The sequence below is a fragment of the Rattus norvegicus genome, chromosome 1 (assembly GCF_036323735.1).
Source record: "Rattus norvegicus strain BN/NHsdMcwi chromosome 1, GRCr8, whole genome shotgun sequence".
Classification (NCBI taxonomy): Eukaryota; Metazoa; Chordata; class Mammalia; order Rodentia; family Muridae; genus Rattus; species Rattus norvegicus.
Genome location: NC_086019.1, coordinates 153,670,694 through 153,814,872, shown reverse-complemented (window position 1 = coordinate 153,814,872; position 144,179 = coordinate 153,670,694). Strand labels below are relative to the sequence as shown.

The window sequence follows — 144,179 nt, the reverse complement described above, 5'->3', positions numbered from 1 at the left end:
TATTGAATAAGTAGGGAGAGAGTGAGCAGCCTTGTCTAGTCCCTGTTTTAGTGGGATTGCTTCAAGTTTCTCTCCATTTAGTTTAATGTTAGCTACTGATTTGAAGTATATGGCTTTTATTGTGTTTAGGTATGGGCCTTGAATTCCTGATCTTTCCAGGACTTTTATCATGAATGGGTGTTGAATTTTGTCAAATGCTTTCTCAGCATCCAATAAAATGATCATGTGGTTTATACCTTTCAGTTTGTTTATATAGTGAATTACGTTGATGGTTTTCCATATATTAAACCAACCCTGCATCCCTGGGATGAAGCCTACTTGATCATGATGGATAATTGTTTTGATGTGCTCTTGGATTCGATTTGCCAGAATTTTATTGAGTATCTTTGTGTCGATATTCATAAGGGAAATTGGTCTGAAGTTTTCTTTCTTTGTTGGGTCTTTGTGTGGTTTAGGTATAAGAGTAATTGTGGCTTCATAGAAGGAATTCTATAGTGCTCCATCTGTTTCAATTTTGTGGAATACTTTGGATAGTATTGGTATGAGGTCTTCTATGAAGGGCTGATAGAATTCTTCACTGAACCCATCTGAACCTGGGCTCTTTTTGGTTGAGAGACCTTTAATGACTGCTTCTATTTCTTTAGGAGTTATGGGGTTGTTTAAATGGTTTATTTATTCCTGATTTAACTTCGGTACCTGGTATCTGTCTAGGAAATTGTCCATATCCTCCAGATTTTCAAATTTTGTTAAATATAGGCTTTTGTAGTAGGATCTGATGATTTTTTTAATTTCCTCTAGCTCAGTTGTTATGTCTCCCTTTTCATTTCTGATTTTGTTAATTTGGACACACTCTCTGTGTCCTCTGGTTAGTCTGGCTAAGGGTTTATCTATCTTGTTGATTTTCTCAAAGAACCAGCTTTTGTTTCTGTTGATTCTTTGTTTACTCCTTTTTGTTTCTACTTGGTTGATTTCAGCTCTGAGTTTGATTATTTCCTGCCTTCTACTCCTCCTGAGTGTATTTGCTTCTTCTTGTTCTAGAGCTTTTAGGTGTGCTGTCAAGCTGCTGATATATGCTGTCTCCTGTTACTTTCTGCAGGCACTCAGAGCTATGAGTTTTCCTCTTAGCACAGCTTTCATTGTGTCCCATACACTTGGGAATGTTGTATCTTCATTTTCATTAAATTCTAAGAAGTCTTTAATTTCTTTCTTTATTTCTTCCTTGACCAGGTTATCAACTTCCATGTATATGTGGGCATTCTTTCCTTAATGTTATTGAAGACCAGCTTTAGCCTATGATGGTCTGATAGGACGCATAGGATTATTTCTATCTTTCTGTATCTGTTGAGGCCTGTTTTATGACCGATTATATGGTCAATTTTGGAGAAAGTACCATGAGGAGCTGAGAAGAAGGTATATCCTTTTGCTTTAGGATAGAATGTTCTATAAATATCTGCTAATTCCATTTGGCTCATTACTTCTCTTAGTCTGTCTACGTCTCTGTTTAATTTCTGTTTCCATGATCTGTCCATTGATGAGAGTGGGGTGTTGAAATCTCCCACTATTATTGTGTGAGGAGTGATGTGTGCTTTGAGCTTTAGTAAGGTTTCTTTTACGTATGTAGGTGCCCTTGTATTTGGAGCATAGATATTTAGAATTGAGAGTTCATCTTGGTGGATTTTTCCTTTGACGAATATAAAGTGTCATTCCTTATCTTTTTTAATGACTTCTGGTTGAAAATTGATTTTATTTGATATTAGAATGGCTACTCCAGCTTGCTTCTTCGGACCATTTGCTTGGAAAATTGTTTTCCAGCCTTTTACTCTGAGGTAGTGTCTGTCTTTGTCTCTGAGGTGTGTTTCCTGTAGGCAGCAAAATGTTGGTTCCTCATTGTATATCCAGTTTGTTAATCTGTATCTTTTTATTGAGGAATTGAATCCATTGATGTTGAAAGATATTAAGGAATAGTGATTGTTGCTTCCTGTTATATTCGTTTTTGGATGTGAAATTATGTTTGTTTTTGTCTTCTCTTTGTTTTGTTGCAAAAAGTTTAGTTTCTTGCTTTTTCCAGGGTGTAGCTTGCCTCCTTGTGTTGGGCTTTACCCTTTACTACCCTTTGTAGGATTGGATTTGTAGAAAGATATTGTGTAAATTTGGTTTTATCATGGAATATCTTGGTTTCTCCATCTATGTTAATTGAGAGTTTTGCTGGATACAGTAGCATGGGCTGGCATTTGTGTTCTCTTAGGGTCTGTATGACATCTGTCCAGGATCTTCTGGCTTTCATAGTCTCTGGTGAGAAGTCTGGTGTAATTCTGATAGGTCTGCCTTTATATGTTACTTGACCTTTTTCCCTTACTGCTTTTAATATTCTTTCTTTATTTTGTGCGTTTGGTGTTTTGACTACTATGTGACAGGAGGTGTTTCTTTTCTGGTCCAATCTATTTGGAGTTCTGTAGGCTTCTTGTATGCCTATGGGTATCTCTTTTTTTAGGTTAGGGAAGTTTTCTTCTATGATTTTGTTGAAGATATTTACTGGTCCTTTGAGCTGGGAGTCTTCACTCTCTTCTATACCTATTATCCTTAGGTTTGATCTTCTCATTGTGTCCTGGATTTCCTGTATGTTTTGTGCCAGTAGTTTTTTCCATTTTACATTTTCTTTGACAGTTGTGTCAATGATTTCTATGGAATCTTCTGCTCCTGAGATTCTCTCTTCTATCTCTCTTATTCTGTTGGTGATGCTTGTATCTATGGCTCCTTGTCTCTTCCTTTGGTTTTCTATATCCAGAGTTGTCTCCCTTTGTGCTTTCTTTATTGCTTCTATTTCCATTTTTAATTCCTTCACCTGTTTGTTTGTGTTTTCCTGTAATTCTTTCAGGGATTTTTGCGTTTCCTCTCTATAGGCTCCTGCTTGTTTATTTGTGTTTCCCTGCATTTCTCTAAGGTAGTTTTTTATGTCTTTCTTGAAGTCCTCTATCATCATGATCAAATGTGGGTAGTGTCTGTCTTTGTCTCTGAGGTGTGTTTCCTGTAGGCAGCAAATTGTTGGGTCCTCATTGTATATCCAGTTTGTTAATCTGTATCTTTTTATTGAGGAATTGAGTCCATTTATGTTGAGAGATATTAAGTAATAGTGATTTTAAATCTAGATCTTGCTTTTCTGGTGTGTTTGGATATTCAGTGTTTGCTTTGTTGGGAGAATTGGGCTCCGATGATGTCATGTAGTCTTGGTTTCTGTTGCTTGGGTTCCTGCGCTTGCCTCTCCCCATCACATTGTCTCTGGTGTTACATTGTTCTTCTATTTCTGACAGTGGTTAGACTGTCGTATAGGTCTGTGTGTCAGGAGTGCTGTAGACCTGCCTTCTTGTTCTCTTTAAGACTGGTATGGGAACAGTGTGTTCTGCTTTCAGGCGTGTAGTTGTTCCTGTCTAGTGGTCTTCAGGTGTTCCTGTGGGCGTGTGTACTGAGTCTACCAGTCAGGTCACTGGGAGCAGGAAAGTTGGTCTTACCTCTGGTCTCAGGCCTGGATTAGCTTCTCAGATCTGGGTTTCAGCTCTCCATGAGGGCAGCAACCAGAATGGCCTGCCCTGTCTTCACTCAGGATCCTGTGCACAGGGGACCCAGATGGTGCTAGGCATTTTCCTCTAGAGTTATAAATGTAGGCAGAGAGTAGTCTCCTCTGGCTTCCCAGGCATGTCTGCCACTCTGAAGGTCTAGCTTTCCCTCCCACGGGATTTGGATGCAGGGAGCTTTTGACAGGATCCCTTCAGATCCGGGCAGTGTCTGGACCACAGCGTTGAGTGCCCCTATCTTCCTATTCCCAAAGGCTGTATACAGTTTCCTCTTGGGCCAGGGATGTGGGCAGGGGTGGAAGTACTGGTGGTCTCTCCTGCCCCGCAGTCTCAATTTCTGTTGTTTTAAGCTGAGTTTTTGTCATTGATTATAGCAGCCATGTAGTAAAACTGTGGGGTATGAGAAGCCTGAATAGGCTGAGGATATGTCAGTCATTGCAAACAGAATTGAGTCCAGCTTTTCTAAGTAGGATGAAACATAATGCCAAAACTTATGTTAAAAAGTCAGTGGACAAACTGAAGGAGTGGACATCAGAGTAGTTAGTGGTCAGGCTTGCCTCAGGCCCCTGAAGATACAGGCCAATGATAGAGTGCTTACGTAGCAAGGAGGAGATCCTAGGTTTTAGTTCATTCACTGTAGGGTGGAGGAAGTAAATGGGGGCCAAACAAGCACATTAGGGAGGGAGTTGGTCAACAGAAAGCTGGGATGTTGTAATGGGTGAAGAGGTGCTTGCGTTTAATCCCTGCACTTGGGAAGCAGAGGCAGGTGGATCTCTCTAAGTTTGAGGTCAGCCTGGTCTACAAAGTGAGTACCAGGACAACCAGGAGAAACCCTGTCTTGAAAAATAAAGTTGGGGAGGAGGAAGGAAGGAAAGAAAAAGAGGGAGGGAAGAATGAAGAAAGGAAGGAAGAAAAGAAAGGAAAAGGAAGGAAGGAAGGGAAAGTCAGATGGGAGAGGGACAGAAGGAGAGAGGGAAGGATGGAGGAAGGGAGAACAACAGAAGAGAATTCTGCCCAAACTCTGTCTTCAAAATCGCACCCCCCCCAAAACAACAACATTTTTACTTTGTGGATTATAAGACTTAAAAATATTTGTTATATCTCTCAGTGTGTGTGTGTGTGTGTGTGTGTGTGTGTGTGTGTGTGTGTGTGTGTGTGTGTGTAAGGGGATTGGCGATATGACTCTGGTATTCTGGTATTCTCATGGGGTTTAGTCAGACTTGACTAAGATGCAAAGATTTGACTGGGGCTTGATGGTGAGCCTGCAAGGGGGTTCATTCTCATGGCCAACAGGCTGGGCATCAGGAGACACTTATTCTTCCCCACTGTGGGACTCTCCAAATAATTGCAAGAATACTTATATGACATGGGACTTTCACTGCCCAAAGAAAATGGCTCAAATGACAAGAAAGGATGCAGCAAAGCCATTTATGAGGTAAACTCAGAAGTAAGACGCTCAAGAAGTAAAACACTCTAACACTGTTCTATTGGGCCCCCTACTTCACTGAGCCTTCCAAACCCCTGTAGCCAGAGAGGAATCTGACAAATGCACTCTGCTTTTGTGGGTTTGTTGGTTTGCTTGCTTTCACCTTTATGTTAGAAGGGGGATTGATGCAATGGTGAGTATCGATACCGCAAATCTTCCATAAAGACCCCGATGCCTACACTGATACATTTTCTAAGGCAGATAATCAGATCACAGACAGCAGAGAGTGAAGTTGTGCCTTGCTTAAGAGGTTTTGATAAGAAAGAAGAGTAAGTATATTACAAAGACCAAAGTGCTCATTTCATGTTTGCTTTTCCATTTACCCTTGACCCACACATTATGAGGAGCAGTGAGAGCAGAAGGGGCCACGACTGGTTCTCAACTGAAGAACCAGGTTGGTAACATTATCTAAAGAGCAGATTTTCTAAAGCCTTTCCATTGATGACCCCTGTTGTGGTATGTCTTCTAATCAGTGAAGACCCATTGTTGTTGCTGATGTCAGAGGGGGGAACAGAAGTAAAGAGTAGAAGTTAAGCAGAGGTGGTTGGAAGGATGCAAATGATGCTTGTCATCACAGCAAGGTCCTACTAGAGTAGATGCCATCTCATGGCCCCCTCACAGGTACCTCAGATCATGCTTCGGTGCATTCTAAATCTTGCTTTCTCCAGAAACTCCAAGGTGGATGTGCTGGTGCATGTCTTTAATATCAGCATCTGGGAGCCAGAAGTAGGCATATCTCTGTGAGTTCAAGAGCAGCCTGGTCTACATAGTGAGTTCCAGGACAACCCAAGCTACATAGTAAGACTCTGTCTGAAGCAAACAAGAGGGAGAGAGGGGGGGAGGAAGGGGGGGGGAGAGAGAGAGAGAGAGAGAGAGAGAGAGAGAGAGGATAAAAGAACAAACAAAAGAAACTCCAGAACTTTCCAATTTTCTTTATATGCAGAAATTTAAATTAGATGCAAGTTGAAAAGAATAACATACCGATTCCCTATGGGCCTATCATCTACTATCATCTATATTTAACTATATAGGGCCTCACTTGCTTCATCTTCGTGTTTTGCTGAGATATTTTAGAATAAATCATAGGTATCATGCTAATCCACCCCTACATGTGGCACTGGACATTTTTTATTATAAGGCTATTTTAGTTCCATAACCACCACACATGGCTATAATAAAAGCATTATGGATCTTATTCTGGTGCTAGGGGAGATCATGGGCCCTTGTGAATGCTAAGCCAATGCTCTATCGCTGAGCTACACCCAGACCTCTTTGATTTCTTGATATTTATTTATTTATTTATTTATTTATTTATTTATTTATTTTGGTTCTTTTTTTTTTCCGGAGCTGGGGATCGAACCCAGGGCCTTGCGCTTCCTAGGCAAGCGCTCTACCACTGAGCTAAATCCCCAACCCCGATTTCTTGATATTTAAACTCTATCCCTTATCAACTATGTTGCAGCTAATGTGCCAGAATCAAAGCCAAAAATTCTACACGCTGGTCCATTTAGTTATGTCTTAAGTTTCTTTTAACCCAAAACAGCACTTCTCCCATTTTCCCCAATGCCATTTGTTTGGAACCAGGTGCATTGTCCTGTCTGATAATACACATTTTTAGATGGGCTTGCTGTGGAATCACTTCACTTCTCCCATTACCCATTTTCCCCTCTGTCCATCTTTGCAGGAAACAGGAAGTTAATTGCCTGGGCCAGAATCATTTTCTGATGATTCAGTAACCTTGGAATATGTTCTAGGTAATACTGCTCTGCTATGTGGGCTGCACGCATTGTGGGTACATAATGCTTACTGCTTTCTGGTCAGTGGCCAGGCTATAAAATTTTCCACTAACCTATCTCTCTTTTCTCTCCCAATTCCTCCTTCTCCTCTCTTCTCATCTCTCCTTACGGGATCTTGCTGTGTAGCCCAAGCTAGCCTATAATCCACTAGGCAGCCCAGAATGAACTCAAACTTGTCATCATCTTGCCTGAAAGTCCCATATCTGAGTCTTGGGGGCTGATGATAAGTACAAGGCACCATGTTCAGTTTATTAATCCTTATTCAGTGCTAGATGACTTCCCTACAAGTTGTAAGGTAATTTTTTTATAATCTCTTTATGTTCTACTGAACACCACTTTGTCTCATTATAGATGAGCTGTTTTATTCCTTGAAATACAGGGACCAGGATAAGTAGACTAAATATCCACTCAATTCCCTTTATGACTTAATAATTTTCAGAGTAATAAGTCAAGAGATCGACGAGCATTTTATTTATTTTGCCTTTGTTATTGTTTGACTCTGGTTTTCTTCCTTCCTCTTTCTGTCTATTATTATGAATTTATACTTATAAAATATTCTATATTTCACTCAATATTATTCTTTTGATAACCAAATTACTCTCTGGCCATTGAGAGCCCCTCCAACTTAGGAGGTCTTCGCTTTTTGACAAAACAATATTAGTGCCTGTTTCTATTATAACTAGATGGCTCAGGTCCTCATGCTCTTTTTCTAGTCTAACCACAGTATCAGCTTCTCTTCTAAGAAGTGGTGTTGAGTAGAAATAGTTTGTAGTGGTCACCAACATGGCCTTAGGGACGTTCATAGCACTGGGTTGCCTTTGCTTTCGGCCATTCAATTGATGAAGAAATAAGTATTGGAAAAGAAAGCTATCATGGATTTAGAATACTACTTATTTGAATTTAAGACTAAAAGGTTTTTAAACTTCTTTTATATCTGCCTTCAAAAATTTTGTTTCTTATTAACATTAACGTATTTTTTGCTTGAACTGAAACATGTATAATTGTTTTAGCATTACAACCAACCACTACTGAGTACAATTGGCAATGATGTCCTTGCAGTTCTATTTCCATTAGAATTCATTCCATTGAGAACAGTCATTTAAAATGCTATTTCTAGAGTTGTTACAAGAGTTCATCTCTCTCCATACTTACACCTATGTAAAATCCATGCCTGGTTATGTTCATTTCTCTATTACTCAAGATTTTAGTTCTCTTCTTTTCTCTCTACTCAGATACACTTTCTTTAAGATCACTCAGAGAGCTGAATGAACAGAGATTGCTTCTCTACCCAGGAACAGAAGGTCCTTGTCATTCTAACACTTTTAACGCTAGCATGTTTTAGTCTTCTCTTAGACCAGCAGTTCTCAACCTGTGGGTCACAACCCCTTTGGGGGATGAGCTACCCTTTCATAGGAGTCACATATCAAATATCCATCCCACTTATCAGATATTTGCATTATGATTAATAACTGTAGCAAAATTGCAGTCATGAAGTAGCAATACAAATGACTTTATGGTTGGGGGTGTCAGACAGCATGAGGACGATTGAGAACCACTGTCTTAGACAACTACTGTACATTCTACTTCTACAATGTTATTACACAATTCACTTCTAGAAAAAAAGCCTTTTCTAATGTCTCCTAAATTAAGTTTGGAGACTGTATGTATTTTTCTATTCATCCCTTTCTTGAGCATTTTTTCTCATCTGTTGACAGCGAATTCAATGAGAATAAGGTCTTATTTGCATTGTATTCCAGGACTTAACATAGTGACTGGCCTAGACTAGATTACAAAAAGCAATCTATTAGATGAGTGCAATGTATCAAATATAAGTAAAATTGAAAAACTATAATGGCTTGACTTGCCCTGCCTCTATCATCCTCTTTGTAGAGTAAATGCAAAAGCCATGATCCAAAGTCTATAAGACTGAGCACATGAGGAAATGCAGACCTAAAACCCAAGGTTATAACAGCATAGAAGACATACAATATAAACCCAAGCAGCTAGAGTCACCTGAATTTTGACAAAGATGCTAAAAATATACATTACAAAACTGATAACCTCTTCTGGAAAAAAAATGGTCCTGAGAAAACCGGATATGTACATGCAAAAAATGAAACTAAATCTTTATCCCTCACTGTGTGCAAAAATCAACTGGAAATGGACCAAGAGTCTTAAAGTAAAACCTGAAACTCTGAAACATTAGAAGGAAAAGCAAGAGAAACATTTCAAGATATAGGGAACTCGTTTCTGAATAGGACCACAGTTGTTCAGGAAATGATGCTAACACATGGAAAATGGGATCACACGGAATTAAAATTATTCTTCCCTTCAAAAGAAACAATCTGGAGAAGAGACACTCTACAGAATTGGAGGGAAATCTTCGTTAGTTATACATCTGGCATAGAATTAGCATCTAGAACATATGAAGGACTCACAAAACTAGGTAAATAATCAAAGAACTCAATCAACAAAAGGACTAATGTGGAGTAAAAATGTCCAGTAAACATATGTGAATATGTCTGGTCTCACTGGCCAGCAGACAAATGCAAATTAACCTACACTGAAATTGCATCTCATTCTAGTCAGACAAACAGGCATTACAATGGTATCAGTGCAGTAGGGATGTGGACAATAGAAACCACGAATGTACTGTGGGGATGTACACTGGCCCAACCACCATGGAAAGCTGTAAGGAGTTTCTCCTAAAACTTAAAGTAGGTGTATCTTATAACGTAGCTATTTCCCTCTAACTGTCACAGGAAGCATATCATGGAAGCATTTTTATAACTATGCTTTTTGTAGCACAATTCACAATAACTAGGTTATAGATCCATTCGGGGTACTCATCAGTATAGGAAGAGACAAAAAGTAATGTATATAGACAGAATGATAGTTTTTTTTAGGCACAAAGAACAACAAAGTTATGTTATACAGGACAATAGAAATGGCGGGGGATAATCATTATGCAAAGTAAGCTAGTTTCAGAAGGACATTGTGTTTTCTCTCATTTGTCATTTCTAGATTTTATAGACACATAAAATCATATACATGTTTGCATGCCTTACTTACAAATGCACATGTGACATAAAAGCAGAAGTGAAAATGTCTAGGAGGACAAAGGGGACAAACAGGAGTAGGGTGGGGGATGGAACATGTGCTTAAGGAACACTGTATACCTGCATGAAAGCAGTCCTTGTAATACATTATCATGTACAATGGATACACACCAATGAAAATAAATATATAAAATCTTAGGATTTAATAAAATGTGAAAATCCACAAAAACAGGCAGTAACATTCAAATCTGTAAATTTGAGAGAGAAACACTAGCTCTTAGGAGGCACTCTTTGGTGTACAAAAGATACTGTGATTTTCCATATGCCATTCAACATCTGCGAGAGTTGCAGCTTCCAGCTCAATGACCTGACCCAGATCTGTCAGGCCATGCGTGGCTTGCTCCAAAAGAAATCTCGCCTGCCTAGGTGGAGAAAGAAAATTCTGCAGGCCTTAAATAATTTACATAGAGATGGAGCCTACTGGAAATTAAGCAGGCATGTAGAAGTTTCTTTCATTTTAAGTTAAATTTAAATTCATTTATTTTCAATGTTACTACCTTTTGAATATGTAAGGTGGTAACATTTGGTGGTTCAAAAACCAAATGACATCAAAATTGTCTATATCAAGAAGTTTCATTCCAAACCTTATTTCTGACAACTTCATTGCTTATGGTTCACTACACCATTAATAACCACTTTCATTGGTTTGTTTTCAATATTTATTTGTATGTCTAGAAATAAATTGTATTCATAGTCTTATATCTTCTTCCCAGGACATAAGAGATAGTATATATTATATTGTATAACCTGCTCAAATGTATCCTGAAGATATTTATATTATATATATATATATATGAGCTTTTAAAAATTTTCCACAGATATGTTGAATTAAAAAAGGTAAAGTTAACTGATTGCTCTTTAATGCTGTATAGGCTATTTCTGTTGAGGTTTAAATCTCAACCCCATATCCAGACAGAACACACCAAGCCAACATGGTTCCATGTGGAGAGGTTTAATGAGAGAAGAAGAGTAGAAGGGGGGATAAGTAAAGGCTGGTCATGAGCACGTAGAGGGAATGGAGGACGGGGAGAGAAGGGACAGGGATAAAGAGGGCAGGACAGCAGAGAAAAGTAAGGGCAAGAGAGAATGAGGAGGGGGCAAGCAGCCCCTTTTACAGTGTCAGGCATAGCTGGCTGTTGCCAGGCAACTGTGGGGTGGAGCATACCTGGCTGTTGCTAGGTAGCTGTGGGGGTGGAGCTTAGACAGAATACCAACAATATCTAATTGTTTACTACTATAATGATGTAATGAATATATAACCTCATGTTCGCTTTCCATCACTACAACAAATAGTGAGACAGTTGGCTGATGAGGGGGAGAGGTTTATTTTCACTTACAGTTTTACAGTTTTAGTCCATGATTACTTAGCCCCGGCAGTGTATCATGCTAGAGCACACAGCAGAGCAAGGCCACTCACCTCATGGTCAGGGAGCAGAGAAAGAGGAAAGGAGAAGGATCTCACAGTCCCCTCCCATAGCAAGTGACCTGAAGACCTTCTGTTAAGCCCCAAGTCCTAAAGTTTTACCACTGCCCAATGGTGCTCCCTCTGGGGCATGTGGACATTTAAGATCCAAACTGCATTAAACCTTCAATGGGAAAGACAAATTTATTTTAAATGAGAGCACGGAAGAGTGGATCAGAATGTGGATGAGAGCAAGCTGTCATCTAGCAAAGATCAGAGTCCCCCTGTGGGCCTGGGGAGTTGGGGCTTGTGGGATATCAAAATCAATTAGATGCATAGTGAATGACCAGGCAGATTTTTCAAGGGGACATTTTTCTTGATTTGTTTCACAGGTGGAAAATGCTTGGTTCTTACATTTTTCCAAGAGAGATGCTCATCAACCTCAGTAAGGTTCAACTGCACAGCCCAGGGCATTAAACTTAAGACATTTTAGGAAATAACATCAGTGTGTTCTTAGGAAGATTGAAAATAATTGCAAAGGCCTGTTCTTAGCCAGTGTTCCACATTCTGAGAACTGTTTTCAAGATTTATGATTAAATTTCCTTAAAAAGTACTCCCCGGCTGGCATGGACATGGGAACATAAGTGGATGCACTACAGCAGAGACTGTTAGTGGTCCATTAAACATTCATCTGCCTTCCTAGCTCTCCCCGTGTCAGGGCATACGTTAGCCTCATCCCCATCACAGTGGCGCAACCTGATTCGTCTGAATTAATCATAGCAGCATGTCCTCTGAAAACACTTAGCCGAAGTATTTCCAGATGGCCTGGTTTGGGACCATGGATGCTAGAAGACACACCAACTGGTTGGGTGGGTAGGCATTAGGGAGAGAGGTAAGAGTTATGGCCCTTTTTTGCCTTGCGCCCTCATGGTTACATCTTGAAGGTCTGCCCAGTCTCATAAAGGGGAAGGTAGATTCATCTAGTCAGGGCCTGACCCAGCCACAGCTACTCCATGGTGTCTTGGTGAGAGAATAATAGGAATAACAGGCACTGGTGCCAGGGCTCCTTCCAAGGCTTGAAACTTTTTTTTTAACCTTCAATAGGATAGAGCTGTGGGGACCTTTGTTTTCCACCCATTCTTTCCTGAGAACTAACCTGAATTCATTTCACTGGAACAGGGGCAGAGCTCTGAAAACATGGCTGTTCATCAGTGTTTCTCTTTGCAAATTCTTAGCACACCTTTAGCGTTTACACTCATCCTTCGGGGCACACCAAGGACTTACGGTTCTGTACTTTTCCAAGAGATCACGCTTAGTTCGGCATCACGGCAGACAAGGTGTTTTGAGTTTAGAGTCTCTGTTCTGTTGCCTTTCATATTAGGGTGACTGCTTGTCAGCATTGAAAAAAATTAGGCTGGCTTTAGAAAAGGGTTTTGTTGCTTTGCTTTAAAATTTTCCCTCTAGGAGTTGGGGATTTGGCTCAGTGGTAGAGCACTTGCCTAGCAAGCGCAAGGCCCTGGGTTCGGTCCCCAGCTCTGAAAAAAAAGAAAAAAGAAAAAAAAGAAAAAATTTTTCCCTTTAAAGATAATGGTTAGAATAGGCCAACTTACATGTCGTCGATTTGTTCCAATGATAAATATTACTTTATAAAGGAGTGCACTCTAGTAGATACCCTGATTGCTGCTTCTTGAATGGTCAGAGGTTAAGTACAAAGCGCTATAGCACACAAGGAATAGCCCACCCCTCCATGCGTGTGTTTGTTTTTCAAAGTAAGTTTATATACTGGGAGGAAGCATGGATTTTAGTGCAGACTTGCTTGATTAATTGGTAGTGTTATGCACAGGAATAAAAGTACGATGCCCTTTATTGAAACACTAATTTTGTGACAGTGATAAGTATTAAAGCAAGTCGGGGGAGTCCCCTGGCACCCTGCTAAGATCGTTCAGTTTAGATTTCCCTCAGCTTCTCTAGGTCTTCGCGGCTTTACATCAGCCAACCTCTTAGAGTCTCACTGTCTCATTTATAAAATAGTGACAACACGTCCTCTCTGAGTGTGCAAAGTGTTTGACTTGGCGGGTGGTGGAGAGAGGACTAGGTAGCTAAGAAAACATGTTGTTCTTGCTCAGTTCCCAGCGCCCACATGGTAGCTCATATCTGTGACTTTAGTTCCAGAGAATCCAACGTCATCTTCTAAGCTTCTTGGATACACACATGATGCAGGCAAAGCACTCACCCAAAAAGTCTAAAAACAAATCATTAAAGAACAACAACTTGATATACAACTGTCCCATTCTTCACTCTTCCTTCTTCACTTATATCATGCCATTGTCTACGTAAGTTCAAGGGCAACTTGGGCTGCATAAGTTTCTCTCTCTCTTTATCACAAAACAAAACAAAACAAAAACTAATAACAACAAGCAAAGAAAGCCCCCAAGTAATAGTTTTTGTTTGCTTTAAGTAAATCAAACTTGCTATGTAACTTTTGGTGTTCCTGGCACCAAATGAATAAGAAAATTACTATGCTATAATCTATCTTATAGGTATTCATAATTGCATATAAAACAATGACTAAATATAGGAGAAATAAGAAAATTACATTCTGGTAATTAACTTGAACACTTTACTTCCTTAAGAACTTCTACATTTAACTGTTAAATAACTATTTTTTACAAAACTGAATAATCCCTACAGAGAATGCCATAATACACATATACACATTCAACTTGGACTTTTAAGACACAAAGGTTAATTACACAAAAAAAATGTATCCACAGGAACAGAAAACAATATATGAGCTACTACCAAAATCAAACAATCTGCTATGATTCGTTTTCCTGAATTGAGGTATTTTTGCCTACTAACATATTGGGAAATAGAAAATGAAACCATTGAGAGTCTCAATAGAGAACATCTAAATCCTCTCAGTTATTAAGCAGAAAACCGAGAAAATGGGAATAAGATAAACTTGTAGGAAATTTTAGAATTGGTTGACTTAATGAACTTGAATCTTAATGCTCAATAGAATGACTAACACAGCTGGCTTTATACTTTGGCACAAAAGTGAATGATCAAACTTTTGCTTTGCCAAGCTAACACAAAATCATGTCCAATCAGACTCTTTTTGCTGAGAACTATTTGTTCTACCAGCTGACAGCTCTCTGTTTCTACGCCCAACCACAGTGCTGTACGGCTATTGTTCTGCAATGACTAATGGGGCTGTGTCTTCCCCTTTTTCACGATAGCACGTTCATTTTAGAATCCTTTAAATCATACATCTTTTCAAGCTATAGGAAGATGTCTGAGGCTGAGAATGAGTGAGTTATGAGCTAGAAGGTACAGATTATCTTAAGAAATCTTCGAAGGCACAGAGGGGACTCTGGTTAATCTTAAATGTATTCTAGGGGGTAGAACTGAAAATTAACATTAACTGTGCAACAGGAACAACAACAAGGTCATAGTAAAGTGTTTTTTGTACTTAAAAGTATAGTAAATGAATTTTCTTTGTTTTTGCCATAAATCTAAGGCACATATACTTGAAGTATTAACTGGAGACAACAGGAAGCACAATTTCTCTTATGGAAAGAGATGGCGGAGTTTGGCATTAAGTTCTCTCTCTTTGCTTAAAAGATCCAGGCTGTGCTTTTTGAAGGCTTCTGATTGGAGACGCAGATCATCGTAAGCTTTCTGGATCCCATCTACCTTGCGCTGGAGCTCGCGAACTCTCAAGTTGCTATCAACCGCCACTGCCTCTTGCTCAAAGCGTTCTAGCGCATGCTTCTTGGCCATGGCTGCTGTCTCCAATTTCTCCTCAAGCTGGCGGATCTCAGCCTGTTTGTTCTGAAGCACCTTGCCCCTCTCCATGGACAGCTGCAGCAGCTCCTCTTTCTCACGCATGACAGTGTGCAGCCTGGCCTGCAGCTCCTGGTTCATGTTGATATTCGCTTCTTGGTCCTTCCCCATCTGTTCCGTGGCCTGCCGGTGTTGTTGCTTGATGCTCTGCAGCTGGCTGCGCAGCTGCTCAGTCTCCTTGGCATGCTCACAGGCCTGCTGGTTCTGCAGAGCCAGCAGCTCCTCCTCTCGGGCCCGAGCCTGACCGGCTTCGTGAGCGCATCTCTGTTTCAAGACCTCCAGTTCCTCCACCAGAGCCTTGTTGTGTGCAGTGAGCTGCAGTACCTTGTTCTCCTGGTCTTTCAGAGCCTGGCTGAAGAGGCTGTTATTCTCCTGCCTCAGCTTCTCATTCTCCTCCTTCAGCTTGATGTTTTCACTCTTGTGCTCATCTTTGAAGCGGATCATCAGCTCGTGGTTGGCTGCTAGGGTCATAAAGCGACTCTCCAGCTTTTGGACCTGCTCATTCTGGACCTTCATCTTCTCCATCTCCTGCATCCTCTTCTCCTCCAGCTCCGAGTTGAGCAGTTCTAGGATCTGGCAGCGTTCCAGGGCCTCGTCGGATCTGCGTTTCAAGATGCAGATGAGCTGGGATTGCTCTTGGATGCGGGAGCGGAGCATTGCCTTCTCGCCCTTCTCCTCCTCGGACAGTCCCCTAAGGTTGGCCAAAGCTTCTCTCAGACCGTCCATTTCCTTAAACCCCAATTCGTCATCCTCGTTTTCCAGGTTTTCGTTTTGTCTTCCTAGGATCTCGTCGGGGGGTGGGGTATCCATCCTAAGCGTCTTCTCCTTCTGCGGCATAGACGCTCTGCAGAAGAAATGACTTTAGTCTTTCCCCCTTCTGATTTCAAAAGGGCGTTGCTATGGACGCTTGGCACTCTCTCTAGCAGTTGGTTTTTCCAGTAAGGAGTCCTGTAATTGGTGGACAGACCTGCCGAACGCAGTGAGGTAATAGGGGGAGTTCAGTGCCAATCTGGTCAGGCTACGCCTGTCTTTTGAACCAATCACAGTTCTCAGTTCACTGTCACTGTCCAGCCTGGGCAGCACAGCTATAAGCCAACCACAGAGTCCGCTTCCTATTCGCAACAGGGGACAAATCTGATTTCTCCTAAGAGTAAACAAAGCAAGCTTACAGAGACTTATTCTCCTCTTTGTTCTGAAAAGAACCTTCTGTCTATAGAAACACAGTTGCTATAGGCGCGTATAAAGGAGAGTCTGGACCCAAGTCTTAGCTCAGCTGCTCTAAATGAAATTCCTTTTGTTTCTCTTAAAGCAGATACCTTTAGTTAGATACCTTTAGTTAGACACTCAACCTTCCTGTTTACCTGTTGGGAAAATACATTAACAGAAACACAGTGAACAATACAGAGGCAATCAAGGCTGAAGCAAACAACAAAATGAAAAAAACAAAACAAAACATGATGATTACACTTGTGCCTTGCACGCTGGAGAGATGGAGATACAAGTCTGTTCAACGAGATGCCAGAGGTGGTAAACAAATATGTCTAAAAGTGTCAGATAAGATTGACATATTAATATAAAGTTTAGAGGCATTAACAGAGCATCATGTTAAAGGGGAAATGAATAAATGCATTTAAAAAACAAGGAGACAGAAACAGATGCGCGACGAACTTCAAGAATGATCCAACAAATGCAAGTAAAAATGAGATGGTATTTCATCCACCCAAACCAGTAAAAATAAATAAAATTCTCATTATTTATGATTTCCAGGACTTGTAAGGGGATGGTGAAAGAAGTCCTTTATATTGTGAATGAAAGTCAGTTAAGAGTGTCTGTGCTAACTAAAAGTGCTTGAACTGTATTGAGAGCTGATAATTGCTCTTGTGAGGAGTTCTTTGTTTAAAATAATCTGAAAAAAAAAAACCCTTATGCAAGGGTTTTGCCTTGCCATCTGCCTCATAATTATTAAGAAACTTGAAACCTAAATATCCCAAAGAAATGGCCAATTGAGCATTATCATGTTTAAAAGAAAATTTTCATGGCACAGAAAATACTTACGTTAAAAAATAGCTGAAGAAAAGTAAGGTACAAAACTTGATGATCCAAATAAACTTGGTACCATGAAGCTTAGGAATAGAGAAATAGTTGGCTTTGTGTAATGATGGAGTTGGGAAGTTAGATTTCATATATACCCATATGGTGATAGAGAAGTCTGTGTCATTACAACTATTGTAGAGATGTTTAAATGCTTCCGTTTTCACTGAGAACAAAACATTAGACAAAAGGGTTGAGATGCTGTCTTTGGTCTTGAAAGACCACCGGGGTGGGGAAGACTCCCACTCAAATCTCGAGACAACGCAACCCCCAAGAACTCACAAGAAACCAGTCTTGATGTAATAAACAAGAGGTGTATTTGAGGAACCAGAGCTCTGGGGACGACACGTATCTCACACAGGAGACAGAGGAGTCGACCCCGAGCCCAATTAGGGGAAGGGATTTATAGGGAAAATTACATAGGTAGTTGGCAACAGTCACACAAAGCAATTTCATTGGTTTGTAACTTGGGCTCAGTTCAACTCTAGGCCACCCTCCTTCTGGGGCAAGCTGACCCTAATTCTTGTTTTTCTCAGAACTGTTGAGTCAGGCCCTATCAAGGCCAGATGGTTTGTGGTGGCTATAGCCAGGCTACATCCCCAAAATATGTTATGTTATTCTTTGCTGTGAGGTGCACTTGTCCTCACAGCAGGGTCAGTGGGGGATAGTTTAAACTCTTTATTCTTTCAGTCTCAAATATTTGCGATTGTTTCCCAGATCACAAATTTTGTCTATACAGGGATGGCAAGGCTGAGGGCTAGAAATGTTCCTAAACTGGATGTTTTACACTTTTAAAACGTTTTAACTGATAAAGGCATAAATATTATAAATATCAACATTGTACTGCAAAATATTTCATATATAAATGACATATACACACATTTCCAATCAGATTAAATATATCTGTCTCCTCAAACTTTTACTTTGTCACCTCTTTCCTTCCCCCTCCTTCTCCCCCTCCCTCCCTCCCTTCTTTCTCTTTCTGTGAGAAAGGGTCTCATTTAGCCTAGGCTGTCCTCATAACAACTATGTAGCCAGGCCTGACTCTGAACCTCTTACCCTCCCATCTCTGCCTCTGGAATGTTGGGCTATAGGCGCTGAGCCACTGCACGCTGCTTATGGATTAGCTTTCCTATGATGAAAAGGTTTGCGCATCCTTTCTTCTGCCTTTTGAAATGTACCTACCGTGTGTTCCCTGCGTCCACTCTATTATTTGATGGCATAGCAGAATCTTGCTCCTATCTACATTTAACAGTGTCTTAGTGATGATTTCCACTGCTGGAAAGAGGCATGACCAAGGCAGTTCTTATAAAGGACATTTAATTAGGGCTGGCTTACAGGTTCTGAGGTTCAGACCATTATCACCATGGCCAGAAACATGGCGGCATCCAGGCAGGCATGGCACAGTAACTGAGAGTTCTACATTTTCATCCAAAGGAAACCAGGAGCAGACTATCTCCAGACAGCTAGGAGGTGGGTCTCAAAGCTCATCCCCACAGTGACATACATCTTCCAACAAGGCCACACTTCCTAATACTGCCACTCCCTAGGGCCAAGCATTTTCAAACCACTACAAACAATAAATGAGTACCAGTGCTAGTTCACATTTTTGCTATTGTGATAAATCAAAAACTTCTTGCTGAAAAAAACTATTTTAGGTTATAGTCTATCACTGAGGGAAACCAGGAAAACGGCTCAAGGCAGGAACCAGAACAGAAACAATGGAGGCGGGCTGCTTTCTCACGCAATGAAAACAAACATGCCACAGACAGGGCGGCTTGACTGTTGTTTTTTATACAACAAACATTGGCAGGAAACAGAAAACAACTTCATTGGCTCCAGCCTTGCAGAGCCAGTCAACTAGTTACAGTTTCTTTAGTTAACTGGCTGTAGGGTAGTTCATGTAACAGCTGCTACTGAGTTTCCACTCTTAAACTCTGTGTTGGTTTGGGTTGCTAAACTGAAATTTTAACAAGTCCTGAAGTTTTGTAAAAAAAATACATATCGAAGACTTTCAAAATGTGTATTAACTAGGCTACTGTGGAGAGTTTCAAATGTGGTCACACAGGCTAACCTGGCTAAAAACCAGCTGGTCACAAAAGAAAAGTAAGCAAAACAAAAGGAGAGGAATCTGGAGGAAAGACTTGTAAGGATGGGGGCGGGGCGTCATCAATGGGAAGGAAATCAGAGGTGGGAGGATGAGAGTTATTAAACTGGATTATATAGTTGTCTGAATTTATCAGAGAAATTGTAGCCAAAAATGGTGAAAAAAGAAAATACCAAAATGTAAATACACTTATTGTAACTTTTCACTCATTTTTACACCTCTTCCTTAAATCTCAAGCTATGTTGCATGAACTAGAACATGCAGAGTGGACACAAGTGACCAGAAAATTAGAGTGTCTCTCTTCTTGTTTTACATTTAGTGAACATTGTATTTGTTGGTTACCTTATATAGTTATGTGACATAACAAACTGAAATTACAAAGTATATTTTCTTTCCTTTTTTTACAAGGTATATTCTCTAAGAGCAGGGAAAACTCTCAAAATATTAATAGCAATCCTTTCTCCAGGATGGAATAACAGTCTCCCTCACCACCTACCTCAGCACCACACACATAAGGAATATTCAGTGACCTTTGTCTGTTGAATAGTTTTTTCCACATTTAAAAATGTATTTTGTTAAGTACAAATTAACTTCTGTAACATCAAATCCATAGGTATTTTTAAAAAAATCAAAAGGAAGAACATTAAAAGATTTATTGAGGGGGCAGGAGGAGGAATAGTAACACAAAGGATGTTTGAAAAAGTTCAAGGAAATCTATTTTATAAGCTTTCTAAATATAAATATTAGAACACACACACACACAAATATATGTATTTGGTGCATGAACTTACATTCAGGCACACACACACACACACACACACACACACACACACACATATATATATATATATATATTTAATTGGAGATAGCTTACACAGGAGACAGCATCCTCCCAGAAGCCACAGATCATCAAACAAAAAGCCAAGTGTCAGAAACAAGACATTTGCCTTCAAGTTGTTGAGCACAAAGAATCCCAGAGACCCCTAAAACAACCCAGGCTGTCTTCATTCTTCTTGGTTGCCCACCAGGACTTGCTAATAAGACCCTATTCCTGAAGAAACCACACGCTTTCTGTCCCAGAATATGGAAAACCGAGCTGATGGTGGCCTGGAAGTGTCTTCCTTATTGGCTGGCTTTCATAGTGCCGGGACGTGCTCTGTAGGCTTGCTGCGGGGAAAGACATCAACAGTCTTACCCAGCTCTGAACCCTGCCAGCTCCAATAAGATCAGCTCAGCAAGACGTGCTCCTTGGAGCAAAGATGACACGAATGCTATTCAGTTTAAGGCCTATTCCTCAAGGTGGAATTCATACCTGGTACTTAACTGGGGCAAGAAAGAACCCACGCCACGGTAGGTTAGAGGCCTAAGGAAAGACTATTACTATTGTGTTGTTAAATGGACATAGAGACAGCAGCCTTCTAAACACTTATCTTCCTACCCATAGATTAGTGCAGCTCTCAACCCTGAGCAGAGAAACTACTTTCTTTGCAGTAGATAGGAAGAAGAAGTAACTAGAATGCTCAGCTCTAAATGCAGCATCCGTATTACCAGCCCCCTCTCCTCACCGGAGTTCATAGGTCATCACAGAAGACGGGGATGGAAAGATTTAAAGGTTTGACAGATTCAGACCAGTGTGTCCTGGACACCAAAGGGTACTTTCTGGGTGCAAACTCATGCAGTCATGAGTGTACTCACGAGACCCCCCCACAGGATCAAGCCAGTGAAAATTTCCACAAGGATTTGTTGTATAACAGTTTCCTCAGACATATCATTCTGCAGGGAAGCTCTGCAAGCAGGAAGTTAAACAACTCAAAATAGCTTTAGGAAGTCCCTGAGACTGATCAGATCCACCAGGCCCCTCCCTGCCATCGTAAACAATAAATGCTGACAGTCACTCCCAGACTAATTGAGCTAAACTGCAAAGAAGACTCTGAGACCAGACCAGCTGTCTGGAAGAAGGAGAAAGCAGTCCAGCTTCCTGGAAGAGGTTCTGACCAACTAAGGCACATGGAAGGACACTCTCCAACCTATTGAGTAGCCTGCAGGCTGTGCCGTGTGCTCCAGGTTCCCGTCTTTAGGGAGTTGTCATCCATGCTTGTGTGGACTTTGGTGATATAGCCATCTTTGTTGAGTCATTTCTGCTCCTGTAAGTAACCCCTCATGCATAATCCGGTAAGTAACCCCAATAAAACTCGTTGGTTTGCTGATGGTATCGTCCTTTCCTGGGTAAGGAGATGTGTGTGTTGCATCTCCTTAGGAAAAGTTTTGTCACTCAACAGAATGGAAGTGGAGCCCCACCCATAGAGGAGAACCTGTTGGCAGTTGATGGCCACTGGGAGAGGAAGCACTAGTTTTCTTCAGAGATGCTACCCTGGGTAGGTCGCCCTTTCTCCAGCTGAGGGCCCTACACCTATTCATGAACTGGAGTGCCAACTAGACTGAGTGATTGTATAGAGAAAAGGTGAGATGGAGAGGTGGCAGGTCAGGGGTATCTGTAAGGAGTATCTGTTGGAGGGATAGAGGGGGTGAATTTGATCAAAATACATTGTATACAGATAGGACATCAAAAATTAAAAAGAATGAGTCCAACATAAATGAAAAGTGGGTGAACAAAGAGATGGAGTCTCAGGACACTAGACAACCTTTTATCCTGATTTTTACCGCAGGGGAAACCTCACTTACCTATCTAGACTTTGATTCATCAGGAAACACCAATGGTAAACCTTATCATTCCTACTCTGCACACAGTTAATGTATGCTTTATAAGCAGTATGTCCAGTGAACTAGCTGGGCACTTGACTAAGGAGTGAGGATACACGCTTAAAATCCTACTGCAACACTTGAGAAAACTGCCAAAATATTCTTTGGTATATTCAGCAAGCCCAAGTGCTGTGGGGGTGAGAGGAGGCAGGTAGTCCTGGCTGGAGTTGGAGGAGGGCGACTGATGTCTTTAGTGCTTCTGAGATGCACGGATGTTGGGAGGTGATTGCACTGCGACTGTGACACAAGGCAGAGCGGGGCTTGCACTGACACTGCAATTCCAGTGCAACCTCAGAGGGGTGGCTCTGTTAACAGCACCTAGTGGATTGAAGGCTACAGCATTTGCTTTCATAAAGAGGTAAATGCCTTAGTAGGCTTTGATTTTATTTGTTTTAGTGTTCTTTGGTTTGTTCTTGTTTTTCAACCACTCTCACCATGTACCACAAACCAGCCTCAGACTTGCAACAATTCTCCTGCCTCAGTCTTCTAGGTCAGGGGTTATAGGCAAGAGCCCCGTGGCTTTGATGACATCCATGAGACATCGTTACAAGATTTCACCTTCATTCATTTTTCAGACTTCCTTAACTCTACATTAGGCTGGAGCTTGCCTTTAGAAATTAAAACTAGCCGAGGTCTTAAGGTGGAACAGTGCTTCCTGAATCAAAACGATCCAAAGATATCTCTGTGGAAAACTTTAAGAAGAGACTTTATCTTCAACAATAAATGCTGACTTTTTTCAAGCTTCTCAACAAGTCTTTGTAAAGTAAAAATTCTGCCTTTTATAATAACCAGAGAGCTCAGTTAGATGAGACAATGCCGAGAGCTGCATGGAAGACTCTGGAGAAATTAGCCATACCAGAGAATTTATATTTTAGGATTCCTAATACAACGTATTGTTTTTAAATCTAAGAAGGTAGGATAAACTACCAATACAATTTAAGTCATGATAATTTATTCTAAGGGTTTTTACAAAATACCTTCTGAAAATTATACATAGGAAGTTCAATACAGTTGAGCAATTTATATTTCGATTAAAACTTTGTAGCAAAGCATATCTGTGACTATTATGCTGTTTCCGTATAGTAAAATCATAAGAAAAACCATCATTATATGCAATATTTTAGCATAGTCTTATAAAATACACACTTGCCACCCGTTTTAGCAAAAATGAAGCCAAAATAAGCCAAGAGCTGAATTCCATATGCAGCCAGTAGGTGGCACCAAAGTCCGTTTGAGACTGAGAAAGGTGACGTTATAGGAGTCGGGGTGTGTGGGGGTTTCTCAAGGCAGATTTATGAGCAGTGAAGTCAGTCTTACTGCCCTGAGATGGAATTCAATGTTTCATTAGAGGTTACTAAGTAAATAGTTGTCATATTATGTAGGTCGTTGTCATCACCTCTGTCCTTCCTCTCTCTGCCCCAGCCCAGGAGTATCCTTGTCCTTTTGCTCGTAACCTTCCTATTTATATGCCCAGCAAGCATTTTAATAACCAAAAGGCAGGCCTGAACTGCAACACAGATTGTGGTACGAAACATGTAAAGCTAGCTTTTTCTTTGGTGTGGGAGCAACAGTTCAGTTTTCCTAGCTCGTTCAGTTGTCTCCGTGAATGTTGGCATCACATCGCACTTCTGGGCTGTACATCTTGTCATGGTTTAGTTCCCTTGAGCCATGCAAGCAAAGGAATGCGTGCAGATTAAGTTGAGCATGCTTCATAGTTGTCATTAGTGACGATGGGAGAGGATATCTGTGCACGACGTCAGCTCAAGTTCAGATCCCCCCGGGGAGTAGCTCCCCCCGGGGAGTAGCTTTTGATGGTGGAATCCGCTGACTAAGATCACTTGGAAATCTTGGCGATGAGAAGCATCCTGAGGGGCAGCATTGCTTCAACCCAAGTGTTGGGAGAGTTTACCATCTTCTCCCAGAGAGCAGCTTCCTCAGAGGTAGAGTCCATCCAATCCACTTCAGTCCCGTAGCTTTTCCCTGAAAGAAAGTTGAACATTTTCATTTACGTTTCCCACTGTCGGGCAGGAAAGACAAGGAAGACTGTGCACGCCTGGGGAGCACATCTAGGGCATAAGGAAGAGCTGGTTTACCACCCAAGGAGCTTCCTTGTTTCAATCCTCCCAGATGACTGATCTTCACCTGAATGTGAATGTGAAAGCTGGATGATAATTTCCAGGGCATAGAGGAGGGAGGATTGTGTTCTGAGGTAGAGAAGACACTGGGTGATGCCTTAGGAATACTGGTGAAGGCGTTTTGCCTGAAAGACTCAATCTCATAACTTGCCTCAGAAATGAACTTTATTATTATTAATCATTATTGTTATTATTTTGTTTTGGAGTATCAGGGATTTTTTTGGCACTATTACTAACTAACTCATGGAACTGTGAAAAAATGTCATAATGTAATAAAACACCTAACACAGTGATGAAGTGGTCGTCTCTATAATTGTTAGAGCAGACTTATCTTGTTCACCTATCTCCTTGAATGTTGGCAACACCTGTCTTCTTGGGCATACCTGTTGTCAATTGTTTAACTTTCTTGAGCCCTGTAATCAAAGAATGCATGTACATTGGCTTGGACATGCAGCACAGTACTCATTAGTGGCCCTGGGTATTGGTCCACAAAGTCAGAACCTTCAAGCTCTGATTTTGGAACCTGCCAACAGTATCAGGTTCTGAAAGGACAGACTCTGCAGACCCTCTTAACCAAGAACCCTTGGACCCCTGGTGACCTTTCACCCAATGGTTTCATTACATTTAGGATTTTAGCATCTCCTGGAGAGTTTGGCTCATAGAGAATTAAACTTGTGACAAATGTTACCTGTTCCAAAGCCGATCCGGAGACCTCCCAGAAACTGGTTGGTTAGTTTATAATGGTCCCAGACTGTGAGTTCTACACAGGCTTCCATCAGATCTTCAGGCCTGAACCCATCATACACCATGGTATGGTTGAAGACGGGGTTGCTGGTTTTTCCTACAGCTCTTGTCTTCTGGCGACTTTTTCTACTGGTATCTGGAAGGATGGTACTATAAAAGGAGAAAGTGATGTGAGGGCATCTTAGTTAAGAAAGTGAACATCTGTGCTGTCCGTGTCCCTCAGCACAGCTATCTCACAGGCAACGGAAGAAGAAAACATGGAAGCCACGTGTGTGGTTCACATCTAGAAATCCGGCATCCATCAGGCTGAGGTAGATTGAAGTGAGTCTTAGAAACAAAGCAAAACTGGGGAGATAGCTGTCAGTGGAGTGTGTTGACAAGCATGAGGACCTGAGTTCTATCACCAGTGTCTGTACCAAAAGCTGAACACGGTAGTATGCATGTTAAATCCCAGTGCTGGGAATTAAATAAAAATGGAAGAATTCCTGAGTCTCTGTAACCATGCAGAATAGCCTAACTAGTAAGAGCCAGGCCAGTGAGAGACCCAGTTTCAAAGAAAGTAGATTCCATTCCTGAGAAACTCTGGCTTTCACACACACACACACACACACACACACACACACACACACACACACACCAGAGAGAGCACATGTTGGAGAGGTCCTGCTGGTAGTTTTATAAAAGTCAGGGGAAGGTAAATTGTGTTAGAAAGATTAGGCACAGAAACAGCCAAACTGAGTTTGAAGCCTGCCTCTGAGACTTACTGCCTATAAATTCCAGGAACGTCACTCATCTCCTCAGACGCTTGCTGCCTCAGTACAAAGTTGGAATGGTGATGTTGACTTTGGGAGACTGACATTAGAAGTAACTAACATGCAGCATTCGCAGCTCAGTTAACTGAAAGTTCTTAATGAGATAGGAGCTGTTAGAGGCTTCTCGTAGAATTGAGCACAAATAAACTGAAGATAGTCATGTGAACTGAACCGTCAGACTTAGAAAGACACAAAAAAGTCACGTAGAGTGTGTGTGTGTGTGTGTGTGTGTGTGTGTGTGTGTGAGAGAGAGAGAGAGAGAGAGACAGACAGACAGACAGACAGACAGATACATAGACACAGACACACAGACACACAGAGGAAGAGAGAGAAAGGAAAGACAGAATTGCCTAGGAAGGAAACAAAGAGGATAAATAGAAGGAGGCAAGAAGGGGGAGGGCAGAAATACTCAAAACACATTGTGTACTTTGAAATGTTTTTTATGTGATCTATGTTCTTATATAATCTAGCACTATGTACAGTGAATATATGTCAATGGGGATTAATTAATCAACTGATTGATTAAAAAATAAAAACACTTTTAAGTTCACAAAGGCTTTTTATCAGCTTGTAATGGACATGAGCTTCTTCCTATCACATTGTCCTTTTGATCTCATAGTAAAGCATTGATTAAAATGTAAAATATTCATAGTAAACCCTAGAGATATAAGATAATTTGTGTAGATTAATGTATATCAGTGTAATAAATATTGGTAAGAAAATAAATGGATTAAATATAGAAATTACGCCATATGATCATAACAGTAAACTTCATTATGTGTTAAAATTTTGTCATAATTTGAGACTTATTGGTTAATGTTTCCTGAAACCAATAATTTAAAAATTTAGAACTTCAGTGTATTTCTGATTGTCAGTCTAAGGAATTAATGTCTTGTAAAATTGAAAAAATAAAGAGAGAAATCTCTCCAACAGGCTAGGTTTGACTTTTAGAATTAATAATTTGACAATTTTATATCGCATTTATTATAATAACTAAATGAACATTAACTTTCCATGCATCTCATAAAGACAAGAAAATCTGAAAGTGGGAGACTGACTTCTTGAACTGAATTAACTTACCAGAGAACCTAGGCCGAGTACTACATGTCTAACAAACAAGGCCATATCTTATACATATAAAAGTCTACGTCATATATGCCTACATAGTATAACTTATCTTCTAATAGAGTCTCTAGGGATAAAACCGGAGCTAGAAGGCCACACCAATATTTACTCAATGGTTGTTTACTAGACACAGTCATTCTGTATGTATAACAGAGGAAAGTTTGCTGTCAGAAAACTCAAAAGTATCTTATATGCTAACTCCTGCTTGGAACTTGATTGGCAAATCACTCTCAAGATATTTGCAATCTGATGTAAATAGGCAAGAAAGAAAAAGAAAGAAAGAAAGAGAGAGAGAAAGAAAGAAAGAAAGAGAGAGAGAAAGAAAGAGAGAGAGTGAGTGAGAGGGAGGGAGGGAGTGAGGAAGGAAGGAAGGAAGGAAGGAAGGAAGGAAGGAAGGAAGAAAGAAAGAGCAAGCCAAAACAAAATCTTGGCAAACAGAACATAGGAAGTAAGAGAAATCCTCCCTTGTTCATTAGGAAGCCAAATAGAATGACATCCAGCATTAAAATTTGGTTAAGCTATTGTCCTGGCCATTCTTACGTTAACTTGACACAAGCTAGAGTCAAGGAAGGAAACTCAACTGATAAAAATGCTGCCCTAAGATCCAGCTGTAAGGCATTTTCTTAATTAGTGATTGCGGAGAGAGGGCCCTGCCCATTGTAGGCGGAACTATCCCTGGGCTGTTGGTCCTAGGTTCTATAAAAAAGCAGACTGGGCAAGCCATGGGGAGCAAGCCGATAAGCAGCACCTCTCTGTGGTCTCTGCATCAGCTTCTGCCTCTAGATTTCTGCCCTGCTTAAGTTCCTGTCCTGACTTCCTGTGATAATGAACAGTTATGTAAAAGTGTAAGCCAAACAAACCTTTTCCTCCCCGACCTAATTTTTGGTCATGGTGTTTTGTTACAGCAACAGAAGTCCAAACTAAGACAGCATTTTTGTAGTAAGAATTGCCCTCAGAAACGGAGGTACCCCAGAAGAGTGAGTTACACGTGAGTTTCAAATATCTAGCTTCATTTGTAGACACAATCTCTTAGGTTTGATTTTAAAACCAAATAAAGCTTTGGGAGCTGATGTCATAGACTCTTACAGTTTGATGTCTCTAATAATCTGTAAGTGATGGATGTTGACATCACTGATACAGAGAATTGACACCAGCCAGCAAAGACAAGGCTATATGAGAGCTAAGAAAAGTGGAGTCATGAATATCCTTACCACTTAACAAAAGAATTTAGGTGGCTCCCCCTCAGCAGTGGGAGGTCAAGGCATTCCTTCACCCAGATGTGCACTTCTCCAGTAGTAGGAAGCTTTTTGCCTGCAGTTGAACAAGGAAACAAAATGTGTTGTCATTTCTTTTTGGAAAAGGTGTCACCTTGCATATGGGATGGCATGAGGAAACAAGCTAATGCTTGACAGTGTTAAGCTGATTAAGCTTAGGACATTCAGCCGTGTGCTTCTTAGTCTGAATGTCCTGAGCTCAGCCAGCTCTATAAAAATAGGAGCTGCTGTCAACAAATAGGTGCTCTGAGAGGGAGAGTTACTTTTCTTTTTTTTTCTTTTTTTTTTTTTTGGTTCTTTTTTTTTTTTTCGGAGCTGGGGACCGAACCCAGGGCCTTGCGCTTCCTAGGCAAGCGCTCTACCACTGAGCTAAATCCCCAGCCCCAGAGTTACTTTTCTTTAAGGATGCCCCGCCTCTGGTTTGTTGTACTTGAGGTTGGGGGATGCGGAGGACACAAAGTTGCTTTGGTAGGGAAAGGTGGATCTGGGAGGTGTTGGAAGAGAGGTGGATATGATCTGAATATACTCCATAAAATTCAAAGAACTAATAAAAATGGGGGAAACAATTCTGGACAGTAGGAACATTCATATTGCTTCCAAGAACAGGGCATTTGTCCTTTTTTGGGGGGTTTCACTTGGTTCAGTAACATCAGACATCAGGGGTATGGGTCATCTGTTTACAATTGTAAAACATCTCAAGACAATGTACAACCCCTTCAAATACCATTGCCAGTGTGAACTGGTAAGCTGAAAGACATTTTAAAGGCAGGTTTGAGTGTAAAGGAACCCAAACTAGATACTGGCTTTTTTATTGCCCCTTCTTCTTACATGTGCCATAAGGCTATTGAACATACAAGTATAATTGTTAGTATTGTAGGTAATTACTAAGAAGTTGACTTAGTATAAAGTTGATGCTAGACTGCTTGCATATAAACAGAGGAATATTATTAGATTTTTCTTGGGTGGTTTAGTCAACTAAACCATACTCATTGATCTATAGCCACATCTATAAAGTGCTCGTGTGTGTGTGTGTGTGTGTGTGTGTGTGTGTGTGTGTGTGTGTGTGTGTGTACAAGATACACACATACATACACATATAATAAATATGATAAATAATTTATGCCCCTTGGAAATATATGTGGCTATACAGGAGAAATCAATTTAAATAAATCTAATGCAAATAGAAGCACAAAAATGAAACATGGTATGAAAGATCAAGCTATTACCCAGTGCTTTAAAAAAATGATGTGCTTTATATGTGCTAACTGAGTCAGGAAACACTTTGTGGAGCTGAGACTCCGTCTGAGACTAAGGGAGGTTGAAGAAGGGAAGGCAAATGTAGAGAGAAGCACCTACAGAGTAAACACTCAGACAAGGAAAAGAACATTGCACTGCATAATCCCCTCAGCCCTCACCACCAAGTCAGCGAGGAAAATTAGAAGTGGCACTTCTGTGCAGATTGACCTCAAGTGACAGGATACAAAGTCATATGCAAAAAGATCCTGAAGTTATAGAATAATGGTTGGACCACAGTTTAGCTTAAAAATATGCTTTGCCCTCCTCCTCCTCCTCTTCCTACCCCCCTCCTCCTCTCCCTCCTCTTCCTACCCCTCCTCCTCCTCTTCCTCCTTTTCCTCCTCCTCCCCCTTCCTCCTCCCCCCTCTTCTTCTTCTTCTTCTTTTCTTCCTTTAAGTGAAGAATGCCCTTTTCTACTTCAACCTCTTCCTTCACCAGCCATTATCCCTTTTCCTACTAGCTTTATGGCTTGGTTATTGAACACATGAGTTACATAGCTCCTGACTTCTACTACAATATTTCTACAACTTCTTAAGGACAATGTGCCTGGGAAATTAATTGTTTGTGGGATCTGTCATTCATTTCCTGCCAGTTTTTTTTAACTTGTTGAACTGGCTGGAGACCTAAGGCCCCAGTGCCCAGCCTACAATCAGTAATCAAGACAGAAAGTTTTATGAGACTAATAAGGGAAGATCAAGGAGCTCCAATTTCCTAATCACTTTCTATGAACCCTTTTAGTTCACATCTGGGAAAGGAATACTCGAGTTTCTCTCCTATCACGGCTCTGTCAATAGGTCTAGATTTTCACTACAGCAAAGCCTATTCACATGGTACAAACAAACATTTTCAGGAACCAAGAAGTCAAAACAATGGCTATCTACAGGGCTGCAAAAGATAGAACAAAGAATTTCCTCATAGAAATGGGAAGTAAATTGGTATTATCTACACTCTGGGAAAGGACAAAGGGGAGCTACTGTTTAAAGGGTATAGCATTGTTAAATGGGGCAAGATGAAAACGTTCTGGGAATCCGCTCCACAGCAAGGTCAGTACAGCTCCTATCACTGAGCTAAATGGCCAAGACAGGATTACGTATTTCTTACTATAAGAGAAGTAATGAGATTTTTCTAGTTTACAACTATGAGTTGACTCCTTTAATCTGTACAATTATTAACTTAAGATGTTAGCTCAGGAATCCACCTTTGAAAACATAACAGGGCCCAAGTTATCTGGAGAGCAAAGAGGTAAGGGGAGGCTTTGGATCTGAAGACAAAGTCATTGCATACCAGGGCTTGGCTCCGGAACATATTGGAGAGCTAGCTTCATTTCACCTCTGTTTTCTGTCTCAAGGGCAACTGGTGCTGTCTAAAAAAAAAAGAAAAAGAAAAAAATGTTAGCAGTGTAAGGAACAGATGTTTTTCTATCCTGTTAGTGCATACTGTGTTACAGGACCATATCTGTCCCATTTCTGAGATTATGGATCACATGTTTGCTCCAAACTTAGTTTTTCCTCTACCTCCAAGCTCCGTGCAATTATTTTTTTTTAACTAAGAAAAAAAATGTTACTGTTGGACGGTAAAACCATGCCAGAAGCTTGGTAAGGTATAGCAGGTTGAGACCTGGAGAGTCGGTGGCACACACATGAGATTTAGGCGACCCTGCCAGATTCCTGGTCTGGATCACGTGCCACACTCCTCACAGAAGGAAACAGAACCTGAAGTCACGTAGGCCCAGAACAGAGTTCCCCATGCTCAAGAGGTACCTAGGGGCCCGGAGGGCTTAGCCAATAAGCTTCCCTTCCCAGACATTCCTCCCTGCAAAAGGTATTTAATCTCAGGTCTACCCTGAGAAGTGGGTATGATATGGTATGCATCCATTTTCCGCAGTGATCAGCCAATGATATGGTTAAACATGGACTGTCTCTTTCATCAAGACCCGCTGTGAAGGACCTGGGGAAGGCCTTTGTCTACTGATTCGCAGCACAGCTCTCCCATGGAAGGTCCATCTATGCTTTTCTAACTCTGCCAAGCTAAGGATAATCACCCTAAGACAAGCCGGAGCTCTCCCTTCCCCTAGCCCTGGCCTAGACACTGTCCCCAGCCTGCCGGCCTGGGCCCCTGACTCAGATCTCGACTCTTCTGAGACTCCCAGTAGTGCCTGGATGTCCGGGAGTCAAAGAACCCCCACTTTGGTCCCGGTCTCATCACAGGCTGGGGGATCCCCGAGCCAGCTCCACTTTCCCACATCTCAGACTGTGCTTTCCCACCCCTCTAGCGGTGTCTTCCCTGAAGCCCAGCAAGCGCAGTCAAACTCCTCCTCCCAGGCTGAGGTGCCCTGAGGAGTAGGACCTTAATGAGAGCAATTGGGGGCTAAACAGGGAAGACCATGAGCCTGAGGCTACCGTAGGCTAATGGGCCAGCTCCCATCAAGCATGGGCTATTGTAATAAGACCCTGTAACTAAAAAATAAAAAACAAAAAACAAAAAACCCAAAAAACAAAAGGCACATTCTTCTCAAGGGACAATCTGACCATATGCTAGGCTCAAAGTCTATCTCAGATTTCAAAGAATTGGAGCACTTAAATGACCTTTTTGAAGACCGAAGCCAAATATTTGCGTTGAATGATGTAAGTTCTCCATATAATTTTTAAAAGTCTTCCTTTACCAAATACACAAAGTAAATTCAATTCTAGCTTCAAATGGTCCCAAGTTCCACACTGGCACAATGAGGTAAATGTTTCTGGGCTCTTTCCTGTACCCCAGATCGCGCACCAACCCACCACACAAACAAGGGGATCTGAACCCACCTTCCTCTTCAGCGGGTACCACTTCAGTTGTTTGTTCTGTTTGCTGTCCCAGTCCCATGTTTCGAGGTCAAGTTCTACCTCCCCCAGAAAGCTGTTGCGCTTAAACGTATCCCGATGCCAAACAGACAGGTTCAACTTCTGTGTCTTTAAGACTTGCCTTTCAATTTTATACTGCAATGGTGAAGAGAAGAAAATGAAAACGATGACTAGCATCACCTTATGCCAAAGTTATGACACAGAGATGAAAGGTCATCTGTGTGGAGCCAAATGTCTCAGCTGTTTGATTTCCTATATCAAAAGGCTTGGGGAGGCATCTTACTCCACGTGTCTGATTTCAAAGAGCTAAAGCCCCATCTTTCACGAACGCTTTCCCCACTGCTGGAAAAGGCAAGCCATAGTTCAAATATCATAGCTGGAAATAGCTTTCTAAAAGCAAAAGTCAATTATTCAGCCTTTGCTGGATGCTTTTACAAGAGATAGATCATAAATCAGATTCAATCTAAAAATATAATTCAATATAGAATCTAGTTCTAGTTTTCTACCTAAGGACAAGGTCTTTTTTTAGACTTATTTCTCCTGTTTCTTTTTCTTGTCTTTTTGAGAGAAGGTCTCACTTAAGGCCTACTTCACAAACTTGCTGTATAATTGAGGATAACACCACGTTCCCCTTACCTCCTTTCTATGTTCTCAGATTATAGGTGTGCACTACCGTGACCAGCTAGACTTCATTGTTTAAAATAGTTCTGCATTCACAAAAAACTTAAACCCAAGGTACAGCCCCCATATGCAACCTGCCCCTACATAAAGATCTCCTGCATTATCAGATCTAATAACCATTTTTTTTTCTTAAAAAAGTAAATTTGATTTTTCCAGCCTCACATGGTTAGGTAGGAAAGACTTGGTGCCCTAACAGTTTTTCATCTCAAATTAAGTCAGTCCTTGATTATATATAATCATGGAAGGAATAATAGTAGTTCCAATCTAAAAATAATCTTCATTTGGCTTTGTGACATATTACTTGAAGGTCCATTTTGGTTACATCAGACCTACCATTCTCTGAATTTACAATTTAAATTAGCTGGCTTTTCCTGAGTATAGGGTTGAAGCAGCTGACCCAGAAATAGCAGGGTCCTGGGATATATCACAGTCAAACAGTAATTACAAACTTGCTACATAAATCCACGGATGGCTAATTCAGTCATGGATGACTGACACCATCATTAAACCACTTCTTCCCCCTTTCCTGGAGGATTATCAAATACTTATAGTTTTCTAAAACAGAGAATGAACAACACTTCTTATTTAAGTGATTTGTCAATCATAACAGATACTGCATAACATCCCATGTAGGGAAAAAAAGAATGGATGTGAGCTAGGCAACTTTCCATTTACAACCCAGCTATCCATCTTTCCAATAAACATGTGTGTGGTGTCCCCTACCCTAAACACTGTGCTGTGAATCAGTATGCATTAAATGTCTAATGTGAGGCATTAGCTCATTTAATGTCTAGTCTGTGATTCCCAAAGGGGGTAGGTAAGTATTATTATTTCCCCCTTTGTAGATATGGAAATTACAATTAGCCTTGTTTTTGAGATCTGAGGTGTGGGAGTGTTATACACTGTCGGTACACACCACAGATTAGTCCTTGCCCTGGTGGAACTTAACCCTTAGTGTCAAGGTTAAAAAGTACTGAATGTTGGCACAGGCTGTCATCAGAAAGGCTAGGGGATCAGTGGTCATCAGAAGAATTATGTTTGCTAAGGCAGAAGTATTTAAGAGTAACTTAAGGTACAGTTAAGAAAGGGTTGGGAGGAAGTCTCTTCCAGCCTGAAGGAACAGAAAATGTGGGAGTGCGCAGAAGATGGACTTCTGCTGAATTATATAGCAAAGACAACGGCAGTTGAGGCCGGGGTGCTGACATTTTCAGACACCACCCAAACAGATATGACTATTTCAATGCCCAGGTTATCACAGAAGCTTTGCCTGTGGACAGAGTTTAGAAATACCCGCAATATCTCGTTGTATACAGGATTCAAGGTCTTCTTCACTACAAGGGTCTTCTTCTTGCCCATTTTGCCTTTGTCTGGTAGAAGATAGGTCTTTACATATCTAAAAAAGAAAGATGGAGAGACGTGAAAGTCAGAGAAGATGAGTGATATTGTTTGGTTTGCATTTACCTTTTACAGCACATTGAAAACTGAGAGCAGAAATTATTACGTGGTGCTGATAAAAACAGTAAGAAAGAAATGTTCCTGTCCACACCTTTGTATTTTAAAATATTTAAATGGATTAAAAGATTTAGTAGAATGGGTCACTTAATGTTGTTTTAAGATTTGTAAATGGAAATTTCCTTTTAGAAAATGTGTTTCTTTATGTTGCTCAAGCAGGCCTCGAACTCTCGATTCTCCTGTATCCACTCTTTAAGTGCTTGTAATATAGGTGTGAGCCACTATGACTAGTCTTGAATTCATTATTTTCTGTTGGCTTTCCTAATGTGGTACATAAGGAAAAATAGGCAACAGACTTCTAGTATAATGTTCAATTCTTTTGGTCTGTTTCCTGTTGAGAAAAGGCTTTGATGACTGTGGGATTTGTAAACTATTACTTTATTACCAACTTATGAACAAATGAATCTTGGCATACATCTGCCTGGTCCATCCATATTTGGTATAAAACCAATGAAGGATGCCAAGGAAGCTATTCTGCAAAAAGAAAAAAAGAAAAAAGAAAAAGAAAAAAAGAAAAGAAAAGAAAAAGGAAAAAAGAAAAGAAAAAAAGAAAAAAGGAGGTCCAGGGAGGTTGTTCAGTGAGGAGGGGCACTTGTCACACACACCTGATGACATGAGTTTGGCTCCCCAGAACTTACATAAAAGCTGAATAGGGCAGTGTGCACCTGTAATCCCAACCCCTTTGCAATGACATGGGAGGGAGAGAGGAGAAGCCCCCCAGGAGCTCATAGTCACTTTCCATGGAGTGTGAGGTGAAGCAGCAGAATCCACAAGATAGACTCTGCCTCAATATAGTGTGGAAGCAGAGAACTGATTCCTGAAAGTTGTGAGGTTTACCCTCTGACCACCACATATATGCTATTACATATGGAATTAGTCACTCACACACATCCATATGCCACACACAAACACACACACACACACACACATCCATGCATGCACACAGACAGAGAGGGAGGAGGAGGAGGAGAGGAGGAAGAAGAAGAAGAAGAAGAAGAAGAGGAGGAGGAGGAGGAGGAGGAGGAGGAGGAGGAGGAAGAAGAAGAAGAAGAAGAAGAAGAAGAAGAAGAAGAAGAAAAAGAAGAAGAAAAAGAAGAAGAAAAAGAAGAAGAAAGAAGAAGAAGAAGAAGAAGAAGAAGAAGAAGAAGAAGAAGAAGAAGAAGAAGAAGAAGAAGAAGAAGAAGAAGAAGAAGAAGAAGAAGAAGTAGTAGTAGTCGTCAGGTGGAAAGAAGTTTCACCAAAACTAGGAGCGGATGGAAAGTCTTATGGATATGGGCAGCCTTAAGAATATCTGATACTTTGTAAAATTATTGTTTTAAAAAACGTTTAAAGGGAGTTTGAATGGGGGTAACCTGCATGGATCAATGATATCCCACCCCCTAGAAGCCAGAAGTTATTAAGTGAAAAAAGATCCTACTGCCAGATGTGAATTGTCTAAATTGTTGGTCAGAGAGGTCCCAGAGCTGCACCTTTGAATAATATAGGCTACTGCCATTGGTTTTGGTTGGCCACTAGAACTATATACTAAGACCTAACTGCCTGAATACACCACACACTCTGGTGACAGGGCAAAGAGTAACAAAACTGAAAGTGACCTGGAAATTTTCTTCACTGGCTCGCTTTCATAGTGTTGCAAGGTGATCTATATCAGCCACCAGGGTGGAAAAGTGATCGGCTATCTTACCACCAGCGGACCCTGCATGCTACAATACTGACCTACTAGGCAAGACAAGCTCACCAATGCCACAGAGACATAGCTGTTACAGGAGTAACCAACCACTTCCTGATTGGAGTTGAGGTCTATTCTACAGGTCATAGCTCATGTGTGAGTAAACTTGGTCAAAATTCCATGGTGGTATTCATGGAGTACCTACCATTTTTATGTTGCTAAGTGTACATGTTATCAAACTGCCTCTAAGTGTTTGTGTTTATGGCCATAGGTCAGTGCTGCCCTTACCCCTGGCCGGAGAAGTTTCCTTTTGCAGAGGGACGTTTTTAGTGCAGAGACTCATAACTGGTCACAATGCTTAGAACAAGTGATCTTGTGTGCCCAGCCCTAAATGGGTCATCTCTCTCAATCTCCTCACCCCCAAGCTCAGAGAACATTGGAGAAGGAAGAAGCAGAAGGGTAGGAGCTGGAGGGTGAAGAAGAGTGCTGCAAAACCCTTTGCTGGACATGACATGGGATAACACTCATGATCTCACAGCAGCTGTAGGTACCTATACAAGATGGAGGACTCTAGCACTCCAGGACGCATGGGGGAAGTGCTCCTAGTAGAGAAGCTATTGGCAATTGATGGGTGATGGGGAAGGACGAGTTATTTTTCCTCAGGGGTACAGCTATGATAAAATTGCCACTGATAAATCACCCATTATAAAATGACCATGGTTATGGTAAACACACACACATTCATAAACATGTGAGCAACTCTAATTAAGCTTGTGTTTTGTTTTTTATAGAAATACTTGAGAGCAGGAAAGGAACATGATATATTGATATATATATATATATATATATATATCATGATATATATATATATATCAAGGTAAATAAAAATATTGTTAAAAAGTACTCAGTGGTTCAGAGCACTTTCACTGTCTCAGAGGATCCAGGCTGGTTCCCAGCACCAACATGCAGCTCACGACCATGTTTAAGTTCTAGTGACTCTCTCTGATTCTCTCTTCTGGTCTCTATAGGCACCAGGCTTTCATTTGGTTCATACACATTCAAGCAAAAAACACACTCATAAATTAAAAGTAAAATTACATGCCTAAAAATACAAAAATGGAACGTTTTACCATTTGGTGTCTGTAAGTACCTTCTAACTTTTAGTGAGTTCTGTTTAGAATGAATGTGATCATTCAATCTACTCTGTAATCAAATGGTATATTGCTCTTTGAAATAAAAAGAAAATAAAAACCAACTGGGAATGACCGAGAAAAATGGTCACAAATCGGACTTCTTCAAAGGCCAACCTTCAAACAAACTGAAATGCACTCACTCCTATGACTTAAAAGATGAATCAGCCATTCTTCCTAAAGACTTAACCACATTTCTTACTCCTTGGTCTTGAGACAGGGGTCTTCCTGTACAGCAGACGCTTGTTCCCAACTTACCATCCTCCAGCCTCTACCTCCCGAGAGCTGGGGTTACAGATGTGTGCCACACCACATTGGCTTTGTGGGACATAATTTAAATATGGGAACTACTTTATTAAGTCTTGAGTGTTTTCACAACAATGAACGTTATGAAGTCTGTTCCTCGTGTCTCTAATTTTAGAAAAGTTTTGAAAGTCTGCCAGGAGAGCAGGGTTCTGACTTCATTCTGGGTTTTGCTGCCTCTGAATCCATCTTTATGGAGTTCTTGTCTCAAGTGATGCCCCCAGAGTCCCCAAACTGAAATATTTAGTGTTTCTCTTTATCTTCTTTTATAATCGAATGTTTGACATATGGGTTTATAAAGCAACCAACATTTCAAATGCAAGCACACACAGACCCTGTCTTTGATGGCTTTGATTGATTCCTTGATCCCTACCAGATTGACTGAGAACTAAGAAAAAAAAAAATGGGTGAGCCCTCACGGGTCTGTACTCACGGGTCTGAGCGCTGTTTCTTAGCATCTGCTGCTGCTAAGTCCTTACACTGGGCCACAAACACATGTAGCTCTTTCAGGGACTCCACGTAGTCGATTGCAAACTGCACACTTCCTTTCACTTCCAGGTTGCCAAAGTCTCCGCTGTAAACGCTCATCACACTGCCACTCGCCTGGGTGTATCAGAAACAGGCAGTGTTCACATCGCGCTCCTGACACCTCAGTGCAAGCGGCTCACACACAGACCCTGCTTGGCATTACGCTTCCAGCTTGCATAGAAAACGAGTTGATTTGGTGTGGTATATGGTAATACCAACACAAGTGATCTGACATGATATATATGGCTAGGCTTCACTTTGGGTTGTTCCTAAATGACAGATTTTGCAACATAAAGTCACTTCGATGCGAGTTCACCTCTAAACAGGGTGGTTTTTAAGATAGGTGGCATTCTCTAGCCATGCTTAGTGTTTAAAGTGCTAAAGAAAAAGGATGTGAGAAACTCCAGGCACACGAATTATAGTGACGTATCGTTTAAAATCCCATGGCACTGCATAGGAGTTTTACCATGTTTCTTCTCCTCTGAATCTAGAAAAGTTCTTGCTGAGCCTTGCGCTTTCAGAGTTCAGGGAGGGTAGACTATAAATGATTGATGGAGGGAGCTTAGAGCCTTCCCCAGGCATATATAGATTATCAGGGGAGAAAAATCAATTTAAATAGATTTTTTTAAAGGGCTTCAGAAATACAAGACTAGTAAGAATTTAAGCATGGCACCAGTTGTCTAGCATACCTGGTGAGCTGTGTGAATATGTATGGATAGTAGAGAATTATTTAAATAAATACATGTCGAGGCCATTTCATATGTGTTTTTCTACACAGACACTGCATGAAGTACCTTAAATTATGGGAGAAGTTCCACATAATCACATTCACTTTCATCAAATCTGAGCAACTGTGCTTCTACAGGAGCTCTCCATTGAAAAGTCTGTTCTGGATCCTTCCAGAAGGCAATGAAGTACTAACCCATTCCTCTCAAGACTCAATCTAGATTCCAAGAGGCTTATTTAATGGACAGGTACAACCATGTGCCGGAGAGTTATATATAAAGTCATGTCTGAGATAAGCAGGTTCTGTAATAGCTACTCTGTTCCACAAAAAAAAAAAGAAAAAAAAACCAAAACAAACAATTGAATGGTTCCTATTACTGCCAATTTAGAATTTTAAAGCACATCAAAGGTTGTTGTTGTTGTTGTTTTTAATTACAATGTGCATTAAACCCCTCATTCTATGAGAATTGGAATGTATAGCTAGCTGGAAGGTAATTACAAATTAAAGGAAATGATGTTGAATTTTAGAGATAAGACAAAAGGCTACTTTACAGTGAGCAAGGGGCACAGAAGAGCAAAGTTTAGAGCAGCAGAGAGAGAGATTAAGATGGAGCCTTTGTTTACATACAGAGGACAAGGACGTCATGCCAGAGGAGCTGCTAAGATTGGTTAATGAGCTGGGGCTCTTCTTGTATCTCCTGAGCTGGTAGCTGCTCTCTGATGCTGTGTCTGTTTCTCTGTCATCGCTCTACAAGACATCACATCACATATGCAGTGTTTATATTTGGAATGAGTCAAGGTCAGAATATTTTAAGTTTGGAATGAGTCAACGTTAGAATCTATGTCTGGGAGAGGATGGTATCTTATTACACAATGATCTGTGACATTTCCCAAAGGCAATGCTAGGGCTAATTGCTGGGGATTCTGGATAGAGTGGTGGTCTGCAGTGGGCCTCACATAAGAGAACAGTGTGCTAAGAGGATGATGAAGTGATGTTTTCCCACAGTGTGACCTATGGAAGACAGTACCACTGTGAGCTTTCTTGTCACTTTTTTTTTCTTTTCTTTTTTTTTAGAGCTGGGGACCGAACCCAGGGCCTTGTGCTTGTTAGGCAAGCGCTCTACCACTGAGCTAAACCCCCAACCCCTCTTGTCACTTTTAATATATTTATATACCCTACAGAAGATATATATTGATATGATATATATCATAAAATATCCATGAAATCCTATCAAAGTATAAAATACCATGCTTAAGTCTTTTCATTCTTAATATTTTAGCTTTAGCTTTCTTAAAAATCAAAATCTTTTGCTAGTGATACTATTAAACTAGGAATAATAAGGGCTAGTCTGATGAGTTTTGATTACATTTTATACTTTTAACCGTAAGGCACCCCTTATGTAATCTATAGTGTTGTTGTATTTATCCTTTTGTTGCTTTTAAGTCTTTGAAATTATCCATTCACTAGCTTTCAACACGTTGCTTTAAAACTTAAAAAGCAATAGGATACTTATTTTAAAAACATCCAAAGGAACATCTACTTAGAACAAGGGGGAAAAACAGCAATGACAAATTCAATTGCATTTGTACTTAAAGTTTGTTGAATGCTTTCTTATAAGGTTCATAACTCATAACAATTTTATTTGGGAATTGCAGGACCTATGGAGCAGTTCGATGGCTCCAGGATTATGGAAGAGTAGTTAGTTCATGCTAGTATATTCCAGCTCATGCGATTACACATCAACATCATAGGTGCCATTATAATGCAGGTTAATAAAGGAGTTAAAGAAAAAATTAATGACTAACATGGAAAAGAAAATAATTGGTCTCGAGGATTTAAAAAAAAATCCATACCTTCTAAATACCTCTGATGTTACATTCCCTTCCCACACACTAAACAATCCATTCTCCTCTCCCAGAACACATTATATATTCTACTAGCATACCAGATCATCAATAAGGTATGGGACCCTGTCTTATTGACCTGGTACTGAATTTTTCACATAGCTAGCACTCTGTAAAGGTGACTAAGTTTCAAAGGGACAGCTGATAAAGGAGCAAGGGTTGATTTCATCACTGAATCCTTTACTCTCCAGTTCAAGCCTACGTGCTTTGAAGGGTAAAGTGATAGTTTCATTCCGATGCCTCTGATACACAAAGCCAAATAAATGTCCCATTAAGGGCTGAGACAGCAGGTTAAAACTGAAGGATAAACTTAACATATAACAATTCTCCGCTCAAATGATGTTTCATTCCTATGACCACCCAAGACCAGAGCCGATCTTGAAAGGTCTAAATGACAGAAATTGTGTGGAGTTTATATGTGGCTGGCACCAGCTAATGAGTTAGTTCTCCCCACAAAATAAGTGATTTCTTTTCCAAACTAGTGTAGGGCTCTTAAACATCTGCAAGGGTCAAATATTTGCAGGTACTGTTCATCTGAAGTCCCTGATGGACAGAAGGGCACCCAGGATGGGAGTAGGGTGCTATTTACATCTTGCTCAGAATTTTGCTCACATCCTGTCTTCTAAGAAGATTGGCTTGAGTATAAAGCCTCCCATTTCCCCTTCAGAAACCAGGGCAAAATCTAGAGTCACAGATTCTCACCTTTACTGAGTGAGTGTTCACTATGCTCCAGGCACTGCGTTATATGTTTTCTTTGCATTAGGTCATTCGGTCCCAACAACCTCATACAGTAGAGAGTCAAAAACCGGACTCACCGAAAGTAAAGAATTTACAACAACCTAACTTTATAGCCAGAACTGGGAATATCTTACTACAGACCACAGGCTTCTAATCATGTGACCGCAAGAAACTGAGATCTTACTAAGTCAAAAGACCTCAGGCCAAGGGTTAGATCTAGTTTGTAGTGGTTTCTGGGTATTTGGAAACTACCTGGAGTATTGAGTTCATGGTACATATTCTGTACTTGGTAAATTGTGGAGCATAGCCACGTTCCTACACGGTTATGACACAATGGTTACCAGCAGGGAAATCAGATCTGGATGCCAGTCTACAATCTGGCTGTTTGAAGATATTTTAATTCCACAGGCTTTATTTTTTCCACCTGTAATATTTGGAGATAATGGTGGTGCATACCTTTCACAGCCATTGGAGAACTAAGTGAAATAAATGGAAGGTTTGTGGAAACCAGCCGATTATTTTAACAGGTGCTCTGGAAATAGTTGTACTTTCTTTTTACAGACCAGCTCTTAGCTATAGATACAGTTAATTTATATAACATATTTCTCCCCAGATTTCTTAATTTGTACCTACTTTGAAGCAAAAGTTTCACAATCCTAGGTCTATTCAACCCAACTTCACTGGCCAGAATACCTACTGTTTGAGAGAAATGAGACACACCTTGCTTGCCCTATGCCTGGATCAACACCACTGCCTGCGTTGACTTGGGAGGCAAGATTCACCCCATTGACATCCTAGGTTCAGGTCATACTCAGAGTGCAGATGCCCTGATGGTGGCAGAGCAAAACTCCTATCAGGCTCCATTTCCCCAAAGGTTCAAAACATAAACTTGCCTCATCTTGAAGAAATGCTGGCACGGACTTGCTCATCCTTTTGAGTTTGTCAGGGTGGGAAAACGGATTATCAGGCAGTGAAGGCACTGTGGAAACTAGAGAGCAGCATTTAGATTTCAAAATTACCCACGACCACCAGACATTAGGCACACGTTGAGAATACACTTTGCTTTCATTTATGGATACTGTTCTGTAGAGAGGTTAAAGGTGTAGTCGCTGGCATGCATAGGATCATGAGGTAAGTGACAAGCAGTCCATATAAGTCATATCCAGAGAGAGAACTTGAAGGGAGTTGAACCAAATAAAAATGAGTTGACGAGCAAACAAACGAAACCACTTGCTCTTGTTTAATTTGTGTTGGTCTTGTATTATGTTATGCACCAGGCATGAGAGCTCAGGTCTACAATCCCAGCCACGCACTATTGCTGAGGCAAGAGCATTGCTGTTGGCTTGAAGCCATCCTGCCCTATGTAGTGACTTCCAAGACAGTCATGGATACAAAGAGACAGACCATAGCCTCAAAAAGACCCCTGCTTGACAACGTGAATTCATTTTATTTTTCCCCACATCAGAACTCTGAATCCCAAGTGCTGTAATGTATTGGTTCATCTCCCCTACCCACCCCCAACAAGATCCATCACATTTCAACATGCTGCAGGCTGAAAAACTATTTCATTTGGACACTTAGGAATTTTGTTCACAATTTAACAGTAAAGACCCTTGACTATGGAATGCCTGAGACCAGGTTTGGTTGTTTAGTGATTAGGAAAATTCCTGTTTGGTGCTCTCTCTCTCAGTATGTATGAGAGAGAGAGAGAGAGAGAGAGAGAGAGAGAGAGAGAGAGAGAGAGAGAGAGAGAGGTAATACCATGGATCTGATGGTAGTTGTTACTCAGAATCATGAAACTCTATAAGTTTTAAAGTAATTGTTTTAGCCAGTGAGGTGGTGCATGTCTTTAATCCCAGCCCTTGATATTTAGAGGCAGGACAATTTTCTGTGAGTTTGAGAAAAGCTTAGACTACATAGCAAGTTCCAGGTCATCCAGGGCTACATTGAAAGACCCTGTATTAAAAAAATAATTTGAAGGATATGTTTAGATACCATTTGGCTCCAAGAAGTTTCAGTATATCAAGGTCAGGTGTAAACATTTCAAGTTAATATACTCTACTAATTGATTAAGAAAAGATAGCACATGACTTCTTTTTAATACAATAATGTATGTAAAGAAGGCCTAGTCAGAGGGGGAGCTTGAGTCATAATTTGCATTTATGTAATTCGAAAATTGTTTTCTTCTTTTGTACATGAGTCCCAGTGGGTAAGCTTTTATTAAGGTGGAGTAGTAGCTCTTACAATGAAAGAGCTTCTATTTCAAGACATGTTACACTGCCTGGTGTATACTGGGTGCTCTTTAAGCATTTTCTAAGACACAAACATTTCTGATACATCATCTTCACGTTATGACTTAAACACAATACAAATATGTTGAGTTGGCTTTATCCTTAAATTACCATTAGGAAATACATGCAAATCAAATTGCCTTTCTCGTCATAACTTAAGGACATACATTTAGCCTGAAACATTAGCTGATTTCACCTTCAGTTAAAAGAAATATAAGGAGGGGAAAAACACAACTGAGCCGACTATGTTAAGTTTTTGTTTATTCTATATCAGTTCTCACCCAGCCCAGGGCTCACAAAGGGAAACACCTACAGAAAATCCGTTCCGTGTCTCGTTAGAATGCCCATTTTATCATTTTCCATGCAGTTAAAGCATGTGTGTACATGTGCATATGTGTGTGTTTGTGGGAGTGCAGCTGCATTTATGAACCTCTGTGTGCATTTCTGTCTATGTGTATACGTGAGAGAATGTGTGCAAGTGTGTACATGTGTGCACATGTGGACACATGTATGCTTTTATGTGTGCATGCATTTATACTCTTGAGTGAGTTCCTGTGGGAACAATTCAAGATGAGGTCATATCCTATGTTTAGTTCAATAACATTGTAAAAGCCTTTTTGTTGCATTGTTGCAAAAATGTATATTGTTGGATGATGTAAATAGGTCAAATTCAGCTACACCCATTACTCAAATGTAATCAGTTTTGTATTTATGACCTTCAGCTCTTTAATTTTCAGCACATAGTTTTCCTTATGGTAAGAATGTTATTTACTGGGGGTTGGGGATTTAGCTCAGTAGTAGAGCGCTTGCCTAGGAAGCACAAGGCCCTGGGTTTGGTCCCCAGCTCCGAAAAAAGAACCAAAAAAAAAAAAAAAAAAAAAGAATGTTATTTACTAATGAAAAGAAAGTAAGAATCACGTTTTTAAAAAATTTCTAAAGAAATTACTTACCTACATCACAGCACATAATTAATCTATTAGGTCATGGATGAAGACAGAGGCATAGACATGTGTCCATCTGTGCTTTGTTTTCATGCATCACACAAAACGTTAAGCAAACGACAACAACAAAAAAATCAGACGCCCATACTTTTGCACATCCTAGTTTGAAGGCAACGGGAAAAAAAAGTCCCTTTGTCCATAAACATCTCCAGGGTCGGACCTTGTGTTGTCTGCAGCAGCCAGACAGTAGCATACTCCCAGAGTCAGGTCTGAATTGCCTTCTCTCCTAGGCAGCTCTTAAGAATTTGTCAAGTCATGTGCCAAAGCTCAGAGCCTTCAGGAAGACCTCATGAGCAGTCTCAGATTTCAAGCTAAGCATTAGAGACTCCAGGCATCAGCACAGGATTTCTCTGTCTACTGGCTCCTCCACCGAGAAGCTCTCCTCAGGAGGCCCATTAGCTTATTCAAAGGCTTTAGGGGGTTATTACACACAATACTGTGGAGCTGAAAGCAGGCCTGGGTAGCAATCGATCGCTTCATATCACCAGTGTCTACATTTATGAAAGAGGGGCGTTGAGGGGCATTAACAATCATGCAGGCATGGATGCTTGCTTTGTCACTGCCCAGAGAGCCACTTCAAATATAGAATTTGCCCTATGTAGAATAGTCTTAATACTGAAAACTGGGAACAAATACTATCTTTGTCTTTTGGTGGATATAAATTACTTGCTGGACATTAATAGCAAAAGTATGTATTTTGTTCAGATTCAAATGTTAATTGTTTTAAAAAAAGATTGAATATTTACTGTTTGAAGCTAGTTCAGAACTTCAGAATTTAAACCCTGAATACAACAGAAATTTACTTTTATAGATATGCAAGGAGGTCTAGCAACTATGCTGGCTGTGAACCGTCAAAGCAGAGTTCTTTCAGGGATCCAAATCAGCAATAAATTGCTTTCTGTTTGCTGCTATATAAAAGTTATACAGACCCCAAGTGTATGGCATAATGCAGCACAAAAGGGAACTACAATAAAAATGCGCCAATTTGATTTTGAGCAAAGATTCAAAGAACAGAGTAAGAGAAGTTAATAGCATCAATAACAATATGCGTAAAAACCTAAGATATACAAGTCTCCTTTAGTGAAAGTATATTCTTTCAGCATAGTAAACTGTTTTTAATATGCCCTTATCAGAATGAAATAGTTTTTTTGCAAGCCTCAGAAATATAGTATTAATAAGTGCTGTGGTATTAATGGATTAGTTCATTAGCATATTTAATGTTATGTAGAACGAAATGTTTAGTCATTTATGAGAAATGTCCTGCTACTCACTTCCTGGTATACATTCATTTGTATCTGGGTCCTGGTCTGCTTTTTGATCTACCCAGAAGAGTAACATTGAGAATAAATACCATTTCGATTAAGGATTAAACAGACATGAAAGTCAAACTCAAATGCCAGTTTTACGACTGAAGTTGCAGAGTTCATCTGACAGGTTTTCAGCTTTTGTGGTGTCTCAGTGGAATCCTTCATTAACCTCCTTAAAGCCTCCCGTTTAATTAAAAATCTAAGACTCAGGGTAGGAGACCTGAGTTCCCTTTTCTGTAAGCCACTCAAACTCAGCAGGGACACAGGAAGGAAGCACTGGCCAGGAGCATCCAAATCGTCACACCCTGCTTTTTCTCTGACTGATAAGCTGTATGATTGCAAAAAGGTCACCTCACTTTTCTGAGCAGTATTTTTTAAACTTCAAGATAAAGACTAAAATTATTTTCTCAGTTGTTTCAACAAGGTGGTTGTAAATATAAAACGAGAAAACCTAGCATAATGTAGAAAAAAATTACCTCTGAGGTCTTGTGCTGCATTTTGCGTAGTAAATACACATTCTTATGATTATTGCAAGAACAGCTTGCAAAACTTAAGAGCTGTCACCAAATATAAATCATTCACTTTTAAGTGTCGAACTGTACAAATAAGACTCATTCCTTCCCCTACCAAGGCTCTATTATACAGTTAATGCTGTAACAAAAGAAATATATATTCCATTGACATGCTTCAAGAGCTTGTGGCTCCTTAATATTTGAAATCAATTCATCTCGCCATCATTCCATACTCATTTATATAATCACTGGCAGGTTTATCTACCCTAGTCCTGGGGCCCTTTCCTTTGAAATAAAGACTCTATCAGTTGTGCCTAGAAAGATCTAAATGATGAGATTTGAGAATCAAGTACAAGAACAATTTAACCCAAGATCCCCACTCTATCTACTCTTTCTGCCTTCAGAGGGTTCTGCAAGTCAAAGTTAACACAAATTAGCTCATACCCACAGAAATATAATTTCCTATTTATAGAAACCCTTGCTTCCCGAGTCTCTCTGATGAGATCCTCATGTTATCGCCAGCAGAGGCTTGAAGAATATAGGCAGTATCAAATGTACCACATTTTATAACTTAGGCACTATCGGCTACATACTGGCAAGTGACGTTCTTCTATTTACCCAACCGCTGCATGCCAGTGACTGCCCAAATCACCCCAGAACTTAATACGCAAACAGACATGCAAACACATAAAGATATTTACCATCTTCAGCACTACGGACTAATTCTTCAGGCAGATTATCTACTTTTGCTTGATCTGTTCAGGAGAAATTAACAAACGGTTAATGGGGCTGATAAGAAGAGAACAATGAGTCTGTCCCTGGGAGCTCCCCGGAGGAGTTGGAAGCAATTAGTCAAGATGCAGTGAGGGGTGCAACCAAGATGTCTTCCCCCAAATACTTTCTGTTTAGATTAGCTACTTGAGCCAGTGTCTTAGCCGGCGCTTCCATTTCAGCCTCTATGCTATGCGGCTCACAGCAGCAAACTGCTGCGCACTGACTCCCAAGGGTTAGAGGGTTTGCTCATTGCAAGCAATCCGCTGACAACAGGGAAAGCACAGGGCTGAAGCAGCCTTCTGTTCTTCTGCAGAGGGTAAGACTCTGGCCATGACTAACACCTTCCCAAACCTATGGTCATTAACAAATATTTGTGTATGCGCATCATCGTTGCATATGCCTCTGGGAGGCTTGCTTGGGAAGCCAACTTAAGAGATGTAACTGGGGACCAGCTGCTAAGTGGAATCTTGGCAGGCTAGTGTGAGAGTGGGTATCGGTATTTGGAAGAGAGAGTGCAAGAATACCCGTCAGCTGACTGTGACTTTTTTTTTAACCCTATACATTCCTGAGTACTCTAGAGCCGCACCTTGGCAATAACCCTACACTTCTCAGACAAGAGGGTTTTGTTTTGTTTTGTTCTTTTACTAAATAGGATAATTGTTGTCTTTTTCTTCTTTTTTTCCCCTCAGTGCCCATCACCAGCAAAAAAGGAAGGACAATCAGAGCTGTCCCACAAAGGACTGGGCATGCCTTTTCTGGAAGCATTCAGGCAGATGTGGGGGTTGGCCACCTGTTGAGGAGGCTTTAGAGGGAATTTTGACACTGAGAGAAATCAGAATGAGTGATCTTCAGGGTCCTTTCCAACCCTGAAATTCCAAGATCCTTAGGAGGGTTAGAGCTACATTCTGAAATGGGAATATTATCTTCCATGCCCTTGCAATCTCTGAATTTTATGAATTGTTTTGGGGAAAGAGCTTTTCTTCATTTCTGTTTAAACCCTGAATTTTGTTTAAAATCCCAAACTGAGAATACCTAAAACTTATTCAAAGTCGGACAATGTCAGCAATCAGTTGAGTTTGGCAGTGGTTAATTTTTATTTAACAATTTTTTTTCATGGCCATCTGAGACCCCAGGATAGATCATAACTTCGAAACAGTTGGAACAAAATTCCAGAGGCCATGATTTCTAAATCTATTGGTGTCAGATAAGTCCCAGTGGACATTCTGCCATATCTAAAGACCCCTCCCTGCCTTTAGCAGTTAAAGCAGCAGCCTGTGCGATACATTACCGTTAGAGCATTTCATGTTAGTCTTTGGTCAGCGTCAAAAGAAGTGTGCGAGTAGGAAAGAAGTGACAAACAAGAAAGAAAAGCTCTTGAAGTCAGGGACTAAATCTATTTCATGGGGCATTTACTGTCATATGTGATGTGGTCACTTTATAAATACTGTTCACAGTAGTTTATTGTGAGCTAAGGTATTTTTACCTCTTAAAGTCCATTTTCCTCAGTTGTAAAATGAAGATGATAATTCACCTCTCATGGGCAGGTACATATGGAAAAATTCTTAGACCATTTGCTGAACACAATAATATCCAATAGATTCTGTTGGTACAAATTTCACCAGCACCACTAGTACTATGATTCTTTAAAACTCACTTTACTTGGATTTTTTATTGAGAATCTGTGTGTGTATGAATATCTACATATGTGTATATTTGTAGGCATGCACACACATGAGGCATACACATGCTTGTGGATGCCAGAGGCTTGATACAGGCTGTCTTCCTTGATCACTCTCTTATTTACTGAGCCATGGTCTTTCTATGAACCCAGAGTCCACTGTCTTGGAGCATCCAGCTAGTGAGCTTGCCCTGGGGCTCCCTTGTCTTTGTTTGTCTATTGCTGGGATTAGAGACATGTTGCCATTCCCATCCAGCTTTTATGTTGATCCTGGGAATACAGTCTATAGTAGTCATGCTCATACCTCAAGGACTTCATCCACCAAGCCACTCCCAGCCCTGTGTGTTTTTAAAGCTCAAGCTGGGATTTAACAACTCAAGGAAATCTAGTTTTCTCATAATTAAGTTTCATGAATTATTTAAAAGCAAAGTTGCGGACACTGAACACCAAGCCGCCTGAGCACGCGTGGAAAAGGCTCGTCTCCTCTGTAACAGCTGCGCCGGAGGCTCTGGTGCAGGCCAGCATGCAGTGAGACCACAGGGAAGCACGTACACACACAAGCATGTTTAAGCTTAGGGGAGGCACGGACTGTGGGACAAACTTCATTCTCACTTGATGAATCTGATGGAATGTCTTCCAGACTTTTGGAAGGTATTTTCCTAGCAGCTCTCCTTTCCAAAGTTTTCAAAACAGGGCTGTGTTCTTCTTCTGAACCTGTTACAAGACAAAACGGATGAACACTGCACACTACCAAAGCAAAAGCATCCCCAGTCTGCAGAGGGCAATGAAACCGTAGACTGAAAAGAGAAAGTATCCCCAGTCCCCACCGATTCCCTCTAAACGCTTCACAAGAGAAATGGAAATATCTCTATTACCCTTCAAAAATAATTTTCCTGGTTATTTGTGAACATACACCAAAAGTACTGAGGTGAACACTAATACAAAAGTACTCAGGCATTCACACTTTCTGAGTTATTCACACTTCTATTTTGGGCACACAATTTATCAAGCCACACTTTTAATCTTCACACTTAACGTTCTAGCTTTTGAAGACAGCCATGAAATAACTCTTGGGCCATTTAAAAAAAAGTTCCCAGAAAACCACAGAAGACAGGGTTCAGATGTGTAACATCTGTGTACGGTTGAACACTCAGCTGGTGAGTTCTCCAGATCTACAGATGTAGGTCTTCTAGATTCAGGAAAATTACCAACCAAGTGGCAAACCGTGTAGCCATTCTAGTAGTACACCAGAATCTTACTAAGTGCAGATTTATACGGGCCAGTTTTCTCTCCTAACTCAAAGGGCAGTTTTGTAAGAGAATACCTCCACTGGATTAGTGGGATGGTTTTATTCTTGGGTATGTTTAGTTTTAGAAAATATTTCACTTTTCTTGTTTATTTATTTCTTTTAATTAGCAACATTTGATAAAAGAGCTTAAACTTGATTAATTGGGATGCCATATAGATCCCTTGGTCAGTGGTCAAGAAGAGATGCTATGGCTACTTGTCAAAAACAACCCTGACACCTCATCAAGTCAGCCACTTAGTAAAGCTCATCTAGTTCCATTGCCATTATCAAAGCACGGGAAGATGACCGACTGCCTTAACAGCTTTGGTGAAAGCGCCCCAGTCATATAGCATCCTCCACTGCCTCACTGCTCTGATCAGGTAACTTCTCATTCCAATTTGCTTGGCGGTTTTTCTGCCAAAATGCCCAAGAGTTGATCAATATCAATCGGAGTCAAGCCCTGGTTTTATGGCTAAGCTGAAAAGAGAACCCCCAGTGCTCTCAGACAAATATAGCCATCAAGTAAGAGCCCACAAAATCTAGCTGAGGTAGCAGGCCCAGGCAATGCCCTTAGGTGGGATCAGGTGACCTCATTTGGCTAAAAACGTATTTGAGAAGGGGAAGATGTTCTTGCAGGAAATTGCAAAGAGAGAGGAAAGAAACATGAGGTGGGGTGGGGGACCCTCAGCAGAAAGTATCTGAGGGAAGGGAACTCGCAGCTTTGTATTTGGCCCTGAACGTGAGCTGCACCCCTGCTAAAGCACTGACCCTAAATGCCGAGTTTGTGTTCATTTGTGGAACTTTCTCACTCTGACTTTTCCTAGAGATGTCTGTGAGGAATGCTGGTTGAGATAATTTTAATTGTTTTTAAGAAAACAACTCGTTTATCTGTCTTAAAGGGTCTTGTTAATCTAAAAAAAAGTTCTTTAAAAAATACTGCTGGAATCTAACAATTTTATAGATTTGATGAGATGATTCTAAAACACAGCCTTGTGAGAAAACCTGTTCTTATTCCAATTATCTGAATAAAGAAAATAGATCAAACGGCTCTTTCTAATGAAGAAAAGTTTGGAAGAACTAAAAAAAAAAAGAAGAATATTGTTATGGAAGAATATCAAAATGACCCCAATCAAAACGCCATCCTTTGCACATTTATCTGATGAAGCAGACTCTTCATGGAGTGAAAGGTCCCAGACACTCACTGGAGGTATTTCTCCAGCTCTCCCTGTTAGAGCTGGTGTTCCCATCTGAAAACTCAGATTCAGAGCATGCCTCTGGTCCTTGTTCTTTCTCTTGTCTCTTATATGCTGTTGCTAGTTCGGATTTAACTGTGCTTGTTTCTGTAGCCTTTCCTTTTGTTTCCAGGAGAACAATGGAGCGCTTATTTCTGGACACCCTCATTTCTTTAGGAGCTTCTTCAAAGCCTGGTTTCTGGGGAGCCCGTGTTGCTTCTGCAATAACCTTTTCTCTGCCTTTGTCCTCTACAAATAGCACAGTTTCAACGTCCTCTCTTTTATGGTCTTCATAAGGTTGGGGGCATTCAGAGACCCCAAACCCACCTGCGTAACCCTGGACATCTATCAATTGACCAGTGACAGCTTCATCTCCTCCTAATTGTTTATCACACGGGCTGACTTGAGATTCCAAACCACTACTTGCAAAGTTCATTTTAGAGGCTCCTGAGTCATCCAAAAAAGGATGGGGTGTTTCTCCCATGAGCCCTGCTTGCTCTGCCTGTGAAGTCTGCTTCTCCAAAATGTCTCTTGTCAGCTGGAGCTGACGAGGCCCTTCGGACATCTCTTTAAGAAGTTTCTCAAGACCAACATCAAAAATGCTCTCAGTAACTGATGGAGCCTCAGCCTTCTCTACAGTTTCTTGTATTTCTGTAGGATGGAATTCAAAAGCAAGCTGATGGGACGTCTCACAACTACCTGTTAAGGCTGATGGGGAAATAGTCACTGTATTCTTGTCGTCTTTTGACAGGGAAGTTTGCAGTGTTTCCTTTCGTAGTTTTTCCAAGGCAGCCCTGAATTCAGGGCACTCTGGCTTAGGCTGAATGATCGTCTCCCTCACTGTCTCTGCCACTTCCTGAAGTAGCTCCTGACCATACCGAGTCACAGTATAAGTAGGTGACGTAGTGGCATGTGCTGATGGTGCCATTCTAGCAGATCTGCCTTCATGAGTTGTATCAGGAACCGGGTAAGAAGAATGGGAGTCCTCATTTGGACCAACAGGGTCTGGAGCAGCCCACACAGAACTCACTCTCTGAGGGCTTAAGGGTCTTTCAGGGAGCTTGGTGTCTACTTCTCCAGCTTCTCTAAGTAGCTTCTGCAATACAGCATTTATATCGGTCATTGCTGGTTTGGAGGGAAGAACAACTTTCTCTATAGCCTCAGAAATTTCCCTCTGAGAAGACAAGGTGCTATCCTGGGACAGAAGAGGAGCATTCCAAGATAAAGACACATCTGCTGGAGGACTGGAAACTCCCTCAAAAGACTGGGAAGGCTGAGCCAATGGAGGAGACCCTTCTGCAGTCAACTGAAGCATCCCTTCTGTGTTACAATGTTTGGCCTTCGAGGTGAAATCTGTACCTGCCAAAGTTTCAACACCCTGTGGGGAAGGAGCTGTTCTCTCTCTCTGATCTGCTGAAGGACTGTGATTCTCTCTTATCCACTTTTTAAACAATAGGTCCTCTTTAGGTGGGGAGGAGGGTCTAGTCATAACCGGTTCCTGCAGAGATTGCAAGGGACTCGACGGAGTTCCAGTTGCTTCCTTCAGGAGTTTGTCCACACTACAGTCCTGTGGAATCCTTCTTTGGAGCTCTTTGGTGCTCTTCTTGACCCCTGTGAGTTCCTCCTCATCCTTGACAAAACTTTTGTTTTGAGGCCATGCCCCATTTTCAGAAGCACCGACTTTGAGCGCTTGCTGCTCATGAACTTCCTTGCCAGAAGTCTGGCCTGCTGGTGATGTGGCTTCTGCCACTAACTTCTGTACCCTGTCCTTGAACGTGTCTGTAGAGACTTTAGGCAAAACACTTGTTTTCACTATGGATTCTTGAATCTCTTGATCCGAGCAAGCCTTTTCAGTCACTGGGGTAACCAAGCATTCTGTATTTTTTCCTACATCTTCCTTCGAAGGCTCATTTCCTACCAACGGATAAGTGAACTTTTGGGGTGTTTTCTGTGGAAATTTGGTTTCGTCTGGTGGTGCTGGAAGCCTGCACTTTAAGTTTAATTTCTCCATCTCTTCTGCAGCTCCAACATTTCCCTGCCTTAAATGTCTTCCTTCTTCTACTTCAGGGGTCTTTTCACTTGATAAGTTCACGGTGTTAAACTCCTTGGATTTCTGTCTGTTCGACGGCACAGACGTTTGTTTGTTTGTAGCAGTATTATTCCCATCGCTATGTTTACTGTTTCCGTCAGCTCCCAGGCCCCAAAACTTCCTCAGATTCTCAAACTGAGAGTGACTATAGACGTGTTCTGTATTGCGTTCATCCATCCTTTCTCTTAGAGACAGAACTTTGAAGTTGCCATTTGATTTATCAATCAGAAATCTGTCTTTCTCCAAAGAAGGGTGTGTTTCATTCTCCATAGTTTGAGGTAGAGTTACTTTACCGAACTGGTTACCTGAAGGGTGGTTTTTGGATAGACCTGATATTGGGGACCCGGTTGTTTCAGGTTTATTTGAGGAAGAAGAACTAGCGAGACGAGGTGTTTGGTCATCCCCATCAAAGACCCCATGTTTAGCTGTGACTTGACTATAGTCACTCTGGCCTAAAGATAAACTGCCCAGGGACATGACTTGTGACTTCACGGGCTGGTATGCTTTAGTTGAAGATGACTCCTGGCTACAAGAAGATGCGGGCTGTGGTGCCTTTAACTTAGCACCAGCTTTGCCTCCTTCCCAAAAAGATATTCTGTCGCTCACCCGTTTGTATTTCTCTCTCAGCACTTGGTTCTTGGGTTCCTCACCAACTTCTTCTTGGTCCTCAGGCTTCCTCCAAGAAGATCCACTGTCAGTAGCCCCAGGGGGCAACCCACTATTCTCTGTCTCTAGAGAAGGTTTTAGGAAGGAGATATTTCTGGTTTTGCTTTTCCTCTCTGCATCGTCTTTCAAAATGGAATCTAGGAAAATTACTGAAGAGTCAGCATTTATATGTGTGTTCCTCTTACTTTTTTGAGGTACATGGAACTTGGTTTTCCCTTTACCTAAGCTGCTGGGATGCGTAGTGTTCCATGGGGCTTCCTCTGAATCAGATCTTTTCAGAGGTCTGAGCAGGTAGTCACTGTCTGCAGGAAGGGTCCCAACTCCTTCTCCTGTACTCTCTGAACCTTGGCTATCACCCATGTTTTCATTCTTGTGACTTGGGATTCTGTATCTTTCAAATCGTTGCAGTGTATCTGGACCTTTCTTGAGGGTGCCTTGTTGGGACAAATCCTCAGAGTTAGACTTGAGAAGTGCGTCACTGTCTCGGCAACTTTCAGAAGCCAGCACATCTCCCTCTTCTTGAAATGTTGAGTCAGGCCTCACAGGCTTCACCTTAGTTGTAGTGGATGCTGGGACCTTTGTGTCGTCTCCCTTCAGAGACATGTTGTCTGTCATCAAGGTATTGCTAATCTGTGCTCTCGAGTCTGTTTGCTCTCTGAGATCTAGTCCTTGAAGATGTTGGAGAGTTGATGTACTGTCCTCTGTATGAGAACTTCGATTAAACCAGTCTAGGACTTTAGATATGGAATCATCAGTTGTCTTCCTTATCTCTGTAGCACATGGACCCACGGGTGAGGCTGTCTGATCAGTGAGAGCCGTGAGAAGAGGCTTACCTTGCCGATGGTCTCTAAAACTGTGGTCTGATGTCTGGGATGGCTCAGGCTCAACACACTGAGTCAGTTCATCTGCAATACAGAAAGGCTTTTCTAAATAAGATCATGTTTACAGGGCCATTTTTCAATAATTCATACTATGTTCTAAAAAGGGCACTTTCCACAGTACAACATCTTTCAGGGAGTTTAGTATAAGGTATACTTATTAACTATTCTGCAAAAAAATACCTTGTAACAGGAGAGGAAAACAAATGTAGACCCCTTCAAGTAGTGTGAAGAGGTACTTGAAAAGTTTTTATTAGAGTCCATAGTATATATGTTTTAAAAATCCTATGAACTTTGCATTCTGCTCCACGTTATATTTAAGTATTAATCTCCAACTCTCAAGTATTTGCATAAAACTGAAAATCCAGCAGTGGATGTCATACTGGTTTTATGGCTTTGCTCATCCAAAGGGAGTTGTCATAAGCCATAGGGGAAGCTTTGAGAAGCACAAACTGAAGGCGGTTCAGGAGTTAGAAAAACAACTTTCAAGTAAGACTAAACAATGAATTCTTTCCAGAACACTTGGATAAGAAAATGAGAATCTTCGCATTCCTGGGCCTAACTCCTGATGTATTAAATCAAAAATCTCTGAAACCAGGGCCCAGGAATCTTGACTAACAGCTGTCCTGGTGATTGGTCTGCATCCTGGAGTTTTAGACTCTAATCAGAGCAGCCTCCTCCATTGTGTCTCATTTCCTTTCCACTTGTCGGGAGTCTGTAGTTAAGTAAGCCAAGTCAACTGAGCTGGCTGCCTGTTGTCAGCTAAGCAATGGTTAGGGGTCTAAAGAAAGGTGGTTAGAGTCTTTTTGAGCCACAATTACAAGGTGCACGGGCATTTTGTAAGATCTCATTAGGCATTTACTTACACTAGTAAAGGCTCATGTGCTTTAAGACTTCTCTTTAAAATGCTAATTTTCTTTGAAATTCAGGGGGGTATTCCTAACATAAGATGAGCTGAATATTTTTACAGTCGGCCACATTTTCAGATCAATAAAAACATGTCAGTTTATAAAATTAAATCTTTAATTTTAATTAACTCTGACTAAATGCAAAAACATAAGAGACTCGCACAATACCAATACGTAGTAGATACCAGCTTTCTTACTTAAGTACATATCGTATCATTAAATATTTGTCAATAATTGTGAAAGTCTTAAAGAATTATATGTCTGTTTACAGACTAATAATGAGGAAAACATTTGTAAAAAACTCTTGGCTAAAATAACAAAGTTTTGTAGGTAATGGTTAGAGATGACTCAGTGGTTAAGGGCACTGGCTGTTCTTCCAGAGAACCTGGGTTCAATTCACAGCATCCACATGGTGGCTCAAAGCCATCTGTAACTCCAGTTCAAAGATTTGACACCCTCTTTGGCCTGCAGAACATGGTGAATAGGCACAGAATCAGGCAAAATACTCATGCAAAATTAAAAGTAAATCTTAAAAAGTCAGGGTATTATAAATATATTTTATGAATTACATACGTACCTAAATTTTTTGGCAGTGTATATAACTACCAGTTACCAAAAGTTATCGTCGAACAGCAATATCACAAATGAGAACTTTTAAAATCGTGTGTGTATATGATTCTTCTTAAATATAAAGCTGTTACACTAAAATATGAATATTTCTTTAAAAATTCTATAATGAGTAATATTTCCTTCTCTCCAAAGAATGTTTTTGTGTTGTTTGTCATTGTGAACATAAGCTAAGTCTTGATTGTACTGAAGCTGTAACTAAAGCCAAGCCCTTGGGGGTCACATGCTTATAGGGAGGTCTTTGAATGTATAGATTATTTTAATAATCAAGCAGTGAGAAGGGCTCTTAGTGAATGGGCATACCTTTGTATGTAAGCACTCTCTGAGACTAGGAAGGCTATTAGCCTATCTGAAAGAGCTTTGCTGACTGTATTTTCTTCCAAAAATGAAAATAGTCAGTCATGATTGTAAAATCTAACAGAACAAATAACTAAATGCAAAGTTCCAAGGACAGCCTGTGAGGAAGCAGGTGTAGTTTCAGGACAAGGAAGTCTTGTCACGTTCTCCTTATAAATTATAACAAAGAGAAATATTATCCCTGGACATTTTTCATCCTTAAGATAAACGTCTAAGTCAGTGGTTCTTCACCTGTGGGTCATGATCCATACCCTCTGTGTCAGATGTTTACATTACAATTCATAACAGTAGCAAAATTATAGTATGAAGTAGTAACAAAATAATTTTATGGTTGGGGGGCATCATCTCATGAGGAACTGTATTAAAAGGTCACAGCATTAGGAAAGTTGAGAACCACTGATTTAAGTAAATGCCATATAAATACTAGCTAATGTTTGGGCAATCATCAGTAATTTCTTCTCACATGAATTATATGATTACTTGAAGAAGCACTTGTTTTTTTTTTCTAAAAAAGAGTTCTATTATATTCAAATAATTTAAATGGGCAAAGAGCAAAGGAGTCTTGTCTCTTAGTGAGTGACTGACTCAGACATGTATGGAGCTACAGGGTTAAGCTAATGTTCTTCAGCGTTGGCCTAATGTCAACAACCGAAGAGGTAACTTATTACGGCCATTTTTAAAATCTTATGACTTTAAAAACATCCCAGGATCAGATGAAGATGTAATTAAGATGTGAGAAGGTACAAAATATTACATTTCAAATTTATGTTTTTCAAGGTCCAACAATGATGTAAAAAAGCTAGAAGGAACAGGAGAAGGTAGTTTGAAGGTCATTCCCTCATAAGTCTAGTTTCATAGCCCTAAACTAGGAAATAATGATGTGTTTATGCAAACATTTCATAGTTCATTTACTACCTACTCTCTATACTCATTTTTATTTAACTCAAAACATTGTTATCTATACATGTGGTTTCTTTTTTCACTTCTATTCTCTCTCTCTCTTTCTTTCTTTCTTTCTTTCTTTCTTTCTTTCTTTCTTTCTTTCTTTCTTTCTTTCTCTCTTTAAAACAGAAACAGAGGCAGCTCTGAATTTCCTGGAAAATTTCCTCACTATGTCAACCAGTCTGGCTTTAAACTCACAGAGATCCTCCTGCCTTAGCCTCCCAAGTGGTGGGACTAAAGGCCTGTGTCACCATTCCTGGCTGATTTCATTTATTTTTTATTTTATATTTTTAGGATCAACTGTAAGGGAACTCATATTAAACATAAGCTAGACACTGTGCTATCCTGATTCTTTTGACAATGGTGATGATTTAGGAAAGTCACCAAATGGCAGCTATTTGAAATGTAGCTGGCAAGCTTAAACAAAACCTTGATCTTCTACAGGGATGGCTGGTCTGGTCATTTCACCAGCTTGTCTGGTGAGGTCAGCTTTTGTAACTTGCAATGGCAACTCTTACCCTCAGGGCTTTTGGACATTTCTGATTGAAGCTTTGTAAAATGTGATGATTTATCTTGTTCACTGATGATGGATGAACTCTCCACACACTGAGGTCTTGTGGGTAGAATGTCTGAATGGCAAGAGATCTCCTCACTTGGAATAGACCCAGAAGACATCGGCTGTTCTGTTTCCCTTTCCGAAATTCTTGGGTTTGTCACTGACTGATAAAGAGACAAAGGTTTTCTGTGGGAGAACTCTGGGTGATCCTGAAACTCATCTATGTCCCCTGTATCTTCAGTTCCATTTTGCAACCTGTCAGATTCTAAAACAGTAAATTCTCCTACTTCCTGGCCAAGGACAGGTCTAGGACTCTGTGGAAGGTCATTCTTCACGGCAGAGAATCTCACATGCTTTAAGGGCTCAAGTGAGTTTGTGCAAGAGTCATCATCTAAAGAATGTTCCTTTTCAGAAATTCTCTCATGGATGGTGAGGCCAGGTGATAGGATTTTGCTTTTCGGATCCAAGTTGTAATTTAAACGGAGAGTCTCTGAGTCCGTGCTACTGGAACTGGAGTTGCGCTTTAGGATCCCTCTTGGAGTCCCTCTCGCATTCAGGGAGTCCCTCCTTTGTCCAGCAAAAGACAGGTAATCGTCGTTCTTTAAGTCATTTGATTTGTAGATCAGTTTTCTGGCTTTGGGGATTGGAGCTTTGATAAGAGACGCATTTTCTGTCTCCATGGATACAGGTTGCTTTGGTTTCTCTGACTTTTGACATGACATATCTGGAATAGATGGCTTTTCTTTTGATTCTGACAACCCACCTGAAAATTAAAACATATTAGGCAATATATTAAGTGGACAGCAACTCTACAATTTAAAGGAGACCTAAGTTTAGTCTGCATCTAGTAAGCACTATGGGAATATTAAAGATAGTAAGGGAAGCTGCATAAATGCAGACCTGATAGGGAAAGCACTTACAGACCAGTATATTACACAGTACACGGATGACTTTTATAGTAAAAACATTATCCTATGATACTGCAATGGTAATACATGGCATTAAACATTTGTCCAAAGCCACAGAAGATAGAACACCAACAGTAAATCCTTGATGTGAACTATTGACTCTGGATGACAAAGATGTTTCAAAGTAGCTTGTCTGTGTGGTATGGTGGTTAGAATGAGAGAAGCCTACACAGGCTCATCTACTTGAATGTTTTCTGCCTACTTGGTGGAACTGTTTGGGAAGGATTAGGAGGTGTGGCCTTGATGGAGGAAATGTGTGACTGGGAATAGGCTTTGAAATTCAAAAGCCCATCCATTCCCAGTTAGCTCTTCTCTCTCTCTCTCTCTCTCTCTCTCTCTCTCTCTCTCTCTCTCTCTCTCTCCCCCCTACTTTTCAGTAAGGCATAGCTCCCAGCTATTGTGCCAACACCATGGCTACTGCCATGTTCCCACCAGGATATCATGAACTCACTCTCTGTGACTGTAACCAAGCCTCCAAATTAGATGGTTTCTTTTATAAGTTGCCCCGATAATGGCATCACTTCACAGTAATAGAGAAGTAGTCACACTTTTATAGTTATAAAAAGCATACCACTGTAATAGCAGATACTAATCATGGGGGAGGATCTGCACATGTGGGAATAGGACATATATAGGTATTGTATATACATTCTGTTAAATGTTATTGTAAACAATGTCTTCTCTTAAAATTGATGTACAAAAGCTGATAAGATGGTTCAGAGGGTAAAGGCATTTTCCACTCAAGTTTGGCAAACTGAGTTCAATCCCCTGAAATCCATAAGAAGTAGACAGAGAGAACCAAGTCCACAAGTTGCTATCTGACCTCTATATGTGTGCACACACAAGATGTGAAAGTACAAGAGGCACTATATAAAGAGAGGTTTAAAGAGAAAGGGGAGAGAGAGAGAAAATATAGAGAGAAGCAAAAATATCACATATTTTTCTTATGTGAAATCAAGGTGTGTGTGTCTGTGTGTGCGTGTGTGTGTGTGTGTGTGTGTGTGTGTGTGTGTGTGTGACATAAAGGTTGAAGGGGGTTATTTTTAGCAAGTGGGAGAACTAATGAGGAATGGGAGGAATGGGGCAAGGTAGTGGGGATTAATGCAAGCAAGATACAGTGAAATGTATGTGTAAAATGTCCTAACAAGATTATTTTTGTATTATTTTGTATGTAAAATTATTGAAAATATTACTGTGCTTTATTTACTTTGCGATACTTTATTTTTTATTAATTTTTTATTGGATTTTTAAATTTATATTTCAAATGCTAGTCCCTTTCCTAGTTTCCTGTCCAAAAGCCCCTATCCCATTCCCCTCCCCATCCACCCCCCTTCCTGCCCCCTGACATTCCCCTACACTGGGGGTCCAACCTTGGCAGGACCAACAGCTTCTCCTTCCATTGGTGCCCAACAAGGCCATCCTGTGCTACCTATGCAGCTGGAGCCATGTATAGTCTTTGGGTAGTGGTTTAATCCCTGGGATACTTTATACTGATTATAAAAACTTTTAAAACAGAGTTTGTAGGGGCTAGAAAGATCTCTCAGTGGTGAAAAGCACTTGTTTTTACAGAGGACCTTGGTTTAATTCCCAACATCCACTTGGGGACACAACCATCTGTAACTCCAGTTCCCAGGGAATCTGGTGCCCTCTTCTGAACTCTGAGGGTACCAAACATGAATAAAATAATCTTTAAAAAGTTTTTCTTAATTTCTCAAAGGAGACTGAAAGGAAAATACAAACACCATCTTTTAAAATCATAAAAAGTAACTCAATATTTAAAATAAAAATCCCCAATACCTAAAACTAATGTCTTATCAAAAAAGTTTAAAAACAGCTAACAGGCTTCAATTCCTACATGACATTTGCGTATTGTAAACTGTACCTGATGGGAAACATATTAAGACAGGCTAACTGAAGGCTCAAGGTCACTGTCCAACTGTTTCTCATCTTTGATGAATTTCAGTGAGTGACATCTTCTTACAGTTGCTTTTGAAGGAACAGAATTTTCTCTTCCTGGCATGTAAACTTCCATAAGTGGCAAATTTCACTCAGTCAAACCACACACTTGATCAAATGCTCCTGAGAAGAAAGCCTTATCATTTCTTCCTGAGACAACTTCACATTTTTTTGTCAACTTCTTTTAAACAGACAAACATGTCGGCACATGGTAGGCATACAAGAAGTACTATTATGTGGAAGACTGCATGCCTCCAGTCCAAAACTTTCCCATGTCACTGCTGAGGGAACTCAAAGCACAGAGGTCACAGAGCACGTGGCAGGCACAGGACTGGAATGTGCAGACATTCAGCTCCTAATATCTAGACAATGGACAGAGCAGCAGGAGAAAACCATCAAGACTTCTCACTTTCTCCAGGGAGTTATTTTAGTGAAAGGAACTCTGAGCATTTCCCCCTGTCCACAGATAACAAAGATAAAAATAGCTGGGCCAGGAAAATAATATTTACCCTCTTTTGAAATCTGAAATAAACCAGCTTTTCCAGTTTTTGACTGCTTGGTTTTGGTTTGTTGCGATGAGAGATCTTCTGGCGTCTCGAGGCTGTCGAATGGATTCTTCCTTTGCTGGGGGAAAATATTGTTTATTAAACTTGGTTTAAATGTCATAGCAGCAACTCAGCACTAGCAAATGCTTATGAACACACATACTTGATAGCTTTAACCAGTTCAATCCAGGCATGTTTGGACCTAAGGCCACTGTTTAGTTCGGTTAGCATAAAATTACTATACCTCATTCACAAACACAGGTACAATTGTATAAAGTATATGCATTGCCAAAGTCCTTTGAGTTAGACCTGAAGCAAAGACTCAGTCAAGGGCAAGGAAATCCTAGGTTTCTAATTAGGTCAGATTCCCATCAGGGCACTTCCTACCACACAACTTACTACACCACAGAACAGCTCTTTGACATTTACTTGAATGATGACTTCAGTCATGTTGAAGTGCTTCACAGTCATTGTTATGGACAACTCTGATGACAAAGTCATAAGTACATACAGACTGGGTTTGATGCTGTTCTGAGACAGGGCCTTCCTACACAGGCTATAAAATGTCTTATGCTTCCCAATATTCCTGCCTCTGATTTTTCATATTAATACAACTGTCTATAAAATTATTACTGTTTGTAGTCTTACAAATAGTCAGTTCCCCCTGGAAACCGACCTCTACTAGACATTCAGGAAGCTATGCTTAAAAATAAGGACTGTGGGAGAGCTGAGAAGCCACATTCCATAGCCTAAGAAAGGCAATACCATATAGGATGTTTACGTTTAACTTTTTACTGGGGTCTCACTATACTTCTCTGTCTGGCCTAGAACTAGCTATCTAGACCGAGCTGGCCTGGAACTCATAGAGATCCTACTGTGTCTGTCCTCTACTCATCCCAAGGCCTGGGATTAAATGATGGCTCACCCCCTGGCTCTTTTTAAAACAATTTTAAGGCTTAATTATGTATATGTTGTGGGGTGGGGGTGGGGTAGATGAGCATGCAGGTACCCACAGAGGCCAGAAGCATTGAATCGCTAGAGCTGGAGTTACAGGCAGGAAAAAAAAAAAGTATAAACAGTGAACTCTCTTCAGCACTGAGGCCATCCATCTCTTCTGCCCTTAAACTGCTTAACTCATGAGGCCAGAAATAAATCTGTGCCTTTAGCAACACAAACATAATAATTATCAACTTTATCTACCACAGGAATGACTTCTTAAACTAAATAGCCAAATTATGTACACCTGGGCCACACAATGAATTACAGGAGTCTCAGTATTTTTGTTTTGCTTTGACCCAATGGGAAAATTGGCATTCCTGCCAATAACGAGATTATAACTGTCTGGGCTCAATCTACCTTGGGCAGAGACACAGCTGGAGTCCTCGTATTTTCCTGGGACCTTTCAATCGCACTGGAAGCTGGATCCACCACACTGGAACTGCAAAAGAAACCATCACTCAGAAAATAAAGCCCCACCCTGTAGGAAGCATCAGTCTTGGCAGGAGCTTTTGAGACAAGAAAAAGGGAGACGTTTATAAGATGAAGCTTCTAGAAGGGAGAAGAAGCTGGGCTCCGAAGCAAGGGCAACGGTGGGACAAAGAGGTAAGGGCAGCATGAGAGAGGACATAAGCAGCTATTAGGGTCCTTGACGATGTCCAGGGTACAGGCACACAAGAGGTTCACAGTTTAACCTTGCAGAAATGAACTCATTTCAAACTTAAATCTAAGATAAGGTACAAGTTAGAAAGTGAGCAGTGGGCTTTATGGGTGAAATACAGTCACAAAATCTTGATTCCACAGGCTGGTTCCCCTAATGCACATAAAGCACAACTGAAGCAGAGACAGTAAGGCAAGTGACCTGCCAAGGAGATAGAAGGACTAAGTCAGATACACAATGGCTGGTGGGTTAGGGCAATTTCTTATGACCTTCATCCCAAGTTAATAGATGAGTTCTTACTCAGGTACAAAGAATAAAATAGCAGAAGGCCATTTAGAAAGTGCTGGGTAGGTAGATGACTTCAGCTGGCTGAAAGAAGTCCACAGGATTCTCTAACCATTCTCAGTTCTGAGGTGTTGGCCTTTCACTGTGTGGCCCCCAAGTTCTCTCAGTGGCTGTGCTTCTTTTTGACATGTTGCTGTTACACAACTTAATTTGGCTTTGTGTCATAGCCCTCAGCCCAGGAGTGAAAGTAAACAAAGCAGTCACAGAGCATGATGAGTTGAGCAGGTCACTCCCTTGACTCTGAGTAAGAAGGAAAGTGGGTCACAGAATCCCAGGACAAGAGGGAAGTCAGCTTGCTGAGGAGGCTCATGCCAGGAGCTTTGCCGTAGACATAAAAAATGAAGTCACTACTGGCGGAACCGCTCCTCCCTGTTAATCTCCATCGGTTCTTAGTGACGTCAGGATCAAAAGCTGAGAAAAATCCTCTGAAGGTGATGGCTTTTCCCCTCCTGGCCGAGGAACAGAAAGCCCAGGCAAGGAAACAATTCACCCTAGGGCCATGGAACCTTGCCCAAGATTGCCGCCACTAAACCCCAAGGCTAGCTATTTTGCGGTTTCATTTCTGTACTTGAACTGCTATTTTTTTCACGTACTAAGCTCTCCAGAAAGCCATACTTCCTTCTATCACCTCTCCTATTGATCCAAAAGTAAAGTATAGCAGAGAAGTTGTCATTTACAGCCCAAAGGCAAAGTAAGGGGATAGGATGTATGAAATGGAAAACACAGGAAGAACTTGTGATGGAACCAGAATTTGGACAGAAAGAAACCCTTATAGGAAATCTATTCCTGCGCTAGCTGGACACAAAGCCAAATTAAGTTGTGTAACAGCAACATGTCAAAAAGCAGCACAGCCACTGATAGAACTTGGGGTCACACAATGAAAGGCCAACACCTCAGAACTAAGAAACCATTTCTCTCCTGTGCCACTTTAAGAAGCTGGGAGGGGAAACCCACCCAACTACCCAGTGCTGGTGAGGTCATGGGTCTTGGAGGAGAACCCACTACTGCCACTCTATTAAACTAGCACAATCCCTAGCTATAGTCTAACTATTTGTCCTTATACCCACAGATACATTTCATCCATCACCAGGCAAAGTCCTTTGTAACAAACAGAGGCTATTACAGAAAAACATAACAGGTCAAAATGCAGAATTCTGCAGCCCGGTTGATGTATCTGTAACACAACTTCTGTACCTTATCCTCAGGAATCACTGTGGAAGAGGGGACAGAAAAACTATAAGAGACAGAGAGGGAGTTTGCTATAAGATCATGTCTCCAGAGGCTACACCAATGAAGTCTTAGCAGTGTGTCTTCTGAAGCATGAGCTGAACAAGAAGAGCAGCTCAAATGGACATGCTAACATGGCTAGGGAAAGCCTAGCCATACAAGCCTACCCTGCACAGGAATGCTGAGAACAAGAGAGATACTCTTCCCCATGGAAGAGTACCAGTTAGTTATCCAATAAGGGTCAGCCCTAAAACCATATACATACATGTAACATTAAACAGCCTGAGCAGGTTGTTTATTCACATAGGCAACAACAATTGAAAAAGAGGTCATGGATTTGAAAGCGAGCAAAGGGGGACTATATTAGAGGGTTTTGAGGGAAGAAAGAGGAGATAGATGTAATAAATCCCTTATAAAATGAGCCGGTGTGAAATATGATGAACAGTATACATCAGATGCCTGACTCAATGTAATGATCTCCCTTAGAAAGTAAAGCAGCAAGATAATCAGAGGATCTGACCCAAACACAGAGGTTGGGCGTCCCCAAGGGGCAGACATGTTTTTTTGACATCTTGATCCTTCCCACTCCCCAACTCCAAAGGATAAGCAGGGCCTCTATACTACTGACCTCTGCATCTAGGCTCCAGAGGCCCCAGTTGTTCATCCTGATTATGACTCTACTTACTAGAGTTGAAGCCAGTCTCCCCCTTAGGGGAAGTCTGTCCTAGCATTCTCTTGTTACACAGAGCAGTTGACCTATTCCTGTGACTCTTGGTGGTTTCCACCCCACTCTGCACTGCATTGTCTGCCACAGCCAGTCCAGTCACTGCCACAGTGCAAATCTTCCCCCTGTAGCATCATTTGTCTCATTATTACATGTTTTATTGGCACTTTGTGTGAAGAACTTGCTTCCTGCTTGGCATCATGAGATCAGATCTCTACACAGAAGATTTATATTACCTAAAATCCTAATCTTTTAATGGTCACGTAGCATATATTCTGTTCCTTAGAATCCCACTCATCCCAGAGAGAGGTAGACTCCGTCATGAACATAAAAGACGCTCAGTATATTCCACATGAAGTTTGTTGTTTGTTTGGTTTTTTGTTTGTTTTTTGTTTTGTTTTGTTTTGTGACAGGGTCTTGTTATGTAACCCTGGCCGTTCTGGAACTCTCTATGTAGACCAGGCTTGTCTGGTACTCACAGAGATCCACCTGCCTCTGCATCCTAAGTGCTGGAATTAAATGTCTGAGCCACCATGCCCAAATTCTTGATGAGATCTTTAAACTGGGAAGAAACTCAAGTTCCACAACCTGTGCTTTGTAACTTTCTTCTTCCACACATTCTTCAAAAAGGACCTGTGATACCAGACGTCACACTTGGGGGGAAAAAAAGGCATGTTAAGATTATTAGAACACTAGTTATTAGTCCTAGTTCTAGAACCAGAAAGAAATTCTGTAAGTGATTAGTTTGATTTTAAAAAAGTATCCTTATCTCCTTCGGGGCTATTAAGTTCCATGGAGGCTGCTGTTATGTGTCTCCCTCATGGGCTGGCTCTGTGCTTGGTATGTGGTGGTACTCAGCGATGCTACGAAAAATTAACAAACATATGAAGAAATGAGCCAGAGACAAAGGGAGTGAGTTAGAATATGTACTCTAAGCCCTTCAGGTCGGCAGTATTTTCGTGAGCTCACACACTTCTTTCAACACTGGAACAGTCTACACTACAGACTTGCTCTACACATTCCCATCCGAGTAGCAGGCAGTGTGGTGTGCCTAAAGAGCTTTTACTACCATAACAGACTGGAGTAAATCTAAAACCTGATAAGAGCTCTTGAGAGCGCGATATAAATGATTCTGTGGGCCAGACGTCTTAGAAATGAAGTTTTCTTATGACTGGATTTTCTATCAAGCCTTCAGGGGCCTCGGGGAGGGACAAATGTGTTGACTTATCCCTATTTTCTTCAAGAGCAAGCTGGTTTCTTATACTGACCCTATTACTGAGGGTTCTAGCGAATAGCTAACTCTTCTGGTAGATGGAGATGGATATACACAGAGAAAAGCCATCCTGGAAAGCCATCATTAGGATAAAGTAATAGAATTTCAGAGCTGCAGATGAAGTTGGGGTTTATTGGCTCTTTTTTCCACAGAGGGTAGGGGGGAGGTTGGTGGCAGAGTGAGCATTAGGGAAACACAGGGAGTGAAGGAAGATGCCTGCCACTTTGGTTCACTACACCAATATACAAAACAGCATCTAATTCTTCCCTAACCAAAGGTGAATGGGATGCTGGGAAGTTGACCTTTTTGATTATTTCAGAAGAAATAATTGAATTATTTTCCAGTTCAGAAGAAAATGTGCCAGTGTCAGAGAATGAAATACCGTAGGGAGGGCTAGCCTCCCTCAACCCATTTGGGAAATGTTCTCCAGAGAGACTGTAGCTTATGGACAACACACATCCTGAGAGTAGTCAACCTCTCCTCTCACTCCATAATTTCCAGCTTTCCATCCTCAATGCTCCAATCTCAGGGTTATGCAGATTCAAGAGGATATGCATTTCAAACCTCCTTCATCTTTGTCTGCTTGTCAATGCCGAGGAACCCACACATGCAAGCAACCCGTACACTTTGTGTTACTGGATGCTTTCATGCCCTTCCGAGCACCACAGTGCCTGTATAAGCTGACCTATGACAGGTCTGATGCTCTCTCCATCCTTCTTCTCAAGAAAGAGGTTCTTAAAAGCGAAGCGATGCAACCTGGAGACTGCTGATTTCATTGTTACCCATAGTTTTAGGTTCTTCTTTCTTTCTACTCCTTTCTTTTTGTTTGTTATTGTTGTTGTTGTTGTTTGTTTGTTTGTTTATTTATTACCCCTGGAGTCCAAACTCTGCATTCGTTCATTAATTTACTTACTGATTTATTTTTCGCCCATATCCTCCCACACCATTTAGTCTTTACTTAATAATTCAGGATCTTATAAATTATTTTCTTTTGTTCACTCATTCACTCATTTTCCTTCCTACCTTCATTCATTTCAGAAGTTATTTACTTGGCACTGTGGAAGAACTAAAAGTAACTTCATGGACTAAATGTCCCTCTTCAGGTATTGTCTGCTTCCTAGAGGAAAGAGAGCTGAGGACCATAGTGAGGACCTTCTCTCAAGTAGCTCTGTGTGCATCATTGAGAATGTCTGTGTCCCTAACAAATACCACAGTGTCTTTCTAATGATCTATGGATCTGTCACATTCTATCCTAACTCCATTCCCTTATTAGTATCTCCCCATCTCTCACCTAAAGTACTACAGTATCCCCCATTGGACTATCTAGCCCAGGTCTGCATGCAGTTACCACAAAATTGCTCTAAGAAGTAAAGAGAAAAGAATCATTTGGTAGCACCTCATGGATTAACAACAAAGAGTCTAGCTTCTTGGTCTGCATTCAAACTTTGCTAGCTTCTTCCTTACACACTCTTATCCACCACACGTACCTGACCTGCTGCACCAAACCACATCCACTCCCCAGCAAACCAGGGAAGCTCAGAACACCCTATCTAAACAACTGTCCCATCTAATACAGCCTTATCATTCTTCAAGAATCATCCTAAATGTGACTATGTTCAGACTACTTCTGCAATCCCTCCACCCCAGCCCCATGGTGGATAGGATCAGTACTGCTGTCTGCGTTCTGCCTTTTCAATACTGCTACCAACTAGGCCTTGTAGCCAAGGGCTGCAATTCCAACTACTCAGACAACCATGGCAGGGAAACCACTGATTAAAGATCTGCTTAAGCCACAGAGTATGTTCAAGGCTAACTTGGATGACTTAGTAAGACTCTAATATAAAATGAAATAAAACCACACTGGGACTGCAGTTCTGTAATAAAGGGACTTGTTTAACATACACAATACCCTGGGTTCAATATACAGCATTGGATTAATAAACGTAAAAAGTAAATACTATTATTATAGTCAGTCCCTTCTACAGAGAGTGGTTTCCTAGAAGTTGAGAGCAGGGCGGAGCAAACCTCATTCACCTTTGAATTCCCTGCTACCACCTTGTATGTGACAAATACTTAGAGTGCTGACTGACGGAATAAACCACTGATTGGAAAGTGAACTAGTACCCCTAAAAGAACTTCTTACTCTACTAGATGCATGCAAGACATTAAATGGGTGCTCTCAATGACTCATAAAGATGCATATTTAAATACCTTATTCCTATACATATCCTACAAGTAGGTGTAGACAACTTGTGAATTAGTGACTATGTCTTCACCATGCATACCTATTTATAGTCTCTTCCTTCTATTTTTTCTTTGCATCCTATACGTCCTAACTCTTTTACCTGTGGTTCTCATTTGTCAAAGTGGCTACAATTAAAGTAGTTACTGACTTCTATGGATGACATTTAGTTTTGGGGTCCCTTTCTTACAAGATATCAAGGCACTGAGATGACCACTACCTTCCATGGTCCTCCTATGAATTTGTCTTGCTAGATTGAAGATGTTCACATTTATGAAGTTTTTAAAACAACTCTTAAATCTTATAAACCATCAGTTCTAATAAAGCTTTCATGGTACAATGGCAAGGACCTCTCAGATATCTAAATCTTGCCTGGATAAAACTTCTTTTTGCTACACAAGGGATGTGGACCACCTGGCCTACCCAGTAGGATGGCACAAATATGTTTGTATTCACATTTCAGGAAGGTGACTGTTGAGAAAAAGAAAGGAGATTGAAACTTCCAAGTACCAAGGCTTATTACTTAGTAATAAGTATATAGGCTTAGTACTGGGGGAAAGTCAAGTATTCTTTATAATTTATTTTATATAATTCATCCCTCCAAGAGAAAGGGTGACACTGATAGGCATCTGAAGGGTGGGTGACAGGGAAGAGGATAAGGGACTAGAAGAGAAAAAGAATTGGCAGCTTAGAATGCATCTGAGCAGTATTTGTTATTTTAGATGTCTCAGTTGGTATCTCTGCAGCTCTAGAGAGGGAATAACTCTAAATCGTCAGAGGGTAATCTCCAAAGGTGGCCTCAAAGGAGAAGACAGACAGACAGACAGACAGACAGACAGACACACACAGAGAGGTGGGGGGCAGGCAGGCAAGCAGACAGACAGACAGAAATTAAAAGGTCCACCCTTTTCTAGGTTCATTTGAGCTAAAGAAGTGCCTGTAGCAGAGACATCAGAGGCTCTGGTCAGTAGACACCTATTAGATTCGCGGTGATACCCAGGGCTTCAGACTTGTTTCAGGGAACACATTATTATCTTAGATAACAAAGATTGGCTTCCCATGCCAGACAGGATATATTACACTTCACTTATGGGCAGGGCTCTGACATACAGAGGGAAGAGCTTCTCTGGTCTTTATTCTGTATGCTTCACTTTGACTAAGCTATGTCCTATGGCTTGTTGTGTATACGTGCTCAGCGATGATTTTAGGAGGGGATATGCTATGCTATTGATGTGGGGTTCATGGGCCAGTGACCCATGATGCGCTTATTGCTTATCACTAATTCATGGTGATGTAAATACATGGACTGAGCATGCTCAGGACCATTTATAGCAAGTTTTCAAAATGCCCAGTTGACAGTGACCTACTGTGTTCTTTTACATTTAATGTTTTACAGAAAGCATCAGCCTGTGATATTTGGAAATCCACATTTGAAAGCAAAGGAAGCAGGCCTTCCACCGTGTAGTGGTAAATACACCACGACAGTTTCTGAAGTTCAGCAAACACCGTCCAGCTAAGTTAGTGGCCAGGACTCCAGCTGCTGGGGACCAGATTCTCAGCTGCTCTTCAGGGAACAACGTTCTCTGCTTGTAAACCTTTCTGAGCTTCCTAGTGCCACAGCTGTAAACAAAGGTGAGCTCATGAAGAACGCAGGTGGTTGACCATGTCCTATTGCTTGTTGATCACCCGTAGCATTTTATGAGTGGGCTCCCACAGTCTCGTGTCTACGACACAATAAAGGCTCTTGTTACCATGCCTCATTAAGAAACTGCACTGCCCAGCCTCCCATCCCCCAACTCTTCGCTCCTGGCTAAGAAAATATTGACAGGTGCTGAGTCATTTCTATTGAAAACCACTTGGCCTATAAATACAGGCCCCAAAACACACTCAACACACCCAGTTCACAAAGGTTAAACAGCATAAGTGGGTGGCATTAGAGGAGATTGACTCTAAGAAAAATGGTGGCCTCTGACACGGAGAGGAGGAAGTACAGCTGACTGATTACCACCCATGCCACGTCTCACACAACTGGCCTTAACTGAGCAAAGTGTGCTTGCTAACGCCTAGCAGCTGCGTGCTGGCCTTCTCAGCCACACTTAATCCACGTAATATAATAGTGTAATTGTAATGCCAGCTGGGAGGTGCCAATTATTCTTCCTAAGAAATGCTGACCAGTTCCCATGTTTCATTTCAGTTACTCTCACAACATCCTAGTGAGGCAACCTGGTTCCAATTCACACGTAAGATCCAAAAGGTCTGTCTGAGGCTACACAGAACACAATGCATGTTCAAATCACAGATGAATTAGCCTGGAAGTAAGGAAGATGGGGGAATGCTCTCCATCCTGAGGGGACATGACAAAATGGAGTTGAGCAGCTTTGCCTCTCAAGTCCTTTGAGATGGAGTGAGAGCCTGGGAGTAGGATAGGAAGTCTGCACTTGATCAAACATTGGGATGAGGTGGTTGCCTCTGATGCCCCAAGCTGTATTCTTGCTTCTTCTGTAGTTGTTCATATTCCCTCTACTGGTTAGTGCTCCATGTTCCTCAGCCTCTATCATACACAGATTCTAAGATCTGCTCCCAGGACCTTGGTCATGTATCTAAATGACCATGTCTTTTCTACCAGGGTTTCTAATGCTTTGGCTTCAGTTGTTGCTGTTGTTGTTGTTGTATTAATGTCTTATTGTAACTTGATATACCATGCCTGGTTGATATCCCTTAAAGGCCTGCTTTTTTTCTGAACGGAAGCAAAGGTAGAGTGGATTTGGGGTTAGAGGGGAGAGAGGGGAAAAACTGGGAAGAGATGAGAAAGCAGAAACAATGGTCAGGATGAAATGTATGAGAGAAGAGTAAATTTGAAAAGGACACCAAGGGGAATGCGTATCACCAGTTCCTGAGGTTCTTGAAATGCTACATTGAGTACCATCTCTACTTAGCATGCTTACTACATGCTGTGAGCTATGGTAAGAGTTCTACATGTATTGTCACCAGGGAGGTTTTACCCAGAAACTGATGGGAACAGAGACAGAGACCTGCAGTCAAACCATAGGTTAGGCTCGAGGCATCCTAAGGAAGAGACAAAGGAAGAATTGTAGAAGCTAGAGGCATCAAGAACACCACAAGAAAACCCACAGAATCTTAGGCCCATAATGGCTCCCAGTGACTGAATCACCAACCAGGGAGCCTACATGGAACCTACAGCACATATGTTACAGTTGTGTATCTTGGTCTTCTTGTGGGAGCAGGAGCTGTCTCTGACTTTGCCTGCCTTTGGGTCCCTTTCCTCCTACTGGTATGCCTTTCTAGCCTTAATAGGAGAGGATACACCTAGTCTTACTGCAACCTGCCATGCTGTTTGGTTTATATCCATGAGAGGTCTGCCCTTTTTTAAAAAAAAAGAATGAAGGAGGACTCAATGGTGGGGTAGGATGGGGGACAATACTAGGAGGTGGGGAGGGGAGTAAAACCGTGGTTGGCATGCTAAAAAAAAGTAATTACTTTTAAAAAGTATTCTACACTTTCTAGCTATTTGGTTTCCTAATAACCCCGGTTAAGGGAGTATTTGTCTTGTTATATATTGGTGGAAGGCTTAAGAAATTAAGTTGGCATTACTTTAAGACCACATATCAACCAGAAGGAAAATGGTAAAGCTCATTACTCATGGAAAATAGTTAATTAACAGACACCTTATTTGAGTCAGTATTTCATTTCTCACCTGTGTGACTTACTCATAGTCAACTCTGAAATGCCCATTGGTAGCTGTCTTTTTTTTTTTAACATTTTTTTCTTTTATTGGATTTTTTTTTTACATTTCAAAATGTTATCCCCTTTCCTGGTTTCCCCTCCAGAAATGCACTATCTCCCCCTGCTTCTATGAGGGTGCTCCCCCCACTCCTTCCCACCTCCCTGCCTTGACATTCCCCTACATGGGGTATGAACCTTCACAGGAACAAGGACCTCTCCTCCCACTGATGCCCCACAATGCCATCCTCTGCTACATATGCAGCTGGAGCCATGGGTCCCTCCATGTGTGCTCTTTGGTTGGTGATTTAGTCCCTTGGAGCTCTGGAGTGTCTGGTTGGTTGATATTGTTGTTCTTCTTATGGGGTTGCAAACCCCTTCAGCTCATTGGTAGCTATCTTAGATGCCCATCATTCTTTGACTTTAGACTGTTGGAAATATCTGCTTCCACAGTGCCTTGGTCTCAGACCTAAACTCAGTGTGTCCCACCACCAAAGACATGGTCTTCATGCCAGTATGAGGCTCCACTGAGACAGTAGAGGTAAAACACAATTGCTCTCCCTACCAAAAGGCATTAACTGTGACCTGAAGAAAAATATGGTAAGGAGAATACCTTTAAGTACCTAAAAGCAACTCAACAAGTTCCCAAAGTTTTGAAGCAACATAGTCCCACAGCTGGTTACCTCCTATAAAAGTCAACAAATGTCATCCAAAACTTTTGAATAAAAGCATCGAAAAGTCAATACTGGAATACAGAAGAGAATGCATTTTAAAGGAGCATTTGCTGTGTATGACATGCCCACTGTTCTGCATCCATGAGAGCCAGTTCTGATCGGTCTTATCAATCCTATCTGTATTGCCTGGCATTGCGCCAGATGTAACCATGTGATCAGGGGTCATCTGTCCCCTGAAATGAACTGTAGCACTCATACACTCCTTTACTTTACCTTAAGAAAATCTTTAGTACAAATGAAAACCGCCACTCCTGATATTGGAAGAAACAACCATTTAACATTTTGACTCCAAGACTGAGATTTATTGGAAATTCTGAAAGCTAGGAAAGAAACTTTTCTAGGTTCCATTCCCACTGGAGTCCAGAGCTCCCCCAACCATCACCCGTCCTCACACCTAGGACTCCCGTCCTGTCCTGCCTCTGTACCCCACGCCCACCTTTGCCTGAACAACACATTGAGCCATGAAACCCACAAGTTGGGTCATACCTTGGGCCTGCTGGACCTGTGTCATCTGCTGGCTCTTCCACAACAGCTAGCTCTGGGGGAAGGGAAGCGTCTTTGTTGACATTATTCACCCAGCTCTCCTTTGTCCTCATTGCTGTGTCCTTCTTCTGCTCAGCTGAAACAGGGAACAATAAGGATAGAAAGGTCACCTCTCATTGCTACGCTCTATACTGCTCGCATTGGCTCCTATCCACAGGGGCTCAAATCTGAACCTCAGGACTCCCAACTGCCATGATGGTCACTGGGTCTCAGGACCTAAACTATAACTGCAAGAGAAGTTAGTAGATCTCCCTGATTTCAGATCCCTGCTTCCCAGTCTCCTAAAAGGATAGGTGGACCTTTAAAGGTACAGGTACCCTAGAGACCACTGAAGCAAAGTTCTAACTGCCTTTAGGTTAATCTGACCTGAAGTGGATCCAAGACTGGATATCCTTAGCCAAGAGATGCTCAGAGTGGGATCCTTAGCAAGCATTTACTCAGTGCCTATAACCGGCTAAATACAATGCTTGACTCTGTGGTACAAAGGTAAACAAATGACCTTAATTTAGGATGTCCCTCTCCAGGGCCTCTCCTGCCTCATAAGTCTGTCCACAAGTCCAAATTCTAAGTTCTTCACTGCATCCTGCTTAAGTGTCATCACCCCCATAAAACCTCTGTGCCATGTCTTCAGGAAGATTCCCTGCCTTCTCTACCTGAATCTCTGTAATTAGCATCAGCTGAGTGATGAGTAGTGACCAAGAACTGTGCTAAGTTCTTTGTGGACATTATCCTATATGGTGAAAGTTGTCGTTCACGTTTATAAATTTGGAAATTGGAAATTAAAAAGCTCAAGAAAATTGCCTAAGGCCACATTGTATGTGTCAAGGATATGTTTATTTGGTGTTAAGATGGGACAATATTGGGGCTTCCAATTTCTAAATGCATTTCAAGGTGCAATCTATCCCCTATTGGTCTTGCCACAGAAATGTCTAGTATCTTCGATTACAAATAGAATTACAGTACTAGCCAGTACCACCCAAGATTTCTCATGGCCTGAGTATGCTTGGAAACCAGGAGAGCTGCAGTCAGCACACTTTACATGCTTGGAGGTCAAAAGTTATCAGTAATAAGTGTGCCACAGTCCAAAGATTTTTCAGTCCAAGCTCTGCTATTTAGCAATACTATGACCTTTGGCAAGTTAACCCTAGTTGCCCAATAAAGTTTATAGGAAAATTATACATACCTTACAAAATTATTTCTACAGTTAAAAATAGATAATTAACAATCAATATATATTAATGCTTTAAAGATGATATTTTTCTTTGTCTGTAATCTAGACCCAGAGATTTACAACGATTGATCTTGGGTTAAATAGAAACTACTTAGATAGACATTTGTAAACACACAGACAATATGAAGTGGTGAAATAAAGAGAATTATAAATAAACTCTTATCGTCATTTAAGTGATCTGTTTGGCTGCTTAAAGAAGAATCATGTGTCAAGATCATTGAATATGAAACCTGGTTTCACACAGCTGTGCATGTACATGCTTACAGTGACACATACACATGCTAAAGAAAGGCATGCATATAATCGCCAGGCACCAAGGCTACTACATTATAAAGTGGTACCCAAACAGCTGTCTTCCTCTACAGCCATGCACTTAGCCCTGCCTTCATCCATCCAAATTCAAGGCAAGAGGATTTTGACTGAGAAGGGCATACACTATGCAGAGCATAGCCACAATTGATTTCCTTCAGCAGATTTCAGTGAAGAGTCTCATACCCTTCCCCACCCTCCTTCCTAAACAAATGTCAGCTGTGACCTCACCTGCCGCTGGGAGTCTCTTCCTTCTCATGGATGCTCTGATGATGTCAGCACCATGGATTTTGTCCTTGTGTCTTTTTGCCTTAGCTTCATAAAACCATTGGCCACTCATGTTCTTTAGTTGTTGGTCATCCTTAATTTTTTCAGGCAAGTGTCTGCAAAGGGAAAAGAACTTTACTTGTCTGAAAATGCACAATAAACAAACAAGTTCGCTGTGATTGTGTGTGAAGAAATTTGTAAATGCACAAGCAAAATGAAGCTCTTCCTAATTCATGTGCCACAAACATCCAAGATGACTTATAAATGTTCTGCTTTGACTAATAAATGAATCAGAAATGTCAAGCATGTTTTTTTTAAATGACTTTATCGTTCTGTGTTTGAATGTTTTGTGTGTAAGTAAATGCACAATAGACATGAACTGCTCACGGGTGCTAAGAGAGAGCAGCCAGTGCTCTTATCCTCTCTGCCTGACATTTCTCAAGAGTGGAACCATTTCCTAGTTGCATTCTTCTCTATTCAAATGGACACACTTGAGAGGAGTAATGGAGAAAGTGTCCCTGGCTTTTTCCCTCAGCTCTAAAATGGGGAAAATACCCCATCTCATAGGGTTTCCCTGGGAAGTGTGTTAAAACACATAGCCCATCCCTGCACATGCCAAGGGCCTATTAAGCATTGGTTGGACAACTAGTGTGTGACAAACCATTCCCAGGCTCTTCCCTTCTCATAAAATGAGCTTTTCAGAGACTATCCTGGATGGCGATGGGGCATGATGATCTGTGTGCTGAGGCAAGCTAAACGGGGGAGGTACAGGCAAGTCCCATGAGCGCAGACATTGTTTTTTTTTTAAAGTTACCATAATCATTCATGCTCACCAAACAACTGAAACCCAAATAACAAACGTACTGGTGCTGTCCTAAAGCATCCCTAGTTTCTGTTGGTTGTGGAAAATGGTGTTCTAATCAATGAGTTGTTTAACCTTTGCATCTTTCTAGTGAGTAAAATAAGAATTCCAAACCTGTCCCCTTGTCCTCTTAGAGATATACTCAGTAACATCCAATGAAAAGCACTTGGGAAACTTAGAACTCTTGAGAGACAATGTGTTGCACAAATCCAAATGGGTTCATTCAAGCTTAGACGTCTATGGGCATGGCTGTCTTAGCCAGGTAAAGCGAATGGGGCTCGTAATTGTTGGGCTGGGGATGAGGACTGCACACAGATACAATGGGGAAGGAACTGGAAGGGTGGTTGCCCTGGCCTGGCAAAGATACCTCCTTCTTTCTTAAGTATGCTTCAAGGAAATGGTTCTTTGTCTACCGAATATATGTCTAGAATTGCCTCTCCCAATCACCAAGGAAGAAGTGTTCATCAATTCCTTAGTCACACATTGTCACAACAGTCGATCTACAAATCCTGACAGGGACAGTGTCATTAGTTCCCAGCCCTGAGCCACCAAAGAATCAGTACTTCTGATAGTTACTCATTGCCTAAGGCTTTGACCAAGCAGACAGTCCTCAGTGAGCTGCTGGTGGTAGTTCTTAATTTTTCTTCTCCCAGCAGGACCACAGTTCTGTCTAGTTACAGAAGTAAAACAAATCCACCTTTTCATAGTCAGACTGGGCTCTTGGAAGGAGGGCCTTCATTCAATATATATATTTGCTTTAAACACAATGTGCTTGCAGAGGCAGATGTCATATGAGACCACTGACCACCTGACTTCAGACTGACTCTTTGGATTTATTTCCCAGAAGACACTCCTAAGCCCCAGTTGCCAGCATACTGAACTTATTGTTCCTGACACTGCTCCTGTTATCTGTATGTATTAGTGGTGGAAATGTCTGGCTGGAAGACTATGGAGGTTCTTCCAAACAGAACCAAAACAAAGCCTTACTCAAATTCCACCCAAACATGACAATGGACAGGGTAGTGGACCATGCTACATTTCAGTCTTTTTGCTTATAAAGTTGGGGAGGATCAGACCTCCTCTTGAAGACTTTTGAGATAATTCACTGGCATGCTTGCCTGGTTGTATTTAGCAGTGCCCAGCTCTTGTAAAGAGGCTGATGACCTCTGGATGTCTTTGTATGGCTTTTTTGTCCAGCACATTCCTCCTGCTGCTGCTTCTTCAGACCAAGCCTGAGCACCACAAAGACACATTGCCCTTTTTCTTGTTCCCACAATACCTCCCCTTCCACATCCACACAGTTTTCCTAGGCTCCATTATCTCTTTCAGCCAGTCATCATTGGAGGCTACAAACTCCTTAAAGACAAGGCTTACATCCCTATTCAATTTATAGTTCCACCATGAAGCACAGAGACTGGCAAGAGATTGATACCCAGTAGCTGTTTGTTAACTAAATCATTGAACAATTAAGTGTTCAACAGCCACCGTGGTCTGAATAAGAAAAGATATAATGAAGATCCCATCACTGCCAAGTTTCAGGGGACTGGAAGCCATCATGGTGGCAGGGTTTCTGATGAGGTACGACTACACATCTCTCCTCAGAACAGGAAAAAACACACCATGACATATGGTAACCTATTGGTGTACCACAAACCCTCACAGCAGTGACTCCCAGTTTCTTTTCATGAGATTGTTTTTGCTAACCAAAAAGTACTTTGCAATAGAGCTTTTGGAGGTCTTTGCAGCCTTGGTCTTCTCTCATCTTCATAAGCATCTGCAAGGCCCCAGTGTATGCACAAATGGCACAGAGGCTATGTGAGTCATGCCCTCAGAGACACATGGCTCCAGAAGCGATTAGTCAGCACTGTGGTAAGGACAGGGTTGCTGGCTCTTGTGTTTGAAAGTGGCAAAAGAATGAGAATTCTTTCAAATTTAGTGAGGGCCACTTTTGCATTTTCTAAGATGATTATTGCTACTGGTTTTAATATTCTCTCTCTTTTTTCCTATTGAGGTCACTTGTAACATTCTGTAGATGACTCTATGTGTGTAACATCAGAACTAAGTTCATAAAAATTTCAGTCATTTGAATAGCCCCACTGTGATGGTACCAAAATCTTCTCTTCTAATAGTTCTGTTATGTTTCCTTTCTTCTGAGCTACAATTGAATGAGCCATGTAGCCCTGGATTTTCTAATTGATGTACCATCTAGCTGAGGGGCAAAAAGGTAGATTTCTTGGCATTAACACTGCTTCTGCCCACCACCCTCTCTACACATGCACATTAGCATAGAGAAGATGCCTGCTGGTGGGCAGGTGGGCGGGAAAACATCACTCAGCCCAGAAAGGCCACCGTCCTGTCAGCCTTTCAGAGCAAGCACCTAGTTGTTTTTGTCAGTTGAAAAGTATTTTGCAATAGAGCCTTTGGAGGTCTTTATAACCTTGATCTCCTCTCATCTTAATAACCGGATGCAAGGCCCTGGTGCATATACAAGCAGCACACAGGCTGTGGGTCACTCCAGTGCACAGGCCTCCATGTTTAACTTCCACACAGTCTGCTTGCACAAGCATGTAATTTCATCTCTCTCTTTCTGTCTTTCAATCCCACCCCAACCCCCAATATATTCTGGGAAAGATGGTAAGATTCTATGACTTAAAAATGACCTCATTTTCTAAATGGGATGATTCAAGTCCAGAGAAGTTAAAAGTCTTGCCCAGGGTAGCACAGGGCCGGGCCTAGAAGTTAGTTTGATTTTCTGCTCTCCTGTACTGCCTGTGAAAGCCTAGCAAGACTTTGGATTCTTAGGTAGTTGTCACACTTTATTCTTTCTACCAAGGGACTCACGCACTGATGGAGAGTCTGGAAATCAACAGACCTAGAAAGAAAGTGAACTAAAGGGGCTGGAGAGATGGTTCAGTGGTTAAAAGCACTGGCTGCTCTTCCAGAGGACCTGGGTTCAATTCCCAGCACCCACATGGCAGCTCACAACTACCTAGTAGATCTGACAGTCTCACATGGACATGCATACAGGAAAACACCAGTGCACATGAAAATAAAATATTTTTTAAAGTGAACTGAAATGTCCCTTAAAATGATAAGAAATACATGTAGGGGGATGTGGGCACATCACAGATCCCTACAGTCTCCTGAGATTCAGCAAAGAGTAGGAAAGCACCCAGGCTTTGCTGGTGGATGAGCAAGACTGTCATCTTGCAGGCTGTTTACTCTATTCTATTCCATTTTCCCATCTGTTGAAGGGGGTTGAACTCCACTACTCTGAGAACAAAAAGGAAATGCCTGTGAAACTCCCTGAATGCTGTAGCCCCCAGGATTTTGCTTTCATGGAAAACGCCACCAGAAGTCCTGGAAGCTAATTCTTCAGTGAAAACTGTCTTTACTTAAAAAGAAGCAGCTGAGAATCATAAGATGTGGTGGCGGTTAAGAAAAAACAGCCCATCTCTGTAGATGTGGTTGTATGCGTATGGGGGTCAGGACATGGTGCTAGTGTGGTGTTCAGACAGATATGTGCAGTAATTTCCTGCTGGCAGGGTGACGCAAAACACAGGAAACGCCACCTCGGCAGTGTGTCATTTTCAAACCATAAAAGACTAAAATTACACATGTGTGTGTAGTAATGTTCCCATTAAGGATGGAAGTCTGAGACAGAGGGATGGAGTGAAAGAGAAAAGCATCTATCTTGGTGTCTGCTTCTCTGTTAACCTATCAAACATCTCCACCCAGAAGTTAGGGACACAAGATGACAGTAACTTGAGCCCAGTGCTTGTGAGTGAAATCAGAAATAGCACAGAAGACAAATATGTGTCAAGGATAACCTGGAGCTGTTCCCTTCCCACGTGCAACCCAGAGGCTGTACGAGAATATTCTCCTGGGACCAGGTCCATATTGTACTGTTAACAGCTTAGGTGGCTTAGGAACTGTGCACTCCTGCATGATGCTCATTTTATCATCCAGTAAGTCAGCGTGGAAGGCAACATATAACATAGAAGCACCATATGACCTATGCCCCCCCAAGGTGATTTGTATAGATTTGGATATGAACACTTCAAAGATTAGATGTATGAAAAGAAGCAAAGCAACTTCAATAAGAATATAAACCTTGCCTCCAGCCCTACTGACAAGGATTCTGAATCAGTGCCTGGCCTTGTAGACAGCAGTGCAAGGGCCCTCCACTGACATCCTCATGCCAACAGGAGGGATGCATTCCCAATGCCATAAAGAATTACATATTAAAGCCATTCACAGGTGGGATCTCAGCACATAAGGAGCCGAGGTGGAAAGAGCACCACAACTCGACTGCACCACTCTACACTGAGGAATGGGAAGGGGCTGAGAGATGGCTCGGTGAGAAAAGCACTTTCCACACAAGAATGAGGGTCTGACCTAAATCCTCAGAACCATCATAAAGCATAGTACAGAAGCACACATCCGTAAGTCCTGTATTTCTGTAGCAAGATGGGAGATAAAGACAGGACAGTCACTCATAGGATACCATCCTGACAGCAACAGGAGACTGTGTCTTAATATATATGCAAGTGGAGGGCCAGTACCCAAGGGTTTTCTCTGACCTATCATCACACACATGTGCGCGCGCGCACACACACACACACACACACACACACACACACACACACACATGCACACATGCACACATGCATGCACACACACCCTACATACTTCCAGAATACATATTAATGGCAGACTAACTTTTGTAATGATGCTAACTATAATTAACACATTACTGCTTCCTCTTAGCAAGAAAGAGAACGGAAGCTGTAAAATCATGTTAGGAGAGCAAAATTTAAACTTTTAAACTTCTAATCAATAATCCTTAAAATGGAGGATTTAAATAAAGGCCAGGGGATGGTAAATTCCTCAGGGTCATGTCTTCAACCATCTTGAAATACCATTCACATCACTCTCAAGGGCAGGTCCTTCATTTATAAGAATGCAATTAAATTTTACTGTATTAAAAGTAGTTGAGACTTTGGGAAGTAATTCCCCAATAAGGAATCAAACTATTAACCAGCGTTCTCTGTGCTTTCGAGAGGTACAATCTCTGTGAAGGAGGATTCAAATGTCCCTGTCATGTTTGCATGCCAGGAAGAGGAAGAAGCAGTTTTTAAAATGACTTGGTCAGGACCTGGTCATTCTCAGTCTGAGTTGAGGTCCGAAGGGGAGGTGAAGTGACTTTGCCTAATGAGCCACAGATAATTAACTACTGGTGAGGAGATTTGGCTCCAAGGTCCCCGTGTCATTACCAAACTCTCATTTTTTAGTTCCAGAGGAAAATTTTCAATGAACAGCTTAAGACATAATGTGCTGTACTGAGATCGTGGCTTTATCACTGAGCAGTTGTGAGGTCCTGGGTAACTCATTTCCCCTCTCCCGACTTTGCCATCCTGCCTGTCTGTAAAATGGCTGAACCAGATCAAGAAGTCAGAGCTATCTAGCCATAACTGACCAAAGAGGAAAGATAAGCTTTGAAGAATTACAAAGGAGCTGTTAAGCCAAAGCCCAAGAAGGATCATTTTCAGAAATCAGAGACCAGGTCATGGCCCAGAAACAGAAGGGATTCAGAAACATGCCTACAAGTCCCTTTGGCCCAAAAGCAAATTGGTTGCAGAGCAAGAATCTTCCTGTGTGGAATCTTCTTGTGTGGAACACATCAAAAGAGGCCCTGTCAGAGGTATACACACCCCTGTGACCGTCTGCCCTTTCCAGTATATACTATCTCTATCCACAAGGTCCTGTCCCTGCCCATGCTCAAGAAACTCTCGGTGCCTAATTAGAAAGATGTCCAAGAAGTATTAGTAGCAAAGGGCTGACACAAGATTTTGTTGTCTTCTTCCTATTTACAACAGCAATGAAATATCAGTGCCAGGAACCCTCAGAAACCTGCCTGGCCCCTCCAGAACAGCAGACCCAAGGAGAGTCTGCACAAGAACACACGGCACTAACACGGAGGCTGCGGCCTAACTGAGCTTTGCTCCTAAGTGCATGGTCCACTCCTTGCCTTGCAACAAGAAACACACGAGGGTAAAGTTCAGCAAAGGGTTTGTAAACTGTAGAGGAAGCCTAACACTCTTTATGGTCTTTATGGGGAGACTCCAGAGAGTGTTGTAAGTGACATGGGGGAAAGTGTGATCTCATTCTCATGATCACAGCTCCATGTCAGCTTTGTGTCATGACAGAAGTGCTCTTCTCCACTGGCACATCTCAGGGGGAGGAACACTAGGGATGAGCATTTGATTTCCACTTTGTGAAACTTACTAGTTGAGCAAGTCACATAGTCAATTTCCACATGCAATCATTGGGGGGTCATCATATTGTACTCTATTGCCCGACTCCACAAAAGAGTGCAAAATCGTGAGACATGTGGAGCATATCAAACCCCTTGTAACTTGATAAACCTGTTTGTTTACTGTCCTTAGTAGCAATAATTGGGCATGCTATCGTGCTTGAATTGAATCATTTTATAAAGCATTCATGTTTAGTCAAATAAGTCCATTGTTTGGAGTCCTAATGTTCCAGCAATAAGCACACAGCTTATTGCTCCTTCTGGAGAACTGGAATGGGAACCAGTAGGGTAATAATGCTAACCTACATTCAGGAGCCCCTTCACTGCTCTCAAAGCCTATGACTACAGAGACAGTGGGTTGCAGGACCCAGAACCTAGAAGGAACAGTGAAGAATTAAGTCCAGTCATCCAGCAGCAAGCTTTGGTGTTCTTTCTACCATGGAGATGATCGGATGTGGTAGGAATGTTGATAGGGAATATTTGGCTTCCATTTAAAAAAAAAGAGTAAAAGGTTAAGTTGGCACTTTTCTTTGAAGGATCCAAGTCAAATGCAAACTTGACCTGTTTGGAGAGCACTTTTAATTTTTCTCTTAAAACCAATCCTAGCAATTCTGAAAGTGTTCAGAAACATGAACTACTTATTTTTTTTCAAATCCAGGATTTGGACTGGATTATATAACAATACTGTCTCAATCATTCTCCTTTCCCCACCCCATCTCTCATTCTCTCTCTCTCTCTCTCTCTCTCTCTCTCTCTCTCTCTCTCTCTCTCTCTCTCTCACACACACACACACACACACACACACACACACACCAAACAAAACACTAAACTACATTTCTTCTTTTCTGTATTTAATTTTTTCTTTATTTTTTACATGTGGTATTGGCATGTGCATGTGTATGTGCATGTGTGTGTGCTCATGCCCAAGTGTGCATTCATGCATGCAGGAACATGTGGAGACCAGAAGTTGGCAAAAGGTGTTCATGCTCACTTCCTCTCCGTCTTGTTTATTCAGACAGGGTCTCTGGCTGCACCTGGAAGCCACCCATTCGGATGGACTGGCTGGCCAGGAAGCCTCATCAATTTTTGTCTGCCTAGCAATGGGATTATAGGGACATGTGGCCATGCCTAGCAGGTCATTATGCTTAAGTGGCACTTGTCTCAACTATCCCTCCAGAATCTTTTCTGTTGTTTGGGTTTTTGTTTGTTTCTTTATATTTTAAAAGATAGGGTTTATATGATAATCCAGGCTAATCTTAAACTCCAGGCAGTCCCTCTATAACTCAACCTTTTAAATTCTGGGATTACAGACAGACATGAGTCATCATGCCTCATCTATGACTCACTCATTCTTAAATGGAGTCAATGGCAGATAGGGGTGTGTTCCTAATTTAAAGAATAGGATCTCACTGATCTTAAACTGTGAGCTAGAGCGCGTCCACCTCACCTTCTGGAGTAGCTTGAAATCCACATATGTGTAACATGCCTTGAACTCAACATATGTGTAACACGCCTTGCTAAAGTTTTTCACTGAGACCCTATTTCTGCGGGGAGCCCAGTAGGAAAATTAAGAAACATCAGGAGGGAAACTTCTGTCCCGGAAGTTAACCTAAAAATGGAATGTGTAAGTTTAGGCTGCAAGACAAACTACCAGTTATGCCTGAGAAGAAAACAGTTCTATTTTCTGTGAACTGCCTCTTTCTTTCCTTCATACCCAAGCACCTTTTTTGCCTCTTACCTGACCCTCTCCTCTTCAGCCCTCTTCAGGGCAGCATCCCTCTGCAGAACCTTTAAGATGGCATCTTGTTCCTCCTCTGTCAGGAAACTTAAGTCGATCATTTTGGAGCACAATTTACACAAAAGGAACAATTGTAACAAACAAATGTAGCTTGAGGTTCTCAGGGAAAAAGAGCTGAGACCACAGCCAGGATGATTACAGGATGCAAAATTAAATGGTATCTTATTTGGTAGTAAAAGTCTTGACTGGAATCCACAAAAGTTTTAGGCAGATGACATCAAAATCATAAGAGCAAGGTTCCTTGAGGTAGCAGTGGTCTATGGGATGAACAGGTCTCAGGAGGATGCTGCATGCCTTGTATACGCCTTCAGCAGAATTTCTTCAGTGCACCCTCTCTGGACCTGTCTTAGACACAGTCTCTCTCCATGCTCATCACCATCTTGAGCAGCAGACTCCTTGGTGCATCCTCGACCTGGAGAATCATGGAATGACAAACACTAGTCAATGAGAAGAAACTCCTGTAAGCACCATTCAGTGGTATATTTTTCAGTGGCCATAGGTGATGGTTTTTGAACTGAGAAAACCAGTTTTTCCAGCTTCTCGAGCTCAAGGTCAATGAGTCAGAAACATGCTTCTCCCCAATTCTAGGCCACAGAGATGGACCACACAAAGACGCTTGTCAATGTTTAACAGCCCACCTGAGCAGTGGAGAGTCTTGATTTAGAAATTCCTGGCTTAAAATGTGATGCTGGAATTCAGCAGGACCCAGGCCATGTGACTGAGGGTATCAGAGAATTGTGGGAAAGAAACGGGAAAGAAAGATTCGAAGAGCTAGCTACTTCGCAGGTGGGAGCGTTCCACTGGTGTGCGTCTGTATTCTGCAGTGCAGCAGAACTCACCAAGGGCAGAACTAGACTAGTATGATCCAGTTCACTGGGCTGCACCTCTAACCTTTGCTGGGTCTGGAGGAAACTGCCAAGCTTGTCCTTCTTCATTTCTGAACGCTTACTGATATGTACATATAAACTGGGGGAAAGGAAGAAAGGGGTGAGTTTCAAAACATCCCATCATCCCAAGTCAGCACCTTTGAGTCCCAAGATAGGTAAGAATCCCACTTGCCTAGAGGAATCCTAAATCTGAAATAAGAGGATGAAATTTGAGGAATGCCATGAGGCAAGACTTTGGAGACGATTTACTCCCAGGCACGGGTCTTTTGACAAGTCTAAATGCTCAAAGCCACAGGCCTAAGTGTTTCTTAAAGCAGTGTCATTTAAGAAGAAAAGACAGTGTGCACACAAGCGAGTGAAGTTTATGCGTAGATACCTTGCAAAACAGAACGACTGCACAGCTACCATTGGCCTGTAGGTATAAGCCATTAACTGAGTTACTCTACCAGAGCTTTTATCTGCCCCTTTATATTCAACAGCAGGGTGTCCTTTGCAGACTATAATAATCAAGTAAAGCAGCGACTGTAAAAAGAATATGTCTTGCATCCTGTACCAAGACTAGCCAGTGAAATACATTCTTGCTCCCTCTGAACCCAAACTTTTGTTACTAAGTAAGATTGTGCTCGTGGTGACGGCAGTGATGGTGGCACACACCTTTAATCCCAGTGCTTGGATGGCACAGGTAGAGGCAGGTGGATCTCAAAATTCAAAGCCACCCTGGTCTACAGAGTGAGTTCAAGGCCAGCCAGGTCTACATAGAGAAACATTGTCTCAAAATACAATACAAAACAAAACGACAACAAAAAGACTGCTTGATCAAAAGGGACTCGAACATTTTTGTGTATTTTTGGTTCTTGTTCTGTTTTTTTTTTCATTTTTTGTTGTTTTTCTTGTTTTATTTTTTTGTGGAAGAAAGACAGAGACAGAGACCATATACCCATACACACACACACACACACACACACACACACACACACATATACATACACATATGTTCACACATATATATACACACACATATATTTGAATGCATTATGTCTAATGTCCTTTTAAACTTTTCATGTCCTTACATATGCTACACCTGCCTTCCTGCCTTAGAAAGTGTTCATTCTTCAAAGCAGATCAGAGTTACAATCTCCACAAAGCCTTTACTGACTTTCATAGCCAGAGGAAAGATGTATAATATACTAAATTATTGTTTCTAATGTTTCATGTCCTTCTTGTAATAGATTTGAACCTGACCCACCTGAAACAGGGTGGCTTTGACTGACCCACAGCTATGGCAGAAACAAACATTTACTGTTAGAAGCCACCAAAGTTTCACATTAGCAGCAGACACCTCACTGATACAAAAGCCCCCTCCTTCTTCCAAAAGTGCATATGTATGTGAATATATATATTTCATCAATAAATATGAAAATCTATTCCTTTTATCCGTGTATAATTATAATAGTGCACGTTATATGTTATTGAGAGAGAGAGAGAGAGAGAGAGAGAGAGAGAGAGAGAGAGAGAGAGAGAGAGATATCATACTATAATTGCTCTCAGGCCCCTATTTTATTGTGTCTCTGAATATTAATAAATATAGTGAATGAATCAGTCCATCAATCAGTTTCAACACATATGGTCACCAAGATATAGCCTTCTTGGTTCTTTCCTTCTTTCACACACAGCCACCTCATCAGATCTCAAAGGTTGGCAAGGAAATGGACTTAGGTCACATACTGATCACTGTCACAGTGAAGCCTTCCTTGTATTGCCATTTGGTTCAGAATGAGATTGCTTCTATGTTCCAGGAGTTGGAACAATTTCAATGGTCTCACACTAGAAATGGGAAGAGCTGCCACAGGTGGAAATCCACACATCCAAGGAAAAAAATGCAAGCTAACCAGTGCTGCATACCCTGATGTCTAAGGATTCAAACAAACAAAGGTGCCTCTTAGAGAAGACTAATAGCAAGGCAGAGGGGAATTTTCTCATTTCCCAATGCAGTGCAGGGCTCGCACCCTCTCCTAGGTAAATAGTCAGGAGTTTCTATCCAATCTCATCATAAGAGGCTAACTGGAGGGCAGTTGAGACTCCTTAGTACCGCATCCTTGCCTGCTCCCACTATTTCAGATGGCAGTTAGCTAGGAACTAAGTGACTGTTTGATTTGTGCCTTCAGTCAGCCAACTGAGAGCCCTTCTGAACTCTAGAAAGGCAGCAGGCAGGGAAGGGAAGCTCCTGATTGTGTAGACCTTACTCATGGCCCGCAAGAGTCTGGTTAGATGAAATCATACAGATAATTCTTTAAAACTTCTAAAGTCTATAAATTAGACTATGATGTTGCAAGGTGACAGAGCTGTGGAAAGAAAAGATGGACAGAAAGTAGAACAATCCTGTGAGATAAGAGGAGCTGGTTGAGGGCCTCACGGACATGACATTTGAACAGGAACTTGAGAAAGATGAAGAGATACACTGTGCAGATATCAAAGCACCCTGAGATGGGAGTGTAAACCACAAATTGGCTAGGGCCGGTCACCACAGAGTGAGCTAGGATAACAGGAAGAGTGGGTCAGAGAGGAAGTGGTCCAGACTGCATTGGTTATTGTAAGGACTGTAAGGGTCTAGCTCTCAGTCTGAAATGGAGCACTGGTAAGAAGGGGTAGGTAATGGGAGAAGGGAGCCAGTGTTTCCTGGGCACCTCCACTGTGCCTGCTACTCCTTCTGTTTCCCCACAGACTGATGCTGAGGTAGGCGCTGTGTTCTTACAAACAAAGGGACTGAGCCCTAAGAAGGCTTTTGCCGTCAGGTGATACCTATCTTTGCCAATTGTTTTAACAGAATAGATCACCCTGTCACTGGTATCTTCAGTGCCCATTTCCACGTGGACTCCTCAAAACGAGGTGGCAAAATAAAGTTTGTCGTCTGTGGACCATCACTCTCTCCTTAAGCATAGAGGAACCATTGACTGTGGCTATAAGATATGGCATCCTCTGAATTACATGGCACTGTTAGCACATCCTCCCTGTAAGGAGGGAGATAATCTCTGTGGTGAGGGGAAGTGAAGAATGTTCCTGTGCTCATAGGGAATCACTGATTCACAGAAGTATCCCAGTGGTGAGCAGAAACATCCTTGTGTCCAGCCTCCCACCCATGTTCTTCATGCTGCTAAGTGATTGTTCTACAACTCAGCTCCCACCAAAATATATGCCAAGCTGAAAACGCTGTGCCAACTTTCCATGATCCAATACCTGAAACTGAAAGTCCTTATGACAGTTTGGGAACTCACACCTATTTCTTCCTTGAGCTCTTTCCCTTCATAACCCCATGCTCAACACTTGCTATTCCTCTTGTCATTAGGTCTGTGCATGAGCTATTCTTTCCTTCTGGGTCCTGACTTAACTGCTCCTTACTAGATGCCTTCTCTAACTACTCTATGCCAGGCTGGAGGCCCTCTAGTGTGTTCCATTAGCACCTGACTCAGACTATCACAATAGACATCAGTCCATCTCAAACTCAGCTCTACTCATTTGCCGCCCACTTATTTCCAGGTAAGGATTGGGTTCTGAGAGCTTTGGGTCCACAGCACCTGCCACTCACATATAAAATGTATCAAGTATCTGTAGAAAATAAAGATACCCAGGTTGGGGGCAGGTAGGGGATGGAGCTTCCACTTCACAAGAACCAAGCTTTAGGTTCCAGAGTGATCTCAAGTTCATGCTATCCACAGGGTTCTGCCTCAGGGTTTGTATTGTGGTTTGAATATCATGTGACTTCTCTAAGACTATTGTTTTATGGAAGAGTCTAAGAATCATGTGTGGGATGAGTGAGTGTGTTCCTTTCTTTAGGGAGATACTGAAAGGCTCCGTGTAGGACACTGCAGATGTCACACAATGCAATGGTTGGTTTTGTACACTTGACACAAACTAGAGTAACCTGGGAGGCAGGAAATCTCACTGGAGAACTTGCTCCACTAGACTGGTCTTTGGGCATGTCTGCTGGAGCATTTCCTTAACTGAGTATTTTCTAGGAAGGCCGAGCCCACCATGGCCATGTCACAGAACCCCTCCCCCCACATACACACACAGGTGGCCCTGGGTTCTATAAGAAAGCAGCCCAAGGGGCTGGAGAGATGGCTCAGCCGTTAAAGGCTAGGCTCACAACCAAAAATATAAGAAAGCAGCCCAAGGTTGCATCCGGGTTCCCGCCCTGTTCTGGTTCCTGCTTTGTCTTCCCTCCATGATGAGCTCTGATCAGGATGTGTTGACCAAATAAATCTTTTTTTCCCCAAGTTGATTTTGTTCTCAGCAGCAGACACTACACTAGGGTATCTTCAAAGTCCTAGGAACAGCAACCCCGATGGGAGAGACTTTGAATGTGGACTGTTTGGTTGACATTTCCTGTGTGTCATCTCCGCCATGGCTCATCTATAAAAGTGAGTGTTTCCTGTGTCAGTTGTCCAGATATTAAACTGAAGAGTGAAACCAAGATTGTAAGCAACACCTACTTTTGCTAATAGCAAAGAGCAGAGAACAAAAATCATTTGTTGACCAAACCTCAAGTTAAAACCTAGGTAATTAAAAAATCTCTTTCCCAGGATGCTCTGCTGGAAGACGGGAATCCGAACCCATCTTCTGCTCTCCTGCAAAGCTGTTGGTGTACCGGTCAAGGCCTTGAGCCCCAAGAAAGGGGAGGAAAACTCATGCCAGCTGTGGCTCTCACATGATAAGTTTTTTTCAGAAGAAAAGCAAATTGTTCTGACAGTCCCATGACATTAAGGAAGAAAACTCAAAAGAAGGGAAAACCCCGCTGGGCAATAGAAGAATAAATACGAATATGTCAGAGTTAGAGAGAAGGGTGCTTAACCAAAATATAATAAAAATAAAAATAAGGAAAGCTCTGGTCAATGACCTCACCATCCCTGGTAGTAATACTTACACATCCCGTTGTGCATAGAGTTAGCTACCTCATATCCTTCCTAAATCACAGTGGCATTGGAGGGTGAATGGAATCAGTCGCAGGTGCTGCAGGAAAAGCTGAGGATGGGGTGAACAGTATCAGAATCTGCCTGTCTCCCTCCCGGCAGAGAGGCCTCCCCTGAATACCCTACACCACACACATGTGCAACCAGGCATGAAGGCTGACACTTATACCAAGGTGGAACCAGTTTGTCAGTTCTACCTGTTGGCTTCCTTTCTCCCTGCCCTTCAGAACTGCATGCATCCCACTATCCTGTTTGCATCCACGGTCCTGCCTTTCCCATTGCTCCCTGGCCTTCCTCTGCAGGTTCTGGATTGATTTCCTTCACTTATTCACCTGTCTGTTTGTACCCTCTGGGCTGTTTTCATGTGTAGACTTCTAGCTTCCTTATCTGGACTTTTACCCACTTTTGAATTTTTAGATTTATTGTGAAGGAGCAATGATCTTTTAGAGGAGCTGCAGGACTTGTTTCTGTGTTGATGTTTGTGTACCTGCTGGGCTGGGTACTTGTTTGGGTTTTATTTGGAGATCGTTACAGTGAGCAGTTCATGCTGTTGGTGCTCTGGTGCTCGAGCCTAAGCAAGACTTTTGGATTAGGCTCCTGCTGTCCCTCACAGCACCTCCAGTTTAGTTCCCAGATGATAGAGTTTATATTTTTAAATGGTGTGTGTGTGTGTGTGTGTGCGCGCGTGTGCATGCATGCATGCATGTGTGTGTGTGTGTGTGTGTGTGTGTGTGTGAAAGAAAGAGAGAAAGAGAGAGAGAGGGAGAGAGAGAGGGAGGGAGAGAGAGAGGGAGGGAGAGAGAGAGAGGGAGGGAGAGAGAGAGAGAGGAACTCATGCTCATTTTAAGGATGAATATGATCATTCCAAGGCACACACTTGGAGGTCAGAAGACAGCCTGTGGGAGTCAGTTCTCTCCTCCCACCACGTGGGTCCTAGGGATCACCAGAGCACCCAGCTTAATAGCAGGTTCTGACTTGCAGAAATGCATATTTCCTAAACTATCCCCACCCACAGTGTTGTTCTGCCTGACTATGAATGGGATCACCAGAGAAGATTCCCAGTAGGTCAGAAATGGCCGATGACTGGCTAAAGAGTTCAGCGATTATCAAAAGTTGAACAGATCCCTTTACATACCAGTTGTTTTTCAGCTGTGGTGAGAGTGAGCTCACACTCCACACCCACAGTAACAGCTGCACCAGAGCATCCTCACTGGTTCTTTGTTCAGACGAGAAAATGCAGACAAAGGGACGAGTTAGACGAGTGCCTCAGGTGACACAGCTGCCTGACATCGGAACCAGGACACTCAAAGAAAATCTCTTTTTCCAGGGCAGATCCCATTTCGGTGGAAATACAGATTATTACTAGATGAGATGCGCTGCGTTTCCCAGCGTGCCTAAAAGCTGCACACTTTAGCAAGTGGGAATTACGGACCAACCCCAGATTTAATGATTTTCCAGGTTTCACAGTTAAAGGAAAAGAATGGAGGCACCAGCGGATTCATTAACTAGACTGGAATTAAACCCAGAAGCATAAAGCTAACTCAACTGGAGCTGTCACCGGCTTAGACTTTAAAAGCCTCATTTGTGTAGAGGTATGTACATTCCCAGCCAGGCTGGAGGTAAAGGACTCTCTCCAGATGAATTAACTTGGGGGTTTCCAAAGCTAGCTACTGCATCACCTGAAAATTTCCAGCTCTGTTGGGGGAAGGCAGGGCACTATCAGGAATGCTCAGGAGAAATGGAAGTGGGCAATGGAGATATCAATCAGAGCAAATAGGGCACATATAAAGTTCCAACAGTCAGGCCCATCGCTCCGGATACTAATTTTAAAATTCTCCTTTTCCTGCTACTACCTACCCCAAGTGATTCTCATGTAACAGGGCAGCGGTAGGACCTCATCTAGGAGTGTTTCATTGCAGGTTTTAGGTGACAATATTATAGAGAGATGAGACCACTAATTGATCTTCTCCCCTATCTAAACTCTGCTCGGATCTAGTATGTAGGGACGAAGCAAGCAAGCTACCCAGGGCTACACCCTGACCATGACTGGGATCACTAGAGAAGATTTCCAGTAGGCCAGAAATGGCCAATGACTGGCTAAGGAGTTCAGCGATTATCAAACGTGAAGCCACACCACTGAGTTGAACACCCCAAGAATGAATGTCTCTGTAAGAGTGATGCACACCTGAGGCATAAATTTCAAGGAGATACTAAAGATGTTTCCAGTACAGCAGCAACACTTAGCATCCTTGTCTCAAAAGCTATGGTACCCTGGGGTGCCTCACCCTCGTCCTATACCCACTCATATCTCTGCTCGGCCCATGAACCATGCTATCAAAGATACACTAGTTCCTACAATGGACAAGGCCTTCCTCCATCCTCTTCATCTTCTAAACAGATGATTTTGAATGCCATGATCATTCCCCACGACATAAAGACTTGCTGCTGAACATACTGGCCTTTAAGTAATAAAAAAAAAAAATCTGGAAGAAGACTAATCTTCTCTGAGTCCCCTGGTCTGTATTGTATGGATAGCAGAACACACTGGACAGGGTTATCATGAGGATGACATTTGGCGTAGTGAGTGCCCTGTGAGCACCCTTTCACAAGAAGGCTCACATCTCACCAGCTCTCCACCTTTCCACCTTGCCTTGAGACTGAAGTGTGACAGCCCCCACTTTTCCTCTTACCTCAGGACACTCTCTTTTTCCCCCACACTCTCACCCCATTTTAGCAAATAAATTACAGGTTCCTACAGGCATACTCATGCAGACCCCATGATTGAGGTCTTTGAAGAGATTTTTTTCTTTAAGTCTTCTAAATTTCAGGTCTGGGTAAAAGAGATGTTGGTGAGAGGATTGCATTTTTTTTTAACATTTTGGTTGATTTTATTTATTTTTTGGGGGGGGTTCATCGCAATTTAAAAAAAATTTTTTTTTATTAACTTGAGTATTTCTTATTTACATTTCGAATGTTATTCCCTTTCCCGGTTTCCGGGCAAACATCCCCCTAATCCCTCCCCCTCCCCTTCTTTTTGGGTGTTCCCCTCTCTATCCTCCCCCCATTGCCGCCCTCCCCCCAACAATCACGTTCACTGGGAGTTCAGTCTTAGCAGGGCCCAGGGCTTCCCCTTCCACTGGTGATCTTACTAGGATATTCATTGCTACCTATGAGGTCAGAGTCCAGGGTCAGTCCATGTATAGTCTTTGGGTAGTGACTTAGTCCCTGGAAGCTCTGGTTGCTTGGCATTGTTGTTTATAAGGGGTCTCGAGCCCCTTCAAGCTCTTCTAGTTCTTTCTCTGATTCCTTCAACGGGGGTTCTATTCTCAGTTCAGTGGTTTGCTGCTGGCATTTGCCTCTGTATTTGCTGTATTCTGGCTGTGTCTCTCAGGAGAGATCTACATGCCGCTCCTGTCTGCCTGCACTTCTTTGCTTCAGAGGATTGCATTCTTTCTTTCTTTTTTTTTTTTTTGGTTCTTTTTTTTTTTTTTCGGAGCTGGGGACTGAACCCAGGGCCTTGCGCTTCCTAGGCAAGCGCTCTACCACTGAGCTAAATCCCCAACCCCAGAGGATTGCATTCTTAAGATGGTAACAGTTCTCAGTCTTCCCAGTTAGACTTTGACCCCAGTTCTAGCATACCATAAGTCAAGAGTGTGACATCTTGATCTCTAGTTCTATAATAACTTCTCCACTCTGCTTCTACCTTTTTCTTTTCAATACCTTGCAGAGTCCTTGGCATTATTACTGTGCAGTGTACCAGCACCTAGCACGGTGTTTGACTCATAGCTGGTACCTCATCTATTGCATAATTGAAGGACAGGGGAAGAGGGTAGAGAGGAAAATCAAGTCAATTCAAAGATACAAAAATAAATAAATAAATAAAAGCCAAGCTATATTATAAAAAGCATACACAAATTTTCATAACTTATGTTCCATATATGTATTTGTTGACGCTGTAGTAGGCAGGATGATTGTCTTCCAACTCTCACCACATGGTATCTTCTAGAAGCTACAAATACATTGCCTTGTGTAATAAAAAGAACTTTGGAAATGAGATTGAGGACCTTGCCATAGGGCGATTATCTATACTAGGTTATCTAGGTAGTGCCAACATAACTCTGGGGACTTTATGTGAAGGGGCAAGAAAGTGGGGGGAGATACCTGGAAGAATCCAGTTGGAATGGCATGTTTTGAAGTTGGAGGAAGAAGTCAGGGGCATGTCTTCTAGAAGCTGCAAAAGCTAGGAAACATCTTGAAACTGTTCCTATGACCCAGTCCTTTCACCAATACCCCTACTGCCAATATTAACTCTTTCATTTAGCCCTTGGAATGCTTCTACATCTCTCCTAGAGAGTAGTAGAGAACACAGTCTTTGGAGTTTAATAGACTAGCACAGACTGTATGCATCCTACAGTACAAGCTACCTAGCTTCCCTGAGTATCAAGCTTGTCTGAAAGTAGAAATCATACTGATCTTACTAGTTTGGTAAGAAGAATAAAACAAATAGACAGTGTCTAAAAGACTATCTATTTGTTAATGAATGTATCCGAATTATTCTAACTTCTAAGTGAAATTCCGACTTACATACTACACTCTTCATGGATGACTCCCCTCTTCTTTGTTTTAATCTTATAAATACTAAATGAGGTATTAAAAGGTTAGGAGCATTCCTCTAAATTTTCTGCCTACCTAGACAAGAATGACCTCATCTCCAAATGTTTCAGAGCAAAGGAAAGGAAAAGGAGACTGGATCTATTTTCAACATCAGTGTTAGAATTCTTTTGCATTCATATAGCTGGTGCCCACATGTGCACACATGTGCATACGTATATGTGTAGTGGGGTGTACAAAAGCCAGAAACCAGTGCCAAATATCTTCCATATTTGCTTTCCTCCTTACTGATTTGAGACAGAGTCAGGCACTAATCCTGATTTTACTGTTTCAGCTAGACTGTCTGATCTGTCTGATCAGTGAGCTCCAGGTAGCTGCCTGTCTTCCCCTCCCCAGCACTGGAATCACAGGTGTGGGCCACTTCACCTGACTGGTTTTGTTTGTTTTGTTTGGTTTTTAAATGTCGTGCTGAGGATTCAAACTCAGAACCTAACGTCTAGGTGACAAGCACATTACCCACTGAGCCATTTCCCCATCTCCAATAGAAATTTTAAGACGGAAACTTTTCAGAATCTGTTTTTGGCTAATGTTACTAACCCACTATTTATTCCAGCCAGGTAATAAATAAGTATTGTTTTCATTAGCGTAACTGCACATTGTTATTGTAACCTCATTGAACACCAACTTAAACAACAACCACTGTTCCAGAGCTGATGAGACAAAGGTGTTCTGACCTGTCATGTTTAAAAAGCCATGATACAGACTCTCCTTTAATGCTCAAGCATATGTGCAGCCAAGTTTCCTTCCATTAAAGATATCCCTTAAACTGCTTCTATGGTGAGAGGGAAAACTGGCCCCCTTTTCTCGGTCTGTTTGGCATTGTCACAAGGGAAAATCATGAGACTAAAATCCACAGCGAATTGTTAGAAATGTGGTCACCCACTTACTAGCTAGCTGACCAGGGATAAAGCACTTACTGAAGGCTCCATTTATTCCACTCTGAACTTGAGACAAACCATTGCCACCCCCCTTGGTATGAAACACTGCAGGGAGCCAATAAGACAACATATCCGAAGACATTTTGTAAATAAAACGCTGTATGAGAAGGCATGCATGCCTATTCACTTTCTAACACAGCATGAGTTTGAAGCAGATAGCCTTGACTTTGGCTAACAGAAGGGTTCATAGTTGCCTGTGGAGGCAATGGGGTATGTCTTCATCTGCCTTCACTTCACAGACACATCCCCTTGTCTGACCCTAAGCCTTCCTCTCCTTAGTCCCTAAGACACAAGAGGAGTAGTGTAGTTACAGATGCCAACAAATACCACTGAAACCCTCCTTGAAGTCTTAAGGTATACCTGGCTTGTTCTCTATAAAATTGTTTGAGTAACATTATGGAGTAAGAAGTACTATCCATAATGGTAACCGCTTCATGATGTTAATTAACAAGTGATTTGGTCAGGAATTCTTCTGCTTGGGTGTCATATTGAACTGGTCCCTGAACCATTCAAATTCCAACCATCCTTCAAGAGAATGGTCATTTTCCAGAAAGATACCCCCTCCTACACACACACACACACACACACACACACACACACACACACACACACACACACACACACACTTGTATATATGAGAAGGTAAGGGAAATCACCACTTTTGTTCAGAGCTACACTTAAGGTTACTATTAAATGTCAAAAGGAGCAAGGATCTCAGCACTGGCTTCGTTTTCCTCAAGCTCCCCCTTTGCTTATTTCCCAGACTGCCCTGACTCAGACCCAGGACAATGCTTCACAGAAGGCTAAAAGTCCTAATGAGCAAATCTCATGAAATATTCAGCTGGTCTTCTGGAGAAAAACAGCTGGAGATGACCTTAGGAATTCCACTAATTTCCCCCTACCACACAGTTTAAAAATAACCAAAGAGCATTTCTAGGGAGAGATGGCCTTTCCTTTAAAGGCAATAATAAGCAAAAAGGCATGCTGAGGTCATTAGCCCAAACAGTACAGTCCCCATGATAAATCTTCAGCCGAACGTTCCTATGAGAATCTGCCTTCAAAAGGTCAAGGCTGCATTTCGTTGTGATGGCCACCCTCCCCCACCCAGCCCTGACACTCCACTATATAAAGACATGTGGATACCATCGACCCCTCATAACCCATGTGGCCATGAGAAACCTTTCCTCCATTGGCAGAGTTTCCACGTTGACCTAATGGTGGGCTTCAACCTAAGGTCCTCTCAGCTTAAGGCTCCTCCCTGCGAGGTGTATTAATGACTCCTGTCTGCCTGGAAATAGCAGTCAAAACTCCAGTGTTACACTGGGCCCCCATGTCTGCTATTGAGCCTTCCTCTCCATTTTCCTTATGCAATGCCTTCAAGTGCCTTTCACCTACCTCACACCTCCATTCCTTTGAAATATTCAGCTCGCTCTACTTCAAGGCCCACTTGAACTTCTCAAAGTCCTACTCATCTTTCCACATATCTGTCTTCTTCAGAAAGATGAGGCTAGCCCATCTCACAAATCATATTAGCATCTCTTCAAGGATGGTCTCTGGGGCTTTGTGTGATAAAGCAAGCAGCTGTCTGCTTACTTACTGTCTGCCACACATCTGAGCTCTCCTGCAAGCAAGAACAATCATGGCTGACTCTCTAGAATTCCTGCCACTCCATGTTTTGTGACCTTGTACCAAATTCCACTGAACCTGCATTTCATGTTGTTCCAAAAGACCAGAACTTTCCTTTTTTTCCCAAGAAATGTTTTCTCTACTCAAAAAGCAAGAAAGTAACATTTTTCTCTAAGCTTTTGCCATATTAGGATAAAAACATATATAGCTGCTCAGGACTATGACATAATCCTTGCTGAAGTTGAAAATATACATTACATTTATCCCCGAGAAACTTCCATTGGTTTGAAACCAACTGAACCACAGTCCTTAAAAAGGCAACTCAGTGCTAAAAAAGATGTCCAGTTTGGCGGGATTCTTTTTCTTTTGCTGAGCCAAAAGAAATAATTATACACTGCTTTTTCTGAAGATTCCCAAGCAAATGCTGGAAACTCGAATGGGCAAGCAGCAAGAAGAAGACAATCTTCTACAGGAAAAGCAAAGTGCCTTATTAGCCACTAATAACACTAAAGTATGCATGTGTATTTTAGGAGATAAAATAAGCCGTTAATTCAGCACACTAGTTGGATGTGCATTTGGTGGAAGAAAAGAAAAGACATTTTATCTTCTTCCAATCCCTTTCCCTGCCATTACACATAACATATACTGTAAGAAAAACCCAGCAGAGTTGCCCATCATCCATATTCCAGAGAAGTCCCTAAAGTTGATGGAGATTAAGGACTTAACTTGCAGCCATACACTTCTAAGCAAGCACCAGAACTTGCTCCAGATTGCTACAGCTCCAATGTTCTATCTGACACATCAGGGAAAGAGGAAGTAAAGACAAAAGAAAGGGTCAGGTGTGTGTTACACTATGCAGAAACTCCCATGCAAATTGGGCTGGCCCTTCATACCAAGCCCCTCTGAGTGCCTACTGCACACATTTGTAAACTTGCCACATGATGCAAACAGTTTCATTCTGCACTTAGCTCCAACTTAGCAATCTATAAAGAAACTCTGAGTCTGGGGTCCAGGTAGGAGGTATAATGTTGCCATGTCAGCAAATCTGTTTTTCCTAAATCTTTACAAAAAACAAAATGCCCTTTGCACTGATGTAGGAAAGAACTTGGGGGTATTAGTCAAACCTTAAAACACCTCCAAAGGCAGATACAAGTAAGTGATCATTACGCCGTGTCTGCAGGCCCAGCCATGCCCTGTGCAGAAGAACAAAGAGCTGGGTTCTCTTCCTTGCTCAACTACTAATGACCCATTTTTATTCTTGTGGCTGGTTGACCTCTCTTGTAAAATGAGGTATACCTACTGAAATCATTTTTTCCTCATAGGCACAAAGTTAAATTACAAAGTAAATACCAACACCTCTATTAATCTAGCTGAGAGAAAAAGAAATTCAGAGACAATCTATTTAAAGTATTCAAGGAAAAAAGGCATCCTGCTGTATCATACAAAAATCCAAGCACCTTTCATATGCTATAGTGACAGTGAAAGAGAAAAGTGAGTGTAGGGGGTAGAATGTGTGTGTGTGTGTGTGCGCACGCGTGCGCACATGTGATTGTGTATGTGTGCGTGTGTCAGAGGTGTGGGGCTAGAGTTTGGAGCCAGGACCTCAAGCATACTACATCCCTAGACTCTCTTTTCTTTTTTTCTATGTCTCCCTTCCCTCCTCCTCCCTTTCTTACTGAGAATGTCCTCTCTTTGGGATCAGACAAAGGACAACTGATATAAATACTAAATAGGAAGACTGGGTTCCTGTCATCAAGAAGACTTTGACTCGAAACAGTACTAAGCACTCCCACTAGCACAATGTTGTGGGCCTGCACTGCACCAAGAACAGATGTGCTGGACAGAGTATGGAAGAATATGTGTCATCTTGTGACACCTGGGGTTATTGGAGGTCGAAGGCTCGTCAAGGGTTACAAAGGTGTTGGGTGGCAGGATTGAGTAGACAATGCATTTAGAATGGTGAAGAATGACTAAAGCCATCAGGATGCATTTAAATGTCAGTTGTGTGATTGGAGGAGGACGAGGGATGAGGATAAAAACTAGAAATCGGTGAGGGTTGACCTGAGCAGGGATATGCTTTAGACAAAGCATGAGTCAACTCGTGAAATTCAATGCAGAAGACAAGACCCTCAAACTACTTAGGATAGAGTGGAGTTCAGAAAGAGAAAATTCCTTCTCTGCCTCTACATGGAAAAGCACATTGTCTTCCTTAGGAAGTGGGCCTTCCTTTGTCACCATTAGTTATCAGCATGTATTATCTCTCCCAGGAGTAGAAGTAGACATCTCTGGGCCTTGGTTTTCCCTTAGCACTCACAGTGGGTATTGTGGGAGCACCATGTAGAGCTATGGGAATGGTATCTATGCCGCTGAGAGAGGATGAAGTCATCTGACCTTGGCACTGATGACTGTGAGGTAGCTGGCCCTGTCCATCATGGCGAGACTCCCATCTGGAGCTGTGACCAGTCACACTCCTGCACAGCAAGCCTGCCTTCCCAGACCACAATTGCTGCTACCGAGCTTCAAGAATGTGATTAATGAAAAATCTGGACCTGTTCCTGAGGCAGGAGGGAGAGGAGGAGAATGGTTGGAAAGATTTCAAGGTGATGATAGGACTTCAGACACACAGGAAGGCTTAATCAAGCAGGCCCGGCTCTGTAGAACAGCCAATGTGCTGCATGTGCTGCATTTCAGCCAAAATGCCAGGAGGGAGGCCGTAGAAGAACCAGAGATGCTTAGGGGAAAGGCCTCACACACAAAGGAGAGCAAGACCTAAGTTAACTGCAGACCTGCGCTTGGAAGGGAGCCTAGCTAGCAATCCTAGCATTTCCTCTTAGCAGAATTACAGGTCTTATGCCTTTATATTTTTTGACTGTTCTTAAGGATAACTTTATTAATTTATTGATTTATATGGTGTTTTGAGGAAGTGGTCATCTCACAGTCCTTTCTAATGAGTGTGGAGTCAACCCTACAGATAACTGTATTTCATATGGAAACTCTCAAATAATATCTATTTCATCAGGGGTAATTAGGTAAAATTCATACAACGTAGGGAGGGTATGATGACATATGATGAAATTTTTTAAAAACCTTCCTTCATTCCCACTCCAAAGCAAGCAGTGCGGCCAGTGTGGGGACAGGCTCTACAGGATCACGTTACCCAAAGAATAACCTTGGAAATCAACTCTAACAAAGGGAATTCCCCCTCTACTACATTAGCTTTGAAGCTAACAGTGAAGCAAATGCAATGAGCAAAAGAACTGGAGCTCTTGAGCTAGAAAGCACAGCCACTGCTAGCACATTTTTCAGGATTTTGGCATCTTGAGCTCCCATGAAGGTATCAAACTTTGTGTAGACAATTGCCAATGGAGTTGTGAAGTGTAGTCTTGGCAAAAAACCAATAATGTTACCTAGTGCCTTCACCAGTATTCTATTGCTGTGAAGAGACACCATGACCATAGCAACTCTTATAAAGGACAACATTTAATTGGGGCTGGCTTACAGGCTCAGAGGTTCAATCCATTACCATCATGGCAGGAAGAATGGTAGCACTTTAGGCAGACATGATGTTGGAGAAGAAGCTGAGAGTTCTGTGTCTGGATATGCAGGCAGCAAGAAAAGAGAGTGACACCGGGTCTGGGTTGAGCTTCTGAAACCTCAAAGCCCACCACTAGTGACAAACTTTCTTCAATATGGCCACACCTATGCCAACAAGGCCACACCTCCAAAAACGTCACTCTGTATGACCATGTTAATTCAAACTCTATGGTGACCCTGTTTATTCAAACGACCACACAGTAAGAACAAGATGTACACATGGCATTGTATTATATTAAATACACTCTGTAGTATGTATATATGTCTCTGTGTATATGTAGTGTGTATATGTTGTGGTATGTGTGTGTATGTAGTATGTATGTACTGTGCCATGTGTGCAGTGTGTGTGTGTGTAGTATGTGTGTATGTTCTGTATGTGCACATGTAGTGTGTGTATTTGTGTATATGTATGTATGTGTATTATGTATGTGTGTTCTTTCATTACTGCTTAGGCTTCTCTAAAGAGTGAGATAATTCTTTCCTTCTCTTCTTCTTCTTCCTCTTCTTCTTATCCTGTTCCTGTCCCCATCCCACCCCTGACCATGGGTCTCTCTCTGTTTAGTTCCCAGTCATTTGTATACATTTTTACAAAAATCATTCTGTAATACAAATAAAGCTAGTCAGGGTGGTTGCTAAGTGACCATAGAACTGGTACCCAGGGAGTAAAAATCAAGCACCCTCCCCTACAGAGGAATGTTCTAACGAGGGTTCAGATATAAAGGAATATTGGAAGCATAGTAGTAGGATTTTATGTGAGGTCATTGTCACTTTAATGGAGATATACCATACTTGTCCAGGCTGTGTGTGTCTATATAGACACACACAGGTGGGAGGGGAGGGTGGGGGTGTATATGTACAGTATAGTATACTACATATGTATGTATAGTATACACATACTAATACATATCTCATGTATACATATATAGTGTGTATGTGAGTACACAGTGAATGTGTATATAGTGTGTATTTGTGTAGTATGTATGTATAGTGTATGTGTGGGTGTATATATATATATATATATGTATTTATACATATGCATATACATATTATACAGATTCCAAAAGCTCCATGACACAATTTCAAATTTCATTCAAAAATTTTCAAACATGAGTCAAGTAATACTTACAAAATCTGTTTTTACCCATGATGCAAGTCCAAGTAATATCAGCAAACAAAATATTTCACTAAAACAAGTGTTACCTATAATTTTGCTTTCATAGAAGATAAACAAGCACTCATTTTGTTAGTTTTTCAGTCAAATAGGGACAATGGATGAGTCTGTCCTAAGGACATGTTTTGTGAGACCCATGAGACACAGTCACTGCAGAGAGAAACACAGTTGTAGAATCGTGGTGTCTAATACAAAACCAAAGTCAGTTTTAACCTTCGGAAGCTTCTCTCCTCACTCACAGATGAGGTCATTGAAAAGGTGATGTCTGTCATAGCAACCTTCCAGCAATAGGCACTCTACTCTGACTGGAGAAAGAACACATGTGGCTCAAGCCATGGCAGAATCGGGCTACTACAAATCGTGCATCAGTAGTCCTGAGCTTCACTCCTAAATGCCAGAGAGCCACCCCACAGTCCATGGGCATTTAATAAATCATTCTTTCCATAGTGCTTAGAGTCTTCCAAAAGTGGGATGCTTTTAACTAATTCAATGACCCTACAGGGTTGATGTTTCCGTAAGATACGGGTCTGTTGGAGTTGGATGAGGTCCTCTAACTCTTCCATCAAGACCAAGTAGGAAGCAGTAGGAAGCCCATCTTATAGTCAGAAGTGTAAGTGACAACCTATCATTGGCAAATGTCATCTGAGGCAAAGGCAGTCTTGTAGAACTGGGCCCCTCAAGCTGATGCTGTCTGCCTACACTTGGTGAGAGGATACTCAATGTGTGAGAGAACTGATTGCTCAGCTCCTATGTGGGAAACACATGATCTAGGGTCAGGGTCACAAGAATGAGACTAGGAAACCACATTCCTTTTTTCAATATCCTTACAATGTTTTTCTTCATGATAAATAGAAAACTAGGCAGAAGTAGTTAATATTAATTAATAACAATAAGACTATCAAATATTCTGAGCGTAGCACTCAGAAGATGCCAGTTGTCGTTCTGAGCACTTCATGTCTAGTGCTCCCTCACAGTGTGATGCAGTAAGTATGTTAAAGAGATCCAGCTGTAGTGTACATGCTCCCCACCCCCAGTCACACTGCCTTCTTCAGTGGGAGCACCACAATGGCTGCTACGGTTGCACCCTAGTTAGTCCTTGGCTCTTCTTCAGCTTTCACAATGACCTTTACTGGTGCCCAACCTTGGCTCATTTTCTAATCTCTAGCTCAGTCTTCCTAAGTTTGACTGAAATTCTCAAAAATCCCAAGAAACAGAGTCCCTAGGAGCCCCCTCCCCCCAACTCCCCACTACAAGATAAAGTTTAGCCACAAGACCTGTGTGTTGCACAGCAGATGCCTTCAGAAAGTAACTGAATGTTCTTGAGACAGTGTTACATTGTAGCCAAGGCTAAATCTGAATTGGAAATCCTCCTGCCTTTCACTCCCAGTCATGGGACTGTAAAGCCACAGCACCCCTCCAAACTGGAAATTTGAACCAAGAAGAATTCTCACCTGTGTCCAGAGAGCAACTCGAGGGAGAAAAGAAACATTTCCCCAGTAAAAGTGCTTGATGAGCTCATAAATTGGGACTGCAGTTTGCAAAATTTTATAGTCGAGATGGTGCAATACAATGGTATGAAAAGAAAGCTGGAGTGTTCAGGGTTACTGAACCAAGGAATGCCCCAGATTCCTCCTGCCTGATTCCCCCATTAGAAAGCCAAAGCCACCAAGAGAAAAGAAAGCCTCATGACCATCTTGCTCAAAGTAGTAAGTAAGTTAACAGATAGGTAGAACACAGAGTAGATTACTAAAAGAAATCAAGGAGAGCTATTGAGACCCTAATGCTTTTTCACCTCATACTTAGGAACCACAGTTATAATCATCTCTAAATATTGGCTGGTAAATGTCCTAATACAAGGGAAATATACCATCGTAGGATATATTTTATTACATGTTTATATATATATATTAGAAGCATATAAATATATAACTCAATAAATATAATTCAGCATATGGCCTATAGACAGAAGTCATGTATAGTTAGTTATCTTGATAATGCAGAAGAGACCTTTGGCAAAGATCACATACCTTCATAATATAAATCTGAAGAAACTAAGAATAAAGGGAATCTGACACACCTATATGTTCCCTTTAAAATCAGAAATAAGATAAATGTCTTATTAAACAGTCAATATGGTGCTCCAAGTCTTAAAACAATAAGACAGGAAAAATTAAAGGTATACAAATATGGAAAAATAAGTCAAATTATTAAAATTTGCAGACAGTGATACTATACTTAAAAAAATTACTCCACTGGAAGATTCTTAATGACAGAGACAAATTCCATGATATAGCAGGATGCAAATGCAACTTATAAAAAGCAGCTGCTTCTTTACACCGTCACAAACTTGCACAAAAGGAAAGCAGGAGAAGGATCCTGATCCCAGTCATAGCAGCTTTGAAACAAACAACAAACTTGGTCTTGGAGTAAACCTAGCAGAAAGGCAGAAGACCTCTACGGTAAAAACTTTAAGACACTGAGAAAGCAATTGGAACATATACTGAAAATAGAAAAAGTCCCCGTGATCATGGACTGCCAAAATTAATACTTGTAAAAATGGCTTTATCACTAAAAGTGGTCTTCCAATTCAATGCAATACCCATCTAAATTCTAATAACATTCTTTGCAGAACTAGAAAAAAAATCTAAAATTCATGTGGAAAGGACACACACACACACACACACACACACACACACAAAAAAAAAAAAAACCCACAAATAACCAAAGTAACTAACACGAAGTGTAAAGAACTACACTAGGGGAACCATGAAGTCTGGCCTCAAACTATTTCCTGAGCTACAGAGTGATTGTACTGGCTAGTTTTATGGCAACTTGACACAAACTGGAGTTTTCTGAAAGGAGGGAACCTCAATTGAGAAAATGTCTGCATAAGATCCAGCTAGTCGTAAGGCATTTTCTTTATTAATGATGGATAGGTAAGGGCCGAACCCATTGTGGGTGGAACCATGCCTAGGATAGTGGTCCTGGGTTCTATAAGAAAGCAATCTGGGTAAGCCATGATGACAAGCCAGTAAGCAGCATCCCTCCATGGCCTCTGCATCAGCTCCTGCCTCCAGCTTCCTGCCCTGCTTTTGAGTCCAGTCCTGGTTTCCTTTGACAATGAACTACAATGTGATAAACCTCTTCCTCCACAAGTTGCTTTGGTCATGGTATTTCATCACAACTAAGACAGTGACAAAAAAGACACAGTACTTCTAGTACTAATACAAAAGCAGGCCTGTAGGACAGGACCCAGATAAAAACCCTGAAGTACAGTCATCTAATTTTGCAACAACGTTTTCAAAAATTTACAGGTAGAAGAACAAAACAAACTCTATTATCCTGCACAAAGAGATAAATATGTTAATGTGTTTGAACTTCAAGAGAAAATAAGAAAAATATTTCAAGATAGGGACATAGGCAAAGTCTTCCTGAAAATGTCCATGATAGAAATAATCTCAAATACTGATAAATGAAATTGTATGAAGTAAAACCTTTCAGCACAGCGAATGATGCACTCAGAGCAAAGAAAGGAGCTGCAGGATGGGAGAAAAGTGCTTCCAAGTGTACGTCAGACAGAGGATCAATGTCCAGGAAACAAAATAAGTTCCAAATATTTAACACAAAAAATTCTATAGGAGATCATTTAATAAATATATGGGCTAATGATCTCAGGAAACAGTTCTCAAAAACAATAAAGAAATACAAATGGTCAACAAGTATGTTAAAGTACTCAACATTTTTAGGTACTGGGAGATGTATCTTAAGACGATTCTGAGATTCTATCTTACCCCAATCAGAGTAGCTATCGTCCATAAAACAAATGTCAGCAGAGGCTGGCAAGGATGTGGGGAAAGAGGAATCTTTATCCACTGCTGGTAAAATTATAAACTATGGAAATCAGTATAGAGACTTGTCAAACTGAAAATAGATTCCTTATTTGTCCCTGCAATACCTTCCTCTCTCTCTCTCTCTCTCTCTCTCTCTCTCTCTCTCTCTCTCTCTCTCTCTCTCTCTCTGTGTGTGTGTGTGTGTGTGTGTGTGTGTGTGTGTGTGTGTGTGTGTTTGTACTATCCTAACATAGAAAAGGTTTGAGGAATGGAAGGAAGAGACCTTACAGAAGAGGAGAAAAGGGGAAAAGAGAACAATAGAATGCATGTGCCATGAAAGCCAGAAGTAGAACTATTGGGGTTGAAGGACCAGCACAAGGTGGTTAGTAGGAGACAACCATGAGAGAGCATGAGAGAGGGATGAATTAGAACAAAGTTTAATGAGACACATGTATATAAATACCATAACGAAGCCTAGTACCTTGTATGCTCACTTTAAAAATGATCAAAACGATGAGAAAGAGATAAATGAAAGAAATAGATTGGCTTAGATAATTGCTAAGTGGCACATGAGAAAGACCAAAATTGGATCGAGAAGAGGGAAGCTGGAGGAGGAAAAGGAGGAGGAGAAGCAGTAACATTGGTGTATCATCTTTAATTTTACTTTCTATAATTCTGCAGATCCACAGAGCTGGTAAAGAGAACAGGTCCCCATTATCCATTTTATAGACTAGTTTCAAACCAGCCCTGGGGATCTCTAGCTGTTCACAGAACAGCTAAGTAAAGGGTGCGTGGATTTCTGTGCCTTGTTTCCTTTAACCTCACACAAATCCACAGCTAACACTAAACAGAAAGATGAACTTTCAAACCTTCTAAAGCAACTCCATAGCACCACTAGCACCATCACTTCAGGGAGTGGGAGGAAGCAGTGTTTAGCACACACAAAACCTTTCCTGTCTCCACAAGTCTCTCCCCTATTAAAGTCACCAATGCACCAGTTACTTTTTATATCATGTAATCTATCTTCTGCTCTAACACACACATAGGAAAACAATTACTGTGGAACTCGACTTTCCTTATTCATAATATAGCTTCTTAAACTGTGGGTTGTGACTCATATAGCATGGTATAACTGGATAGATGTTGGGTTTGTGAAAAATGTGGCAACAGTAAAGATTTTTAAAAGCACAAGCACCAGCAATTCGAAGCAAATGAATCCATGTTCGACTGCCGACACAGCACCGTGATGTCCCTGCAGCTAGATGTGTAAATATGTACACTTTGCGTTGCTCATTCCGTCATGCTACCAAAGACCACCAAACGAAGTCTTACACACTTCCACTCAGACCAGAGTGTCTTTACTATAATGTGGCTTCCCACTCTGACGGACAGATACTGGTTTACTCCCAGGCACTGATGCTCGCGTCATAATATACAGAGCACCAAGACTTCCGGCCTGTTCCTACCATCACTTCTCCACGAGGAAGAGTGCATCAGTATGTCTCAGGGTTGTACTGTGTTAGCATATCTGATGTTTCAGTTGCTGACATGAGTTTCATTTTCAAAAACTATTTGGTGCATTTCGGTTTGGGGTTACAACAAAATTTCCAACTTTTCTGAGATAGCTCTGGAGAGATTTCTGTCAGTTGTGCCATGTATGTGTTGGGGGAAGAGGCACTGTGGGCATCAATCCTTACAAAATTAAAATGTCAATCAATCCTGAATAGTGTTGAAGATGCTTTATATCTTTCAGTGTCAAATATTCGGCCAAGATTTAATCCTTTAAAAAAATAAGCATGTGCAACTCATTTGTAAGTAAGTTTGCTTTCGTCTTTAATAAATGATAAAATCGTATGTATACCAAAGGATTGCCTCTTATATAAATTTCTTTACAGATTCTTCTAAGTAAGTGTTTGATTTTTATAGCTACTTATTATAGCCTCTATGGTCAGAGTTTCAAAAACTTTTGCTGGTGAAAAGACTGTTGTGTAGAAAAAATATAGAATAACAAAAGCCCCAATCTGGGGCAAATCTCCCCCATATTCTTTCTCAGGGATACTACAGCTGAGCCTTGAGCAAAAACTTGGAGAAACTGCTTTGTCTGGACAGATGAATGTACTCCCCTGTCACAAGCTTGATGAGCTATGAAACACAAACTCTGTGCCATTTTTCTGTACTTCAGATGACCAGCCATAACTGTGCCCATCTTTCTCACAGGCCTCTGTGGAGTTACATGGCGCCTCAGCTGAACAGTACAGTAACAAGAGTATCACTTTACTCCAATGTTCTCAACCTATGAGTCATGACCCCTTTGAGGTTCACATACCACATATCCTGCATATCAGATATTTACATGATGATTCATAACAGTAGCAAAATTTCAGTTACAAAGTAGCAACAGAATAATTTTATAGGTGGGGGTCACCATGATATGAGGAACTATACTAAAGGGTCGCAGCATTAGAAAGGCTGGAAACCACTGTCTTAGAGAGCTGTGCTAATTATTTGCTGTGAGATCTTGTACTGATTAATAACTTCAAATCTCTGAGTTTCCATTTAAATGGAGGATAATATTTTTTGCTATATGAAGGATGTGGTGTGGTGTTCATAAAATGTTGTGACTGGTGCTAACTTTATCTAATTCTCAGTACATATTTTTACCCTTCCATAGATACTGCTAGATACTAATGCCCACACCATAGTTATAACTGGAAGCTAGTACACCCCTCTAAAGATTGAAATTTGCTTGCATCGAAAACAGCAAAAGACACGTGAATAAGTTAAAGGTATAAGGATGATGAAGGGCTGGAGAGGTGGCTCGGCCATGAAAGTCTAGGCTCGCAACCAAAATGTCAAAAAAGATTATGAAATTAATGGGCAGGGCTGGCTCAACACAAAGATAATAAGAGCACTTACGATGATGCTGCGAAAACCATTTTTCCCCAAGCCGTGTCACTAGAGGACATGTTTAGGGCTTACTCATCTCCTCCATGGAATCATGCAGTGGCCATAGGCAGCAAAAAATGAAAACATTAAAAACACTTACCAACTTTTAAAAAAAATGGTAGACTGGGGGTACTGAAAGGGAGGAGAGGGAAACTTCTTATGTTCCCTGATAAGGAACTTGTTTGTTTTCAGCATTGGGAGTGTCTTAACCTATTCTTAACCCAGGGTGGTAACTCTTCCTCGAAGTATACAGCTGTCTGACAACATATTTGCTCTCAGTGTGTCATGGTCCATGAGGAATTCTCTGACAAACACTTTATACATGGCTATCTCTGAGCCCATGCAGTGGAAATATTAGCTAATCCACTAGGCAGGAATACACAAACATGGGGCGAGGTCCTGTGCCCAGTGTTTTAAGGAACCTACTAAGTTATGTGGCCAAGCAACAACTTTTGGGCTTCCGTTTATTCACCTGCCCACTGCTGAGAATGGAAAAGGAACCATCCGTGCCTGCGACGCACCCAGGCTCCCACCTCGAGGAGCTTGTGGATTTCTTCTGCACATCTGCATGTGTTTGCTCTGCTGTTGTGTGATCTTGCAGGGCACGTAGATGTGCATAGAAGCAACAGACTCAAAACAGGATATCATCCCAAGCACATCCCCTACATGTAGGATTAGCATGGGAAGTAGGACATAAGGAAATAGAACATAAGGATGTGTCCATGCCATCCAGGTAGGTGTGGTATATGCACACATCAGGGAAGATGGCGTGCTTTTCAGAATGAATCATAGGTTTGTAGTGCCCCATGAGTGCGTTCTCTTCCTCATTAGTACAGTTAGGAACTGAATAATCTTGTTAACGTTATGTGCCAGGCGAGATATATATATGCACATATACATACACATACATATACATTCTAAGCTATTCAAAGAATCGTATTATTTAATTACAAAAGAAACATTCTGTTTTTTACACATACAATATTTTTATTACGATTATGTATTAATGTATTTACTAACATGTTTATATTTATATGTAATATATTGTATATAAATATAATAATTTATTATTTTATTATTAATTTAGAGGGTTAAGGAAAGTTATGACCCAAGCAAGCAGAGGGACACTGGAGCTTCCTCCAGTGGAAGAAAGAAGCCATTTTTCCTTTTCATCATGTCATCATCACACATTCTGCTCCCAGCTCAAGAGCCTCTGAAGGCCTCAGTTTCTGGGAAGGGGAGCCCAGGCCTATGAAAGGCTTTTCAGGCTCTGACTCATACCTACTCCTTCAGGTGTGCCTAAGCTCAGTTCTGTCCACTTCCCAGCAGCACCCTCCTAGACACTGCCAGATGAATTCCCCTGACATTCATTCTTCCTGTTTTCTACCTAAAGCTTTCTCTCTTGTTTCAATATTTCCACATCTCTGCTCAAAACAAACATTCTTAAAGTGGTTGTAGGGCCAGCAAGGTGTCTCAGCAGGAAAAGGCACTTCCTATGCAGGTCTGACAACCTAAGTTCAATACCACGACTCCACATAAAGGTGAGGGAGAGAGCTGAGATCACAAGGTTGTCTTCTGAGATTCACATGAGCACCATGGTATTTGCATACTGAACATGCATGTTCCCACATGCCATGCATGCATCCAAGTATACACAGCCATAAAACTTGTAAGAGTAAAGTGATGCATATTGTCGATTTTATTGTATACTCAATACAAGGTCAGCTTAGAGAAACCAAGGATATAAACCTAGGAGCTACTGACTCAGAATAAGTGTTCCAAAATTAATCCAACATTACTATCAATTTACTTGGTTATGGAAGAAAGACCAATGTTGTTATTGCTATTCCTAGAATGAAAATAGATATAGATCTTTAATTCAGTCTATGTTAAATTAGGCTGTACCGTTACACATAAATGGTTTTGATTCACTAAATTAGCCACTTTCCTTGGTTCAATCTTCTATGTCACAGGACAAACTAGCACAACCCTAGTCCCAGCACCACTTCTGGATAATAGTATTATTTCTGTGGGTCATTTAGCATTTCCATCTTGCTTACTTCACTGCGTCAAATGAAAAAGTTGAGTTGAATGTTGCTTTATGCTCTCTTCTCTTTCTATAACAGCACAGGAGTTGTTCCTTTAACCCTTGGTAACTATGCCCTGCCAAAACTTGGACCATTCATCTCTGACATGCTAAGCTCACCTGCGTTGGTTTCCTCTCTGCTCCCAGGAACATCCTGTGATCTCTGCGCTCTCGCATGCTAAGATAAAGAGCAAGGTTTTAAAGGTTCTCCTTCCCTGGTTAGGGAATTTGAAATGCACCCTGGAGTACTGGCAGTTTCTATCACATCACAATCCTGCAGCTAGACCAAGGCACCTAGAAATCACTTCAGTGTAAAAAGACAACATTCAGCAGAAGAAATAAATGCTCAAGGGAACAAATGAAAGACGTCTCTGTAAATATTATTCTTGTGATGAGTTTCAGAATAATCTTTCTTACCTATACTGCTCCAGTAGGAAAATCATCTAGACTTGAAAAACAAATTTCAGGGAAGGAAGAGCCCTCAAACTTTCCTTGGGGGAGCACTTTCCCACTTACTAGGGGCTGATGATTTTTAAGGGAGTGAAGCCAAGGAATACCAGAAAACACCAAAGTGCAAGTCCCAAGACACCAGGCCAACATGCAGATATGCTAACGATAGCTTTATGAACCTGGACTTACCCTGCTGGGAAGGGTGATCACTCGGAACCTTTCCTGATCAAAATGGAGGCCAGTCCTTTGATAGCTCCACTTTTACAGTTTAATCCACCATCTGTGGTTCCCAGAAGCACTGTCCACTGTGGGCACAGCTAACAGCTTCTTCCCAGCATGCCAACAAGAGCTCTACAGAGGCATACTGGGAGGTCCTCTCACATGCCCACCTCAGTCTCTGCTCTAGCCTAAAGCCAAGTCTTGAATGGAGTCATGTGTTTGGAGAGACATTAAAACAAATTCATGTGGACTCACGTCTGAACTTCAAGCTTGTGAGTAAGGAAATACATGTAGAACGTTCTCAATTGCTTCTCTTTGAGACAGGTAAAAGATTCGAGAGTCAACATAGGGCCACCAACAAGGAAAGTGCTTTACACTAAACTACCCTCTAGTCTCTCAACTTCTCGTAACTGAAAAATACCCATGGTTCTCAGCCCCACTCTCTGGAAATTCTACCAGCTACCCTGGGAATACAAAAGCTCCAAAAGAGGAGAATTAATAATCTTGATTCATTGATAATACAGTCAAGAAATTAAACCCAAACACAGTATATACTTGGTGAATTTTATAGGACATGGTATTGCTGTGTGTTAAATTTATGGTGTGTACCCAGTATGAGTCACAGGAAATCAGATAGAAAGATTAGCTGAGGAATACAGTCTGATCCAAGGAATGCTTGCTGCTCTCTAGAAGGTTAAACTCTAAATTATTCAACATAATGCAATGCACCAGAGAGGCTATGACATCATTGTAGCCTCTAGTAGGAAGCCATCAATCTTCAAGTTAGAGGTAAGCCTGGGCTCAAACAATATGGTTTCGTCAAACCTATCAGTCAGTAGTAGTTCAGAACAGCCCTCCTGATAAAGTAGTAGAGGCAACAAGAGTCAGATCTTTCTTACATTTCTACACTAGATTTCATGTCAGGGCCAGTCATTGGTATCTCTGCCTACTTGTAGCCTTTTGAGCCTGTTTAATGCAAAATATCTCTGAATGGGACTCCTGTGGAGTATGTCACATTAAGAACCTTCCAGTCATTTGAAAGGTTTTCTTTTTTTTTTTTTTTTTTTGTTTTCTTCAAACAAGCAATGTTCTAGAAACAATAAACTAAAAGTTAAAATTAATTTTATAAGAGAAATCACAGAAGCAAATTATTTGCTAATGGTTTCCTGGCCCCAAGAATCCTAGTTTTGTATTTTAGTATGCTTCCCTCATTACAAAACACAAACACCCACAAGAAAAACAATTGAGCACTCTTACTGCCAATTTTTGTGTTATAAAGTCAAGTGTTTCTCTTTTCCTCCTTGGGGACTTTGAGCTACAAAGTTTCTCTGAGATTCATAGAGAAAAATTCCAGCCTTCTCAAACTTTCAGCACATCCGTGGAATCTAAGCCGCTATATCTCGAGATACCAATTTTTTATACATCTGTCATTAGAAATCAAGGCCATAGTCCCAATACTTCCTGTCATGGAAATTGCTTCAACAGGCAAAGAAATCAGGTCTTCCATGACAAAAGTGTCCCAGCTGTCACACAGTTTAGTTCCGCACAAGTGACAGCCCCTGTTAGCAAATGGAAGGGTAGAAGATCTGTGACCAGAATCCCGCAAGCACGCGCGTGCTTGCTGTCAGCCTCAGTGTCCTCTTCCCAGGCAAATACAAACCCTGAAACCCGTTTCAGTAGAGATAACTGAGTGATTTGAAGAAGAAGTCCAATGTGACTATAAATACCTCAAAATGAGAAGCTAGTGTGTTCTCTCATTAATCAATTTTGCAATTCATTAGACAGGGGAAAATTCTCACTTCCTCCATCGCCGGCACCCTAGAGGGCAAATATAAATTCTAAAGGACCAAAGAAGTCTATGAAGATGGCTCAGTGGGCAACAGTGCTTGCTGTGAAGGAGTGAGGACCTGGGTTTGGATCCCTGGAACTCAGATAAAAGCCAGACACACAGTACAAGTATCTCTAATTTCAGCGCATCGAGGGGGGGGATGGGAGGTAGAGCCAAGAGAATCCTCAGAGGTTCAGGGACCATAAAACAACTAAAGGACCCTGTCTCAAACCAAGTAGAAGGCAAGGAACAAAATTTGAACTGTCTGGTGGCCTCCACAAGCATGCCTATATTTACTGCATCTGAATGTATGCACACACACACACACACACACACACACCATATACACATATGAAATAAGCTAAGGGACAAAAGAAGTACAAACATTTTTTAGGGTCATAGAGTCTACCTCCATAACACAAAACTGAAGAGTATACAAACTTCCAGATACGCATCCTATCTTTCTATGAACTGGTCCTCAACTGAAGGAACTTAGAGTTTGCAAAGTCTTTCTAGTTGTTCGTGCTAATTTCTACTATTTTCTTGGGTTAAGTGTTAGAAATATGTCCATAGATTGAGGTTGACATATATGGATATCTGTAATTAATTAACTTAAACATTGATTCTCATTTGTTTGCATGGGGATGAAGAAAAAAAAAGAGCTGGGTTTCCAGGAATTACTCCATGAATTTGTGAAAAGTGATGGCATTTCACGCTCCTCCTACTAACAACACAAGAAAGTCACTGTGCCTTTTAAATATCTAGGTCCTAATTCTTAGCAGGTCACTAAAAACAAAATAAAAACAAGTTTATTTCTGGTTTTATTTCAATGTGACTCCAGCTAGAGTCATTTTGGAAAAGGGAACCTCTCTTAAAGAAATGCCCCCACTCTAGATTGGCTTGGCCTGTGGACAAGACTGTGGTACATTTTCTTGATTGATGATTGATGTGGGAGAACGTAGGCCATTGTGTTTGTTGAGAGGAGCAGCCCTGGGCTGGTGGTTCTGGGTTCTAGAAGAAAACAGGTTGAACCAGCCATGATGAATAAGCCAGTAAGCCACACACCTCCGTAGCCTCTGGCCTCGGCCTCTACATCCAGCTGCCTGCCCCCTTGTTCTTGACCTTACTTCTGTTGGTGATTGTGATGTGGAACTGTAAGCTGAAATGAACCCTTTCCTCTCCGAGCTGGCTTTGGTCATGGTGTTCTATAACAGCAACAGAAACCCTCAGATAGCATCTTCATTGGTCAAAGGTCTACCAAAAGTCATGATGTGAAAAATCAGATGAGCTTATATATTTGAGGACATTATCACTATGTAATTATTAGCTGATGTGACTACTCACACTGCTGTGTTCTTGGTATCCAAAATAAAATAAAGCCCCACCCTCCAAAAGAATGTTGGCATTTCCATCCCCTGAAGTGATGGCAACCAGTCCCTGCTTCACTATCTAATCTAGAGCGGCTGAACCTTACTCACCACCTGCAGGCAGAGCGCACCAGCAGGGCGAGCCTCCCTGCTCTTGGAACTGAGCGTTATGCTCAGGAATCTTGGTTTCCAGCATTTAACGTTGTTAATGGTCTGTGCTCAGCAATATATCAGCCTAGAATTTATGTGGCTGTGGTCAGCTCTTCCATTGTACCCTAAGAAGCAATGTCTTTTAAGTGCAATGTGCTGACTATTTAAAAGGAATGATGCTAATGGTAGCACCAAGTATTTAAACGATCTGCTTTCTTCTTTCCTAGAGGGCAGTAATATAAAATTTTTTTATCTAATAAGGCAGATTTTTCCCAGGTGATGAACTTTCAACAAGAAGGGATGACTTTAGATAAGCTGGATCTGCAACCAACAGACACAAGAGACCACTGGCTGATCCTTCTCCTTCAGGCTGTTCTGTCTCACCACACTATACTGGAGATGCGCTGGTTCCAGTTCAGTTTGGTGGTGGGTGTCCGGTTTGTGAACCCTCCCATTTTCACTTGCTTCCAAAATGAATAAATTATCAGAGACCATAACCTTCTCAGAGTTTGGGATTTCAAAGTCTAACTTTTTTTTAAAGGATGAAATCAGATTTGGCATATGAATTGACAAAAACCATGAAAGCTTTGAAATCACTTCTTCCCAAGCCTTTACACACACAGGTGAAAAAATGGCCTCGTCTCTAAAGAAGGACCAGTAATTCTATGAGTCTTTGTATCCACAAAGCCCTAGCTGGAAAATTAACAACGCATAAGTAGCTTGCCTCTGCACTTTGTGGCAGTTCACCCTATCTTGAAGCAATAGTCAAGTGCAGTCTCAGGTTTCAACATCAAGTCATGTTCACTGCTATAAAGTTTTCATAGGGAACACATACAAAGCTGAGTCAGCAAAAGATAAAGTACATTCATTAAAGTCAGGAGGAAAATGGGTCTGAACTTCCAAGGTCCTCACCAGGGGAGTCACAAAGCAGAAAGTGACAACATACGTGAAATGTTACTAATTCAGAGTTCCTTAGAGACTTGGTTGAATTATTTGGGGAGATGGTCACATGGGCATGTATCTAGTTTCAGAATTTCCAGAAGGAAAGGAGGTACCCAGCATAAGCTATTCACACAGTCTAGTTCAGTGTTTCTCAACCTTCCTAATGGCGTGACCCTTCAATACAGCTCCCAATGTTGCGGTGACCTCCCAATCGAAAAATTATTTCATTGCTACTTTATAACTGCGATTTTGCAACTGTTATAAATTATAATGTAAATATCTGATATGTAGGATATCTGATATTTGACCCCCATTGGGGTTGAGAACCATTGGTCTATATACAGGGAGCTACTCTTATCATTTAGAGTAGTGGGAACCCTCCTGACATCCAGATGTTAGTCTACAGCCAACATTGTAAGTGGGTCTCTATACAAATAAGCAATTTCAAACCTGCTGAATTAATTTTTTCAGCTTCCATAGAAACAAAAACTCAAATTTGTATTTAAGAATTATTTGGATGGATTGAAGAGGTGGCTCATCAGTTAAGAGTTCTTGCCCAAGTTCTCCTCCCAGTATCCATATCAGGTGACTTCAACTTCAGGGGATCTGCCCTCCCTATCGTCTGTAGGCACAATTTCCCTCATACACACACATAATGAAAAACAAACATTTTAAAAAGATTAATCTCTAAATTCTTCTAAGAAGCATAACTTAGTGCTTTTAAATACCTTTATTCTGTGTACTTTCCCATGGTTGGTTTTTTTTTTTTTTTTTTTTTTTTTTTGGTGCTGGGAACTGAGCAAATAATCAGGTCCCTGAGGGCCTGCCTCTAAAAGCAATCAGATCAAGAAGGAAGATAAGTGAACACATGAAGATGGGTGTCACAGTGGTGGCTGATGATGCCAGATGAGGTATGAGACCAAACACTGAGCAGTTAGAGGGCAAGACTGTCCATGGCAGTGGCTCAGGAAGAGCTGAGAGAAGAATTGCCTTGCCCTGGGGTGGGGGTGGGGTGGGGGTTAAAGACAGCAGAATGGGAGAGTGACAGACCAGTAAGAGCTTGACAAGAGGGGGGCAAAATGCCACTGAAACAAATATCCAGTCTCAGCTGTGTAAATCTCTCTGGCCTCAGCTCTTGCCAGAGAGGTTGATGTCACTGTTTTGACTACACTCCAATTGGCCACCATATTATTTCTCTACTACTCTGAACTCTCCAAGGGCTATTCATTCAAGGCTCTTCCTACCATACCACTGGTTCTCTCAGAAGAACCTGGCTACCTGACCTCTGCTTACTTCTGACTGTTAACATCACACTGCACAATAATGATGGACATCTGTCTTCCCCACTAAACTGAGCCTCAAACGATTTCTTGTATGTAGCAAACAGTATTTACTGAATGAGTTAATACATTCCACTAGGCCTATTGTCCCTTTTATCACAAAGATTCATAGTTTAATAAAAGTTTCAATGAACCATCATTTTATTTTCAATGAAGAACAACCAGTCATACTGCATTTGCATGTTAACCTAGAAACTCATGCATGACTGTGGAAAACTCTCAAGGACCTGAGCAGTTCCCACTCGCATTCCACAAGTCATAATACCTAGGTCTCAAAGAGAAGAGACCTGTGCAGAATCTATCATAGGACCAAGACCAATACTTGATTAACACCATGATGACATGTGCCTTGGCCCAAGGAAAAGGTCAGATCTAAAGGCTTAGTGTTTCAACAGCTTCACATGGGATGCCTCTAGAAGTTCAACATGCATGGCTTGTATCCTGTGCATCAAATATCATCCCAAAACTTGCTCTTGGTTTCTGGCTGCTCAGAGAGTGATCCTGGGGAATGTCTGAAGGATAAAGATAAAAACAAACAGATCCAACCACTCCTTACTTCCTCGCACCCCGAGCAAACAGCTGTTCTCATTTGCATGGCGCTGCATCTGTCCCTGCCAGGATCTGACAGGTGGGGTTACATTTCCTCCACACCCTTGGCTCCTGACCACTCTTTGGTTCCTGTAGGGAAGCAAGTATCTTTACACTGGGCTCAAGTAACCAAGGCTAACTCCCCAGTGGCTTTCCCTAAGGAATTCCAGGTATAGGCCAGGTTTTCCCTGTGGTCTGAATAAAGCAGACAACACTCTGGAAAACATAAACACAGTCCTAGAAACACACAAACACACACTGGATGTCCTTGGGTCTTTTTCTAACTGCTCGTGGAGAAGAGTCACACAGCTTCTTGCAGCTTCCTGTTAGCGAGAATGTGACCACCTGAATCTCCATGGTCTCCTGCCAGGAAACTCAGAAGCTGCTAGCTACATAGCACCTACTAAACACAAGAAACCATACAGTGGGTTGCACCTACTAAGCACAAGAAACCATACAGTAGGTTGCACCTACTAAGCACAAGAAACCATACAGTGGGTTGACCAAAGTCAGCAGGCAGTGGGTGTCTAATCCTGGAATCTTAAACTCGATTTTAAAGATGTGAAAGGGGCCCTTAGATAGTCTTCCTGAGTTTAAGATTCAATCATTTTGCCAAAAGAAAACTTATGCTCTGTATTTGAAATACCAAATAAGAGCTGGAGATGCAGTTCAATGATGCAGTGCTAGTCTGGCATGTGGGCAGCCCCAAGTTCAATGTCCATTCCAAATAAATAAATATTTTTCATACACATGCATATACCATACATATAGTCAGTTGATGAATAAATAAATAAAATGGAAAATAAGGTTACCATATATTTTACCTTTTAAAAAAATAAAATGGCTTCAATGTGAGTCATATAAATTAAAACATAGGGGTCATCAGTTTTCAATATGCTATTGTGATGGTTTGTATATGCTTGGCCCAGGGAGTGGCGCTATGAGGAGGTGTGGTCTTGTTGAAATACATGTGTCACTGTGGGTGTGGTCTTAAGACCCTCATCCTAGCTGCCTGGAAGCCAGCATTCTGCTAGCAGCCTTCAAATGAAGATGTGGAACTCTCAGCTCTGCCTGTACCATGCCTGTCTGGATGCCTCCATGTTCCTGCCTTGATGATAATGGACTGAAACTCTGAACCTGTAAGCCAGCCCAATGAAATGTTGTTCTTTATAAGACTTGCATTGGTCATGGTGTCTGTTCACAGCAGTAAAACCCTAACTAAGACAGCCATGTACTCTCCAGGAGCAATCTTGAATTAAATAACAGTATCTCCTATCTACACATAATAGTAACTAAAAAAATCTTTAAAATATGGTGCCTCATCTATACCTACAAGTGCAAACAAGCATGCTGGTCAACCTCAAGTGCCTTCTCTGTCCTTGGGGATGTGAACTCTCCTAAAGAGACTTAGTCATTTCATTTTCAATACTGAGAAACTTCTGTTAATGCTTGTGGCCTTCAAGATTAAGGGATTTTTAGCCTGGTTTTACTTTTGGCTGTCGTTTCTCCACATTAGTAGCACCTCCACCATAGCCTAATTTCCTTAAATGTCAACTCAGTGGCCTCTCCATACTCCCTTCTCAGGTCCCCCCATCTGTGTGCTTTTAAAGGTTTTATGTCTTGTATCTGTCTTCTCTGTTTTGTCCCCTTCCCAACCTGGCAAAATGCCACTCTGCCAGATTTAACATTTCCAAATGTTACAGGCCATTGCCTTCCTTTGTAATCTCACAATAAGCTGTACTTATTTTTACCAAAACATTCACCACCTTGTACCCTGACTATCAATTTACTGGTGTCAATCAAATGAACCGGAAGAAGAAGTCAAGAGAAATAAAGAAGAGGACAGAGAGGAGAGGAATGGAAGAGAGGGAAATAACAATCAGTAAAGTGGATCCCAAACATGGAAACCTAAGTTCAGATTCCCAGCACCCACATTTAAAAGTTGCTGGAACAACACACACCCATAATCCCAGCACTGTGGAGACAGGAGGATTCAAGTGCTTGCTGACCAGCCAGTCCCATCCATGAGCTACAGGTTCAATGAGAGGGTCTGTCTCAAAAAATAGTAAGGCAGAAAATGACAGCCTGATGTCTCATCTGTATATGCATCCATGTGCACCTACACATATGAACATTCACACGTATAAGAAAACAGAAGGGAACTGACACTTGTTGAGTGACCTCCCTACCCATCTCCTAATCCTTTCTTTTCTCTTCTCTGTTCTATCTTCTTCCCTTTCTCTTGGTGTCTTTTGGCTGTTGGGACAGGGGGAGCAACAGGAAATTACTATTCATGCTACAATATGTGCAAGGTCCAGCATTGCTTTAATATATTTTATCTTATACTAAGAGGTTATGAAGAAATATTTTAGGAAAGGAAATAGACTTTTCCTGAAACATACTAAGTTACTGTTCAATCAAGCAATTAGAAGTGGATCTAAAAGGTTATCTGAGTCCAAACACAAGTTTTATTCTTCTGCCAATAGGTTTTGTGGGAAACATGGGCTTCCAGACTGACATTTGACCATGAACACTAACCAGAAATACTTGCTTGACTATAACCCTTCTCTTATCACATTGCTATACATATCGGAATCCCAGCTTCTCACTATCTATGGGTGTACCTAAAAAATATCTGTTATTAACTATCAATTGACAAAGTATCCCAGGATTCTAGAAAGACTGCAATGATGGTGAAGGTGATGTGTATTGTTTCTGAGGGCTCTCCTTCCAACTAGATAAGCAAGAGACTGATAGACTGACCCTGAGTGTGTACTTGGTAAATAATATCTATTCTAGGGACTAGAGTATGACTAAGCAGTTAAGAGTACTTGTGTTCTTCCAGAGGACCCAGGCTTCATTCCAAGCACCCACTTCGTCACTTACAACCAATTGTCACTCCAGTTCCAGTGGATCTGAGGTCATCCTCTGACCCCCACCCCACACACACACAGATACGAGGCACACAGGTACTAGACATGCATACATGCAGACAGAACAGTTACACACATAAATAAGGACAAATAAATCTTAAATGGATATTCTGCTTATCACCATTTTCTGATTATGATTTCATAGCAACACCAAAATGAATGGGGTGGGTGTTTTCTCTTCTAAAGCCCATAGATGATATCTTTGCTTAATGTAAACAGCACTGGTCCTTAACACTCTAAGCATTGCACATTAATCACTTTTTTTCTAGAGCAGTATTGGTCCTTTTAAAAGCATGTATGTTTAATTTGAGATGGGCATGCATGCCACAGTACATACGGAGGTCAGAGGACAACCATAAGGATCAGTTCCTTCCCTCTACTATGTGGGTCCCTGGGATTGAACTCAAGTTGTCAGACTTGGCAGCACACTATACCTGCTGAGCCATCTCCCTAGGCCCAGTATTGACCCTTAGGTAGGCTGCCAACCTACTGACCCGTTGCTTTGTAGTTTATTGCCCCCCAGATACTCCCGGAACTACTCCATCCCCATTATTATTATCACTCTATAGAAAAATCTCCCAAATTTGCAATACATCCTATTTAAAATATTCTTTTGTGTAGTAGTCTCAACACCGCACAAGCTGTGAGTCCTATAAGCCCTGCATCTAGAACTCAGTCTGTGACCTCCTGCATTCCTGAGCAAGAGGACGGGTGCCATTAGGACACGGGTAGGTACTGAGTACTTTGTCTTCTGCTGGTCTGAGCCCTGGGCTCTGAGGTCAGATGGCTGAGGTCAAATCTCTATTGCTTCTCTTGTTAGCTCTGTGGCCTTGTACAACTTATCTGTGCCTCAATGTCCAGTGAGTGAAACAAAAAATACTAGAGTAAATAACTAACGGCCTTAATAACTAACAGATGTGTGATGTATGAAGGTCCAGTGTGTAGAATAAAACAGGTTTTAGGAAATAAGTGCTAAATAAAGTTCAGGTGCCACCATCTTCGTCTTCTTCCATTGTGGGGTTGGAAAAAGCTTTCTGAAGCCATCAGAGATAATGTATTATGCGGCATTAGCAACCGATCCCATCCCAGCTCAGGCGAAATGCACTTAGAGTAAATGAGGCTGAATCCTGTATAACCAGTGATGATCACTTGAAAACATAGATGCACAGACTTACTGCTTTTGCTGATGAGTATCCATGACTTTAACTGCTCATGGCTTGCTGTGACTGCATCAGACAGAAACTAGTTAAATCAGAAATAGCCCAGATAGTTATGAAGCAACAAGTCTTTAAATGATGACTCTTGACCAGCCACTAAGCAACAACATCCGTTTTGGCTAATTTTTATTAAACATACAAACTTATCCAGTCTCTGCAACCTTGAGAGGTAGATAGGGCCGCCATAGCCACTTTATGGACTTATGAAGTTTATAGGATATGGTAAGAATTTGGGGACAACAAGATGAGTTCCCTGAACATACCCACAATGACAAAACTTAACCGACCTTAGCACGCACTTGGAAAGCATCAAACTGTACTTCCAAAATTCAAATGACTGGTTTAAAACCAACAGTGGTGATGAATCTGCTGTAAAGACTCCAACTTGCCACATCTACCTTCTTCACAATGCAGATCACTGGCAGGGAGACCAGAGCACAGATCTGACTGAACAGATCCTTCTGGTCTGGTCTCCAGCTCATGCCCTCAGCCTCACAGCCCTGTGTTTTAACCGAGTGACTCAGCCAGTGGCAGGAAAGACCTGGCGCCTGTGGCCATGAGTAATGGCAGCATAAAACACATCTGTCTGATTGGAGCTGCTGGTGTCAGTTCAGTACTGTGAAAATGTCACAGTAAAACAATGCTCCCATGAGGGAAAAAGAAGAGCCTGGTCACCCGGGGCCAAGTTACGCCTTTCCTTCTCCTCTACTCAGACACGTGTGGAATTGCTTACAAGGTCTTTCTGTGTGTGCATGTGGGCCCACACTCTTGTGCTGCCATACATGCTGAGGATCTACTCCAGCCCCTGTGCATGCTAAGCAAGCACTTCACCCCTAAGATCCATCCCATTCCCACAACTATTCCTTGGTGAATTTAGACTCGGGAATATGTAGCCAAATCTATGTCTATCGGCGGCTACGAAGAATGGATAAAGTGAGATGTAAGGGGTTGGGGAGATGCCCAGAGGTTACATGCTTGCCTTACAAGTATGAGGAACAGCGTTAGGAGGCTCAGAACCCACATAAATGCTAGGTAGGCAGTAGCCTCAGACGCAAGAGAGAGGGGAATCTCAGAATCAAGTTGGCTAGAGAGACAGTCATGTCTGGAAGTGCTGGGTTTGATTTAGAGACCATGCCTCATTCAGTACAGTGAAAAAGTGATTGAGCATGTTTCCTGACACCAACACCAGGTCTCCACATGCATGCACTCTCACATATGTGTGAACACATATACATTGTGGGGTAGGAAATGCTTTTATTTTAGCCCTGTTTTCTCTCAATCATTGAGGAGAGATGACACCTATGAATGTAGTTTTGGAGATTTACATAAAAAAAAAACAAAAAAAAAGAAAAAACAAAACAAAAAAAAAAAACGGGGGCAGAGCACCATGTTTCAGCAGAGTGATTTCATACATTGTTTCATTTGTTCATTTATGGTTTAATTTAAAATACTTCACTAAGCTTCTATGGAGTGCCAGTCTCAGGGAGCAGCATTGAAGAGCACAGCCTGAGCCCTGGGGATCTTTGCTTTGCTGTGCTCTCTCCTGTCTTCTGTAACCTCTTTTCACTCCGCCCAGTGCAGTGCTAGTCAAGTAGGGTCATGTGCCTCTCCCACATTCTACCACATGGCCAAGTGCCCAGGGGGCACTGGGGAAAAACAATGTACTTAGTAACTTAGCAGCAAATACTTAATGAACCACATGACTTTATTGTGATTTTTTTTAAAAATTGCTTTTATTATATTTCTATATACCTACCATTCCAAAAATTATTCCCCAAACTGTTCTCTCCTCCTGACATTTTAGGTGGTTCTAGACTAATAGCTAACAATTAAGTGACTAAAAACAATGTGTGAAAGACAGCCAGGTGAGGACTATCACAAAGGTGTCACCAAAAGCTCCATAGCAACAGAGGGTAGGACCTTTTTCCCACTACCTGAATCATTTGGTACATGAGCAGAAAATAACCTAGAATCAGATCTTTAAGATTGCAAGAAATCTCATCCAGTCCAATTCCCTAGCTGTTCAAGTAAAGAAGCCCAGATTCAGAAGGAAGGAGAAAGCCCAGTTTGTACAATTTGTCTTCTGTGAGTACAGAATAGCCAAGCCACCAGCTTCCCATAGCAGGTCCCATTTATCTGTCTCCACAATCTGTCAAAGAATATGATGAATGCCTGAGAAAGCCCCCTTGAGGTCATGGCTCATAGCTCCCAATCTTCACCAGTGTGCCCCTGCCCTTCAGGCTGTTCTGACTGTTTCTGCCTAGCATGCCTCTGCCTGGCTTAGACAGCTCTCAGAATTTCCTGTATAAGTACAAAGCTCCCCTGAAGGTCAGGTCTGCCTTGACTGTAAAACAAAGGGCTACTCACTTCTTCTGATCAGGACTTTGAGATCAGTCTTGGATCCTTAATCTTAAAACAGGAAGGAAGGAAGGAAGGAAGGAAGGAAGGAAGGAAGGAAGGAAGGAAGGAGGAGGGGAAGGGATGGGAAGGGGAGAGGAGGAGGAGAGAGGAGAGGAGGAGAAGAGAGGAGAGGAGGAGAAGAGAGGAGAGGGAAGGGAGGGAATAGAAGGGGAGAGAAGAGAAGAGAAGAGAAGAGAAGAGAAGAGAAGAGAAGAGAAGAGAAGAGAAGAGAAGAGAAGAAAGGAGAAGAGAAATTTGGACTCAAGTTCCATAAAACATTTATATTATAATTAAGTTCTATTGAGTCAAAAGTTGGATCCTACCGCATCTTTAAGTTTGACAAAGCTTTTGATCATTCTACGTTTAAAACATGTCAATAGCACACACGCTTTTGTACAACTCAAGTAATAATAACTAACATGAAACACTTGGTTCTCACGACTGACGGAGGAAAGTAGTAATATAGTTTATTTCAGAAATGTCCCCTGAAGGTACAGAGTGCTTGGTGATACCATGGGGACATATTGGAATCTTTAGAAGGAAGGATAAGGAGACTGTAAATACAGCTCTGTGGATAAGAGTGCTCAGAGGAGCTGCAGAGATGGCCCAGTGCTTAAGAGCACTGGCTGCTCTTCCACAGGACCCAGAACTCATATGACAGCACACAACCATCCTCAACTCCAGTTCCAGGGGAAGTGATGCCCTCTTCTGAACTCCAAGGGCACCAGGCACTCATGTGGTGCATGTAAAAATACTCACATACATTAAATTAACAAGAGCGGGGAGAGAGGGAGAAAAGAGGGCAGAGAGAGAGAGCAGTAAGAATACTCCTCCTCCAGCAGATTCTGGTTTGGCTCCCAGCACCCACATGGTGGCTCACAACATTCAGTAATTCCAGTTCCAGATGGTCTGACCCCCTGTTCCAGCATGTGGTGCACAGGTATGCGTGCCAACAAAATACCCACGCATAAAATAAAATAAGAAATCTTTTAGTCTTTATTTCTAAAAGGAAGTAGACTATGGTGGTTGGAACTTAAGACCTTGAAGGTGTTCACTTGCAGGGGAAACTGAGGTCCCAACGCTTTCTCCTCTGCCATACACTTCCACCATCATGCACTGCCTGCCACAGGCCTAGAAGCAACAGAACACACTGAACAAGGGCTGGAACCACAAGCCAAACAAACCCTCTTCACCAGCTGATCACCCGAGGTGTTTTGTCAGAAGGACAAAATTCTGACTATCATAAGGAGGTCATCACCTTCAATTTACAGAAGGAGAAATTGGCTCAGGGAAGCCACTACTGGCATCACTGACTTGGATTTTAGGACCCAGGCTGCCCCCAACCCCCATTGCTTCACCGTCCTGTGGGCAGCAGATCACTCTCCACAAGGTGCTAATTCATTCATTCATTCCACAAATGTTTATTGAGTAAAGCCTGGAACGAGCCCCCTATGGGACAGAGCAATCATTCACAAGCCAACGGTCAGGTCTAACGGATCAGATTCAGACAATCAATCTTTCATTAGACCCCAAACCATTTCTAGCATAAAGCAAACAGAACTCTTGCCCCACCCAAGCAGTAGCAGCTGAGTGGATCAGACAGGCTTTCTGGAGCAGGGCTGCTGAGAGAGAGGCATTGTCAGTCTCTGATTCCCTCAGAAAGATGGGCATTCCTTACCACACAGGCCAATGGGACCTCTGAGATGCTTTACAGTGCCTGGTACTTAGTGACAGCTCAATAACGCTTGCTTGCTTGCTTCCTCCCTGCCCTGACTAGTCTTTACAGAAGAGCACAAAGTAGGAAGGTTTTAGAATTACAAACTAGGTTTTGACCCCAACTGCACCAGCGTTTAGCTGTGTTAGAATAAGAGAACCAATCTTTCTGAGTCTCTGCATCTCCATTATAAAAAGAAGTATAGTGTACCAACCTTGTGAGGCCTGTCCCATAATAAATATTCGGTAAAGAGAAATTAGCGTCTCCCCTTCATCCTCACTGGACCTCTTTTCTCCTTTCCTGACACTTTTAGTGGGTCCGAGAATCTGACTTCAAATGTATACCACTCCAGGAATGATGAGGGGCAGAGATGGAAGAAATTGTTTGGGGACTGTGTGCTAAAGAGCTCCAGAAACCGAGTCAAGACCTCAACTACTTTCAGCTAGCTTGCTTTGTCTGGCTTCTCCATCCTGCAAACAGCAGGACTAGCATTCTAGCCAGGAAGGGCTGTCAAAATGAGAGAAAGCTGGACAGCAATTTGGAACTACCCACTGCTCCAGGTGTGTGTCTGAATTCCACCCGGCTTCCTTTGCCCACTGCTACTAAGCAGTAGGGTCAGAAAGCTGTGATTCAAAGCGTGTGTCTAGGCTTCCCTCTGAACCTGGAGCTCAGAGCCCACAACTTGGAGTCCTGGAAGCAGCTAGTCACATTCTAGTCTTTGGTGAAAATGAGAACTTTTCAAAGATGCAGGAAATGGAGCCCCTCATAGCCAAAGACGACTTATAAAGAGAGGAAAGGGGAAAAGGAAAAGGGAGGAGGCACGGTGAGCACAGAGACCCACTTCCTACCCCACTTCCTACCGCTGCTGGATGGAGTCTTACACCCTGAAATGCGCGGTTTTGCAGTTTGAAGCTGGCAAATCCCACCCATGTGACTTAGCTCGCTACGAAAAGAGGTCTGGTTGGGTGTAGAGGAAACTGACCCAAAACAAATCTGTTAATTTTCAAACTAGAGTTCGCGGGTCCCTTCGCTGGCTCCCTTCGCTGCACCTGGGGAAAGGTCTGCCCTCTCGGGTCCTCACCTGAGCACCCTGCGTGTGATTGCTCGCAGCCAGGTCCCGCCAGCCTCCAGCCCCAGGTCTGGGGTCGAGCCTTCAAAGTACCACCCCCAACTCCATCGCAACCCGCCTACCTGGTGTCCCTAGCTTAGCTGACACACAGCGGCGAGGGCAGCAGAAGTCACTCTTAACTAAAGGAGAAACTGAGGAGCGAAGCTTGTCAGTTGCCAACACCGGCGGTTCACGTTGTAGCAGTCAGAATAGCAAGGACAACAAAAATATCTCTCTACACCAACTCCTCCAACTACACCAAGACCCGGAGCAGGACCAGAAAGTAGTCCCGGTGACACCGTCAGTGTGCAGAAAAGTCACACCCAGAGCGCGCCGCGTCTCCCCCCAACCTCCCTGGCCGTTGCCAGAGCCCTCTGTACCTCCTTGGAGCTGCCAGCCTCTCTCTGCCGCCCGGCGCTGGCAGCCTGTTGCGCCGCCCAGGTGTCACCCGCTGCTGTTTGGGGAGGGCGGAGGGGAGGGCAGCGCAGGACCTTCCCGGAGCACAGGGCTCGCCCCGCCCGCCCCGCCCGCCCTCGCCCGCGGGGCCGCCTCCTGTGCGCAGGTCCCTGCGCTTCTCTCTTGCTCCCTTCCAGGCCTCCTTTTCTACTTGTCAGTGAAGCAATCGAGTTTTAAATCCAAAATACCGGAAACCATACTTAAAAAAAAAGAAGAGTCCCAGTGCATGAGGGATGCGGATACCTTCCATTTGAAACGGTCACCACCTTGCGGGAAGAAGAGGTGCCTCACGATCTGGCAAAATGGTCTAAACCCGGGCATCAGTTTCTTTATATAGATAGTTTGGATTAAATAGTGTGATACTTTAAAGGTAGCACTTGGGAGACTGGGGGACAGAAAGATTACCTTGGGTTTAAAGCTAGCCACTACTAGAGAATAAGACTCAGTACAAAGAAAGAAAAGAAAGGGGTGGGGGCATTAAAAGCATCTACTAACACAGGGCCAATGAGATGCCTCAGCAATAAAAGTACGTTCAGCACAATCAGAAAAACCTGAGATTCCTCATTCCACCGTGGAAGGAGAAAAATCAATTCTAATTCTCCCACCCCTACCCCCCCCACCCCCACCTCCGCTTCTCTGCGCGCTTGTGTGTGTGTGTGTGTGTGTGTGTGTGTGTGTGTGTGTGTGTGTGTGTGCGTGTGTAGAGCTGTATCTGGATAAACAGTAAATGTGGTGTACAGTGCCTGGGCCACCAGGGTGAAAAGAGGTCAGGTTTCAAAGCTCTGGCCAAGGCAGGTACACTTTAAAGGCAAAAATGTATTGTGTCCAGCTTTAAGTGTAAGAGAACAGAGCTAGCCCAAGCAAACTTCTGGACTTTAAGGCCTTCTCTTCCCTCTTCATGTGCAGGATTAGTGTTGTCCATCCCGCTGACTCTGGTTCTTCTAAATTTCTTCTTCCAGACTAGCAAAAATGTTGGTAGGCAACAGCCTCATTCTGTCAGCAAGTCACAGCTCCACACAGCCTGTGAAGTTCCCTTAATATTTTAGAGACCTGAACTCAGATAAAACTGGGTCCTTGGCTTACGTGCAGGAAAGAATTTCAGGATGAAGCACAGTGGGAATTTTTTTTTTCTTTTCTTTTCTTTTTTTTTTCTTTTTTCCCCGGAGCTGGGGACCGAACCCAGGGCCTTGCGCTTCCTAGGCAAGCGCTCTACCACTGAGCTAAATCCCCAACCCCTTTTTTGTTTTTTGTTTTTTTTTTTTTTCTTTTCTTTGGGAATTTATTAAAGATGGAACCACACACAAAGAAAGACTAAAGCACACCTGACCCGTGGGCTTCTCAAAAAAAGAGTCTCCGGTTAAGTCTTAACGACTCTTAGGATTGTGGAAGCTTTTGCGATTTCACTGAGAAGTTTCCAAGGGACCTTCCCCTGCTCAGCCCCTATTCTCCTTCTCTACATGAGATCAGGTGTGAGTCTGGAAGTGCCATGGGTGGGCTTGCAATCTGGTAAAGCCGGGAGCCACTAGGGTTTTGCAAGGGATTTCTGGAGAGGCCTAGAAAACTTCAGGTTCACAGTTGGCACAGGAGAATGGCCTGAAGCAGTGCTCGACTCTCATCGGAAAGAAGCTTCAACGAGAACCTAGGCTTCACGTTCCGTAATTTTCCCTGTATATCTATAATGCCTCAGTTCTATCGTGGGCTACAAACAGGCCTGGGAGTCCTTGAACTATATGTGTTTAAGGAACATATTCTGGCCTTTTTCCCAAGTCTGAAGTTTCATAGGTCCTGTGAGAGAGCATTTAGGTTCCAAAAGAGGAAGCTAAACTACCAGTCACCTTGCCTTTAAAGAGGCTACTTTATAAATAACTTCCACTTTGGATAAGTGATATACTGGGGATGGAAAAGCACCACCATTTATGATGAAGATTGTCACCATAAATGATTAAATACGCATGCGACCCAAGGTAGGTTGTTTTGAAAAGAATGGTCCCAGTAAGGTCAGCTGGAAGGGATGAAAAAAAAGAAAAACCTGTTGGAAATGTACTGATTGTTGTCATATTACCACAGTGACAGCAAGGCAGACATGAAGAAATGGAAGAGTAGCTGTGCCTCCCCCTTGAGGGAAGCAGGCTGTATCCGGTTGGTGATAGCTACTGTGAATGATTTGAATGGCGGGTGTGGCAAGACATTTTCCGTATCTCACTTCCGTGGCTGATTACACCTGCCTTGGTTAGTGTCTTCCTCACCATCTCCAGCCCTGGAGGGCAAGCGGACCGCTGCTCACCTGTAGAAACATTGCGACATCTGGGCACTGAAGAAACTCAACCCCGCTATGTCCAGTGTCAAATCTACCCAAATACTCATCTTAACTTCTTGGGCACTAATTACACCTCAAAACGGTTTATGGAGGAGGCTGGAAAGAGAACTCCGTGGTTAAAAACACTGGCTGCTCTTTAGAGGACCCAGGTTTGATTCATGGAACCAACATTACTCACAAGCATCTGTAACTCCAGGTCCAGGGAATTAGATGCCCCCTTCTGGACACCAGGCAAAAGAGCAGTGCACATATTCACATGCAGATAAAATATCCATCCACGTAAAGTAATATAACAAATTGTAAGGAATTTGCGTCACAAAAAGAAAGGCGGGGGAACACACTTAGTATAGAGCAGGACTAAATGTTCAGACTTTGCTCCAGGTTCCTCCATGGAACTAGTTGGATCACTTTGGCCACTCATTCAGCCTCTGCTGATGTGCAACCTTCTATTAAATAAAGATGATAACATTACCTGAACTGTGCAAAGGAGACAGTGCTGTAACACTCTTAGTCCTCTTGGTTAACACTAGTTAACAGCGTGATAGTGATTTGGAGGGAGTTCTTGGAGTTCCAAGAAAGCAAAGTCGAATTGTTGAAGCCTGCCTCGCTAGCACTGCAGCAGCCATTTTGTTTCATGCCTGCCAGCTATTTCATACTGTTGCTGTACTATGCCTGCCCATCATTGGTGCAGAAAAATAACGACTCCAAACCAGGGTCCTGCTGACCACATACCCTGTTATGTTCTGTGTGTTCTAAGGTTTGTTAATCTTAAGAAATTCAACAATTGTAAGCTCCACTTAGGACCAATCAGAGTAAAGGTCAGTTAGAACTGCTCTGTCTAACTAGCCAAAGTAGCCTGAGTCAGAGCAAACCACCAGGCAGCACTTACTGCACCTGCACATATAAACCAGCCCTGAGAAATGTTCAGGGTCACAGCCTAACTCTTAGCCACAGCCCTGATTGATCAGTCTTGGGGTGTGCATTCAATAAACCATCCCTGTCTGACTGAGATTGGTGTTCATGTGGTTTGTGGAGCAACTCCTGGACCCCAACACAATTTAATAATAATGCACAGGGACAGGAAAATGTGAATCCAGAAAAAAAAACCCTAAAACAAAATATGAAGTTTGGTTTGGTTCTATGAAGCAGAGTGGAGCATAGTACAAGTGAACTTAGAAATTTAGGAAGAACATGAATATGGAGAATTTCTCTATTTGAGTGTGGCTTACCTGAACGAGGAGAAAGCATGGCGTCTATAATAGTAACTTTTATCCACCTGGTGTCATTGTCATCTCAGAGACGTACTGCAGAATAAGCTCACCCTTTTTAGCTCTGTCTGAACTCTGGCTGGCTGGTTCAACTCAACTCTTCTCGGTCAAATGCCTCTCCAAGCTGACTGACTCAGTCTGACTCGTCTTTGCTTCTCACTGAACTGCTCTGTTTGGCCTCAATAACTCTGGCTTATAACTTGTTCTTATCTTCTGGATCCTTCTTATTCTGTGGCTTCAAATGCTTCTGCTGACCTGCACTGAACACAAAAAAGAACTCAACTCCACAGCACTGCACTTACTGCACTGACTCCCCACCCTGACCCACTCAACTCCACTGCACAGAACCCAGAGATCTGCATGCCTCTGTCTCCTGAGTGCCGAGATTAAAAGATTAAAGGCATGTACCACCATGCCTGGACCTAAGCTTTTCTTTACCTGAAACATACTCTATACCAGCCTGGCCTTAAACTCAGAGATCTGCTTGCCTCTGTCTCCTGGGATTAAAGGCATGTCCGTATTCCAGACTTAAAGGATCACATAGACTTATAGGTCTTTGGATGGGATCCCTTGCCAGAGCAGCCATGTAGCTGGATTAAAATTCCTCTGCAGTCATCCCTATGGAACTGAAGAAAAACAAGTATTGATTTCAGGATCTTGTATGACATTCAATAGTTGCCTTCCTAGAAAGGTATTGCTTGCTGTGGGAATCTGAGAATTAGCCCCTAATGTCACTCAGCTGTGACTTTGTGGATTTGGGGACACACTACTGAACTGGTAAGTCTTATCAGCTTGATTACTTATTGATGTGATGACTAGATCCCTTCAGATCTGAAACAATCTTCCCTCTAATTCTAACACAAGGAACCACCAGGGCCTCGGAGAAATGTCACCATATTTTTCTCTCCTGACATTAATTCTTGCAACTTCTCTGACTCCAATGCACATTCCATTCCCCAAGCATTTTCTTGGCATTGGTCTCCTTTAGTTCTTACAATTAGCTGTCATAGAATCTCTTACTTCTGAGCTGGGAAGATAGATAACTCAGTGGGTAAAACACTTGCTATACAAGTGTGAGTACCTGAGTTCAAATCTCTGGGACCCTAGTGAAGACAGACATAGTAGAACAGATGTCTGTAATCCCAGGGCTTTAGGGAGATGACACGTGGAGACACAGGATCTGCAGAATCTCTTGGCCAGCTAATCCACCATATGCAGCAGAGAAATGACAAAAGATCCTGCCTCAAACATGGTAGAAGATGAGAGCTGAGACCTGATGTTGTCTCTGGCTTCACGCACAGGCTGTGGCACCCACACACCTGTGCACATTCATACATGCACAACACACGTACAACATACACACACACACACACACACACACACACACACACACACACATTGTACAAAGATATCTCTTTTAAAGCTCGTCCATTTGAAGGGCTATCTCTCTCTTGTTTTTTCCCACTACTACTATCCTTTGTTACTCCATCTCTACCAAAACTAACTTGTGCAGCATAAGCACTCAGTAGGTGCTTATTAAATCATATTGGCAGACAGGGCTCTCATAGAAGATGAGTTCCAGAGGGCAGCAATTTGGCCATGGAAAAGTAAAAGAGCTGTCCTATGAGAGGTGAGCATGATTTTGTTTTGTGCTGTGTAAATGTATAACGTCTTACCCACTAAAAACTCTAAAAGCTGCAAAATTACATCTGCTGTGGAATGCGGTGTGATTACTTATAGCAGGGATATCAAATGTACAGCATTTAGAAGAAGTTTAGTCATGGTTCTGGGTCACCAAAGCAAGAGTTTGGTTTTCAAAGTAATTTGTAAATGTTGCACATCTTTTAAAACTTTTGAAACACAAAACTTTGTCCTTGGATCATATTGTGTTAGCAATCTCTCTGCAGCTTCTAATAAAGTTTGGCATGGGCCTTTGTATTTTTCAAAGGCCTTCCCCTTTATTATGCTGTTTGGTCTTCACATCAACCCTGAGAAGTGCTAAGGTCAGATGCTGCTCTCTGCATTTTTCAGATGAAGATAGGTGGGACTTGAAAGACCAGGCCTTTTGGCCTCAGCCAAATACTAAGAAGGCAGCAACTGCCAGGGACCTTTCTATGCCACAGATGCTCTGATGTCCATGAAGATTGGGGATCATTATTTATCATCTTCCCGAGCAATGAGCAGATGCAGATGTACATTGGTTTATACTCACATATATATTTTTGTGCCTTTATAATTATTACCTCTTGAAAGTACAATGACCACCATTTATGACTCCAGAGATCTTTATCTGTGCATGTCAACATTTCTTCTAACATTAATTACACGTTTTTAAGTCTCTAGATTTACTGTGCCTGTGGTTTTATTAATTGTGTGTGTGTGTGTGTGTGTGTGTGTGTGTGTGTGTGTGTGTGTGTGTGGTGTGTGTGTGTGTTGAAAGCAGTCTCCATCTTCTTACCCTGACTCTTCTTCACCAAGTCACCCAGATACAGTTTCCAGACTGCCTTCTTACCCAGATGTCCTTGCACTTTGAAACCCCTTCGTCCAGTACAAAGCAATCTTGAGTGATCATGAACTTCCAGAATGGATCAAGATTCCATTTCATCCCTAATTTACTCCGTTACCTGTCTGTTCTCGTGTATCTTTTTGTATTACAGCCATTGGCTGACTGAGTGGCCTTACGTATATGTTATATCACTATGAAGACCTCAAGGACAAACAAGATTGGTATCTGCTATTGATATTCTTTCAAAGATACATTTGTTTTGTTTCCTCGTTTTCTATACTAATGATTACAGGGAACATAAATGCTGAAAAAGCCCAAACTAGGGATTTAGTAGCCAAGGATCAGGTCCTGATTTTGTGCAAAATAAAAATGTTGCTTTTCCACTTACCAGTGAGTACATATCATGCATGTCCTTTTGAGTCTGGGTTACCTCACCCAGGATATTTTCCAGTTCCATCCATGTGCCTGCAAAATTCATGATGTCCTTGTTTTTAATAGCTGAATAGTATTCTATTGTATAAATGTACCACATTTTCTGTATCCATTCTGTGGTTGAGGGACATCTGGGTTGTTTTCAGTATCTGGCAATTACAAATAAGGCTTCTACGAACATAGTGGAGCATGAGTCCTTGTGATACTGTGGAGCATCTTTCGGGTATATGTCCAGGGGGCTACAGATGAATATAGTTGGGTAGAAGTAGAACTATTTCCATTTTTCTGAAGAACCACCAGATTGATTTCTAAAATGGTTGTACCAGTTTGCACTCCCACCAGCTATAGGGGAGTGTTCTCCTTTCTCCACATCCTCACCAGCATATGCTGTCCCTTGGTGTAAGGTGGAATCTCAGGGTCATTTTAATTTATATTTAATTTATATTTTAGATGACTAAAGATGTAAGACAAAACAAAACAAATTACAGAATACTAATGATGCGTCCCACAGGTCCTAAGAAGTAAAACAGAAGGAAAGCGAAAGTAAGGAGGATGCCTCAATCCCAGTTAGAAGTGGGGACAAAATCATCATGGGAGGCAGAGGGAGGGAAGGATCTGAGTGGGAGGGGGTGGAAGGATCAGGTATGGGGGAGACAGGAGAGAACCCCAAAGGGCCAGGAGAATGAATGGAAATATGCAGCTGCCAGAGGTGGGGGTGGGGGGAAAACCTCTAGAAACTCCCAGAGACCAGGTATGGGAGAGGCTCCCAGGACTCAATGTGGGTAACCTTAGCCAAAATGCCCAACAGTAGGGAATAGAACCTGAAGAGACCACCTCCAGTAGTTGGACAGGGATCCCAGTGTAGGGATGGGGACACCAAACCACCTTCAAAATTGTTCCTGTCTAAAAGAAATGCAGGGAGAAAAATGAAGCAGAGACTGAATGAATGGCCAACCAATCATGGACCCAACTTGGGATCCATCCCATGGGCAAGCACCAAACACTTGACACTACTTCTGATGCTATGTTGTGCTTGTAGACAGGAGCCTAACATGGGCGTCCTCTGTGAGGCTCTAGCAGCAGCTGACTGAGAGATGCAGATATTCACAGCCGAGCATTGGACTGAGGTCAGGGACCCCTAGAGACTAAGCCAATGACCAAAGAGCATACAAAGGCTGGTCTGAGGCTGCTCAACACACATGTAGCACAGGGCTGCTTGTCTGGCCTGGGTGGGAGAGGATGCACCCCACAGTTTATATAGGTTCATAATGTTATGTGTAAATAAATAATAATCCAAAAGCAGAAGCAGAGCTACCTGTGGGACAAAAGGAGACTGAGGGCGGAGGTGGGTAGGAGAGCGTGGGAGGAAACATATTCAATACCTACTGCACACTTGCATGAAAGTGCCCTTATGTAACACAGCACCGTGTAAATGAACCTACACAGTGAAAACTGAAAAGGTGAACCCACCCACACATCAAACATACTTCATCTCTTTGACTTGGAGCTTAAAGACGTAAAAGACCCAACAGCCAAACCCCTAACACAGTGATTTTTCTGACAAATAGGAAGCACAACTTCCAGGAAGGACTGAGTGTTTCATACATGCAAATCCTCTACAGCCTGAGGCAAAGGGATTGCTACCGTAAGTGTGACATCAGAGAACTGAAATACTGCCCATACTGTCCATGGCAAAGGTAAAGAATCTTGGCTTTGTGTGGACACCTGGCTTGAGAGACAGTTGCTACCAGAGGAAAGTCCTTTCCTGACCACACTGGAGCATCAGTGGGAACTTGTTAGACAAGACAACTGCAAGCTCTACCATGGTCATACCTGTTGTTGTAATAATATAAAAATAAAAAAGTATACCCAATAGGTCTGCACCTCTTTGCCCAAAGTATCTGCTAGATATCTTGGCAGAAACACAGCCCAGCCGCACACTTTCCTACACTCAAACCCTCACATAAAAGAACACACAACACAACAATCTTTGACCCAATTGGTAAGATATAATTGCCCACTTAAACATACAAAGCCCGGTCTTCCTGGTTGCTGCCGCTGCAGAGAGCCCCTGGGCAGCACCCCACGAGCGAACTTGAGCCTCGGGATCACAGGTAAGACCAAATTTTCTGCTGCAAGAAAGCTGCCTGGTGAGCTTGGGACACACGGAAGCAGAATTTCTCTAGAACCGGGCACGTTCTGTGTTTACCGGAAGTCCCACACCCGCGGATCCCGGCCCGCAGCAGCTCTCTGCTCCCAGACCCGGTGAGAGAGAGACCCAACCGCCTGGTCAGGTGGGCACTCCTGAGGCTGCAGAGCGGAAGAGACCACCAACACTGCTCACCCCTGCCCACATCCCTGGCCCAAGAGGAAACTGTATAAGGCCTCTGGGCTCCCGTGGGGGAGGGCCCAGGAGCGGCAGGACCCCTGCCACAGACACCGCCAGACCCTGAAGGAAACAGACCGGATAAACAGTTCTCTGCACCCAAATCCCGTGGGAGGGAGAGCTAAACCTTCAGAGAGGCAGACAGGCCTGGGAAACCAGAAGAGACTGCTCCCTGCACACACATCTCGGACGCCAGAGGAAAAAGCCAAAGACCATCTGGAACCCTGGTGCACTGAAGCTCCCGGAAGGGGCGGCACAGGTCTTCCTGGTTGCTGCCGCTGCAGAGAGCCCCTGGACAGCACCCCACGAGCAAACCTGAGCCTCGGGACCACAGGTAAGACCAAATTTTCTGCTGCAAGAAAGCTGCCTGGTGAACTCAAGACACAGGCCCACAGGAACAGCTGAAGACCTGTAGAGAGGAAAAACTACACGCCCGAAAGCAGAACACTCTGTCCCCATAACTGACTGAAAGAGAGGAAAACAGGTCTACAGCACTCCTGACACACAGGCTTATAGGACAGTCTAGCCACTGTCAGAAATAGCAGAACAAAGTAACACTAGAGATAATCTGATGGCGAGAGGCAAGCGCAGGAACCCAAGCAACAGAAACCAAGACTACATGCCATCATCGGAGCCCAATTCTCCCACCAAAACAAACATGGAATATCCAAACACACCAGAAAAGCAAGATCTAGTTTCAAAATCATATTTGATCATGATGCTGGAGGACTTCAGGAAAGACCTGAACACACTTAGGGAAGCACAGGAAAACATTAATAAACAAGTAAAAGCCTACAGAGAGGAATCGCAAAAATCCCTGAAAGAATTCCAGGAAAACACAATCAAACAGTTGAAGGAATTAAAAATGGAAATAGAAGCAATCAAGAAAGAACACATGGAAACAACCCTGGATATAGAAAACCAAAAGAAGAGACAAGGAGCTGTAGATACAAGCTTCACCAACAGAATACAAGAGATGGAAGAGAGAATCTCAGGAGCAGAAGATTCCATAGAAATCATTGACTCAACTGTCAAAGATAATGTAAAGCGGAAAAAGCTACTGGTCCAAAACATACAGGAAATCCAGGACTCAATGAGAAGATCAAACCTAAGGATAATAGGTATAGAAGAGAGTGAAGACTCCCAGCTCAAAGGACCAGTAAATATCTTCAACAAAATCATAGAAGAAAACTTCCCTAACCTAAAAAAAGAGATACCCATAGACATACAGGAAGCCTACAGAACTCCAAATAGATTGGACCAGAAAAGAAACACCTCCCGTCACATAATTGTCAAAACACCAAACGCACAAAATAAAGAAAGAATATTAAAAGCAGTAAGGGAAAAAGGTCAAGTAACATATAAAGGGAGACCTATCAGAATCACACCAGACTTCTCGCCAGAAACTATGAAGGCCAGAAGATCCTGGACTGATGTTATACAGACCCTAAGAGAACACAAATGCCAGCCCAGATTACTGTATCCAGCAAAACTCTCAATTAACATTGATGGAGAAACCAAGATATTCCATGACAAAACCAAATTTACACAATATCTTTCTACAAATCCAGCACTACAAAGGATAATAAATGGTAAAGCCCAACATAAGGAGGCAAGCTATACCCTAGAAGAAGCAAGAAACCAATCGTCTTGGCAACAAAACAAAGAGAATGAAAGCACACAAACATAACCTCACATCAAATATGAATATAACGGGAAGCAATAATCACTATTCCTTAATATCTCTCAATATCAATGGCCTCAACTCCCCAATAAAAAGACATAGATTAACAAACTGGATACGCAACGAGGACCCTGCATTCTGCTGCCTACAGGAAACACACCTCAGAGACAAAGACAGACACTATCTCAGAGTGAAAGGCTGGAAAACAACTTTCCAAGCAAATGGTCAGAAGAAGCAAGCTGGAGTAGCCATTCTAATATCAAATAAAATCAATTTCCAACTAAAAGTCATCAAAAAAGATAAGGAAGGACACTTCATATTCATCAAAGGAAAAATCAACCAAGATGAACTCTCAATCCTAAATATCTATGCCCCAAATACAAGGGCACCTACATATGTAAAAGAAACCTTACTAAAGCTCAAAACACACATTGCACCTCACACAATAATAGTGGGAGATTTCAACACCCCACTCTCATCAATGGACAGATCATGGAAACAGAAATTAAACAGTGATGTAGACAGACTAAGAGAAGTCATGAGCCAAATGGACTTAACGGATATTTATAGAACATTCTATCCTAAAGCAAAAGGATATACCTTCTTCTCAGCTCCTCATGGTACTTTCTCCAAAATTGACCATATAATTGGTCAAAAAACGGGCCTCAACAGGTACAGAAAGATAGAAATAATCCCATGCGTGCTATCGGACCACCACGGCCTAAAACTGGTCTTCAATAACAATAAGGGAAGAATGCCCACATATACGTGGAAATTGAACAATGCTCTACTCAATGATAACCTGGTCAAGGAAGAAATAAAGAAAGAAATTAAAAACTTTTTAGAATTTAATGAAAATGAAGATACAACATACTCAAACTTATGGGACACAATGAAAGCTGTGCTAAGAGGAAAACTCATAGCGCTGAGTGCCTGCAGAAAGAAACAGGAAAGAGCATATGTCAGCAGCTTGACAGCACACCTAAAAGCTCTAGAACAAAAAGAAGCAAATACACCCATGAGGAGTAGAAGGCAGGAAATAATCAAACTCAGAGCTGAAATCAACCAAGTAGAAACAAAAAGGACCATAGAAAGAATCAACAGAACCAAAAGTTGGTTCTTTGAGAAAATCAACAAGATAGATAAACCCTTAGCCAGACTAACGAGAGGACACAGAGAGTGTGTCCAAATTAACAAAATCAGAAATGAAAAGGGAGACATAACTACAGATTCAGAGGAAATTCAAAAAATCATCAGATCTTACTATAAAAACCTATATTCAACAAAATTTGAAAATCTTCAGGAAATGGACAATTTCCTAGACAGATACCAGGTATCGAAGTTAAATCAGGAACAGATAAACCAGTTAAACAACCCCATAACTCCTAAGGAAATAGAAGCAGTCATTAAAGGTCTCCCAACCAAAAAGAGCCCAGGTCCAGACGGGTTTAGTGCAGAATTCTATCAAACCTTCATAGAAGACCTCATACCAATATTATCCAAACTATTCCACAAAATTGAAACAGATGGAGCCCTACGGAATTCCTTCTACGAAGCCACAATTACTCTTATACCTAAACCACACAAAGACACAACAAAGAAAGAGAACTTCAGACCAATTTCCCTTATGAATATCGACGCAAAAATACTCAATAAAATTCTGGCAAACCGAATTCAAGAGCACATCAAAACAATCATCCACCATGATCAAGTAGGCTTCATCCCAGGCATGCAGGGATGGTTTAATATACGGAAAACCATCAACGTGATCCATTATATAAACAAACTGAAAGAACAGAACCACATGATCATTTCATTAGATGCTGAGAAAGCATTTGACAAAATTCAACACCCCTTCATGATAAAAGTCCTGGAAAGAATAGGAATTCAAGGCCCATACCTAAACATAGTAAAAGCCATATACAGCAAACCAGTTGCTAACATTAAACTAAATGGAGAGAAACTTGAAGCAATCCCACTAAAATCAGGGACTAGACAAGGCTGCCCACTCTCTCCCTACTTATTCAATATAGTTCTTGAAGTTCTAGCCAGAGCAATCAGACAACAAAAGGAGATCAAAGGGATACAGATCGGAAAAGAAGAGGTCAAAATATCACTATTTGCAGATGACATGATAGTATATTTAAGTGATCCCAAAAGTTCCACCAGAGAACTACTAAAGCTGATAAACAACTTCAGCAAAGTGGCTGGGTATAAAATTAACTCAAATAAATCAGTTGCCTTCCTCTATACAAAAGAGAAACAAGCCGAGAAAGAAATTAGGGAAACGACACCCTTCATAATAGACCCAAATAATATAAAGTACCTCGGTGTGACTTTAACCAAGCAAGTAAAAGATCTGTACAATAAGAACTTCAAGACACTGAGGAAAGAAATTGAAGAAGACCTCAGAAGATGGAAAGATCTCCCATGCTCATGGATTGGCAGGATTAATATGGTAAAAATGGCCATTTTACCAAAAGCAATCTACAGATTCAATGCAATCCCCATCAAAATACCAATCCAATTCTTCAAAGAGTTAGACAGAACAATTTGCAAATTCATCTGGAATAACAAAAAACCCAGGATAGCTAAAGCTATCCTCAACAATAAAAGGACTTCAGGGGGAATCACTATCCCTGAACTCAAGCAGTATTACAGAGCAATAGTGATAAAAACTGCATGGTATTGGTACAGAGACAGACAGATAGACCAATGGAATAGAATTGAAGACCCAGAAATGAACCCACACACCTATGGTCACTTGATTTTTGACAAAGGAGCCAAAACCATCCAATGGAAAAAAGATAGCATTTTCAGCAAATGGTGCTGGTTCAACTGGAGGGCAACATGTAGAAGAATGCAGATCGATCCATCCTTATCACCCTGTACAAAGCTTAAGTCCAAGTGGATCAAGGACCTCCACATCAAACCAGACACACTCAAACTAATAGAAGAAAAACTAGGGAAGCATCTGGAACACATGGGCACTGGAAAAAATTTCCTGAACAAAACACCAATGGCTTATGCTCTAAGATCAAGAATCGACAAATGGGATCTCATAAAACTGCAAAGCTTCTGTAAGGCAAAGGACACTGTGGTTAGGACAAAACGGCAACCAACAGATTGGGAAAAGATCTTTACCAATCCTACAACAGATAGAGGCCTTATTTCCAAAATATACAAAGAACTCAAGAAGTTAGACCGCAGGGAAACAAATAACCCTATTAAAAAATGGGGTTCAGAGCTAAACAAAGAATTCACAGCTGAGGAATGCCGAATGGCTGAGAAACACCTAAAGAAATGTTCAACATCTTTAGTCATAAGGGAAATGCAAATCAAAACAACCCTGAGATTTCACCTCACACCAGTGCGATTGGCTATGATCAAAAACTCAGGTGACAGCAGATGCTGGCGAGGATGTGGAGAAAGAGGAACACTCCTCCATTGTTGGTGGGATTGCAGACTGGTAAAACCATTCTGGAAATCAGTCTGGAGGTTCCTCAGAAAATTGGACATTGAACTGCCTGAGGATCCAGCTATACCTCTCTTGGGCATATACCCAAAAGATGCCTCAACATATAAAAGAGACACGTGCTCCACTATGTTCATCGCAGCCTTATTTATAATAGCCAGAAAATGGAAAGAACCCAGATGCCCTTCAACAGAGGAATGGATACAGAAAATGTGGTACATCTACACAATGGAATATTACTCAGCTATCAAAAACAACGAGTTTATGAAATTCGTAGGCAAATGGTTGGAACTGGAAAATATCATCCTGAGTGAGCTAACCCAATCACAGAAAGACATACATGGTATGCACTCATTGATAAGTGGCTATTAGCCCAAATGCTTGAATTACCCTAGATCCCTAGAACAAACGAAACTCAAGACGGATGATCAAAATGTGAATGCTTCACTCCTTCTTTAAATGAGGAAAAAGAATACCCTTGGCAGGGAAGGGAGAGGCAAAGATTAAAACAGAGACTGAAGGAACCCATTCAGAGCCTGCCCCACATGTGGCCCATACATATACAGCCACCCAATTAGACAAGATGGATGAAGCAAAGAAGTGCAGACCGACAGGAGCCGGATGTAGATCGCTCCTGAGAGACACAGCCAGAATACAGCAAATATAGAGGCGAATGCCAGCAGCAAACCACTGAACTGAGAATAGGTCCCCTATTGAAGGAATCAGAGAAAGAACTGGAAGAGCTTGAAGGGGCTCGAGACCCCAAAAGTACAACAATGCCAAGCAACCAGAGCTTCCAGGGACTAAGCCACTACCTAAAGACTATACATGGACTGACCCTGGACTCTGACCCCATAGGTAGCAATGAATATCCTAGTAAGAGCACCAGTGGAAGGGGAAGCCCTGGGTCCTGCTAAGACTGAACCCCCAGTGAACTAGTCTATGGGGGGAGGGCGGCAATGGGGGGAGGGTTGGGAGGGGAACACCCATAAGGAAGGGGAGGGGGGAGGGGGATGTTTGCCCGGAAACCGGGAAAGGGAATAACACTCGAAATGTATATAAGAAATACTCAAGTTAATAAAAAAAAAAAAAAAAAAACATACAAAGCCCGGTACTATCCATCCCTTGAGAACATTAATAACAACCTGTAAATACACAGAGCAGAATCTTAACATCACCTGC

General features: G+C 41.8%; 2 protein-coding genes across 15 annotated transcripts; both read right to left on the bottom strand.

The window, feature by feature from the left end:
• Positions 1–14,824: 14,824 nt before the first annotated feature.
• On the bottom strand, positions 14,825–16,087 carry Ccdc89 (coiled-coil domain containing 89). Its single transcript, NM_001134833.2, has one exon. The coding sequence runs from the start codon at positions 16,056–16,058 to the stop codon at positions 14,946–14,948; it is 1,113 nt and encodes a 370-aa protein (NP_001128305.1). The 5' UTR covers positions 16,059–16,087; the 3' UTR covers positions 14,825–14,945.
• Positions 16,088–23,114: 7,027 nt separating this feature from the next.
• Positions 23,115–129,470, bottom strand: Sytl2 (synaptotagmin-like 2). Of its 14 annotated transcripts, none has more exons than XM_008759651.4 (20): positions 128,854–129,467; positions 85,442–85,913; positions 76,490–76,641; positions 74,662–74,794; positions 63,589–63,670; positions 62,197–62,311; positions 58,726–59,526; positions 51,711–55,400; positions 49,833–49,934; positions 47,470–47,523; positions 46,221–46,268; positions 42,551–42,645; positions 39,643–39,762; positions 38,194–38,363; positions 34,377–34,479; positions 32,370–32,540; positions 30,850–30,928; positions 28,207–28,306; positions 25,003–25,208; positions 23,115–24,159 (listed from the first exon to the last, which is right to left on the bottom strand). In XM_008759651.4, exons 2-20 carry the CDS (start codon positions 85,540–85,542, stop codon positions 24,014–24,016), a joined length of 6,468 nt encoding a protein of 2,155 aa, XP_008757873.1. In that variant the 5' UTR covers positions 85,543–85,913; positions 128,854–129,467; the 3' UTR covers positions 23,115–24,013. The 14 variants fall into 14 exon arrangements, with proteins under 14 accessions (XP_008757873.1, XP_038938348.1, XP_038938351.1 ...); XM_039082420.2 differs by having other exon boundaries at positions 52,068–55,400; positions 128,854–129,464; XM_039082423.2 differs by having other exon boundaries at positions 55,329–55,400; positions 128,854–129,008.
• Positions 129,471–144,179: the final 14,709 nt, after the last annotated feature.

Excerpts from the sequence above, each read along its gene's own strand:
- Ccdc89 (NM_001134833.2), bottom strand. The coding sequence starts at position 16,058 with ATGCCGCAGAAGGAGAAGACGCTTAGGATGGATACCCCACCCCCCGAC.
- Sytl2 (XM_008759651.4), bottom strand. The coding sequence starts at position 85,542 with ATGATCGACTTAAGTTTCCTGACAGAGGAGGAACAAGATGCCATCTTA. Across the intron at positions 49,935-51,710 it reads GAGCTGGAGAAATACCTCCA|GTTCAGAAGAAGAACACAGC; the intron begins GTGAGTGTCTGG and ends GTCTTGTAACAG. Across the intron at positions 42,646-46,220 it reads AAATGAATGTATACCAGGAA|TTTCCACAGTGCCTTCACTG; the intron begins GTGAGTAGCAGG and ends GCTGCTCTCTAG.